We start from the raw sequence: 129,018 nt of genomic DNA on the forward strand, positions 1-129,018 counted from the left end.
CTCTCTCTTGTCTTACTTCTGTTATTTTATCATAAAACTCCAGAAGGTTTGTGACACAGGATTTGCCTTCCGTGAATCCGTGCTGGTTGGCATTTATACTCCTGTTTCGTTCCAGGTGCTCCACCACTCTCCTTCTGATAATCTTCTCCATAATTTTGCATACTATACACGTCAATGACACAGGTCTATAGTTTAGTGCCTCTTTTCTGTCTCCTTTTTTAAAAATGGGAACTACATTTGCCGTCTTCCATACCTCAGGTAGTTGCCCAGTTTCCAGGGATGTGTTGAAGATTGTGTGTGTGTATGTGTGTGTGTATGTGTGTGTGTGTGTGTGTGTGTGTGTGTGTGTGTGTGTGTGGGTGGGTGTGTGTGAGGGTGTGTGTGTGTGGGTGTGTGTGTGGGTGTGTGTGTGTGTGTGTGTGTGTGTGTGTGTGTGTGTGTGTGTGTGTGTGTGTGTGTGTGTGTGCGCGTGTGTGTGTGTGCGTGTGTGTGTGTGGGTGTGTGTGTGCGTGTGTGGGTGTGTGTGTGTGGGTGTGTGTGTGGGTGTGTGTGGGTGTGTGTGAGGGTGTGTGTGAGGGTGTGTGTGAGGGTGTGTGTGTGGGTGTGTGTGAGGGTGTGTGTGTACTCACCTAATTGTGGTTGCAGGGGTCGAGACTCAGCTCCTGGCCCCGCCTCTTCACTGATCGCTACTGGATCCTCTCTCTCTCTGCTTCCTGAGCTTTGTCATACCTCTTCTTAAAACTATGTATGGTTCCTGCCTCCACTACTTCACTTGCTAGGCTATTCCACTTGCTGACAACTCGATGACTGAAGAAATACTTCCTAACGTCCCTGTGATTCGTCTGAGTCTTCAGCTTCCAGTTGTGACCCCTTGTCCCTGTGTCCCCTCTCTGGAACATCCTATCTCTGTCCACCTTGTCTATTCCCCACAGTATCTTGTATGTCGTTATCATGTCTCCCCTGACCCTTCTGTCCTCCAGTGTCGTCAGTCCGATTTCCCTTAACCTTTCCTCGTACGACATTCCCTTGAGCTCTGGGACTAGCCTTGTTGCAAACCTTTGTACTTTCTCTAACTTCTTGACGTGCTTGACCAGGTGTGGGTTCCAGACTGGTGCTGCATACTCCAGTATGGGCCTAACATACACAGTGTACAGTGTGTTGAACGATTCCTTATTAAGGTATCGGAACGCTATTCTCAGGTTTGCCAGGTGCCCGTATGCTGCAGCGGTGTGTGGGGTGTGTGTGTGTGTGTGGGTGTGCATCCTTGTGTGTATGCATATATTTGTACGCTCGTGTGCACATGTCCGTGCGTGCGCCCTCATGTGTGTATGTGTGTGCGCGCGCTCTAGTGTGGGTGTATGATCCACTTAATATTTGTATTTATAACTCATTACAATTGTGACCAGGTGTGGACGTATCAGTGGTTCATTACTTTGTAATTTGCTCATGACTGTAACCATGTATAGGAGTGAAGCTGATTCATTACCTCTGTAACTTGCCATGATTGTGACCAGATCTACCTGGAGTTCATTACCTTTGTAACTAGTTCAGCTATCATAACTTTGGGGTCCAGTCACTGGACCCATTATGTACCTTTGTAATCTTTTGACTACCGCCCACAGGATGGGTATGGGGTGCATAATAAAGATATTAAACTAAAGTGTGTGTGTGTGTGTGTGTGTGTGTGTGTGTGTGCGTGCGTGCTCACCTATTTGTACTCACCTATTTGTGGTTGCAGGGGTCGAGTCTTAGCTCCTGGCCCCGCCTCTTCACCGGTTGCTACTGTGTGTGTGTGTGTGTCTCAACAATCAATATTTGCACCAATAACTCATTACAGTTGTGACTGGGTGTGGAAGTGTGAATTGCTCATTACTCTATAATTTGTTCATGATTGTAGCCATGTATAAACGTAAGTAACCATTCTACAGAATTCATTACCTTTGTAACTTGTGAGCTCATTACCTTTGTACCTAGTTCAGCTATCAAAACTTTGGGGGCCCAGTCCCTGGACCCATTACGTACCTCTGTAATCTGTAAATACCTTTGTAACTTGTCATGATTGTGACCAGACCTACCTGGAGTTCATTATCTTTGTAAATTGTGAGTTCATTACCTTTGTAAATTGTGAGTTCATTACCTTTGTAAATTGTGAGTTCATTACCTCTGCAACTTGCTCAGCTATCAAAACTTTGGAGTCCAGTCCCTGGACCAATTATGTACCTCTGTAATCTTTTGACTACCGCCCACAGGATGAGTATGGGGTGCATAATAAACATATTAAACTAACTTTTGGTACCTCTGGTTTCTTACTAGAGAAAACGATGTAATATACAGGGAAAATTATAAGAAATCACTTACATTTTATGGAAAAAAAAGCAAAAAATAACGCAATTTTCAAGATTTTTTATTTTTACGTAATCAGGTGTGCACACATCTATTGTGAAATCTCAGAAGTAAGATTTTGGCCTATTTCTTGTGATAGTGCCATTATTAATGATTATATTGAAATGATTTTCACAGGAAACAGAACAAAGTGGGCTTGAATTTCTGGCGAATTTACTTTTGGAAAATCTCAAATATTTCATTTTGTGTGGAGGTAAAAGGCGGATATTTTAATTATCAAAATCGTAGCAAGTGTATTTTTTTTCAGCATGAAGATAAGGTATATTACTTTATTCCCAACACCAGAAATTTGAATAAGGCTTGTTTTATCAGTGGGGAGTGTCCGGAGGCCACTCGCAGTGCCAGGAGGTGCCATCATGCTGTCAAGTACCAACAGAAAATATTTTTTTCTCATTTGTTTGTTGGTTTATCTTGAGAGACAACACAGTAAGTGTAAGGAGCGCAAGACTGTTCAACTATCTCCCACCATACATAAGGGAGATTACCAATGAACCCCTGTCTTCAAGAGGGCACTGGACAGGCACCTAAAGTCAGTACCTGACCAACCGGGCTGTGGTTTGTATGTCAGTTTGCGTGTGGTCAACAGTAACAGCCTGGTTGATCAGACCCTACTCCACCATGAGGCCTGGTCTCAGATCGGGCTGCAGGGGCGTTGACCCCCGAAACCCTCTCTATGTAAATATCTTTATTTTTTTTATTTTTCTTTACCTGACTTTGATTATATTCATATTTTTTATTTAACCATGATAATAATTTTCATAGAAGCATCAGGGAAGAGAGAGGTGAAGGTTTATAAACTAAAAGAGGAGGCAGTTAGGGTAAGATATAAACAGCTATTGGAGGATAGATGGGCTAATGAGAGCATAGACAATGGGGTTGAAGAGGTATGGGGTAGGTTTAAAAATGTAGTGTTAGAGTGTTCAGCAGAAGTTTGTGGTTACAGGAAAGTGGGTGCGGGAGGGAAGAGGAGCGATTGGTGGAATGATGATGTGAAGAGAGTAGTAAGGGAGAAAAAGTTAGCATATGAGAAGTTTTTACAAAGTAGAAGTGATGCAAGGAGGGAAGAGTATATGGAGAAAAAGAGAGAGGTTAAGAGAGTGGTGAAGCAATGTAAAAAGAGAGCAAATGAGAGAGTGGGTGAGATGTTATCAACAAATTTTGTTGAAAATAAGAAAAAAGTTTTGGAGTGAGATTAACAAGTTAAGAAAGCCTAGAGAACAAATGGATTTGTCAGTTAAAAATAGGGGAGGAGAGTTATTAAATGGAGAGTTAGAGGTATTGGGAAGATGGAGGGAATATTTTGAGGAATTGTTAAATGTTGATGAAGATAGGGAAGCTGTGATTTCATGTATAGGGCAAGGAGGAACAACATCTTGTAGGAGTGAGGAAGAGCCAGTTGTGAGTGTGGGGGAAGTTCGTGAGGCAGTAGGTAAAATGAAAGGGGGTAAGGCAGCCGGGATTGATGGGATAAAGATAGAAATGTTAAAAGCAGGTGGGGATATAGTTTTGGAGTGGTTGGTGCAATTATTTAATAAATGTATGGAAGAGGGTAAGGTACCTAGGGATTGGCAGAGAGCATGCATAGTTCCTTTGTATAAAGGCAAAGGGGATAAAAGAGAGTGCAAAAATTATAGGGGGATAAGTCTGTTGAGTATACCTGGCAAAGTGTATGGTAGAGTTATTATTGAAATAATTAAGAGTAAGACGGAGAATAGGATAGCAGATGAACAAGGAGGCTTTAGGAAAGGTAGGGGGTGTGTGGACCAGGTGTTTACAGTGAAACATATAAGTGAACAGTATTTAGATAAGGCTAAAGAGGTCTTTGTGGCATTTATGGATTTGGAAAAGGCGTATGACAGGGTGGATAGGGGGGCAATGTGGCAGATGTTGCAGGTGTATGGTGTAGGAGGTAGGTTACTGAAAGCAGTGAAGAGTTTTTATGAGGATAGTGAGGCTCAAGTTAGAGTATGTAGGAAAGATGGAAATTATTTCCCAGTAAAAGTAGGCCTTAGACAAGGATGTGTGATGTCACCGTGGTTAATATATTTATAGATGCGGTTGTAAGAGAAGTAAATGCGAGGGTCTTGGCAAGAGGCATGGAGTTAAAAGATAATCACACATAAAGTGGGAGTTGTCACAGTTGCTCTTTGCTGATGACACTGTGCTCTTGGGAGATTCTGAAGAGAAGTTGCAGAGATTGGTGGATGAATTTGGTAGGGTGTGCAAAAGAAGAAAATTGAAAGTGAATACAGGAAAGAGTAAGGTTATGAGGATAAAAAGATTAGGTGATGAAAGATTGGATATCAGATTGGAGGGAGAGAGTATGGAGGAGGTGAATGTATTCAGATATTTGGGAGTGGACGTGTCAGCGGATGGGTCTATGAAAGATGAGGTGAATCATAGAATTGATGAGGGGAAAAGGGTGAGTGGTGCACTTAGGAGTCTGTGGAGACAAAGGACTTTGTCCTTGGAGGCAAACAGGGGAATGTATGAGAGTATAGTTTTACCAACGCTCTTATATGGGTGTGAAGCATGGGTGATGAATGTTGCAGCGAGGAGAAGGCTGGAGGCAGTGGAGATGTCATGTCTGAGAGCAATGTGTGGTGTGAATATAATGCAGAGAATTCGTAGTTTGGAAGTTAGGAGGAGGTGCGGGATTACCAAAACTATTGTCCAGAGGGCTGAGGAAGGGTTGTTGAGGTGGTTCGGACACGTGGAGAGAATGGAGCGAAACAGAATAACTTCAAGAGTGTATCAGTCTGTAGTGGAAGGAAGGCGGGGTAGGGGTGGGCCTAGGAAAGGTTGGAGGGAGGGGGTAAAGGAGGTTTTGTGTGCGAGGGGCTTGGACTTCCAGCAGGCATGCGTGAGCGTGTTTGATAGGAGTGAATGGAGACAAATGGTTTTTAATACTTGACATGCTGTTGGAGTATGAGCAAAGTAACATTTATGAAGGGGTTCAGGGAAACCGGCAGGCTGGACTTGAGTCCTGGAGATGGGAAGTACAGTGCCTGCACTCTGAAGGAGGGGTGTTAATGTTGCAGTTTAAAAACTGTAGTGTAAAGCACCCTTCTGGCAAGACAGTGATGGAGTGAATGATGGTGAAAGTTTTTCTTTTTCGGGCCACCCTGCCTTGGTGGGAATTGGCCAGTGTGATAATAATAATAAAAAAATAATTTTCATAAAAGCAATTGTTTCCTTGACAAATCAGATTTCACATAACTGGATTTCTAAGATCTTTTGATATAATTCTCATATGATTAATTTGGAAACTACAAAAGTACAGGATAAATATAAGTCAAACATATTGATTGAAAATTTTGTTAAAACTAAAATAAAAGGATAAATATTCTCATCTGTAAATGCCATTAAGATTATACATAGATCACTAAATAATAAAAATTAAATTGATTAAAAAACACAAATAACTGATAAAGATGAATGTAAATGTCTACAAAAACACTAAATATTTATAATATTCTTAGTACAGTGGACCCTCGCATAATGCTATTAATCCGTTCCTGAGAGCTCAACGTTAGGCGAAATTATCGTTAGGTGAAATTATTGTTAGGCGAATGAATTTTCCCCATAAGAAATAATGGAAATCAAATTAATCCGTTCCTGACACCCCAAAGTATGAAAAAAAAATTTTTTTTACCACATGAAATATTAATTTTAATACACACAAACTGAAGAAGACATGCACAGTTACATGACACTTACCTTTATTGAAGATCTGGTGATGATTGATGGGATGGGAGGAGGGGAGAGTGTTGGTGTTAGTGTTTAGAAGGGGAATCCCCTTCCATTAGGACTTGAGGTGTCAAGTCCTTTTCCGGGGTTACTTCCCTTCTTCTTTTAATGCCACTAGGACCAGCTTCAGAGTCACTGGACTTCTGTCGCACAACATATCTGTCCATAGAGGTCTGTACCTTTCGTTCCTTTATGACTTTCCTAAAGTGGTTCACAACACTGTCAGTGTACAGGTTGCCAACACGGCTTGCAACAACTGTCTGAGGATGATTTTCATCCATAAAGGTTTGCACTTAAAGCCACTTTTCATAGATTTCCTTAAACTTTGAAGTAGTCAACTTCTTCAATTTCTCTCTCCCCTCCTCCAAAGCAGTTTCCTCAGGTGTGGCCTCTTGCTGTTGAAGTTGATCTAGCAGCTAATCAGTGGTTAGTTCTTCATTGTCCTCCTCCACTAACTCTTCCACATCCTCCCCACTGACCTCCAACCCCATGGACTTCCCTAATGCCACAATTGATTCCTAAACTGGCATACGCCTCTCAGGGTTAGCCTCAAATCCTTCAAAATCCCTTTTGTCTACACATTCTGGCCACAGTTTCTTCCAAGCAGAGTTCAAGGTCCTCTTAGTCACTCCCTCCCAAGCCTTACCAATAAGGTTTACACAATTGAGGATATCAAAGTGATCTCTCCAAAACACTCTTAGAGTCAATTGAGTTTCTGAGGTCACTACAAAGCACCTTTCAAACAGAGCTTTTGTGTACAGTTTTTTGAAGTTTGAAATGACCTGCTGGTCCATGGGCTGCAGGAGAGGAGTGGTATTACGAGGCAAAAACTTGACCTTAACCCTTTGACTGTCGCAACCCCCAATCCTGAGGTGTCTCCTGGTGTCGCAAAATTTAAAAAAAAAAAAAAATTATTTTTTCTTATGAAATGATAGAGAATCTTTTACCGATTGTAATGACACCAAAAAAACGAAATTTGATGGAAAACTGACGGAATTATGCTCTCACGAAGTTAGCGACCTCGGCACTGTTTAGAAATCGGCGATTTCGCCCACTTTGAGCCCTATTTTCGGCTAATTCCATTGTTCCAGTTGCCCAAACTCATAGCTATTTCTTTAGAACTCCATTTTTTCTATCGATTGAGTACAAGAAACTGCCCATTTACCGATTTCAACTACCTAATAATGTGGTCAGAAATTTGCAATTTGGCCAATTTCACGAAAACTAAAATATATGACAATTTCAAAATAAGGTCCAGAATGAACAATGCAGACATTCCTGGCTCTAAAATAACATTTTCTTTGATCATCAGTCATGTCTCCAGGCCCCTCTGATATTACTCTTGCTTTCTATTTTGAATTTTTATTCAAACAAAAAATAGAATGGCTAGTTGGACATTTATTGGACAATGGCATCATTTGGTTACTTTTGAACATTGGCAAAAATCAAACATTTCCCCTACTTTGAGCTCCATTTCTACTTTCTTTTTATAGTAAAATCAATCAAAATCACCTCTATTTCTATAATATGTTTTCCATTCTATGAAATGAGACCAAGAAAACGAGAATACAACCATAAATACTATACGAAAATAGACCACAAAGTCGGCATTTTAATTAAAAAGAAACGGTCGGAGTTTTCTCTCATTATGCACTGCATGCTCCAGGATTTTTTTATATGGTGCACACTGACCACACAGACCCATTCTCTCATATGTAGGCCTACCAGCTTTCTCCTGCTTGATTTGAAGCTGCTAGAATTTATGAGTATATATACGTCAAACAAGGTACCTCGTAAGACGTATATATACGGCCGCAACAGTCAAAGGGTTAATGAAGCTCATGTCCCCAGAAAGTCGCTCTGCCAAGTCTGTAGGATGACCAGGGGCATTTTCTAACAACAGGAGGCACTTAAGGTCTAATTTATTCTCAATTAGGTAATTTTTCAGTGGGGGCAAATGCTTGGTGTAACCAGTCATAGAAAAAGTCCCTAGTGATCCATGCCTTACTGTCTGCCCTCCACAGCACACACAAATTAGCCTTGAGGATATTCTTTTGCCTGAACACTCTGGGAGTTTCAGAGTGATACACTAATAAAGGCTTCACTTTGCAATCACCACTAGCATTGGCACACATTAACAGAGTAAGCCTGTTTTTCATAGGCTTATGTCCTGGGAGTGCCTTTTTCTCCTCAGTAATGTAGGTCCTGCTTGGCATTTTCTTCCAAAACAGGCCTGTTTCGTCACAAACACTTTTTCAGGTTTCAGTCCTTCACTGTCTATGTACTCCTTGAATTCCTGCACATATTTTTCAGCTGCTTTGTGGTCTGAACTGGCAGCCTCACCGTGCCTTATCACAATATGTATGCCACTACGCTTCTTAAATCTCTCAAACCAACCTTTGCTGGCCTTAAATTCACTCACATCATCACTAGTTGCAGGCATTTTTCTAATTAAATCCTGATGCAACTTCATAGCCTTTTTACTTATGATTGCTTGAGAGATGCTATCTCCTGCTATCTGTTTTTCGTTTATCCACACCAATAAGTCTCAACATCTATCACTTGCGATCTCTGTTTCGAAAACACAGTTGCAGCTTTGGCAAGAATAGCTTCCTTGATTGCCGTTTTCTAGGACACAATAGTAGCGATGGTTGATTGGGGTTTACTATACAGCCTGGCCAGCTCGGAGACACGTACTCCACTTTCATACTTAGCAATGATCTCTTTCTTCATCTCCATAGTAATTCTCACCCTTATGCCTGTAGGGTTGGCACTAGAAGCTTTCTTGGGGCCCATGGTCACTTATTTTGCAGATGAAATCACCAAAAACACTGTAATAATACGAGATGTTCCAATTGTATGCTTGGATGTTACCGCTGTTACTGCGGAAGCTGGCTTGTAAACAATGCCACCGGTGGAACATGTGAGGCTGGCTCAGGCCGCACATAGACGCGTCTCAGACGAATAGCGTTGAGCGAGCTTTTCAGCACTATGCGAGGCAAAATTTTAGCAATAAAATGTATCGCTATGCGGATTTAACGGTATGTGATACCAACGTTATGCGAGGGTCCACTGTACTATTATATTTACTGTTGTTGCTCTCAATTATTATATTTTATCTCATTACTAGAAGTAAAACATCTTATAATTGCAACTCATTCTTTTATTATATTATTAGTAGAAGTACAACATCTTAAAACTGTAACTCATTCTTCTTCTTTTATTCCATATTCTACAACACAGCTCATCAATGATAATACTGATCATAAACTCAACATACTCTGACCATTTTAATAACCAATTTGTTCAGATCAAAACCTGCCAATATAGGAGAGTCCTGCCTTACGGCAATTCAGTAATGTGGACATTTAAATTTTTGACCAAAAATTTGTTTACGTGATTCCATGATTTGCTATTTTTGGCATCAGCATGCCACTCTGTTTACATCCTCCATGAGCTCCTCATTTCGTTTATGTTCAGAAACTTTCCAAAATTTCAGGCATTTTACAGTTATTAAGTAGTTTATATATACTCTGATAATTGTACTTATGTGTAACTGTACCTAAAAAACTTACTGAGCTGGCATGCAGGTACACATTAAAATCGCTGAGTGTCTCACTAATCTTGAAGATGCAACTACCATAATATTCAAGGTGCTTGAAATGTCATATATTGAGGATATAGTTTTGGAGTGGTTGGTGCTTTCATTTAATAAATGTATGGAAGAGGGTAAGGTACCTAGGGATTGGCAGAGAGCATGCATAGTTTCCCTGTATAAGGGCAGAAGGGACAAAAGAGTGTAAAAATTATAGGGGAATAAGTCTGTTGAGTATACCTGCTAAAGTGTATGGTATGAAAGAGTTAAGATGGAGAGTAAGATAGCAGATGAACAAGGAGACTTTAGGAAAGGTAGGGGGGGGGTGTAAACCAAGTGTTTACAGTGAAACATATAAGTGAATAGCATTTAGATTAGGGTAAAGAGGATTTGATTTGGAAAAGGTGTATAACAGGATGGAAAGAATGGCAATGTGGCAGATGTTGCAAATGTATGGAATAGGAGGTAGGTTACTGAAATCAGTAAAGAGTGTTTATGAGGATAGTGAGGCTCAGGTTAGAGCATTTTAGGAGAGTGGGAGATTATTTCCCAGTAAAAGTAGGACTCAGACAATATGACTGGGCATTAAAAAACACAATAAAAAGTAAAAAACACCTCGTACACTTGTTACCTAAAAATATTAATGTGAGTGTGAGAGATGAGTGACAGTGTAAAAGTTTTACCATGTCAGTAAAAAGTTACTTTGACTTCATTTTTGGGTTATCCTAGGTTCTCTACACATATGCTGTTATATGTAACTGTATTTGTGTATACCTGAATAAACTTACTAGTGGTCGCTGGAATAGCACTATTAATATCCTGCAGCACTTTCTCCTTATTGTTCACATCCTATAGAGAGGGAGCATGGACACGTGGGTTGTCCCACAGTTACTAAAAACAACAGACATAGCCCCACTCCACAAAGGGGACAGCAAAGCAATAGTAAAGAACTACAGACCAATAGCACTAACATCCCATATCATAAAAATCTTTGAAAGAGTCCTAAGAAGCAAGATTGCCACCCATCTAGATACCCATCAGTTACACAACCCAGGGCAACATGGGTTTAGAGCAGGTCGCTCCTGTCTGTCTCAACTACTGGATCACTACAACAAGGTCCTAGATGCACTAGAAGACAAAAAGAATGCAGATGTAATATACAAGGACTTTGCAAAAGCCTTCGATAAGTGTGACCATGGCATAATAGCGCATAAAATGCGTGCTAAAGGAATAACAGGAAAAGTTGGTAGATGGATCTATAATTTCCTCACAAACAGAACACAAAGAGTAGTAGTCAACAGAGTAAAGTCTGAGGTGGCTACAGTGAAAAGCTCTGTTCCACAAGGCAAAGTACTCGCTCCCATCTTGTTTCTCATCCTCATATCTGATATAGACAAGGATGTCAGCCACAGCAGCATGTCTTCCTTTGCAGATGACAACCGAATCTGCAGGACAGTGTCTTCCATTGCAGACACTGCAAGGCTCCAGGCGGACATCAACCAAATCTTTCAATGGGCTGCAGAAAACAATATGAAGTTCAATGATGAGAAATTTCAATTACTCCAATATGGTAAACATGAGGAAATTAAAACTTCTTCAGAGTATAAAACAAATTCCGGCCACAAAATAGAGCGAAAAACTAACATCAAAGGCCTGGAAGTAATCATGTCGGAGGATCTCACCTTCAAGCACCATAACATTGCATCAATCACATCTGCTAGACAAATGACAGGATGGATAATGAGAACCTTCAAAATTAGGAATGCCAAGCCCATGATGACACTCTTCAGGTCGCTTGTTCTATCTAGGCTGGAATATTGCTGCACACTAACAGCACCTTTCAAGGCAGGTGAAACTGCTGACCTAGAAAATGTACACAGAACCTTCCCGGCATACATAACGGAGATAAAACACCTCAATTACTGGGAGCACTTGAAGTTCCTGAACCTGTACTCCCTGGAATGCAGGCGGGAGAGATACATGATTATATACACCTGGAAAATCCTAGAGGGACTAGTACCGAACTTGCACACGAAAATCACTCTATGAAAGCAAAAGACTTGGCAGACAATACAACATCCCCCCAATGAAAAGCAGGTATGTCACTAGCACATTAAGATTATTATTATTACAATCAAGGGGGAAGCGCTAAACCCGGAGGATTATACAGCGCCTGGGGGGGGATGTGGAAGGCATTCAGGCTTAATTTGGGGAACTGGAGCACAGATCCAATTCCCTAAATCAAGAGCCCCTCACCAATATCAAGGAACCTTCCTTGAGGGGTAGCACGTTAAGAGACAACATAAGTGTCGGGGGTCCAAGACTGTTCAACTGCCTCCCAGCATACATAAGGGGGATTACCAATAGACCCCTGGCTGTCTTCAAGCAGGCACTGTACAAGCACCTAGAGTCAGTGCCTGACCAGCCGGGCTGTGGCTCATACGTTGGATTGCGTGCAGTCAGTAGTAACAGCCTGGTTGATCAGGCCCTGATCCACCATGAAGCCTGGTCACAGACCGGGCTGTGGGGGCGTTGACCCCCAGAACTCTCTCCAGCTAAACTCCAGTTTAACTGTACTAACTGTTTGACGGACCAAACCAAGCTTATGTGCTATCTCAGCCATTGACATACTTTGTAAGTTTATTCAGGTATTCACAAATACAGTTACATAAATTATCATACATAGCAGCATACGTGTAGAGAACCCAGGATACCCCAAAAAAAGTCAGCTAATTAAGTTTAATCATTTCTAACTTGGTACTTAAAGTAAGAGGCTTATGACTAAGCTTAGATGCCATCGTCAACGAGAGCCAACTAGTCAACGAAATAGTAAATGAGAGAGAATGAGATACACGGAGTTCAATGTAAAAACACAAACTGAACGAGTGGTGGGTGATCACTCGGTCAGGCAAAATAAATGTGTATTAATACGTGTCCAATTTTAGTTCATTCATGTATGTTTGTAAGAGTTTGTGAAACTTTTACCTCACAATATTTTTATAATAATTATTTCACAATACAAATACTCATACATTGTGTACAAGTTATACAAGTTTTTATTTATTTATTTTTTATTTGGACATGATACATAGGTGTACAAAGAAATATAGTAATCGGGTGTACATGCCAAAAGCCCCTTGTATGCAGAACATTATGGGCAGGCTTAAAATTAACTTAAGATTAACTAATCAATGATATATTCATTGGTAAAAATTACAGTAAACAAATTACAACATGAAGTACAAATGAGTATTTCAAATAAAAAACATTAAAGTTGTACAAATTTGTAGCATAACAATGTTAGTACAGAAGAATAAATGAAGAGCAACACTCCCATTCTCGTGTAACGCCATTTTTAGAATGAATGATATTATTACTAGAATTATAATAAAAAGAACTAAACCCACAAGGGTCATGAATAGCTATAGAGTGAAGGCATAATAAAGGAATATTTTTCTACAGTTATTCCCAGGTAACTGGTGTTGGACTAGAGAAAACGTAATTGACTGGTTCAGAGAACTGACAAGTTCATAAATTAAACACAAGTGCATTATTATTATTATAATCAAAAAGAAGCGCTAAGCCACAAGGACTATACAGCGCTGCAGGGCAGGAAGGAAGCAAGGGAATCAGGTGGCAAAAGGGAGATGGATGAGTAATAGGTTACGGATAACAGCGGGGTAGTGGATGGTGAAAGGGTAAAGGGCAGCAAGAGACTGAACTAGAAAGGGCTGAGGGGAGTGCGAAAAGTATTATCAGAGTTTGTGGAGTAAATCAGTCGTTGTCAAGAAGTCAATGAGAGAGTCAGGATTAAAGGAGGGTCCATCAGCAAGAAGGGAAGGTAAAGAGACAGTAGTAGAACGAAGACGACGTTGGAGGTAAATTCTGCGTGCTCGTTGATAGAGAGGGCAGTCTAACAGAATGTGGCTAATCGATACTGGAACTTGACACTGCTCACAGAGAGGAACAGGGTGCCTCTCCATGAGATACCCATGAGTAAGACGAGTGTGGCCAATGCGAAGGCGGGAGAGAGTGGTCTCCCAACCTCGGCACTGATGACAAGAAGACAGCCAGTAACCTATGCTCTGTTTAATAGAATGAAGTTTGTTACCGAGCAGAGTTGACCAACATTGTTGCCAACGGGTGCGAAGGTGGGTAGTTATTGCAGCAAAATAGACAAGAAATGGAACACCTCGATAGGAAATTGGTAGGTCATGTACTGCTGACCGAGCAGCAGTGTCTGCCTGTTCATTGCCCTGTACGTCAACATGACCAGGGACCCAACAAAAAACAATATCTTTATGTTTGGTAGAGATACGGCATAGCCAAAGTTGGATACGGAGAACTAGGGGATGAGATGTATCAAATTTTCGTATAGCCTGTAGAGCACTAAGGGAGTCTGAGACTACTACAAATGATGACACAGGCATAGATGGGATACGAATAAGTGCTGCAAGAATGGCATACAGTTCAGCAGTAAAAATGCTAGCTGAAGATAGTAAATGCCCCTGCACGACGCTGTCCGGAAACACTGCTGAGAATCCGATGCCGTCTGAAGACTTAGAGCCATCTGTGTACACAGCGGTGGCATGAGAATGGGAGTGGAAGTGATCAAGAAAAAGAGAGCAGGAAGCCACCGTAGGCAGTTGAGCTTTCGAGCAAGGGAGTGAGAAAGAACAGACGCGAACAGCTGGAACTTCCCAGGGGGGTAGGGAAAAGTGAGATGCTACATGAACATATAAAGGTGGTAACTGAGGGGAAGACAAGAGTGAATGTAGGCGAAGAGAAAAGGGATGGAGCAAACAGGGGCGGCGAACTAATAAAGAATGTCTACTAATATCGGTGACCATTCTATAAATGGAAGGATTGTGTAGATCGTGAGAGCGTACATAGTAGCGAAGGCAATGGGCATCACGGCGATCAGACAAGGATGGAACATTCGCTTCTGTATAGAGGCTCTCAACAGGGGAAGAGCGAAAAGCACCAAGGCACAAACGTAATCCTTGGTGATGGATAGAGTTAAGGCTAGAGAGAGTAGCAGGAGAGGCCGCGGAATAAATCTGGTCACCATAATCGAGTTTCGATAAAACGAGGGCTGAATGTAGGCGAAGCAGAGTTCGACGATCAGCTCCCCAGGAAAGATGAGCAAGGGTTTTAAGAAGGTTTAGCCGGCTGTGAAGTTGCCTTCAGAGAGGTAATGTGAGGTTTCCAGGATAACCTACGGTCAAAGAGAAGGCATAGAAACCTGACTGTATCACGTTCGGGGATACGGGAGCCATAGAGATACAAAGGATGATCGGAGATAACAGAGCGTCTAGAGAAAGTAATTTGGTGAGTTTTGGTACTTGAAAATTTAAACCCATGCGTGGTGGCCCAAGTGGAAACACGGTCGACCGCATGCTGGAAAGAAACTGCAATAAGATGACAGTCAGCGCCTGCACAAGCAATAGCGAAGTCATCAACAGAGAGTGATGACCAAATATTGGGTGGAAGAACAGAGGCCAAATCATTTATAGCAAGGAGAAAAAGTGTTGTGCTTAGAACACATCCCTGAGGGACACCTTCAGCTTGGACGAAGTCCGGGGAAAGAACATTATTGACTCGAACACGGAAATGTCTGTCAGTTAAAAAGTTCTTAAGGAAGGATGGTAGATTGCCTCGGAGGCCTAAGGAATGGGCCTGGGCCAAAATATTATACCTCCAAGTTTTGTCATATGCCTTCTCAAGGTCAAAAAATATGACAATAACTGAGTGATTATTCGCAAAGGCATTACGAACATACGTATCCAAGCGTAGTAAGGGGTCTATGGTAGAACGACCCTTACGAAAGCCATATTGACTAGCGGAGAGACTGTTGTGTGTCTCTAAATACCACATTAAACGTCAATTTACGAGACTTCCATCACTTTGCAAATTGTACTAGTAAGAGCGATGGGACGATAGTGGGAGGCATCATGTCCTGTAGTACCCGGTTTGCGGAAAGACAAAACAATGGCAGATTTCCACAGCTGGGGAAGAACTCCTTGTGTCCAAATAAGATTGAAGAGGCATAAGAGGACTACAAGGGTTGACCGACGTAAATGTTGTAACATACGAATATGAATGTCGTCAGGCCCAGCTGCCGATGATCGGCAAGCTGAGAGCGTTGCCTCCAGTTCTTGAAGTGTAAAAGGCACATTATACTGTTCTTCTCTGAGAGAAGAAAAGTCCAAGGGTACTAACTCTCTGGCAGACTTTGAGGAAAGAAACGAGGGGCATAGATGGAGTCCTCGGGAAATACGGACCAGATGTGTGCCAAGTTCAATGGCAATGTCGAGAGAGTTTGCTACATCAACACCAGCGACCCGTAGAACAGAAGCCGGGTCAGGAGAGTATTTACCACTCAATTTCCTCACTTTTTTCCAGACTGCACTCATAGAAGAAGCAGAGGTGATGGTGGAAACATAGTCTCACCAACAAGTGCGTTTAGCTTCACGGATGACACGGCGAGCGATCACACACTTCTGCTTAAAATCAAGAAGTCTCTCAGCGGTTCTATTGTACCGGTACCTGCCCCATGCAGCACGTTTCAAACGTACTGCACGAACACAAGCAGGAGACCACCAAGGCACGCACTTCTGAGAATGCCTGCCTGAGGTTTGGGGTATAGAATGAGAAGCTGCGGTATAAACTGACGTCAAGAAGATGTGTAGGAGCTCATCAATGGAGGATGAGAAGGAACCTCACTAAAAGCAGTGAGGTGTGAGTGAAGATCCCAATTTGCCCGATCAAATTGCCAGCGAGGGCTACGGAAAGGTGGTGAATAGGAAGGAGAAGTAAGAATGATCGGAAAATGATCGCTGTCATGTAAGTCCGGTAGAACAGACCAGGTGAAGTCTAGTGCAGTGGAGGAAGAGCAGACTGATAGATCGATGCAAGAGAGAGTATGAGTATGAGGATCAAAATGGGTGGGAGTACCCGTATTTAAAACATGGAGGGGGTGAGAGGCGAGAAAAGCCTCCAACTGGATGCCACGTGAGTCACAATGAGACCCCCCCCCCCAGAGGAAATGGTGGGCATTAAAATCACCAAGTAACAGAAGTGGTGGTGGTAAGGATGAAACAAGAAAGGCAAAGTCTGGGATAGAAAATGCTCAAGAAGGAGAGAGATATAAAGAACATATTGTAAACCACTTATTCAAGTGGATACGGGCTGCAGTGTAATGCAGCGAGGTATGGACAAATAGTTGACAGTACGGAATATCATTGCGTAGAAGAAGGGCACTTTCATTAAAGGTCCCATCTGAGAAAGGATCCGAAGAATACAATAAATTATAGCCTGAGATAGGTTGGAAGACAGCCGAGTGTAATTTTGGTTCTTGTAAGCAAGCACCAACAGGGGAAAATCTGAAAAGCAACATCTGAAGCTCACCCCGATTACCCCTGAGGCCGCGGATATTCCACTGTAAATAGGCCATGATTGGCGATGAAGAAAATACCAGGAATCTGTAGGTAAAGGCACCTACAGACTAGAGGGGTTAGAAAAGTCAACGTGTGGTGGCATTGGAAGACGTTCAAGTAGCGAAGGAACGGAGCGTTGCGAAGAATGGGGTTGTGAAGATGGAGGAGAGGGAAGAGAAGGAACAGGAAGTGAATCAGTGTCCATTGAAGGTTTAGTCTCTGCAATATATTCTGAAATAGCTTCAAGTGTTTCTGAATTCAAAGATGTATGGGAGACCATATTGGAGATAGAAGGAGGAGGGTGAGTAAAGATTGGGACAGTAATGGACTGTACCAAAGTAGAGGGGGAGGGAAGAGTGTAAGGGACTGGAGATGAAGTGTGGGGGGGACAGAAGAGGCAGAAACCTGGGAGGGGATGGGGGTGGAAGGCATAGTACAAGGAGGAGGGTGGATCTCCACACTTGTAATAGAGCCAGAGAGAGGGGAAGAACTAGGTACAGAGACTGGAAAGGTAAAGTGTGGAGGTGGAAGAAGGGAAGGAAGGGGCAAAGAAGATTTGAGCAATGTGGATTTTTTGGACTTCTGAGAAGTAGAGGGGCGATTGGTATTAGGTGTCGTACGAGGTCTTGTCGATACTGGGGCTTGTGAGGAAGGACGCGAAGATGTGAGAACAGACTGAGTTGTAGTCGGGACGTCAGAGCCAAGGACAGCAAAAGGATTAGATGCCGGAGTGGCTATGGGAGGGGTAACAACAGAGGAGGCTGCAGAAGATGGGACCCCAGAAGTGGGGGGATGTTTGGAAATACGAGAATAAGAAACACTGGGTAGTCTCCCTTGGAGGCGGAGATGAGTAACTGCCATAGCACAAGGGGGACCTTCTGCCTCTTTGAGGCAACGGATTTCACGTTCATTTAATGACCTTCTGCCTCTTAGAGGCAACGGATTTCACGTTCATTTAAGTAGACCTGGCAACGGCGGGAGTATGAAGGGTGAGCTTCATTACAATTAAGGCAAGATGGAGGTTGACTGCAAGATGTATTAGAATGGTCGTCGGCACCACAGACTGGGCATTCGGCCATAGATCTGCAATATTTCGCTGGGTGACCAAAACGCCAGCAATTTCTACATTGTTGCGGTGTAGGTATCACCTTTCGAACTTGTAACCGATGTCCCGCGACATATACAGAGGACGGGAGTTCTCGGTTGTCAAAAGTTAAACGAGCCACATTGCAAGGGTAACGTCTCCGCCCCCGGGCAGGAAGGACATAAGTGTCTACTTTGAGGATTGGGAGATCCTGGAGTTCCAGCTGTTCAAAAATGTCATTGCCACATGACTGGAAATTCTGTTGGACTATGGTATGGGGCAGAATGACAGTACCACTACAAGAATTGAGAGAAAGATGTTTTTCAATAGTGATAGGAGTAGTATCGATATTCCAAAGGAGAGAAAGATCATGAGCTTGGGTGGCATTCTGGACAGTGACGATGCGCGTACCGCTCTTGAGAGCATGAAATGAAATATCTCTACCAACATGACACAAAAGCGCTTTGCCAATACTATGGTCAGAAAGGTAGGCAGAAGAAGAAGTCGGTCTTAAAGTAAAGAATTTAGTCCATTGTGTGGTCCGAAACTGAGCGTGGAGAGGGAGTGCTTGACGTGTCGGTCTTTTCCGAGTAGAATGGGAAGGTAACAAAGGAGCATCATCAGGAGATTGATGTTGGCATTTAGGAGTAGGACCGGAGTTGGTCCGGCATGAAATGGGCGGGCAATTCGAAAATTGCCGTACCGTAGAGGGAGAAGCCGGAAGCATAGTCAAAGGAGAGCGGAGGTCAGACAAATCGAAGGAGTCAGTCGAAGCCCCGGTACCTGAAGCGGGTGAGGAAACAGCACCAGCAAGAGGTACAGGGGCATCAGGAGTGTCCAAAGAGTGGTCTAAACACAAGGCAGGGTCAGAATGGGGTGCGGTATCAAGAAGGGGCCCGGGGGTAGTGGGTTCATGGATTGGGTTCTCCATGGTTAGGTTACTCCTTTGCTTTTTGTTTTTAAGAAAAAAAAGAAAAGAAAATAAAAACAAAAAAAAGAATAAAAAAAAGGGGGGAGTGGGGAGGAATAGTTCCCAGGAGGAATGAAAGGGCCGGAAATCTCCCTCTGCGCCCAAGAGGACCTCAGCACCGCTAGTAGCGCAGATGCAGCATGGAACCCGTGCCATACCCTACCCTTCATGCCAGTAAACCAGCAATCCGGGATAGCAACCTCACATCTGCCGAGCTACCTCGGTGGACAAAAGAGAGGGCGGCCGCATATCCGCCACAAAGCATACCTCCTTCGGCCACCACCCCCGGAATCCGAAAGGTGGTTTCCAGAGATACACCCGTCGCCTGAAAGACACCCAAAGCTACTCCGGGATACCGGAGAGGGATCGGGACATCCCCAGGCAATCCAGATTCCACGGCAAACTACGCCACCACCAAGAACCTCAATGGAATGGGATGGACCCCGGTGTCCTTTCCCCTACCTAGGAACTAGCTCGCCTGTGGGAGAAATCCCAAAGGCCAAAAAGAGGAAGGGCAAAAGGGAGGGGTGGGGAGGAGGAGGAGGAATGGAAAAAGGGGAGGATGGGATAGGGGAGGGAACACTTGGGTATCTGTTCTTCACCATTCTCCTTTGTATGGACTGATGAAGCCATACTGAGGCAAAGCATTTCCTCATTAATGATAACCAGGTGTTGCACACGTGTCTAATTTATCAAAACAAAATTCTTTCGACACTCCTAAAAGCCGCTTGGTAAACACATCTCATATTTATATCAGTTTTTATATTCTGGGTGTATGTATCATGTTTATGTGTTATGTAATTTTTTTTACATAATTTTGAAAAAAAATATCATAGATGGATTAAGCAAAATGTTTATATTAACATAATACAGTGGTCCCTCAATTATCGTCCTTAATCCGTTCATGGAAGTGGGACTATTATTGAAATAGACGATGTTCGAATCAATTATCCCCATAAGGAATAATGTAAATCCAATTACAGGTCCTCCATCACAAATCCGGCATCATTGGGACCTGTAGTGTGCCGGATTACTGAGTTTGCCGATTTACAGAGTGGTTAGGTTAGAATACACTTAATAAAATTAACCAACTTGACTTGCACAGTTCATTGAACACCAGCAAAAATCAAACATTTCCGCTACTTTGAGCTCAACTTCAAGGTACTTTTCTTCATGAAAGCAATCAGAATCATGTCTATTTCTGTAATATATCTTCCATTATATCAAATGAGTACAAAAACTGAGAATACAGTGGACCCTCAACCAGTGATGGCATCGATTAACGATAAATCTGACTAGCGATACATTTTAACGCAAAAATTTTGCCTTGACTAGCGCTTAAAAACCCGACCAGCGCTATTCGTTCCGTACGAGACGCATCCACTTTGGCTGGCCTGAGCGCGCCTCACTTGTCCCATGGGTGCCAGTGTTTACAAGCCAGCCAGCCACCGCAGTCGCTTCCAAACATACAACTGGAACATTTCATATTATCACAGCCTTTGTAGTGATTGCACCTACAAAATAAGTCACCATGGGCCCCAAGAAAGCTTCTAGTGCCAACCCTACAGCAAAAAGGGTGAGAATTACTATGGAGATGAAGAAAGAGATCATTGCTAAGTATGAAAGTGGAGTGCATGTCTCTGAGCTGGTCAGGTTGTATAATAAACCCCAATCAACCATCGCTACTATTGTGGGCAAGAGAACGGCAATCAAGAAAGCAGTTCTTGCCAAAGGTGCAACTATGTTTTCGAAACTGAGATCACAAGCAGTAGAAGATGTTGAGAGACTCTTATTGGTGTGGATAAACGAGAAACAGATAGCAGGAGATAGCATCTCACAAGCGATCATGTGTGAAAAGGCTAGGAAGTTTCATGACGATTTAATTAAAAAAATGCCAACAACTAGTGATGTGAGTGAATTTAAGGCCAGCAAAGGTTGGTTTGAGAGATTTAAGAGGCGTAGTGGCATACATAGTGTGATAAGGCATGGTGATGCTGCCAGTTCAGACGAAAAAGCGGCTGAAAAATATGTGCAGGAATTCAAGGAGTACATAGGGGGCTCTGGTGGCCTGGTGGTTAATCCTCTCGCTTCACACGGCGAGGGTCTGGGTTCGATTCCCAGCCAGAGAAGAAACATTGGACGTGTTTCTTTCCACCTGTTGTCTATGTTCCCCATCAGTAAAATGGGTACCTGGATGTTAGTCGACTGGTGTGGGTTGCATCTGGGACACTGACCTAACTTGCCCGAAATGCGGAGCATAACAAGGGACTTTCTATATAGCAGTATGTCATTGTTGTCAGCTAGGACTGTATACCTTGTACATGTACTTGTAGTAAATAAAGATATTATTATTATTATTATTATTAGACAGTGAAGGACTGAAACCTGAACAAGTGTTTAATTGTGAAACTCCCAGAGTGTTCAGGAAAAACAATGTCCTCAAGGCTAATTTGTGTGTGCTGTGGAGGACAAACAGCAAGGCATGGGTCACTAGGGACTTTTTCTATGACTGGTTGCACCATGCATTTGCCCCCAATGTGAAAAATTACCTAATTGAAAAGAAATTAGACCTTAAGTGCCTCCTGGTGTTAGACAATGCTCTTGGTCACCCTTCAGACTTGGCAGAGCGACTTTCTAGGGACATGAGCTTCATTAAGGTGAAGTTTTTGCCTCCTAATACCACTCCTCTCCTGCAGCCCATGGACCAGCAGGTCATTTCCAACTACAAGAAACTGTACACAAAAGCTATGTTTGAAAGGTGCTTTGTAGTGACCTCAGAAACTAAACTGACTCTAAGAGAGTTTTGGAAAGATCATTTTACCATCCTCAATTGTGTAAGCATTATAGGTAAGGCTTGGGAGGAAGTGACTAAGAGGACCTTGAACTCTGCTTGGAAAAAACTGTGGCCAGAATGTGTAGACAACAGGGATTTTGAAGGGTTTGAGGCTAACCCTGAGAATCCTATGCCAGTTGAGGAATCCATTGTGGCATTGGGGAAGTCCATGGGGTTGGAGGTTAGTGGAGAGGATGTGGAAGAGCTGGTGGAGGAGGACAATGAAGAATTAACCACTGATGAGCTGCTAGATCATCTTGAACAGCAAGAGGGCAGACCTGAGGAAACTGCTTTGGAGGAGGGGAGAGAAATTGAAGAAGTTGCCTACTTAAAAGATTAAGGAAATCTATGCAATGTGGCTTAAAGTGCAAACCTTTTTTGATGAAAATCACCCTGACACAGCTACTGCAAGCCATGTTGGCAACCTGTACACTGACAATGTTGTGAACCACTTTAGGAAAGTCATAAAGGAACGAGAGGTACAGGCATCTATGGACAGATATGTTGTGCGACAGAAGTCCAGTGACTCTGAAGCTGGCCCTAGTGGCATTAATAGAACAGGGGAAGTAACCCCAGAAAAAGACTTGCTACCTCAAGTGCTAATGGAAGGGGATTCCCCTTCTAAACACTAAGAAGATCAACGGTCTCCCCTCCTCCAATCCCATCAATCATCACCAGATCTTCAATAAAGGTAAGTGTCATGTAACTGTGCATGTCTTCTTCAGTTTGTGTGTATTAAAATTAATATTTCATGAGGTAAAATTTTTTTTTTAATACTTTGGGGTGTCTTGCATGGATTAATTTGATTTCCATTATTTCTTATGGGGAAAATTAACTTGACTAACGATTATTTCAATTAACGATGAGCTCTCAGGAACGGATTAATATCGCTGGTTGAGGGTCCACTGTAAAAACCATAAAAACCATATGAAAATATACTGCAAAGAGGCGGCTAATGGCTGAGAAATGAACTCCCTTATTTATCGTCCGTCATTTTTATTTTTGTTATACGTTAAGAAGCATCTTTCCATCATACATTGCCCAAGTTTCAATGGGATAACCCAACAAACAACCGAGAAAAAAAATACTTACCAAAAATCATATATGGCAAGCCCAAGCCAGGTACTGGAAATAAGTCACTTTGTCTGACTTTTCTGGGTTATCCCAGGTTCTCTATATATACACTGCTATATATGATAATCTATGTAACTGTATTTGTGTATACCTGAATAAACTTATTTACTTCTAGTCTGTCAACCGAGTACAAGAAACCACCCATTCACTTATTTCAACTACCCAATAAAGTGGTCAGAAATTGGCAATTTGGTTGATTTCACACAAATTTCAACAGATGCCAATTTCAAAATAGGGTCCAGAATAAATAATGCAGACATTCCTGGCACTAAAATAACATTTTCTCTGTTCATTAGTCACGGCTACAGGTCGCTCTTATATTACTCTTGCTTACCATTTGGAATTTTTATTCACAAAAAAATAAAAGATTTACTGTTATGCAGACTGCTGCATTATTGTAATAATTGTATAAATAATGTCAATCCATTCTTGACTCCGTACTGGAATTTGGACTGGCAGGTGGACAGGTATTGTTTACTCTTGAGATTCGCTAAAGAATAGAACATTTTCGCTACTGTGAGCGCAATTTCAAGGTATTTTTCGTCATGAAAGTAATCAAAATCATATCTATTTCTGTAATATATCTTTCATTCTATCAAATGAGACCGAAAAAATGAGAATATAACCATAACAACCATACAAAAATATACCGCTAAGCGGCCACTAATGGCTGAGAAGTGAACTCCGCTATTTATAGTCTGATTTCTTTCATTTTTGGTGTAAGTGAAGAAGTATCTTTCCATCATACATTACCCAAGTTTGAATAAGATAACCCAACAAACAACTGAGAAAATAATAATATATTAATAATAATAATAATATCTTTATTTACTACACATACATGTACAAGGTATACAGGCCTATTATTATTATTATCAAAAAGAAGCGCTAAGCCACAAGGGCTATATAGCACTGCTATACAGGCCTAGCTGACATCAGTAAGTTTATTCAGGTATACACAAATACAGTTACATAGAATTATCATACATAGCAGCATATGTGTAGAGAACCTGGGATAACCCAAAAAAGTCAGACAGAGTGACTTATTTCCATTGGGGTCCTTTTACCTTATTATTATAATATAAATGTTATAATATTTTCTTATTATTCCATAACGAAGATAACATCTTATTATCATACTAAAAACACTATCTACTACATGAGGATCACTACAATACGAGTGGCATACTACTGTATAGAAAGACACTTGTTATGCTGAGTATTTCAAGAAAATTTGGTCAGTGTCCCAGGATAACACCCACACTAGTCGACTAACACTCAGGTACCCATTTACTGATGGGTAAACATAGACAACAGGTGTAAAGAAACACGCCTAATGTTTCTACCCTGGCTGGGAATCGAATATTTACCAAAAATCACATATGGCTAACTCAAGCCAGGTGCTAAAAATAAGCCACGTTGACTTTTTTGGGGTTATCCTAGGTTCTCTACACATATGCTGCTATGTGTGATAATCTATAGAGAGAAAATAACTTTTTTGTTTCATGTTTATGGTGGAGTACGAGTGTATATCATAGTTAGCCCTGTGCTATACTCAGTTTCCTCTAATATAAGCCCCCAAGACAATGATAGGAGAATGGTATTTGTTTACCATATCCTCTTCGTAACTCTGTCTAACTGCTCTATGTTATGCCAAATTTTATTCATTCTGGAGTATTTAACATGTTTTATGTTATTTATATTGTTTCTTATGTCATATTAGATCAATTGTGACAGGCAAATAAGCTGTAGTGTTGATATTAGCATAATAATAAAGCATATTCTCCTGCATCATGTTACTGAGCTCATGGCAACCGACAGTAGCTTCAAAGCCACCTTATCTTTAACCCTTTGAGGGTCGACAGGCCCTCTCCGAAACTCGTTCTCAGGGTCGGCCAAATTTCAAAAAAAAAAAAAATTTTTTCTTATGAAAAAATAGTTTTTTTTCTAAACATTATAGGATAAACAAAAAAAATTTACCATCAATACTTACGGAGATATGGATGCATGAAGTTTGCAGAAAATGAGCTGCGTATGGCAACAGCGGCGACTGCCGCTCACCCGGTAAACTTTAGTTTACTTGTATTTGAAGGTTTGTTGTTTTTTTCACTATTTTATTTTTTCACATAACTTATGTGGCCTGTGAGACCAAAGTAAGGTGCAATGTACATATATACACTCGTTGTATACAACACAATAAGCACACAAACATAATTATCAATATATTGTTTACAAAACTTGTTTACAAAAACAAACAATACAAAACATTGTTTATTATTATTGTTCTATAATATATATACCAATATACAGTCACTGAACATATTCCTATTAGTTCTGCAGCTTGTGGAACTCTGAAACATGGTGTCATACACAATGGTGTTTTATCTTTCTCCCTCATTCTATCTCTTTCAATCTGTCTCTCTCTTTCTATCTGTCTGTCTATCTCTGTCTCACAGGTACACATAAATACAAGTATACATAGTATAAATTACCTAGGATAACCCAAGAAATCCAGACAAAGTGCTATACTCTGCTTGAAGATGTGAGTAAAAGTGATGACACAGTCTTGTGGCTCTCTGAGACAGAGAGCTAGACGGATAGACAGGGAGCTTGACAGACAGACAAATAGACAGACAGAAATGTTAGTGTACCAGTACCAGTGTACTAGTGTTCCACCCTCCTCCTCCTCTTCTTCCTCTTCCCCCTACTCTTCCTCCTCTTCCCCCTACTCTTCCTCATACTCTTCCTCTTCCTCCTCTTCCTCTTCCTCCTACTCTTCCTCTTCCTCCTCCTCCTCTTCCTCCTCCTCCTCCTCCTACTCTTCCTCCTCCTCTTCCCCCTAATCTTCCTCCTACCATTCCTCTTCCTCTTCCTCTTATTCCTCTTCCTCCTACTCTTCCTCTTCCTTCTCCTCCTCTTCCTCCTCCTCCTCTTCTTCCTCTTCCCCCTACTCCTTCTCCTCCTCGTCCATAGTGTAAATTACAAGGAGTCGGCAGCTGTCAAAGTGACATATTGGCTCATTACTCTTTCCCCCTCCGGCCTGTCAAAACAATGGGGTCGGATGCTGCTTCCCCTCCTCCATTCTATCTAATTATCTTTCTCCCTCATTCTATCTGTCTGTCTATCTCTGTCTCACAGGTACACATAAATACAAGTATACATAGTATAAATTACCTAGGATAACCCAAGAAACCCAGACAAAGTGCTATACTCTGCTTGAAGATGTGAGTAAAAGTGATGACGCAGTCTTGTGGCTCTCTGAGACAGAGAGCTAGACGGATAGACAGGGAGCTTGACAGACAGGCAAATAGACAGACAGAAATGTTAGTATACCAGCAAAAACAAAGGGAGGGCGATGTTCATCTCATCTTTTGGCATCAGCTCTACCCTCATTTACCCTCATCAAACGTCAGCACTTATCAGATGTTATCTCCCCTTATCTTGTTACTGTCATGGGTGAACATTTATTATTACATATTATTATTATTACCTATTATTATGTATTATTATTATTATGTATTATTATTATGTATTATTATTATGTATTATTGTTATCATTACGTATTCTTCTTCTTCCTCCTCCTCCTCCTCCTCCTCTTCTTCTTCTTCTTCCTCCTCCTCCTCCTGCCTCCTCCTCCTCTTGCCTCCTCCTCCTCTTGCCTCCTCCTCCTCTTGCCTCCTCCTCCTCTTGCCTCCTCCTCCTCTGCCTTCTCCTCCTCCTCCATTCTTGGAACAAGTTTGAAGAGCTTGTAGTTCATAATCACTATCATTATCATCACCAATGCTCACATCTGAGTCTGGGATTTTGGAAAATAGGAGTTTCCTCTTTGATTCTGGTACAACTGAACGACGGCCCAGCACCAGAGGTGGAAGGCTGTGGGTTGTCTGGGTTTTCCTCACTATTACCCATATTATGGTCATTAGTTTCGGTCAAAACCTCACCAGAACCTTGAAACTCATCTTCACTGTCACTTCCATCTGTATTAGAACTGTCACTGGGGAACAAAAGTGTCCCAATTCGTCGAGGAGTGAGGAACTTCTTACCACAGGGCACGGTGGAAATTGTGTACTATGATGGCATTCCCACAATGCACCACTGGGTCCCAGATTTTTTTCCTACTGCGCACACCCACCACACAGACCCATTCTCTCACATCTAGGCTTATCAGCCTTTTCCTGCGAGATTTGAGGCCGCTAGAATTTATGCGTACTAGTACGTCAAAAACCCCTACGCGTAAGACGTACTAGTACGACCAAAACCCTCAAAGGGTTAATGGATAATGTACTGTGTAGGTGCTTTACATAATGAGAAGCATTTCTTTTATTCATTGGAACCATGGCTAGGGCTAAAAATAAGCAGGTTATAACAAATGGAGAAAAAGAATGACTTATGTAGCAAGTAGCACCACCAAATAGTACCAGGAGGTTGGTGTGGCAACCCTGGAAATTTGAAATTATGCTAGCCAAAATTAGTGCCGAATAACTGGAGGAACCGAATAACTGATTGCCGGATTTGTGATGGCAGACCTGTACTGTATATCAACATCACTGTTATTGTAATGATTTTATTTTATTATTTTTGTATTTCACTTTTTACTCTACTTTTCATGCTGTTAGTACTGTATTTTATACTGTAAGTTTTAGGAGAAACACTGCATAGGTACCTAAGATTTCACTGCTTCTTTGATGTGCCATCCTCTTCTCCTCTCCTCTGTCCAGTTACTACAGTTAATACAGTATGATGCTGCTGATAGGGCAGGGTAACTCAAAGTGATGCTGCCTGCGTGGTGCATTGCAATGAATAGCGGTCAAATATCATAAGGCGGTATGTGTCTGGCAGCAGAGATGCCAAATGCATGGTTGTAAGTCGAGTGGTCATATGTCACGCAGGTCATAAGTAGAATGGAAAGTGTACACCTACCATCCAACTTACGACCTGCTTGACATACGACCACTCAACTTATGACCTTGTTTTCTATGCCAAATTTCTGGGAAATAAACAACTCTTTGTGTTGTACACAGTGTTTATCCTAAATCTTACAGTATAAAATACAGTACTAACAGCATAAAAAGTAAAGTAAAAATGGAATACCAAAATAAAACAATAAAATAAAGTCATTACAAAAATGTGAGGTTGATATTCAGTAGTAAGGTTCGACTTACGTCCATTTCGACTTACGACCGCTTGGTCGGAACCAAGCTCGGTCATAAGTCGGATGGTAGGTATACTTATAAATTTAGGACTTTGCTTAAAAATCATCTCATCTCTCAGTATCAACTAAACCAGCCAACACAACTTCTAATCAGTTATTATATTATATATAACCTCTAGCCTATTAAACATCTGCCAATCCATGAAATATTACTGCTTGTGACCATTAATTGTAATATTGTTTTTATTATGTTCAACTTCAAGATTATGATTCTTATAAACTTCCACCTTGATTACCTGGCATTAGTATTAAGATTAAATAAAGATTTTAGTAAAAGTTAACCACTCTTATCTTGTCTAGATTAAAGTAGTTATTATGTACTAGGATCAGTCTGCCCAAAATGCCCCAGCATGATAGTGACTGTCTTTGTACATGACAAACCAAAATTGTAATTATACACTAACCTTTACAAAGAAATAAAATCTTTATCCTTTAAGCAGATTACAGACTTGACCTCATTTGAACACAAAACTTCTCCTTATTTATAAAACATATTAGATATTCTGAACCTTAAAAGAACTTATATTCTCTACGAACTTCTTATACTATTTACATGACTGACATTTCATTACCATTTTTCATGCTGAGCATTGATATCCATGAATGTATTCTCATGTGTTTGTAACTAAAACATTCCTGATACACTAACCCTTTGACTGTTTCAGTCATATATATAAGTCTTACGAGCCAATGTGTTTGACGTATTAATACGCCAAAATTCTAGCGGCTTCAAATCAAGCAGGAGAAAGCTGGTAGGCCACATGTGAGAGAATGGGTCTCCATGGTCAGTGTGCGCACTATAAAAAAATCGGGGAGCCAGTGGTGCATTGTGGAAATGCCATTTCAGCAGTCCTCGTTCAGCATGCCTAGTGGTAAGAAATATCTGACTCCCTGGCGAATCTGGGACTCTCCTCTTCCCAAGTGATAGATCTAACACAGATGGAAGTGTCAATGAAGATGAATTTCATGTTTTTGAGGAGTTTGTGACCGAAAGCAATGCCCAGGATACCAGAGGAAAGAAAGAAAAAGAATGAAAGAGAAAGAAAAAGAAAGAAGGAAAGAGAAAGAAAGAATGGTAGGTAGTTATGAAAGAGGTGAACAGGAAGGCATGGGACCCCAAGGGTGTTGACAGGTAGTAATATGTCATTTTGACAGTTGCTGGACCCTGACTCAGCACATTTAGGAGTCCACACACACACACACACACACACAAAGGGATGTTAGGAAGTATTTCTTCATTCATAGAGTAGTTAGGAAGTGGAATAGTATGACAAGCGATGTAGTGGAGGCAGGAACTATACATAGTTTTAAGACGAGGTATGATAAAGCTCATGGAGCAGGGGGCAAGAGGACCTAGTAGTGGTCGGTGAAGAGGCGGGGCCAGGAGCTGAGTCTTGACCCCTGCAACCACAATTAGGTGAGTATTAGGTGAGTACACACACACAGGGCCAGGAGCTAGGACTAGACCCCTGCAACCTCAACTAGGTGAGTACACACACACACACACACACACACACACACACACACACACACACACACACACACACACACACACACACACACACACACACACACACACACACACACGTGAAGCAGTATCGCTGAATAGTGCTCCCAGGATTTAACGTTCTAGTGGCTGTCCGATGATATCATTTGCGGTCATCGTACATGAGTGAATCAGTGAACATACCTGCAAGAGTGTAACAACTTTCAAGAGTGCGAATAATGTGATAAGATCAAGAATTTTCCAATTTAAATTTGAATTAATGCTGAGTGAGGGAGGGTAGCAGTCAGCTGATGAGGCTGCTGGCTGCAGTGTTGACACAAAATATCCAAACATAGTTAATTGGGTTAACGGTGTGATCTGAAATATTAACAAATACAGATATTGGTTGGTTATGGCAACAGTGTAGTGATAAGGTCATAAATGAGTGATTAAGTAAATAATGAAAGTAAGAAAAAATTAGTCAATCCCCAGCTGTTGGTGTTGTGAATGTAGTTAATATCATCAGATTTGTTATGACCATAATACTGTACTAAAGAAAAAAGAGTGAATATCAAGTCTTAAAAGAAAAAGAAAAGAAAAACTTGAATGCATGACAAAGTTCCTGAAGGAGTTGCAAAGTGAAGGAGTTGATAGCCAACCAGCAGGAACCTCCATTGTTGTGCAGATGACATCACTTGCCTATGTGTGGTTAATTTTGGTTAGTGTCTAAAGTCTCAGTGTCTCATCCTGCTGGTTGTATGCTATACCATCACTCTCTCCCTAACTTTCAGTGCCAGGAGATAGATAGGGGTAACCCTGATAATGTTTAGTAAATTATCTAAATATCTTCAGAAGAGTTGTGAAGCCTAGTGACCCCCCCCCCGTCTTTCTGACAGTGACAAGCAGTAAACGAGTACGCACATACAAACACACGTGTTCACCAGTAATTATTATAATAAATATTAGTATATATTAATAAGGAATTGAGTGAGAAATAATCCAATAATCTTCAAAAAAGTAACATAGCCTAGTGTGCAAAGATCCGGGCCGGGAGAGTACCAGTGAACCAAGAACAACAACAATAGTGTGTTAACATGACCCACTCCCCCTCTTTTTCAAAGAATGACAAGCTAGTAAACACACACACACACACAAACACAAGTGTACACAGTAAATATTATATAGTATATATTAGTGTATATTAATAAGGAATTGATTGTGAAAAAATTTATAATCTTAGCATAGCCTAGTGTGATATATGAACTCTTCCTTTTTTTTTTTTGAGACTAAGACAAAAGCGTGAGCGCATGCACATGCGCACACACACATACACACCCATGCGCACACACACACACACACACCCTTACACACACATGCAGGGCCAGGAGCTTGGGCTCGACCCCTGCAACCTCAACTAGGTGAGTACTACCTGAACGGGGTTCAGTGGGACAGAGAACTGGCAGGGAAGCCAGTTAATGAGATGATGGAATATGTAGCAACAAAATGCAAGGAGGCTGAGGAGAGGTTTGTACCCAAGGGTAACAGGAATAATGAAAAAGCCAGGATGAGCCCATGGTTTACCCAAAGGTGCAGGGAGGCAAAAACCAAGTGTGCTAGGGAATGGAAGAAATATAGAAGGCAAAGGACCCAGGAGAATAAGGAGAACAGTTGTAGAGCCAGAAACGAATATGCACAGATAAGAAGGGAGGCCCAAAGACAATACGAAAATGACATAGCAGCGAAAGTCAAATCTGACCCGAAACTGTTGTACAGCCACATCAGGAGGAAAACAACAGTCAAGGACCAGGTAATCAGGCTAAGGAAGGAAGGAGGAGAGACAACAAGAAATGACCGTGAAGTATGTGAAGAACTCAACAAGAGATTCAAAGAAGTGTTCACAGAGGAGACAGAAGGGACTCCAGAAAGACGGAGAGGTGGGGCACACCACCAAGTGCTGGACACAGTGCACACAACCGAGGAAGAAGTGAAGAGGCTTCTGAGTGAGCTAGATACCTCAAAGGCAATGGGGCCAGATAACATCTCCCCATGGGTATTGAGAGAGGGAGCAGAGGCGCTATGTGTACCCCTAACAACAATATTCAATACATCTATCGAAACAGGGAGATTGCCTGAGGCATGGAAGACAGCAAATGTAGTCCCAATCTTTAAAAAAGGAGACAGACATGAAGCATTAAACTACAGACCAGTGTCACTGACATGTATAGTATGCAAAATCATGGAGAAGATTATCAGGAGAAGAGTGGTGGAACACCTAGAAAGGAACGATCTCATCAACAGCAGCCAACATGGTTTCAGGGACGGGAAATCCTGTGTCACAAACCTACTGGAGTTCTATGACATGGTGACAGCAGTAAGACAAGAGAGAGAGGGGTGGGTGGATTACATTTTCTTGGACTGCAAGAAGGCGTTTGACACAGTTCCACACAAGAGATTGGTGCAAAAACTGGAGGACCAAGCAGGGATAACAGGGAAGGCACTACAATGGATCAGGGAATACTTGTCAGGAAGACAGCAGCGAGTCATGGTACGTGGCGAGGTGTCAGAGTGGGCACCTGTGACCAGCGGGGTCCAGCAGGGGTCAGTCCTAGGACCAGTGCTGTTTCTGGTATTTGTGAACAACATGACGGAAGGAATAGACTCTGAGGTGTCCCTGTTTGCAGATGACGAAGTTGATGAGAAGAATTCACTCGATCGAAGACCAGGCAGAACTACAAAGGGATCTGGACAGGCTGCAGACCTGGTCCAGCAATTGGCTCCTGGAGTTCAATCCCACCAAGTGCAAAGTCATGAAGATTGGGGAAGGGCAAAGAAGGCCGCAGACGGAGTACAGTCTAGGGGGTCAGAGACTACAAACCTCACTCAAGGAAAAAGATCTTGGGGTGAGTATAACACCAGGCACATCTCCTGAAGCGCACATCAACCAAATAACTGCTGCAGCATATGGGCGCCTAGCAAACCTCAGAACAGCATTCCGACATCTTAATAAGGAATCATTCAGGACCCTGTACACCGTGTACGTTAGGCCCATATTGGAGTATGCGGCACCAGTTTGGAACCCACACCTAGCCAAGCACGTGAAGAAACTAGAGAAAGTGCAAAGGTTTACAACAAGACAAGTCCCAGAGCTAAGAGGTATGTCCTACGAGGAGAGGTTAAGGGAAATCAACCTGACGACACTGGAGGACAGGAGAGATAGGGGGGACATGATAACGACATACAAAATACTGAGAGGAATTGACAAGGTGGATAAAGACAGGATGTTCCAGAGACTGGACACAGTAACAAGGGGACACAGTTGGAAGCTGAAGACACAGATGAATCACAGGGATGTTAGGAAGTATTTCTTCAGCCACAGAGTAGTCAGTAAGTGGAATAGTTTGGGAAGCGATGTAGTGGAGGCAGGATCCATACATAGCTTTAAGCAGAGGTATGATAAAGCTCACGGCTCAGGGAGAGTGACCTAGTAGCGATCAGTGAAGACACGGGGCCAGGAGCTCGGACTCGACCCCCGCAACCTCAACTAGGTGAGTACAACTAGGGGAGTACACACACATACACACCCACACATGCACACATACACATACACACACACACATATATACACACACACATACACACACACACACACACACACACACACACACACACACACAAACCTAACCTAAAACATTAGCTCATAAATCCCCCACCACATACACACATTTTTACGATAAGCTGAAGTAGCTAGAACATCCCAACAGGATAAAAACAAAATGGGCTCTCAAAAGGGAGGACATAAAGGCAAGGGAACCAATGATGACTGGTCAGAAAAGGAAGAATGGGTAGAATGGCTCAAGAACAAAATGGAACAACAATGAAAGAAAAGGCTAAACGAGCTTTGCAATAACATGTTAGACAAATATCTGCAGAGAGCAAGAAGTAGGAATCACAAGCTGTAGTAGCTGAGGCAAAGATACAGAGATTGGAGGAAGAATTGGATGTGCTGAAGCAGGATCTAAAGATGAGGTCCGAAAGGAGCAAGATGACTGAAATGGGAACATCAGCAGGCAGCGAGGGAACTGAAGGAGGGGATGGATCTAAGCAGTCTTTTGCAGCAGTAATTTCAGGCCATCATGGTGTCTGGGAGATGATTAGGGAAACAGCAAAGATGCTTAAATCTGATCCAGAGATACAGAGGGAAAAGGAAACAGAAGAGGAGAGGGAGAGGTCAATAATTATTCATGGGCTTCAGGAGGCCGAAGGGCAGACCTATGATGAAAGAAAGCATTGGGAGAAAACAGAGATTAAGAACATCATTGCAATAACAATAGAGAGGGACATGTTTCAGGTAGAAAATTTTCACAGACTTGGGGGGTATTCGAGGGAAAAAAATCGACCAATCAGATTGACATTCAAGACAGATGTGGTACGGAGCAGGATACTACAACATAAACCACTGTTAAAGGACTCTCCAGATTATCAAAAAGTGTTCCTCAATCGAGAGAGAACACGAAAGGAAAGGGAACAACTGAAAGTGAGAGCAAGACAGAACCAGTGGAAGGAAAGAGAGATAGGACAGGCAACAACAGACAGGAAAATTTAGCCTTTGGGAGAACATCAAACACAAATGCTTACAGAAACCTCTCAACCCGTCACTACATATCAACCAAACACAGTAAACAGAAACGAACCTCACTCCATAGCCACCATACTCCTAAGCACTAAGGGATATCACATAAGGGATATCACCCATGAAAGACCCCTTGGCACTACAATCATAATGTCCTGAGTTTTGAATATCTTGTCGAGTTAACAGTAGAGAATGCAGCAGCACGAGAACAGAGAGAGAAACCAAACTTCAAAAAAGGGGACTACATAAGAATGAGAAGTTTCCTGCATGAAGTGCAGTGGGAAAGAGAACTAGATGGAAAGACAGTAAATGAAATGATGGAAACAGTAAGTAATAACACCAGGAGGCAGCTCTCATGAGAACTCACACACAGACACGAGCTTTTAAATATCTGCACAAAATTCAATTTAAACCAGCAAATAATAGAGCCTACTAGACTGGAGAATACACTAGACCTCATCTTCACTGTTTATAAAATTGCTCACGAACAGTGTCCAGAATATCTTGCTGTCAATTTTGTCAAGGTTGGGAACCAAAGCAATTATAGTACTAGGGGGAGAGAGCACAACTTTGTAGTACCCACAGTCAGTGGCCAGGCTTCAAACACCTTTTATTGTACAGCAATAAAGGAATGGAACAGACTACCCACAAATGTCAAGGCCAGTCATGGCTTGAACCAGTTCAAGAAGACTGCCAAAAAGTGTCTGATGAATGAAGCAACAGAAAGGGAGGGGAATGATTTTCTATTTTTTAGCTAAAATACGTGTAAATTTTACCTTATCCCTAGTAATGACCCTCGTATTGTAGATAGTCGTAATGACCCTCGGGTAGTAGATAGTCTTAATGACCCTCGTGTAGTAGATAGTCTTTTTAGTATGATAATAAGATGTTATCTTCATTATAGAATAATAAGAAAATATTATAACCTTTATATTATAATAATAAGGTAAAAGGACCCCAATGGAAATAAGTCACTCTGTCTGACTTTTTTGGGTTATCCTAGGTTCTCTACACATATGCTGCTATGTATGATAATTCTATGTAACTGTATTTGTGTATACCTGAATAAATTTACTTACTTACTTACTTACTTACTTACTTACTTACACTAACAATGATGATCTGATACGAAATGTCACCATACCAAAAACAATATACTCAGATCACAACACAATTGAGGTTCAGACATGTATGCGTAGAGCCCCAGACCGACATAATGAGATTAGTCACGAGGGAGCATTCACCAAATTCAACTTCAATAACAAAAACATAGTGGGACCAAGTAAACCAAGTCCTAACCGACATAAGCTGGGAAGACATACTAAGCAACACAGACCCCAACTTATGCCTAGAACAGATTAACTCGGTGGCACTCGATGTATGCACAAGGCTTATTCCTCTAAGAAAAAGGAGGAGTAGATGTAAAATAGAAAGAGACAGGCGCTCCCTTTACAGGCGACGGAAAAGAATAACAGAGCGGCTAAAAGTTGTCAATATATCTGAAATGCATAGGGAGTCACTGGTCAGAGAAATAGCAAGCATCGAAATTAAGCTCAAGGAATCTTATAGGAGTCAGGAATCGCAGGAAGAACTAAAAGCCATAAAAGAAATCGAAAGAAACCCAAAGTATTTCTTCTCCTATGCCAAATCAAAGTCGAGAACAACGTCCAGTATTGGGCAGCTACTTAAACAAGATGGGTCCTACAGAGATGGCAGTAAGGAAATGAGTGAGCTACTCAAGTCCCAATATGACTCAGTTTTTAGCAAGCCTCTAACCAGACTGAGAGTCGAAGACCAAAATTATTATTTTATGAGAGCCACAGAATTTGGTTAACACAAGCCTATCTGATGTTATCCTGATGCCAAATGACTTCGAACAGGCGATGAATGACATGCCTATGCACTCTGCCCCAGGGCCAGACTCATGGAACTCCGTGTTCATCAAGAACTGCAAGAAGCCCCTATCACGAGCTTTTACCATCCTATGGAGAGGGAGCATGGACACGGGGGCCGTCCCACAGTTACTAAAAACAACAGACATAGCCCCACTCCACAAAGGGGGGCAGTAAAGCGATAGGAAAGAACTACAGACCGATAGCACTAACATCCCATATCATAAAAATCTTTGAAAGGGTCCTAAGAAGCAAGATCACCACCCATCTAGAAACTCATCAGTTACACAACCCAGGGCAACATCGGTTTAGAACAGGTCGCTCCTGTCTGTCTCAACTATTGGATCACTAGAACAAGGTCCTAGATGCACTAGAAGACAAAAAGAATGTAGATGTAATATATACAGATTTTGCAAAAGCCTTCGACAAGTGTGACCATGGTGTAATAGCGCACAAAATGCGTGCTAAAGGAATAACAGGAAAAGTTGGTCGATGGATCTATAATTTCCTCACTAACAGAACACAGAGAGTAGTAGTCAACAGAGTAAAGTTCGAGGCAGCTACGGTGAAAAGCTCTGTTCCACATGGCACAGTACTCGCTCCCATCTTGTTCCTCATCCTCATATCTGACATAGACAAGGATGTCTGCCACAGCACCGTGTCTTCCTTTGCAGATGACACCCGAATCTGCATGACAGTGTCTTCCATTGCAGACACTGCAAGGCTCCAGGTGGTCATCAACCAAATCTTTCAGTGGGGTGCAGAAAACAATATGAAGTTCAATGATGAGAAATTTCAATTACTCAGATATGGTAAACAACAGGAAATTAAATCTTCATCAGAGTACAAAACAAATTGTGGTCACAAAATAGAGCGAAACACCAACGTCAAAGACCTGGGAGTGATCATGTCGGAGGATCTCACCTTCAAGGACCATAACATTGTATCAATTGCATCTGCTAGAAAAATGACAGGATGGATGAGAACCTTCAAGACTAGGGATGCCAAGCCCATGATGACACTCTTCAGGTCACTGGTTCTATCTAGGCTGGAATATTGCTGCACACTAACAGCACCTTTCAAGGCAGGTGAAATTGCTGACCTAGAAAATGTACAGAGAACCTTCACGGCACGTATAACAGAGATAAAACACTTCAATTACTGGGAGTGCTTGAGGTTCCTGAACCTGTATTCCCTGGAACGCAGGCGGGAGAGATACATGATTATATACACCTGGAAAATCCTAGAGGGACTAGTACCGAACTTGCACACGAAAATCACTTGCTACGAAAGCAAAAGACTTGGCAGATGATGCAACATTCCCCAATGAGAAGCAGGGGTGTCACTAGCACGTTAAGAGACCATACAATAAGTGTCAGGGGCCAGAGACTGTTCAACTGCCTCCCAGCATACATACCTGGAGTTTACCTGGAGAGAGTTTCGGGGGTCAACGCCCCCGCGGCCCGGTCTGTGACCAGGCCTCCTGGTGGATCAGCGCCTGATCAACCAGGCTGTTGCTGCTGGCTGCACGCAAACCAACGTACGAGCCACAGCCCGGCTGATCAGGAACTGACTTTAGGTGCTTGTCCAGTGCCAGCTTGAAGACTGCCAGGGGTCTGTTGGTAATCCCCCTTATGTGTGCTGGGAGGCAGTTGAACAGTCTCGGTCCCCTGACACTTATTGTATGGTCTCTTAACGTGCTAGTGACACCCCTGCTTTTCATTGGGGGGATGGTGCATCGTCTGCCAAGTCTTTTGCTTTCGTAGTGAGTGATTTTCGTGTGCAAGTTCGGTACTAGTCCCTCTAGGATTTTCCAGGTGTATATAATCATGTATCTCTCCCTCCTGCGTTCCAGGGAATACAGGTTTAGAAACCTCAAGCGCTCCCAGTAATTGAGGTGTTTTATCTCCGTTATGCGCGCCGTGAAAGTTCTCTGTACATTTTCTAGGTCGGCAATTTCACCTGCCTTGAAAGGTGCTGTTAGAGTGCAGCAATATTCCAGCCTAGATAGAACAAGTGACCTGAAGTGACCCCTGGCAGTCTTCAAGCTGGCACTGGACAAGCACCTAAAGTCGGTACCTGACCAGCCGGGCTGTGGCTCGTACATTGGTTTATGTGCAGCCAGCAGAAACAGCCTGGTTGATCAGGCTCCAATCCACCAGGAGGACTGGTCACAGACCGGGCCGTGTGGGCATTGACCCCCAGAACTCTTGCCAGGTAAACTCCAGGTAAGTGCAGGGAGGCAGAGGAAAAGTTCATACCAAAGGGCAACAGAAAAAATAGTAAGACCAGAGTGAGCCCATGGTTTAAGTGGAGGTGTAAAGAGGCCAAAGCCAAGTGTGCTAGAGCATGGAAAAGGCAGAAGAACCAGAAATGAATATGCAAGGATAAGGAAAGAGGCCCACAGGCAATACGAGAACGACATAGCATCAAAAGCCAAATCTGAACCAAAGTTGTTATACAGTCACATTAGGAGAAAAACAATAGTCAAGGACCAGGTAATCAGGCTGAGGAAAGAAGGAAGGGAGCTCATGAAGAGTGACCAAGAAGTATGTGATGAACTAAACAAAAGATTTAGAGAAGTATTCACAACAGAGTCAGGAATGCTTCCAGTAAACTGTGGAGGTAGGGTACATCAGCAGGCGCTGGACACAATACACATAACCAAGGTAGAAGTGAAGAAACTGCTAGACGAACTCGATACCTCAAAGGCAGTGGGCCCAGATAACATATCTCCATGGATACTGAGAGAGGGAGCCGAGGAACTGTGTGTGCCATTAGTAGCAATCTTCAGTAAATCTATTGAAACAGGGCAGTTTCCTGAGGTGTGGAAGACAGCACATGTAGTTCCAATTTTTAAGAAAGGGGACAGACAGGCAGCATTAAACTATAGACCAGTGACACTGACTTGTATAGTATGTAAAGTCATGGAAAAGATTATCAGGAGAAAAGTAGTGGAACACACTGAAAAGATTGGGCTCATACATGACAGTCAGCATGGCTTCAGAGATGGGAAATCCTGTGCCACAAATTTACTTGAGTTCTACGATAAGGTAATAGAAGTAAGACAGGAGAGAGAGGGATGGGTAGATTGCATCGTTTTAGATTGCAAGAAGGCTTTTGACACAGAACCACACAAGAGACCCCCGGTAAAGTCAACTAGGGCTTGCCTACCTAAGCATGGGAAGACTGGCTCTGGCAGACCGCGCGGATGAAACCACTAGATTGGTTCAACGGGCAGAAAGGCAGTTCCAGCAAGGCGTTGTGGAGCGCTAAGGGCACGATGAGGCACTAAGGACATCCTGGTCATCCACTGCATCCGATCCCATCTCCAGTTGTCTTGACTCTGTCTTGCCACTGGCCTCAGATGGCTCCGGACGAGAGAGTGAGGTCGACGCTGCGCAACTCTTCCTTACTTTAAACAAAGTCACAGCGCATGTCATCAGTCATCCTTTATTCCACCTCATCACCCAAGACCTGTGGCGACGGGCGAGCGACGAAGCGACAGGTGTGGGTACATTGGAAGTCGTAGCCGCAGACCTGCACACAGGCGGCTCAGGCCATAGGGTCGTTCTTCACCGACCGGAGCAGCGGTGGAGTCTAGCAGCTGTCTGAGTGACTGAGCAGCCCTCTTTAGGAATGCAATGCTCACCTCCATGGCATGAGGAACGGACTAGAAAAGGTGTCCCAAACATTGCCTGCTCCACAAACCCTAGCCAGCTTACAGCGGTTGGCGGGCACCCTTCTACATGCGGTCGAAACTACAAGACATCAAAGAAGAAAACCAAGATCACACCTCTCAACCTTGCTACTTGGAACGTCCGTACGCTTCTCGACAGGGACGACTCAGACAGACCTCAGAGACACACAGCACTCATCGCGAACGAACTCACCAGATACAGCATTGACATCGCTGCCATAAGCGAGACTAGACTTGCTGGCGAGGGCGAACTCTGCGAAAGAGGAGCAGGCTATACCTTCTTTTAGTCCGGATGAGGAGCCGAGGAGAGACGGGAGGCAGGAGTTGGCTTTGTAGTGAAGTCATCCCTTATTGGCAGGCTGGCTGGCCCACCAAACCTAACCTAACACATTAACTCATAAATCCCCCACCACACACACACACATTTTTATGATAAGCTGAAGCAGCCAGAACATCCAACAGGATAAAAACAAAGTGGGATCTCAAAAGGGAGGACGTAAAGGCAAGGGAACCGATGATGGCTGGTCAGAAAAGGGAGAATGGGTAGAACGGCTCAAGAACAAAATGGAACAACATTGGGAGAAAAGGTTAAACGAGCTTTGCAATAACATATTAGAGCAAATATCTGCAGAGAGCAAGAAGTGGGAATCACGAGGTATAGTAGCTGAGGCAAAGATACAGAGATTGGAGGAAGAAATGGATGTGCTGAAGCAGGATCTAACGATGAGATCCAAAAGGAGCAAGAAGACTAAAAAGGGAACATCAGTAGGCAGCGAGGGGATTGAAGGAGGGGATGGAGCTAAGCAGTCTTTTGCAGCAGTAATATCAGGCCATCATGGTGTCTGGGAGATTAGGGTAACAGCAAAGATGCTTAAATCAGATACAGAGGGAAAAGAAATGGGAAGAGGAGAGGGAGAGGTCAATAATTATTCATGGGCTCAGGAGGCTGAAGGGCAGACCTATGATGAAAGAAAGCATTGGGAGAAAACAGAGATTAAGAACATAATTGCAATAACAGGAGAGAGACATGTCTCAGGTAGAAAATTTTCAGACTTGGGGGTTTTCAAGGGAAAAAATTGACTAATCAGATTGACATTCAAGACGGATGTGGTACGGAACAGGATACTATAACAGAAACCACTATTAACTCTTTCAGGGTTTTCGACATGCTAGTACGGCTTACGCACCAGGGTTGACGTACTAGTATGCCTAAAACTAGCGCCTTCAAATCTAGGAAGAAAGCTGGTAGGCCTACATATGAAAGAATGAGTCTATGTGGTCAGTGTGTGCAATATAAAAAAAAATCTTGCAGCACAAAGTGCATAATGAGGAAAAAAAAACTCTGTGTTTATGGATTAAAACAGCGACTTTGCACTGTATTTTCGTATGGTATTTATGGGTGTATTCTAGTTTTCCTGGTCTCATTTTATAGAATGTAAAACATATTACATAAATTAAGATGATTTTGACTGGTTTCACAATGAAAAGTACCTTGAAATTGAACTCAAAGTAGCAGAAATGTTCAATTTTTGCAAATTATTTATAAAATTTCTACACTAATGCAGTAGACTGCATAACAGTAAATCTTCTATTTTTCGTAATTATAAAAATTTAAAGTGGAAAGCAAAAGAAATATAAGAGGGGCCTAGGGACATGACTAACAAACAGAGAACTTGTTATTTTAGTGCCAGGAATGTCTTTCTTGTTTATTCTGGACTCTATTTGGAAATTGGCATCTTCTGAAATTTGTGTGAAATTGGCAAAATTGCCAATTTCTAACCACTTTACTGGATAGTTGAAATTGGTAAATGGGTGTTTTTTTGTACTCATTCGATAGAAAAAATGGAGTTCTAGCAAAATAAATATGATTTCTGTTGACTAGTAGAGGAATTGGCCAAAAATAGGGCTCAAAGTGGGCGAAATCACCGATGCATAAACACTGGCGAGACCACTAACTTCGTGAGAGCATAATTCCATAAGTTTCATATTTTTGGTGTCATTATGATCAGAAAAGATTCTCTATCATTTCATAAGAAAAAATTTTTTTTTTTTTTCTGAAAAATTTTCAACCCTGAGAACAAGTTTGGGAGAGGGCCTCTCGACCCTGAAAGGGTTAAAGGACTCTCCAGATTATCAAAAAGTGTTCCTAAATCGAGACAGAACACGAAAGGAAAGGGAACTGAAAGTGAGAGCAAGACAAAACCAGTGGAAGGAAAGAGAGAGACAGGACAGGCAACGACAGACAGGAAAGCTCAGCCTTTGGGGGAACATCAAACACAAATGTTTACAGAAACCTCTCAGTCCCTGTCACCACATATCAGTGAAAAACAGTAAACAGAAATGAAACTCCATAGCCACCACTGCCCTAAGCACTAATTCCACAATCGCAGCAGCCTCCCATAATATTGTGCCCTGCCTCCCACCCTCCCAGCCTGCACCTTCCTCTCCATCTCCCAAAATACAGTAATGGAAAGGAAGCTAAAGGTATAGTACACCAATGCAGATGGAATAACAAATAAGAGTGAAGAGTGGAAAGAATGCATTATTGATGCATCACCTGACATCATAGCACTAACAGAGACAAAACTTACAGGGATGATAACAGATGCAATTTTTCCACCTGGATATCAGATTTCGAGGAAAGACAAGAGAGAACAGAGGAGGAGGAGGAGGAGTAGCATTGCTCATACAAAACCAGTTGAGTTTTGAGGAGATGGGAGGAATGGAAAGAAGGGAAACAGATGACTTCATTGTAGGAACACTTCAGACTGGGGGTCCAAAGGTGATCATAGCAGTGATGTATAACCCACCACTTAACAGCAGGAGAACAAGAGGAGAGTATGATGTGTGCAATAGCACAATGGTGGATACACTAGCTTAAGTGGCCAAGAGGGCTCATATGGGTAGGACAAAACTGCTTATAATGGCAGATTTCAATCATAAAAGAGATTGAATGGGAAAACCTACAGCCACATGGGTGACCAGAAACATGGAGGGCTAAGATGTTGAAGACTGTATTGGAGAACTTCATGCACCAACATTTTAGGGATACAACCAGAGAGAGAGGAGAGGATGTTGCAGCAAGGCTGGATCTCATATTCACCTTGAATAGTTTAGATATAGAGGATATCACCCACGAAAGACCCCTTGGTGCTAGTGATCACGATGTCCTGAGTTTTGAATAACTTGTAGAATTAACAGTGGAGAATGCAGCAGCACGAGAACAAAGAGAGAAACTGAACTTCAAAAAAGGGGACTACATAGGAATGAGAAGTTTCCTGCATGAAGTGCGGTGGGAAAGAGAACTAGATGGAAAGTAAATGAAATGATGGAAACAGTGACCACAAAGTGCAGGGAGGCAGAGGAAAGGTTCATACCAAAGGGCAACAGAAAAAATGGTAAGACCAGAGTGAACCCATGGTTTAATAGGAGGTGTAAAGAGGCCAAAGTCAAGTGTGCTAGAGCATGGAAAAGGTATAGAAAGCAAAGTACTCAAGAAAATAAGGAGTTGAGCAGAAGAACCAGAAATGAATATACAGGGATAATGAGAGAGGCCCAGAGGCAACATGAGAAAGACATAACATCAAAAGCCAAATCTGAACAAAAGTTGTTATACAGTCACATTAGGAGAAAAACTACGGTCAAGGACCAGGTAATCAGGCTGAGGAAAGAAGGAGGGGAGCTCACAAAGAGTGACCAAGAAGTATGTGATGAATTAAACAAAAGACATAGAGAAGTATTCACAATAGAGTCAGGAATGCTTCCAACAAACTGTGGAGGTAGGGTGCACCAGCAGGTGTTGGACACAACACACATAACCAAGGTAGAGGTGAAGAAACTGCTAGACGAACTCGATACCTCAAAGGGGGTAGGCCCTGATAACATATCTCCATGGATACTGAGAGAGAGAGAGAGAGAGAGAGCAGAGGAACTGTGTGTGCCATTAGCAGCAATCTTCAGTAAATCTATCAAAACAGAGCAGTTGCCTGAGGCGTGGAAGACAGCGCACGTAGTTCCAATTTTTAAGAAAGGGGACAGACAGGCAGCATTAAACTACAGACCAGTGTCACTGACTTGTATGTAATGCCATGGAAAAGATTATCAGGAGAAAAGTGGTGGAACACTGAAAACATTGGGCTCATACATGACAGTCAGCATGGCTTCACAAATGGGAAATCCTGTGTCACAAATCTACTTGAGTTCTATGATAAGGCAATGGAAGTAAGAGAGGAGAGAGAGAGATGGGTAGATTTTATCTTTCTAGACTGCAAGAAGGCTTTTGACACAGTACCACACAAGAGACTGGTGCAAAAATTAGAGGAGCAGGCATGAATAATGGGGAAAGTACTGCAATGGATCAGGGAATACCTGACAGGAAGGAAACAAGTGTTGGTACGTGCTGAAGTGTCGGAGTGGGCGAATGTGTCGAGTGAAGTTCCACAAGGTTCAGTCCTAGGCCTGGTGCTGTTTCTTGTATACGTGAATGACATGGTGGAAGGAATAGGTTCAGAAGTGTCACTGTTTGCTGATGATGTAAAACTGATGAGGAGAATACAAGTGGGCGAGGATCAGTTAAGATTACAAGGGAATCTGGACAAACTACAAGTATGGTTCGACAAATGGCTCCTGGAGTTTAACCCCAGCAAGTGTAAGGTCATGAAGATTGGGGAAGGACACAGAAGACCGCAGATGGAGTAGAAGTTAGGAAACCAACAGCTGCAAATGTCAATTAAAGAAAAGGATCTTGGGGTAAGCATTATAACGAACATGTCCCCTGAGGCACATATCAATTAAATAACTGCTGCAGCATATGGGAGATTGGCAAACCTGAGATTGGCGTTTAGACATACGAGTAAGGAGTCATTCACGACATTGTACACAGTGTACGTAAGGCCTATACTGGAATATGCAGTGCAAGTATGGAACCCCCACTTAGTCAAACATGTCACGAATTTGGAGAAAGTGCAAAAATTTGCAACACAATTAGTCCCGGAACTGAGGGGTATGTCTTATGAGGAGAGGTTAAGGGAACTCAGCCTGATGACACTAGAGGATAGGAGGGATAGAGGGGACATGATAAGAACATATAAAATACCAAGAAGCATTGACAAGGTGGACAAGGATCGAATGTTTCAGAGATGGGATACAGAAACATGGGGACACAATTGGAAGCTGAAAACCCAGATGAGTCATAGGGATGTTAGGAAGTCTTTCTTTAGTCTTAGAGTTATCAGGAACTGGAATAATCTGGAGAGTGAAGTAGTGGAAGCAAGTTCCATAAATAGCTTTAAGAAGAGGTATGACAAATATCATGGAGCAGGGAGAGAGTGAATTAGTATCGACCAGTGAAGAGGCGAGGCCAGGAGCTATGACTCGACCCCTGCAAGCACATATAGGTGAGTACATATACACACACAACACAAGCTTCCAGAAGATAATAATAGCAGTTCTATATAAGTGTCCAGTGATATATATACATAATATAGATAATATATATACATGCATATATATATTATAGAAACCAGAAGGAAGGGTGGAAAGAATAAAGAAATAAAAAGAATGAAAGAAAGAAAGAATGAAAGAAAGGTAGGTAGGAATGATGACACATGACCATTTACCTAGCATAACTGCCTAACACAACTGCCTGCTAATATTTTGAAGAAAACTGCTCAGACGAGGTGTTTATCTGTGCACATACAAAAAAAATGCCCACAAAAACGCAGACACTAGTTTTATGTGTGAGGAGTGTAAAACACCACTGTGCATACACCCATGTTTCAGAGAATTTCACAAGCTGTAGCAGTTCTAGGAATATGTCCAGTGATTGTACATTTGTATATATATTATAGAACAACAGTAATAAATAATTTTTTATATTTTTCGTTTGTGTAAACAAGTTTTGTAAACAATATAATGATACTAATACTTGTGCAATTGTGTTATATACAACGAGTGTATATATGTACACTGCACCTTACTTTGGTCTCACAGGCCACATAAGTTATGTGGAAAATAAAATAGTGAAAAAACAAGAAACCTTCGAATGGAAGTAAATCAAAGTTTGCCTGGTAAGCGGCATTTACCGCTGTTGCCATACATGGCTCATTTTCTGGCAACTTTACTTCTCTATATCTCAGTAAATACTGATCGCAAAAAAAAATTTTGGGCTTAAAACAATCAGAAAATTAATCTTAACCAAAAAAAAAAAAAATTTGTTTTTATCGACACCAAGAGAAACTTTAGGATTTGGTATTGCGACAGTCAAAGGGTTAAACACTTAACATGTTTTGTCTCCTGTATGTACTTGCATATGTTTTACAAGATGGGATTTTTGCCTAAAACATTTCAGACACTCAGGGCACTGATATGGTTTATCTCCTGTATGTACTAGCATGTGTCTCACAAGACTGCCTTTTACACTAAAACATTTCAGACACTCGGAGCACTGATGTGGTTTATCACCTGTATGTATTCGCATATGTGTTACAAGATGGCCTTTTATACTAAAACACTTCAGACACTCACAACACTGATAGGGCTTATCTCCTGTATGTACTAGCATGTGTCTCACAAGATGGCCTTTTTCATTAAAACATTTCAGACACTCGGAGCACTGATATGGTTTATCTCCTGTATGTATTTGCATATGTGTCACAAGACTGCTTTTTACACTAAAACATTTCAGACACTCAGAGCACTGATATTGTTTATCTCCTGTATGCATTCGCATATGTTTCACAAGACTGCTTTTTACAGTAAAACATTTCAGACACTCAGAGCACTGATATTGTTTATCTCCTGTATGTATTTGCATATGTGTCACAAGACGGCTTTTTACACTAAAACATTTTGAACATTCTGAGCACTGATATGGTTTATCTCCTGTATGTACTCGTATATGTTTCAAAAGACTGCCTCTTTCTCTAAAACATTTCAGACACTCAGAGCACTGATATGGTTTATCTCCTGTATGTATTCGCATGTGCCTCACAAGAGTGCATTTTTCACTAAAACATTTTGAACATTCTAAGCACTGATATGGTTTATCTCCTGTATGTACTCGCATATGTTTCAAAAGATAGTCTTTTACACTAAAACATCTCAGACACTCAGGGCACTGATATGGTTTATCTCCTGTATGTACTCGCATATGTCTCACAAGGTGTTCTTTCACACTAAAACTTTTTGGACATTCTGAGCACTGATATGGTTTGTCTCCTGTATGTACCAGCATGTGTGTCAAAAGATGGCCTTTCATACCAAAACATTTCAGACACTCGGAGCACTGATATGGTTTAGCTCCTGTATGTACTCGCATATGTGTCGTAAGACAGCCTTTTGCACTAAAAGACTTTGGACACTCTGAGCACTGATATGGTTTGTCTCCTGTATGTACCCGCATATGTCTCACAAGGTGTTCTTTTACACTAAAACGTTTTGGACATTCTGAGCACTGATATGGTTTGTCTCCTGTATGTACCCGCATATGTCTCACAAGGTGTTCTTTTACACTAAAACGTTTTGGACATTCTGAGCACTGATATGGTTTGTCTCCTGTATGTACCTGCATATGTCTCACAAGGTGTTCTTTTACACTAAAACGTTTTGGACACTCTGAGCACTGATATGGTTTGTCTCCTGTATGTACCTGCATATGTCTCACAAGGTGTTCTTTTACACTAAAACGTTTTGGACACTCTGAGCACTGATATGGTTTGTCTCCTGTATGTACCAGCATATGTCTCACAAGATTGGATTTTTTATTAAAACATTTCAGACACTCAGAACAGTGATATGGTTTATCTCCTGTATGTACTTGCATATGTCTCACAAGATAGGATTTTTTACTAAAACATTTCTTACACTCTGAACACTGATGCGGTTTATATGCTTTATGTTTCTCCATATTTTTCACAAGAAGGTATTTCATTTTTAAATATTTTAGACATTCAATAATGGTATAGTTAATCTTCTTTATATCCCCTCCGATATATTTCAATTCTTTTTTAACTATCTTGGACACAGATCACAGTTTTTCTTATGAGCATGTAAAGATATTTTTCCTCAAAACTTTTCCTACTTATGAGCAGTAATAAAGTTTATTTTGTGTGTGTTAAAGGATTATCATAATTTTTTGTTTTGTGTTGAAAGACTAATATATGTTCTAGAACACTGCAGATATTCTCAACAACATTTTTAGTATTATTTTCTCGTCTTTAAAAAGATATTTATGAAAAATTTTAATTACGGTATTGTATTTTTTTGACAGAATTTCCAATGTCTAAAGCAAAAATTCCCAAGAATATCAAGTGATGTCTTTCTTGACGTAATAAAGATATAATGTCTGGGATGATACAACCTGGTAGTCTTCCACACAATACTTGAGCAATATCAGTTGTTATTTAAGACACTTATTCTGGTGCTTCTTGAAGTACTCAAGATATAGTGTCTGGCAAGATACAACCTGGTAGTCTTCCACACAATACTTCTGCAATATCACTTGTTATTTAAGACACTTATTCTGGTGCTTCTTGAAGTACTCAAGATATAGTGTCTGGCAAGATACAACCTGGTAGTCTTCCACACAATACTTCTGCAATAGAAAGATGAGTCAGTATAGCACAATGTTCCACCATTACCAACACAATATACTGAGCCTGAAAATATATTTTTTTCTCTATTATCACATGTTTCACTAAATAAAATTGTCATTTTTAAATGTTTATCTGTAAAAAAATTACAGATAAATCACATGATGTGTGATTTATGTGTAAATTAGCAAGGATAGTTGGGTGTGGAAAATTTTGATAATTTTTCTGTAATTAATGTTAAAATTGAAGGATATAATTGTTTATATAATGTAGTGTAGGTGTGTAGTGTTGATGTGACTTTTAACCCCTTGACTGTCGCAACCCCCAATCCTGAGGTGTCTCCTGGTGTCGCAAAATTTAAAAAAAATTATTTTTTCTTATGAAATGATGGAGAATCTTTTCCCAATTGTAATGACACCAAAAAAATGAAATTTGATGGAAAACTGACGGAATTATGCTCTCGCGATGTTAGCAACCTTGGCGATATTTACAATTTGGCGATTTCGCCCACTTTGAGCCCTATTTTTGGCTAATTCCTTTGTTTCAGTTGACCAAACTCATAGCTATTTCTTTAGAACTCCATTTTTTCTATCGATTGAGTACAAGAAACTGCCCATTCACCAATTTCAACTACCCAATAATGTGGTCAGAAATTTGCAATTTGGCCAATTTCACAAAAATTAAAAAATATGACAATTTCAAAATAAGGTCCAGAATGAACAATGCAGACATTTCTGGCTCTAAAATAACATTTTCTTTGTTCATCAGTCATGTCTCCAGGCCCCTCTGATATTACTCTTGCTTTCTATTTTGAATTTTTATTCAAACAAAAAATAGAAAATTTACTATTATGGAGACTACTCCAATACTGTAATAATTGTATAAATGACATCGACCCATTCATGACTGCATATTAGAATGGCTAGCTGGACATTTATTGGACACTGATGTCATTAGTTTACTTTTGAACATCAGCAAAAATCAAACATTTCCCCTACTTTGAGATCCATTTCCAGGTTTTTTTTATAGTAAAATCAATCAAAATCATCTATTTTTTCTATAATACGTTTTCTATTCTATCAAATAAGACCAAGAAAACGAGAATACAACCATAAATACTATACGGAAATAGACCACAAAGTCGGCATTTTAATTAAAAAAAAACGGTCGGAGTTTTTTTCTCTCATTGTGCACTGCGTGCTCCAGGATTTTTTTTATGTGGTACACACTGACCACAGAGACCCATTCTCTCACATGTTGGCCTACCAGCTTTCTCCTTCTTGATTAGAAGCCGCTAGAATTTATGAGGTGAACAAGGAGGCTTTAGGAAAGGTAGGGGGTGTGTGGACCAGGTGTTTACAGTGAAACATATAAGTGAACAGTATTTAGATAAGGCTAAAGAGGTCTTTGTAGTATTTATGGATTTGGAAAAGGCGTATGACAGGGTGGATAGGGGGGCAATGTGGCAGATGTTGTAGGTGTATGGTATAGGCGGTAGGTTACTGAAAGCAGTGAAGAGTTTTTACGAGGATAGTGAGGCTCAAGTTAGAGTATGTAGGAAAGAGGGAAATTATTTCCCAGTAAAAGTAGGCCTTAGACAAGGATGTGTGATGTCACCGTGGTTGTTTAATATATTTATAGATGGGGTTGTAAGAGAAGTAAATGCGAGGGTCTTGGCAAGAGGCGTGGAGTTAAAAGATAAAGAATCACACATAAAGTGGGAGTTGTCACAGTTGCTCTTTGCTGATGACACTGTGCTCTTGGGAGATTCTGAAGAGAAGTTGCAAAGATTGGTGGATGAATTTGGTAGGGTATGCAAAAGAAGAAAATTAAAAGTGAATACAGGAAAGAGTAAGGTTATGAGGATAACAAAAAGATTAGGTGATGAAAGATTGGATATCAGATTGGAGGGAGAGAATATGGAGGAGGTGAATGTATTCAGATATTTGGGAGTGGACGTGTCAGCGGAAGGGTCTATGAAAGATTAGGTGAATCATAGAATTGATGAGGGGAAAAGGGTGAGTGGTGCACTTAGGAGTCTGTGGAGACAAAAAACTTTGTCCTTGGAGGCAAAGAGGGGAATGTATGAGAGTATAGTTTTACCAACGCTCTTATATGGGTGTGAAGCATGGGTGATGAATGTTGCAGCGAGGAGAAGGCTGGAGGCAGTGGAGATGTCATGTCTGAGGGCAATGTGTGGTGTGAATATAATGCAGAGAATTCGTAGTTTGGAAGTTAGGAGGAGGTGTGGGATTACCAAAACTGTTGTCCAGAGGGCTGAGGAAGGGTTGTTGAGGTGGTTCGGACATGTAGAGAGAATGGAGCGAAACAGAATGACTTCAAGAGTGTATCAGTCTGTAGTGGAATGAAGGCGGGGTAGGGGTCGGCCTAGGAAAGGTTGGAGGGAGGGGGTAAAGGACGTTTTGTGTGCGAGGGGCTTGGACTTCCAGCAGGCATGCATGAGCGTGTTTGATAGGAGTGAATGGAGACAAATGGTTTTTAATACTTGACGTGCTGTTGGAGTGTGAGCAAAGTAACATTTATGAAGGGGTTCAGGGGAACCGGCAGGCCGGGCTTGAGTCCTGGAGATGGGAAGTACAGTGCCTGCACTCTGAAGGAGGGGTGTTAATGTTGCAGTTTAAAAACTGTAGTGTAAAGCACCCTTCTGGCAAGACAGTGATGGAGTGAATGATGGTGAAAGTTTTTCTTTATCGGGCCACCCTGCCTTGGTGGGAATCGGCCAGTGTGATAATAACAAAAAATAATATATGTCAAACACGGTACCTCGTAAGACGCATATATACGGCCGCGACAGTCAAAGGGTTAAAAGATGATAACCAACAGGAGAACCAATATTCTCTATAAATTCCATATACTCAGTAAGGAGTCGATTAAGTGAAGTGAAAATTTTTATAATCTTGGAAGAAATTAATATTCATATAATGAAAATGTATTACACAACTGGAAATATTACTGAATTAATTGAGATGTTTTGGGACAAAAAAGTTTTCGAGAGGAAGCTGGAATATGGCATAAGGGAGGAATGGACCAAAATTTGTGGGCACTTAATTCAGTGTAATCAGAGCTGATAGAGAAGATATCAGCCGTGTGTTTTAAAAGTGGGATAAACGAAGAGAGTGTATCTGGAAAGGTCCAGATCTGTTAAACAACTGTCAGGTTAATGATGATAAAGATAATACTGGACAAAATGCTGAACACCTCGTGAATTGAAATAAGTTACACTCACCTCGTTATATGTGGTATAAATCCAGAGAACAGGTAAGGTATCTATTGGCCAATATTAGGTTACTGTCCTGTTAGGGACGTGTTAGGATATTGTTATGGGGCTATAGGACCCAATATGCATTTATGTAACAAGCAATTACTCACTTTGGAATACCTAATTATATTAAACTGCTTTAATTAATTCTGTCATAAGGGTAGATCACTCTTATGGAGAAAAAGGCAGTTGGATCAAGCCCTGCTTTCAAATATAAATAGGTTGTACTATACACACATTATAATAAGTAGATTTTAAAATTTGTATTTCTTTTTTTTTAAAGTAAAAAAGGGTGTAGTACTGGGAAAAATAAAATGATTGTAGTAGCTAAAGAATTGGGCATGTCAACATACTTTTGTTTGTTATTGTGTAGATGGGGAGAAGTTAGCTCTCTCTCTTACTCTTGTGGTGGTGGTGCCAACATGGCAAGACCTTCTCCTCAGCTCTTACTTCTGGGCAAGATCTGAGTGCCCCAGAGGTAAGATTTGTACTTGAATATGATGTAACCATTATATCCAGTGACTACAGTGTGTGAAAACACTGGGCTAAGGTCATCAGGAAGGAAGGAGTACTAATTTATTTATTTATTTATTTATTTAATGTCTTTGCAAACAATACACTGAGATTGTGTATATACAATAGTGGGTTGCAATGCAAAGAGAGCCTCTATTATGCCTTCGCATTATGGGCCAACTTATTATTGGCTTACATTCTACTTAATAGTAAGGAGTAGTATATCATAGTTGTACAGTAGGAAAGTAATTATTTCATAGTTGTACAGTAGAATATTAATTATAAATGAATCAAAATTTGTATAATACAAAGATATACATATTTATATTCTAAAATGCTTTTGTGAAAAACAACAATGGATAAAAGGTTCAATGTGATTGGTTCAGTTACGATGTGGGAGTAAATAGGTGAGTAAATGTATACTGAGTATTTAGCATTTAGTCTAGGGTGATTAAGTGGCTCTTGAGAAGAGTCTTAAATTGATTTTCAGACTGGGTTACTTTAATATCTTCTGGTAATGAATTCCATATTTTGGGGCCCTTTATGTGCATAGAGTTTTTACACAGTGTGGTCATGTGTCCTGTTTAGGTTGGTGAGGAAAAGTTTGAGTGGGGGGTTTATATTTGCGTGTATTGATCTGTGTATGTAGTAGGCACATGAATAAGTATGGATGTTCTTAATGGCAAGCAGATTTAGGCTTTTGAAAATTGGTGGAGTATGCTGGGAGGAGTGGGAATTTGTTATTCTTACTACTGCCTTTTGCTGGGTTATTAGGGGTTTTAGGTGACTGGATGTTGTTGATCCCCATGCACAAATTCCTTATGTAAGATAAGGGTATATGAGTGAATGGTACAGTGCCAGGACAGCCGATTGTGGAACGTAGTACCTTATCTTTGATAGTATGCCTACAGTCTTGGAGATTTTCTTGGTGATTTGTTGTATGTGTGTCTGGAACTTAAGGCTACTGTCAAGGTGGATACCTAGGAATTTTCCCTCTGCGAGTCTTGTCACTGATGATCCATTTAGCGTAATGTTAATTGGATCATTTGCAGCTTTGTTTCCAAACTGAATGAAATAGATTCTATCAGTGTTCAGGTTAAGTTTGTTAGTCATCATCCAGCCAGATATTTTCTGTAATTCAGCATTAACTGTGTTTGCTAGTATGACTGCATTTGGGTGGGAAAATAAATATGTAGTGTCATCTGCAAATAATATGGGTGTGAGTAGCTGTGATGCATTCGGTAGATCATTGATGTAGATCAGAAAGAGGAGTGGTCCAAGGGCACTTCCTTGTGGGACTCCTACTGTGATTGGTTGGGTGGAGGAGTTTGCATCATTTGCATACACATATTGAGTTCTGTTACTAAGGTATGAGTTTAGGTAGTTGAGGGAGTGGCCTCTGATACCATAGTGCATTAATTTGGAGTACAGTAGTTCATGGCCGACTGTATCGAAAGCTTTACGTAAATCAATGAAAATGCCCAGCGGGACTTCTTTCTTTTCAAGTGTGGTATATATTAGTTCTAGCATGTGTTTGATAGCATCATTTGTGCTTTTATTATTTCTGAATCTAAACTGACAAGGGTTTAATATGTTGTGTGAAACGAGGTAGGAATAGATCCGTCTATGAATTAATTTTTCAAAGATTTTAGAGAGCAGTGGTAAGTTAGATATTGGTCTATAGTTATTCAAGTCAGCTTGGTCACCTCCTTTATGGATGGACCATGTGGCTGTAATGGCTGGGCAGCTAAGGGTGTGCATCCTTTCGTCATGAATAGGAAAATGCTTAACTTGTATACTCTGTACATACCTCTCAAGAATATATTCCTATTTTTTGTAAAAGTGGCTGAAATAACCTGTTGAGAGGGTTGATAAAAACATTTCAGAGACTAAGGATGACTAATCCTGAATGTAAGTATTGCCCTAGCCTTTATAAGGCCTTATTTAAACTACATGTAGTGAGAACTGCACAATCGAAGTAAAAAGGGAAAACAACATAACATGAGTGGTGGTCCGGTGATCTGGTGGCTAAAGCTCTTGCTTCACACACAGAGGGCCTGGGTTCGATTCCCAGCTGGTGGAAACATTTTGACATTTCCTTACACCTGTTGTCCTGTTCACCTAGCAGCAAATAGGTACCTCGGTGTTAGTTGACTGGTGTGGGTCGCATCCTGGGGGACAAGACTGAGGACCCCAATGAAAATAAGTTACAGTCCTCCATGATGCACTGACTTTCTTGGGTTATCCTTGGTTGCTAACTCTCCGGGGTTAAAAATCTGAATGAAATCTTATCTCACGAGAGCTTGACCGGGAGAGTTATTCGACTGCCAAGATAACCCAAAACATTCTTTGAACTATATGTACTGGTATGGGGTAATAGTTATATTTTTCTGGTAGGAGAGGATTTACCAAGGCGGTCAGTGGAAGTGTTGTTTTCATATATTAATTTACGGGTTGTTTTCCTCTAAAAGGGAGGGGGGAAAGGTTAGGTAACACACTGAGTTTGTGGTTACGGTAAGTGCTGTGTGCATATTTTACATTCAACCTGTGTTATTATATTTGCCTGTGGGGAAAATCTTGTCCATTGAAATTGTAAGAAGGAAGCAAGTGTTTAAGGATATAAAAGCCATGTCAGAAGCTGAGTCTTTAAATTTTTCACACATCAGTGAGGAGGATAATAATTCATCAGTAAACATGTCTGTTAACCCTTTGAGGGTTGGTCACGTACTAGTACATCATTGCAGCCAGGGTTGGCCACGTATTTGTACGTGTAAATTCTAGCACCTTCAAACCGAGCGGGAGAAAGCTGGTAGGCCTACATGTGAGAGAATGGGTCTGCGTGGTCAGTGTGCACAGTAGGAAAAAAATTAGGGAGCCAGTGGTGCATTGTAGGAACACCTTTTTATTTCACCTTGTCTACCCTGCCTCGCAGTAAGAAACTCCTCACTCCTCGGTAAACTGGGACTCTTTTGTTCCCAAGTGACAGTTCAAATACAGATGGAAGTGTCAGTGAAGTTGAATTCCAGGGTTTTGAAAGGTTTGTGACCGAGAATAATGAACATAATATTTTCAGTAGTAGGTTGGTAGACAGCAGCCGCCCAGGGAGGTACTACCGTCCTGCCAAGTGAGTGTAAAACGAAAGCCTGTAATTGTTTTACATGATGGTAGGATTGCTGGTGTCTTTTGTCTGTCTCATAAATATGCAAGATTACAGGTATGTCTTGATACTCTACTTACACTTAGGTCACACTACACATACATGTACAAATTTATTTATACACACTCATCTGAGTTTTCTTTGATTTTATCTTAATAGTTCTTGGTCTTATTACTTTTCCTTTTATATCCATGGGGAAGTGGAATAAGAATCTTTCCTCTGTAAGCCATGCGTGTTGTAAAAGTCAACTAAAATGCCGGGAACAATGGGCTAGTAACCCCTTTTCCTGTAAAGATTACTAAAAAGAATAAGAAGAAAATTGTCAAAGTGAGAAGTCTAAATGTGCGTGGATGTTGTGCAAATGATAAGAAAGAGATGATTGTGGATGTTATGAATGAGAAGAAGCTGGATGTCCTGGCTTTAAGTGAAACAAAGCTGAAGGGGGTGGGAGAGTTTCAATGGAGAGGAATAAATGGGATTAGGTCAGGGGTTTCAAATAGAGTTAGAGCTAAAGAAGGAGTAGCAATAATGTTGAAGGATAAGCTATGGCAGGAAAAGAGGGACTATAAATGTATTAATTCAAGGATTATGTGGAGTAAAATAAAGATTGGATGCGAAAAGTGGGTTATAATAAGTGTGTATGCACCTGGAGAAGAGAGAAGTGTAGAGGAGAGAGAGAGATTTTGGGAAATGTTGAGTGAATGCGTGGGGAGTTTTGAATCAAGTGTGAGAGTAATGGTGGTTGGGGATTTCAATGCTAAAGTGGGTAAAAATGTTATGGGGGGAGTAGTAGGTAAATCTGGGGTGCCAGGGGTAAATGTGAATGGGGAGCCTTTAATTGAGCTATGTGTAGAAAGAGATTTGGTAATAAGTAATACATATTTTATGAAAAAGAGGATAAATAAATATACAAGGTATGATGCAGCACGTAATGAAAGTAGTTTATTAGATTATGTATTGGTGGATAAAAGGTTGATGGGTAGGCTCCAGGATGTACATGTTTATATAGGGGCAACTGATATATCGGATCATTATTTAGTTGCAGCTACAGTTAGAGTAAGAGGTAGATGGGAAAAGAGGAAGGTGGCAACAACAAGTAAGAGGGAGGTGAAAGTGTATAAACTAAGGGAGGAGGAAGTTCGGGTGAGATATAAGCGACTATTGGCAGAAAGGTGGGCTAGTGCAAAGATGAGTAGTGGGGGGGGTTGAAGAGGGTTGGAATAGTTTTAAAAATGCATTATTAGAATGTGGGGCAGAAGTTTGTGGTTATAGGAGGGTGGGGCAGGAGGAAAGAGGAGTGATTGGTGGAATGATGAAGTAAAGGGTGTGATAAAAGAGAAAAAGGTAGCTTATGAGAGGTTTTTACAAAGCAAAAGTGTTATAAGAAGAGCAGAATATATGGAGAGTAAAAGAAAGGTGAAGAGAGTGGTGAGAGAGTGCAAAAGGAGAGCAGATGATAGAGTGGGAGAAGCACTGTCAAGAAATTTTAATGAAAATAAGAAAAAATTTTGGAGTGAGTTAAACAAGTTAAGAAAGCCTAGGGAAAGTATGGATTTGTCAGTTAAAAACAGAGTAGGGGAGTTAGTAGATGGGGAGATGGAGGAATTAGGTAGATGGCGAGAATATTTTGAGGAACTTTTAAATGTTGAGGAAGAAAGAGAGGTGGTAATTTCATGCACTGGTCAGGGAGGTATACCATCTTTTAGGAGTGAAGAAGAGCAGAATGAAAGTGTGGGGGAGGTACGTGAGGCATTACGTAGAATGAAAGGGGGTAAAGCAGCTGGGACTGATGGGATCATGACAGAAATGTTAAAAGTAGGGGGGGGATATAGTGTTGGAGTGGTTGGTACTTTTGTTCAATAAATGTATGAAAGAGGGAAAGGTACCTAGGGATTGGCGGAGAGCATGTATAGTCCCTTTATATAAAGGGAAAGGGGACAAAAGAGATTGTAAAAATTATAGAGGAATAAGTTTACTGAGTATACCAGGAAAAGTTTACAGTAGGGTTATAAGTGAAAGAATTAGAGGTAAGACAGAATGTAGGATTGTGGATGAGCAAGGAGGTTTCAGAGTGGGTAGGGGATGTGTAGATCAAGTGTTTACATTGAAGCATATATGTGAACAGTATTTAGATAAAGGTAGGGAAGTTTTTATTGCATTTATGGATTTAGAAAAGGCATATGATAGAATGGATAGAGGAGCAATGTGGCAGATGTTACAAGTATATGGAATAGGTGGTAAGTTATTAAATGCTGTAAAGAGTTTTTATGAGGATAGTGAGGCTCAGGTTAGGGTGTGTAGAAGAGAGGGAGACTATTTTCCGGTAAAAGTAGGTCTTAGACAGGGATGTGTAATGTCACCATTGTTGTTTAATATATTTATAGATGGGGTTGTAAAGGAAGTAAATGCTAGGGTGTTCGGGAGAGGGGTGGGATTAAATTTTGGGGAATCAAATTCAAAATGGGAATTGACACAGTTACTTTTTGCTGATGATACTGTGCTTATGGGAGATTCTAAAGAAAAATTGCAAAGGTTAGTGGATGAGTTTGGGAATGTTGAAAGTGAACATAGAAAAGAGTAAGGTGATGAGGGTATCAAATGATTTAGATAAAGAAAAATTGGATATCAAATTGGGGAGGAGGAGTATGGAAGAAGTGAATGTTTTCAGATACTTGGGAGTTGACGTGTCGGTGGATGGATTTATGAAGGATGAGGTTAATCATAGAATTGATGAGGGAAAAAAGGTGAGTGGTGCGTTGAGGTATATGTGGAGTCAAAAAACGTTATCTATGGAGGCAAAGAAGGGAATGTATGAAAGTATAGTGGTACCAACACTCTTATATGGGTGTGAAGCTTGGGTGGTAAATGCAGCAGTGAGGAGACGGTTGGAGGCAGTGGAGATGTCCTGTTTAAGGGCAATGTGTGGTGTAAATATTATGCAGAAAATTTGGAGTGTGGAAATTAGGAGAAGGTGTGGAGTTAATAAAAGTATTAGTCAGAGGGCAGAAGAGGGGTTGTTGAGGTGGTTTGGTCATTTAGAGAGAATGGATCAAAGTAGAATGACATGGAAAGCATATAAATCTATAGGGGAAGGAAGGCGGGGTAGGGGTCGTCCTCGAAAGGGTTGGAGAGAGGGGGTAAAGGAGGTTTTGTGGGCGAAGGGCTTGGACTTCCAGTGAGCGTGTTAGATAGGAGTGAATGGAGACGAATGGCACTTGGGACCTGACGATCTGTTGGAGTGTGAACAGGGTAATATTTAGTGAAGGGATTCAGGGAAACCGGTTATTTTCACATAGTCGGACTTGAGTCCTGGAAATGGGAAGTACAATGCCTGCACTTTAAAGGAGGGGTTTGGGATATTGGCAGTTTGGAGAGATATGTTGTGTATCTTTATATGTACAGTGGACTCCCGCATAATTATATTAATCCGTTCCTGAGAGTTCATTGTTATGCGAAATTATCGTTATGCGAATGAATTTTCCCCATAAGAAATAATAGAAATCAAATTAATCCGTGCAAGACACCCAAAAGTATGAAAAAAAAAATTTTACCACATGAAATATACATTTTCCTACACACAAAGAGAAGGATACATGCACAATAGTAGAGTAGTACATGCATAATATATACTGTGCACGTACTACTCTACTAAATGAAGAATAAATGACACTTACCTTTATTGAAGATACAGCAATGATTGATGAGACACTGTGTCCTGGGAGTGCCTTTTCCTCCTGAGTACCGTAGGTCCTGTTTGGCATTTTCTTCCAGAACAGGCCTTATCACACCGTGTATGCCACTACGATTCTTAAATCTCTCAAACCAACCTTTGCTGGCTTTAAATTCACCAATATGAGCACTAGTTCCAGGCATTTTTCCCTGTTCACCTGGGTGTTAGTCGACTGGTGTGGGTTGCATCCTGGGAGACAAGATTAAGGACCCCAATGGAAATAAGTTAGACAGTGTTCGATGACACTGACTTTTTTGGGTTATCCTGGGTGGCTAACCCTCTGGGGTTAATTGTTTCTTGGTATTCTCAATAAGCCACACCAACAACGGTGCTACAGCAGCAGCAGCAGCAGCTGACAGTGCTACAGCAGCAGCAGATGGTACTACAGCAGCAGCAGCAGCTGACAGTGGTACAGCAGCAGCAGCAGCAGACAGTGCTAGAGCAGCAGCAGACGGTGCTAGAGCAGCAGCAGATGGTACTACAGCAACAGCAGCTGATGGTGCTACAGCAGCAGCAGCAGCAGCAGTTGACAGTGCTACAGCAGCAGCAGCAGCAGCAGTTGACAGTGCTACAGCAGCAGCAGCAGCAGCTGACAGTGCTACAGCAGCAGCAGCAGCAGCTGACAGTGCTACAGCAGCAGCAGACAGTGCTACAGCAGCAGCAGACAGTGCTACAGCAGCAGCAGACGGTACTACAGCAGCAGCAGCAGCTGACAGTGCTACAGCAGCAGCAGCTGACGGTGCTACAGCAGCACCAGCAGCTGACAGTCCTACAGCAGCAGCAGCATCAGCAGTTGACCATGGTACCACAGTATTTCGATAATATTTCTCACCCTTTTTACCACAGGGTTGGCACTAGAAGCTTTCTTGGGGCCCATGGTCACTTATTTTGCAGATAAAATCACCAAAAACACTGTAATAATACGAAATGTTCCGATTGTATGCTTGGATGTTACCGCGGAGGCTGGCTGGTAAACAATGCCACCGGAGGAACATGTGAGGCTGGCTCAGGCCGCACATTAGTGAGCGGGTTTTTTAGCGGTATGCGAGGCAAAATCTTAGTGATAAAATGTATTGGTATGCGGATTTAACGTTATGTGATGCCAACGGTATGTGGGGGTCCACTGTATATGCTTCTAAACTGTTGCATTCTGAGCACCTCTGCAAAAACAGTGATAATGTGTGAGTGTGGTGAAAGTGTTGAATGATGATGAAAGTATTTTCTTTTTGGGGATTTTCTTTCTTTTTTCTGTCACCCTGCCTCGGTGGGAGACGGCGGACTTGTTGAAAAAAAAAAAATAGTGATAATGGTGATGAAAACCCAGATGACCTTCAACCTTTCACATCTGGTGCTGGGCTCTTGTTCACATTCAGTTGTACCAGAACGAAGGAGGAAACTCATATTTTCCCATGTTAAGGACACAGATGTGAGCAGTGGTGATGATACTGATAGTGAATATGATCTCCAAGCTCTTGAAAACAGTTCCAGTAGTGAGAGTGAAGTGGAATATTCTCCAGTGAAGCGTCAGTATATACAACTCTACATGCACTCTGGTAGTGTGCCATATGCTGTTCCAAGGGTAAGGAGTACATCTCGGCTGTACAACAGGAACAAATAGTAAAAATGAAGATGATATTGTTACAATGGGGATCAAAAAAGTGCATGTGTCAGAAGATGGTGGTGGTGGTGGCAGCCATGAGGCACCAGCAGCAGCACATGCTGGTACCCATGCTGCTGAGTCAGCTCAGCTACAACAAAGACCACCCTCACCCACCCAACCACAACACCAACCTCAAAACCACAACCTCCACAACCACCTGTTGATATCCAGTATCCATCAGCAGACCACACCTGGGATTAGCAGGAAGCTGCCAATTTTGTTCCCAATCCCCATCACTTTAATGAAAGTCAAAGTGGACTATGGCCATCTTGTACACTAGGAAACGATGCTGGCAAACTGGAATGTTTCGAGTTATTCTTTGATGAACCCCATGGCAAACAATTCTTTCACCAAGACCACACCTACACCAGTGGAAGGAGACAACTGTGGCTTAGATGTATCTTTTGTCTGCCACAGTAATGCTTATGCCACATACTGGTTGACAGACCACCTCATTGCAACCCCAGCTTTCAGTGATATAATACAGGTCTGTCATCACAAATCCGGCAATCAGTTATTCGGTTCCTCCAGTTATTCGGCACTAATTTTGGCTAGCATAATTTCAAATTTCCAGGGTTGCCACACCAACCTCCTGGTACTATTTGGTGGCGCTACTTGATGCATAAGTCATTCTTTTTCTCCATTTGTTATAACCTGCTTACTTTTAGCCCTAGCCATGGTTCCAATGAATAAAAGAAATGCTTCTCATTATGTAAAGCACCTACACAGGTGGCTCTGAAACCACTGTCGGTTGCCATGAGCTCAGTCTCATGATGCAGGAGAATATGCTTTATTATTATGCTAATATCAACACTACAGCTTATTTGCTTATCACAATTGATCTAATATGACATAAGAAACAATATAAATAACATAAAACATGTTAAATACTCCAGAATAAATAATATTTGGCATAATACCGAGCAGTTCGACGGAGGTATGAAGAGGATATGGTATACAAATACCATTCTTCTATCCCTGTCTTGGGGCTTATACAGTGGACCCTCAACCAGCAATATTAATCCATTCCTGAGAGCTAATCGTTAATCAAAATTATTGTTAGTCGAGTTAATTTTCCCCATAAGAAATAATAGAAATCAAATTAATCCATGCAAGACACCCAAAAGTATTGAAAAAAAAAAATTTTTACCACATGAAATATTAATTTTAATACACACAAACTGAAGAAGACATGCACAGTTACATGACACTTACCTTTATTGAAGATCTGGTGAAGATTGATGGGATGGGAGGAGGGGAGTGTGTTGATGGTGTTAGTGTTTAGAAGGGGAATCCCCTTCCATTAGGACTTGAGATGGCAAGTCCTTTTTCGGGGTTACTTCTCTTCTTCTTTTAATGCCACTAGGACCAGCTTGAGAGTCACTGGACCTCTGTCGCACAACATATCTATCCATAGAGGCCTGTACTTTCCGTTCCCTTATGACATTCCTAAAGTGTTTCACAACATTGTCAGCGTCACAATTAAACACTGGTTCAGGTTTCAATTCTTCACTGTCTATGTACTCCTTGAATTCCTGCACATATTTTTCAGCTGCTTTTTGGTTCAAACTGGCAGCCTCACCATGCCTTATCACACTATGTATGCCACTACGATTCTTAAATCTCTCAAACCAACCTTCGCTGGCCTTAAATTTACTCACATCACCACTAGTTGCTGGTATTTTTCTAATTAAATCCTCATGCAACTTCCTAGCCTTTTCACATATGATCGCTTGAGAGATGCTATCTCCTGCTATCTGTTTTTCGTTTATCCATACCAATAACAGTCTCTCAACATCTTCTATCACTTGCAATCTCAGTTTCGAAAACATAGTTGCACCTTTGGCAAGAACAGCTTCCTTGATTGCCGTTTTCTTGGCCACAATAGTAGCAATGGTTGATTGGGGTTTTGTGTACAACCTGGCCAGCTCGGAGACACGCACTCCACTTTCATACTTAGCAATGATCTCTTTCTTCATATCCAAAGTAATTCTCACCCTTTTTGCTGTAGGGTTGGCAATAGAAGCTTTCTTGGGGCCCATGGTGACTTATCTTGCAGGTGCAATCACTAAAAAGGCTGTGATAATATGAAATGTTCCGATTGTATGCTTGTAAGCGACCGCGGTGGCTGGCTGGCTTGTAAACACTGGCCAAAAGTGGACGCGTCTCAGACGGAATGAATAGTGTTGGTCAAGTTTTTTAGCGCTAGTCGAGGCAAAATTTTTGCGTTAAAATGTATCGCTGATCGAATTTATCGTTAATCGATGCCATCGTTGGTCGAGGGTCCACTGTATTAGAGAAAACGGAGTGTAGCACATGGCTAACTGTGATATACACTCATACTGCACCATAAACCTGAAACAAAGAAGTTATTTTCTCTATATAGATTATCACACATAGCTGCATATGTGTAGAGAACCTAGGATAATCCAAAAAAGTCAACGTGGCTTATTTTTAGTACCTGGCTTGGGTTAGCCATATATGATTTTTGGTAAATATTCGATTCCCAGCCAGGGTAGACACATTAGGTGTGTTTATTTACGCCTGTTGTCTATGTTTACTCATCAGTAAATAGGTACCTGGGTATTAGCCGACTAGTGTGGGTGTTATCCTGGGACACTGACCTAATTTTCTTGAAATACTCTGCATAACAACCAGCTTTCTATATAGTAGTATGTCACTGATGTCAGCTATGCCTGTATAACTTGTACATGTACGTATGGTAAATAAAGATATTATTATTATTATTATTATTATTGTTATTTTCTCAGTTGTTTGTTGGGTTATCTTATTGAAACTTGGGCAATGTATGATGGAAAGATACTTATTAATGTACACCAAAAATGAAAGAAATCAGACCATAAATAGCGGAGTTCACCTCTCAGCCATTAGCGGCCGCTTAGCGGTATATTTTTGTATGGTTTTTATGGTTATATTCTTATTTTTTCGGTCTCATTTGATAGAATGAAAGATATATTTCAGAAACAGATATGATTTTGATTACTTTCATGATGAAAAATCGTAGTGACATACACAGTGTGATAAGGCCTGTTCTGGAAGAAAATACCAAACAGGACCTACAGTACTCAGGAGGAAAAGGCACTCCCAGGACACAGTGTCTCATCAGTCATTGCTGCATCTTCAATAAAGGTAAGTGTCATTTATTCTTCATTTAGTAGAGTAGTACATGCACAATATATATTGTGCATGTACTACTCTACTATTGTGCATGTATCCTTCTCTTTGTGTGTAGGAAAAATGTATATTTCATGTGGTAAAAATTTTTTTTTCATACTTTTGTGTGTCTAGCATGGATTAATTTGATTTCCATTATTTCTTATTTACCTGGAGTTACCTGGAGAGAGTTCCGGGGGTCAACGCCCCCGCGGCCCGGTCTGTGACCAGGCCTCCTTAGGTCAGTGTCCCAGGATGCGATCCACACCAGTCGACTAACACCCAGGTACCCATTTTACTGATGGGGAACATAGACAACAGGTGGAAAGAAACACGTCCAATGTGTACCTTGAAATTGCGCTAACAGTAGTGAAAATGTTCTATTCTTTAGCGGAGCTCAAGAGTAAACAAATGTACAGTGGACCCCCACATAACGATCACCTCCGAATGCGACCAATTATGTAAGTGTATTTATGTAAGTGCGTTTGTACATGTATGTTTGGGGGTCTGAAATGGACTAATCTACTTCACAATATTCCTTATGGGAACAAATTCGGTCAGTACTGGTACCTGAACATACTTCTGGAGTGAAAAAATATCGTTAACCGGGGGTCCACTGTATATACCTGTCCGCCTGCAAGTCCAAATTCCAATATGGAGTCAAGAATGAGTTGACATTATTTATACAATTATTACAATAATGCAGCAGTCTGCATAACAGTAAATGTCCTATTTTTTTGTGAATAAAAATTCCAAATGATAAGCAAGAGTAATGTAAGAGTGGCCTGGAACAGAGAAAATGTTATTTAGTGCCAGGAATGTCTGCATTGTTTATTCTGGAGCTTATTTTGAAACTGGCATCTGTTGAAATTTGTGTGAAATTGGCCAAATTGCCAATTTCTGACAACTTTATTGGGTGCTTCTGGATCTGCAGTGGTGACCTGTACTTAACTCTGTGAAGAAGTGTCTTGTGTGCTCTCCGTGGACTGAACCATGATGCCCTCCATCGAGCAACTTTATCAGCAGCTTAACTCTTTGACTGTTTACACCGTATAAATACGTCTTACGTGCCACTGTTTCTGACGTATTTATACGCATAAATTCTAGCGGCTTCAAATCAAGCGGGAAAGGCCTGGTAGGCCTACATGAGAGAGAATGGGTCTCAGAGGTGGGTGTGCACCCTGTGAAAAAAATCTGGGACTCAGCGGTGCATTGTGGGAATGCCGTTTTAGTAGTCCATTTTCACCATGCCTCGCGGTAAGAAGTACTTCACTCCTCGGCGGATTGGAGGTCTTTTGTTCCCAAGTGATAGCTCTAACAGCGATGAAAATGTCAGTGATAGTGAATTCCAAGCTTTTCAAGTGGGTGTGACCGAAAAAAGTGCCCAGGATGACGTAATTAGTGATGAAAACCCAGATGACCCACAACCTTCCACCTCTGGTGCTGGGCCGGCTTGTTCACATTCACGTTCACCTGTACCAGGACGAAAGAGGAAACTATTTGGTCATGTGCATGACCCAGATGTTACCAGTGAATGTGATAGTGATAGTAATTTCAAGGTTATTGAAAGCAGTTCTAGTTGTGACAGTGAGGGTGAATATTCCCCAGTGAAGCAGCAGTATGTACGACGTAGCATGCGGTCTGGTAGTGTTTCATATGCTGTTCCAAGGGGAAGGAGAAACTCTGGAAGCACATCCCGTGGCCCTACACCATGACCTGATAGTGAAGATGACGATATTGTTACGATGGGTATGAATGATGTGAGTGAGGCAGCAGGCAGTGGTGGTGATAGTGATGGTGGCACGACCCATGTGGCACCAGCAGCGGACCACGTTACTACCCACGCTGCTGACTCTGCACAACAACAACCAGCCTCACCCAACCCCACACTCCCACAACCTACACAACCACAACCTGCACAACCACAACCACGTTACAATATCCAGAACCCACCAGCAGACCGCATCTGGGATTGGCAGGAAGGTGAGTCCGGCCTGCCGGTTTCCCTGAGTTTGTTCCCAGTCCCCATGACTTTGATGAAACACAAAGTGGAATAAAGCCATCATGTCCACTTGGGAACAATGCTAGTGAACTGGAATGCTTTGAGTTATTCTTCGATGAACCCCTGATGGATATCATTGTCAGGGAAACCAACCACATCTACTACGCCTCTTGCCAAGACCCTGAATGCCCCCCTATCCACCCTGTCATACGCCTTTTCCAAATCCATAAACACCACTTATATGGCATTCTCCGTCTTACTCTTAATTCTTTCAATTATAACTCTACCATATCCCCTTTGCCTTTATACAAAGGAACTATGCAATCCCGGCTGCCTTACCCCCTTTCATTTTACCTACTGCCTCACGAACTTTCAAGATCTTGCCCTATACACGAAATCACAGCTTCCCTATCTTCATCAACATTTAACAATTCCTCAAAATATTCCCTCCATCTTCCCAATACCTCTAACTCTCCATTTAATAACTCTCCTCTCCTATTTTTAACTGACAAATCCATTTGTTCTCTAGGCTTTCTTAACTTGTTAATCTCACTCCAAAACTTTTTCTTATTTTCAACAAAACCATTTGCTCTCTTTTTACATTGACTCTTCCCTCCTTCAACGGATACACCAGCTACAACTAGAAAGTGATCTGTGGATCCTGAAGTCTACTCAACAGCCCTACATCATATCGTGTATACTTATTTATCCTCTTTTTCTTAAAATATGTATTACCTATAACTAAACCCCTTTCTATACAAAGTTCAATCAAAGGGCTCCCATTATCATTTACACCTGGCACCCCAAACTTACCTACCACACCCTCTCTAAAAGTTTCTCCTACTTTAGCATTCAAGTCCCCTACCACAATTACTCTCTCACATCTCTCTCTCTCCTCTGCACCAGGTGCATACACGCTTATTATGACCCACTTCTCGCATCCAACCTTTACTTTAATCCACATAATTCTTGAATTTACACATTCATATTCTCTTTTCTCCTTCCATAACTGATCATTTAACATTACTGTGGCAGAGATGTACCTGTTTTTTGCCACAATAATGCTTATGCCACATATGTATAAGCACACTGTCACCACATACTGGGCAACAGAACGCATGATTTCAACTCCAGGTTTTAGTGACATTATAGGTGTCAATCATTTCTTGATACTGTTACGTATGTTACACTTTTCAGACAAAACCAGGCCTGACAGAACCGACAGGTTATATAAGATCAGAAATGTGTTTATGTACATGAAACAAAAGTGCTGCATGTATTTTTATCCCTTCAGGAAGCTTGTTATTGATGAGTCCTTGATTTTATTCAAAGGAAGACTCTCATTCAAGCAATATATACCAAGCAAGAGGAAACGTTTTGGTATAAAGTTATTTGTACTGTGTGATTGCAGAAGTGGTCTAGTTTTGGATATCATTGTGTACACTGGCAGTATTACTTTGAGAGATACCATGAAGTTATTGGGTATCTCTGGTGATGTGTTAGAACAATGATGGAACCATATCTTGGTAAGGGGCATGTGTTATTTACTGATAACTGGTACACAAGCCCCTTACTCAGTGATTTCTTGCGAGTGAACTTGACAGATGTGTGTGGCACAGTGTGTGGTAATCGTAAACATATGCCAAGGTTTAATGCTGGCACTCGCAGAGGTGAGGTGCAAGCCTTTGCTGCCAATGACATCATGGCATTTCGGTGGCATGACAAACATGATGTCACATTGTTGACATCAGTTCACCGAAACGAAATGGCACACAGTGGCAGGAACAACAGAGAGACCAATGAACCCATTCTAAAGCCTGCAGCTGTCATGGACTACAACCTCAATATGCGCTTAGTGGACAAATATGACATGCAGATTGGGTTTGCTGATTGTGTACGCAAGAGTTATAAGTGGTATATAAAACTTTTTTTCCATCTTGTTGACATCTCCATGCTTAATGCTTATAACATATACAAGTTGAGGACCAACAAAACACCAAAATATGGTGATTTTTGTTTGTCAGTAATCAGACAAATAATTGCAAAGTACCAAGGAGCAACACCTGCAATAGACCAGCGCCCACGAAATTACCAACACACGCCATCTCGTTTCAGGCCTGGTGATCACTACCCCATACAACTGCCTCCTACTACTGCCAAGAAAAATGCTCAGAAGAGGTGTTATGTATGTACACATACCACAAAACGCCCACAAACACGCTGAGACACTCGTTTTATGTGTGAGGAGTGTCAAGTGCCACTCTGCATATACCCATGTTTCAAAGAGATCCACAAGCTGCAGCAGTTCTAGGAACGTGTTCAGTGACTGTACATATGTATATATATTATGGAACAATAGTAATAAACATTGTTTTGTACTGTTTGTTTGTGTAAACAAATTTTATACACAAACTAATAGTGATAAAGTTTGTTCAGTTATTGTGTTGTAAACAATGAGTGTATATTTGAACAATGCACCTTACATTGGTCTCACAGGCCACATAAGTTACTTGGAAAAGAAAAATATTGGAAAATACAAGAAACTTTTGAATTAGAGTAAATAAAAGAATACAGGGTGGGCGGCAGTTGCCACTGTTGCCGTACACACCTCGCTTTCTGCCAACTTTGTGGCTCTATATCTCAGTAAGTACTGATGGCAAAAAAATATTTTTAGGCTTAAAACACTCAGTAAAATAATCCTAACATTTTCATAAGGAATTTTTTTTTTTTTTCAAATATTTTGCGACATAGAATGACAGTTTCAGAAAGGGGCCTGCAACAGTCAAAGGGTTAAGGAAGAATTGAGAGTAGCGAAGATGGAGATATGGCAATTGACCGAGGAAAACAAGAGGATTCGTAGTAGTCCTCCTGTTTTGAGTCCTCAGGTCAAGAAGGGAACGTGGTCAGTGGCTGGACAGCATGAGACGAAGTTGACGATCAAGAAGAATGGAAAGACAGAAACGATGAAGAAGAAAGAGACTGCTGTGGAAACATCTAATGCATTCTCCGTGCTACCCGACAAATGTGAGTCGACTACTGGGAAAGTCACAACGAACGACAACGAGGAAGGTAAGAATATTGTTGCTGGGGATAGCCAGGTTAGATACGTGGATAGGGCATTCTGCTTGAAGGACAGGAGTAGGAGACAGAGAGTTTGCTTTCCTGGGGCTGGGATGGAGGACATTGTTAGCTGGCTTGACAACATCATGAACGGTAATGGGATCAATCCTATTATTTGCCTCAGTGCTGGAGGCAATGACGTAGGCAAGCGTAGAAGTGAGGATTTAGTTAGAAAGTTCAGGACAGCTATAGACATAATTAGGAAGAAGGGGTGGCACCCTGTTATATGTGGCATTTTGCCAAGAAGAGGTGTTGGTAATGAATGGTTGTCCAGAGCAAATGGTATTAATTGTTGGCTAGATAAACACTGTAAGGATAATGCAGTACCATTCATTGACAACTGGGACAACTTCTATGGCCGAAATGACATGTATGCCAAGGATGGGGTTCACTTATCCAGGGCAGGTGTGGGTTTTCTTGCAAGCTCAGTTGAGGGGGTTGTTAGGACTTTAAACTAGGATTAGTTAGAGGTATGGGTTTAGAAATGATAAATAATGAGTATGGATATATTTACTTATGCTCTGAAATTAAGAATCTTATTAGAGTGGACCCCCGGTTCACGTTATTAATCCGTTCCTGAGAGTTCATCGTAAAGCAAAATTATTGGAAAGCGAATCAATTTTCTCCATAAGAAATAATGGAAATCAAATTAATCCGTGCAAGACACCCAAAAGTATGAAAAAAAAAACTTTTACCACATGAAATATTAAGTTTAATGCAATAGAATAATTACAATAACAATAATACCAATAGAATAATCACAATAGAATAATTGACACTTACCTTTAATGAAGATCTGGTGATTATTGACGGGATGGGAGGAGGGGAGAGTGCCTAGCCTTTTCACAAATGATCGCTTGAGAGATGCTATCTCCTGCTATCTGTTTTTCATTTATCCACACCAATAACAGTCTCTCAATATTTTCTAACACTTGCAATCGCTGTTTTGTAATCACAGTTGCACCTTTTGCAAGAACAGCTTCCTTGATTGCTGTTTTCCTGCTCACTATAGTAGAGATGGTTGATTGGGATTTACTATACAACTTGGCCAGGTCCAACACACACACTCCACTTTCATACTTTGCAATTATCTCTTTCTTCATTTCAATAGTCATCAGCACCCTTGATCTCGATGGGTTGGCACTAGAAGCTTTCTTGGATCCCATGGTGACTTATTTTGCAGAAACAAGCACCAAAAACAGTAATAATATGGATAATATGGAATGTACCGAATGTATCCTTAGATGCACGCACACTGGCTGGCTTGTAAACACTGGTACACAAGGGGCAGTTCAGGCCACACATGGACACATCTCGTACGAATCGTATCGCATACCGGGTTTTGTAACGGGAACCGAGGCAAATTTTTGGCGATATAATGCTTCGGATACCGGATTTATCGGATACAGATGACTTCACGAACCAGGGGTCCACTGTAGTAACTGTCATGGAGTAACTCTGGGTAATGATAATTTCAAAAATTGTGTAAAAACAAAGATGAATAGGAAAAATGTGAAGAAGAAAAAACATATGATGGTATTTTATGCTAACAGTCGAAGTGCAAGAAATAAAATTAATGAACTACGTTTGGTAGCATGTGCTGGGAACTTTGATATCATTGCATTAACTGAAACGTGGTATGATTTAAAGAGTTGGAATATGATTGCTGAGTGTAATATTCAGGGATTTAAGTTGTTCCATGTGGATAGATGTAATGGGAAGGGGGGAGGAGTTGCATTATATGTTCGAGAAAATATTAATTGTTGCATAAAAACAGATATAAAAATAGATGGAACAGTAACAGAATCTGTTTGGGTAGAGTTTGTAGAGGGTCAAGAAAAACTAATTCTAGGTGTAATATACCGACCTCCAGGCTTGGATCACGATAGAGGGAGACTTCTTTGGGACAAAATTGTTAGGGCTTCTAGACACACTAACAGTCATAGTAGGGGACTTTAACTTTAGTCAAATTGACTGGAATTCTTTGACAGGTAATCTAGAGTCCAGTGACTTTATGGAAACAGTTCAGGACTGTTTTCTGAAGCAGTGCATAACAGAGCCTACCAGGGTAATAATTTGCTAGACCTAGTCTTGTCAAATAAGGAAACACTCGTGAATAATCTGGAGATCACTGAAGAACTTGGCGCAAGTGATCACAAATCCATCACTTTTAGCATTAACTGGGAATGCAAGAATAATGATAATACAGTAAAAATCCCTGATTTCCGTTCTGCTGACTATAAAGGACTTAGGGAACATCTGTCTAATTTTGATTGGGGTTATCTAGCTAATGATTTCATTGGCGATGATCATACTTAAGATTAAGAAAGGATCTGCTTTTATGGTTTTTTTCTTAATAATGTACACCGTTCCCAGAGTATATACATTCCCCAGAGAGATATTAGGTCTAATAATAATGATCCCAAATGGGTTAACAGTAGGTTAACCCGTAAATGGTCCACACGTATATACAGTCCTCCCTCACAAATCCGGCATCATTGGGACCTGTAGTGTACCGGATTACTGAGTTTGCTGAATTACAGAGTGGTTAGGTTGGAATACACTTAATAAAATTAACCAACTTGACTTACACAAAGTTCATTGAACATCGGCAAAAATCGAACATTTCTGCTACTTTGAGCTCAATTTCAAGGTACTTTTCATCATGAAAACAATCAAAATCATGTCTATTTCTGTAATATATCTTCCATTCTATCAAATAAGTCCAAAAAATGAGAATACAGTGGACCCCCGCATAACGCTATTAATCCGTTCCTGAGAGCTCAATGTTATGTGAAATTATCGTTATGCGAATTAATTTTCCCCATAAGAAATAATGGAAATCAAATTAATCCGTGCAAGACACCCAAAAGTAAGAAAAAAAAATTTTTACCACATGAAATATTAATTGTAATACACACAAACTTAAGAAAACATGCACAGTTACATGACACTTACCTTTATTGAAGATGTGGTGATGATTGATAGGATGGGAGGAGGGGAGACTGGATGGTTTTAGTGTTTAGAAGGGGAATCCCCTTCCATTAGGACTTGAGGTGTCAAGTCCTTTTCCGGGGTTGCTTCCCTTCTTCTTTTAATGCCACTAGGACCAGCTTCAGAGTCACTGAACTTCTGTCGCACAACATATCTGTCCATAGTGGCCTGTACCTCTCGTTCCTTTATGACTTTCCTAAAGTGTTTCACAACAGTGTCAGTGTAATAGTCACCAGCACGGCTTGCAATAGCTGTCTGAGGGTGATTTTCATCCATGAAGGTTTGCACTTCAAGCCACTTTGCACAGATTTCCTTAATCTTTGAAGTAGGCAACTTCTTCAATTTCTCTCTCCGAACTGGTAGCCTCACCATGCCTTATCACACTATGTATGCCACTACGCCTCTTAAATCTCTCAAACCAACCTTTGCTGGCCTTAAATTCACTCATATCACCACTAGTTGCAGGTATTTTTCTAATTAAATCCTCGTGCAACTTCCTAGCCTTTTCACTTATGATCGCTTGAGAGATGCTATCGCCTGCTATCTGTTTTTCGTTTATCCACACCAATAACAGTCTCTCAACATCTTCTATCACTTGCGATCTCTGTTTCGAAAGCACAGTTAAACCTTTGGCAAGAACAGCTTCCTTGATTGCCGTTCTCTTGGACACAATAGAAGCGATGGTTGATTGGGGTTTACTATACAACCTGGCCAGCTCGGAGACACGCACTCCACTTTCATACTTAGCAATGATCTCTTTCTTCATCTCCATAGTAATTCTCACCCTTATTCCTGTAGGGTTGGCACTAGAAGCTTTCTTGGGGCCCATGGTCACTTATTTTTCAGGTGAAATCACTATAAAAAGGCTGTAATAATACGAAATGTTCCGATTGTATGCTTGAATGTTACAGCGGAGGCTGGCTTGTAAACAATGCCACTGGCAGAACAAGTGAGGCTGGCTCAGGCCACATGGACGTGTCTCGAACGAATCGCGTCGAGCGAATTTTTTAACACTATGCGAGGCAAAATTTTAGCGATAAAATGTATCGCTATGCGGATTTAACACTATGCGATGCCAACGTTATGCGGGGTTCCACTGTACAACCATAAAAACCATACGAAAATATACTGCAAAGAGGCGGCTAATGGCTGAGAAGTGAACTCCCTTATTTATCGTCCGTCTTTTTTATTTTTGTTGTACGGTAAGAAGCATCTTTCCGTCATACATTGCCCAAGTTTCAATGAGATAGCCCAACAAACAACTGAGAAAAAAAATATTTACCAAAAATCATATATGGCAAGCCCAAGCCAAGTACTGGAAATAAGTCACTTTGTCTGACTTTTCTGGGTTATCCTAGGTTCTCTATACATACACTGCTATGTATGATAATCTATGTAACTGTACAGTGGAACCTTGAAAATCGAACGTACCAAATATCGAACGTTTCGAAAATAAGGCCATTTTTTCGGACAAACTGTGTACCAAAAATCGAACGTGTTTCAAATTTCGGACCGCTGGGTACGGGACCTGTCCGCTGGCCCACTCTGTCCACATCCCCGCGCAGGCGCCATGAGCAGTCTAGCTTTGTTTATGCTTGAGTGAACACTAACCTGCGCTCTCATTCAAACATTTTACGATTATTTCGTTGTGTTTAGTACTTGTGGGACTGTGAAATAAGCTGCCATGGGCCCAAAGAAACTTGCTAGCAGTACCCCTGTGGTAAAGTAAGTGAGAAACACCATAGATATGAAGAAGGAAATAATACAGAAGTATGAGAGTGGTGCGAGACTTGTTGAGCTTGCCAGGATGTACAGAGGACTGTGGACAGTTATTTTGTGAGACAGAAACAGACGACTATAACAGTTATTTTGTGAGACAGAAACAGATGACTGTGGACAATTATTTTGTGAGACAGAAACAGACTACTGTGGAGATATTTTGTGAGACAGAAACAGACGACTGTGAAGTTATTTTGTGAGTCAGAATCAGATGACTGTGGATAGTTATTTTGTGAGACAGAAACAGAGGACTGTAGACAGTTATTTTGTGAGACTGGGGTCCAATGACTCCAGATGCCATCACCAATCTTCAATAAAGATAAGTAAAAATGTTATTTTATATTACTATACATAATTAAAGACCATAGCATTTGTTGTGTGTATGTAAAACTATAATTAATCTCTATAAAATATATTATTTTTGCAAATATTTTTGGGTTTCTGGAACGGATTAATTGTATTTCCATTATTTCTTATGGGAAATATTGCTTCGAATTTCAGACTTTTCAAATTTAGAACTAGCTCCTGGAATGGATTAAGTTTGATTTTTGAGGTTCCACTGTATTTGTGTATACCTGAATAAACTTATTTACTTCTAGTCTGTCAACTGAGTACAAGAAACTGCCCATTCACTTATTTCAACTACCCAATAAAGTGGTTAGAAATTGGCAATTTGGCCGATTTCACACAAATTTCAACAGATGCCAATTTCAAAATAGGATCCAGAATAAACAATGCAGACATTCCTGGCACTAAAATAACATTTTCTCTGTCACGGCTACAGGCCCCTCTTATACAGTGGACCCCCGCATACCGTTGGCATCACATAACGTTAAATCAGCATAGCGATACATTTTATCACTAAAATTTTGCCTCGCATAGTGCTAAGAAACTCACTAGTAAGTAATTAAGTTTATTCAGGTATACACAAATACAGTTACATAGAATTATCATACATAGCAGCTTATGTGTAGAGAACCTAGGATAACCCAAAAAAGTCAGACAGAGTGACGCTATTCGTCTGAGACGCGTCTATGTGAGGCCTGAGCCAGCCTCACATGTTCCGCCGGTGGCATTGTTTACAAGCCAGCCTCCGCGGTAACATCCAAGCATACAATCGGAACATTTCGTATTATTACAGCGTTTTTGGTGATTTTATCTGTAAAATAAGTGACCATGGGCCCCAAGAAAGCTTCTAGTGCCAACCCTGTGGTAAAAAGGGTGAGAAATATTATCAAAATACTGTGGTACCATGGTCAACTGCTGATGCTGCTGCTGCTGTAGGAATGTCAGCTACTGCTGCTGCTGTAGCACCATCAGCTGCTGCTGCTGCTGCTGCTGTAGTACCATCTGCTGCTGCTGTAGCACTGTCAGCTGCTGCTGTAGCACTGTCAGCTGCTGCTGCTGCTGCAGTCAGCTGCTGCTGTAGCACTGTCAGCTGCTGCTGCTGCTGCAGTCAGCTGCTGCTGCTGCTGTAGCACTGTCAGCTGCTACTGCTGCTGTAGCACCGTCAGCTGCTGCTGCTGCTGCTGCTGTACCACCGTCAGCTGCTGCTGCTGCTGCTGTACCACCGTCAGTTGCTGCTGCTGCTGCTGTACCACTGTCAGTTGCTGCTGCTGCTGTAGTATCGTCTGCTGCTGCTGTAGCACCGTCTGCTGCTGCTGTAGCACTGTCAGCTGCTGCTGTAGCACTGTCAGCTGCTGCTGCTGCTGTAGCACCATCAGCTGCTGCTGCTGCTGTACCACTGTCAGCTGCTGCTGCTGCTGTAGTACCATCTGCTGCTGCTGTAGCACCATCTGCTGCTGCTGTAGCACTGTCAGCTGCTGCTGTAGCACTGTCAGCTGCTGCTGTAGCACTGTCAGCTGCTGCTGCACTGTCAGCTGCTGCTGCTGTAGCACTGTCAGCTGCTGCTGCTGCTGTAGCACCATCAGCTGCTGCTGCTGCTGTACCACTGTCAGCTGCTGCTGCTGCTGTACCACTGTCAGCTGCTGCTGCTGCTGTAGTACCATCTGCTGCTGCTGTAGCACTGTCAGCTGCTGCTGTAGCACAGTCAGCTGCTGCTGCTGCTGCTGTAGCACTGTCAGCTGCTACTGCTGCTGCTGTAGCACCGTTGTTGGCGTGGCTTATTGAGAATACCAAGAAACAATTAACCCCAGAGGGTTAGCCACCCAGGATAACCCAAAAAAGTCAGTGTCATCGAACACTGTCTAACTTATTTCCATTGGGGTCCTTAATCTTGTCTCCCAGGATGCAACCCACACCAGTCGACTAACACCCAGGTGAACAGGAAAAAATGCCTGGAACTAGTGCTCATATTGGTAAATTTAAAGCCAGCAAAGGTTGGTTTGAGAGATTTAAGAATCGTAGTGGCATACACAGTGTGATAAGGCCTGTTCTGGAAGAAAATGCCAAACAGGACCTACAGTACTCAGGAGGAAAAGGCACTCCCAGGACACAGTGTCTCATCAGTCATTGCTGCATCTTCAATAAAGGTAAGTGTCATTTATTCTTCATTTAGTAGAGTAGTACATGCACAATATATATTGTGCATGTACTACTCTACTATTATGCATGTATCCTTCTCTTTGTGTGTAGGAAAATGTATATTTCATGTAGTACATTTTGTTTTTCATACTTTTGGGTGTCTTGAAAGGATTAATTTGATTTCCATTATTTCTTATGGGGAAAATTCATTCGCATAACGATAATTTCGCATAACAATGAGCTCTCATGAACGGATTAATATCGTTATGCAGGGGTCCACTGTATTACTCTTGCTTACCATTCGGAATTTTTATTCACCAAAAAAATAGAAGATTTACTGTTATGCAGACTACTGCATTATTGTAATAATTTTTTAAATAATGTCAATCCATTCTTGACTCCGTACTGGAATTTAGACTGGCAGGCGGACAGGTATTGGACGGTGATGTCATTTGTTTACTCTTGAGCTTCGCTAAAGAATAGAACATTTTCGCTACTGTGAGCGCAATTTCAAGGTACTTTTCGTCATGAAAGCAATCACAATCATATCTATTTCTGTAATATATCTTTCATTCTATCAAATGAGACTGAAAAAAATGAGAATATAACCATAACAACCATACAAAAATATACCACTAAGCAGCTGCTAATGGCTGAGAAGTGAACTCCGCTATTTATGGTCTGATTTCTTTCATTTTTGGTGTACGCAAAGAAGTGTCTTTCCATCATACATTGTCCAAGTTTGAATAAGATAACCCAACAAACAACTGAGAAAATAATAATAATAAAAATATATTTACAGCAGGGCCCCGCTTTACGGCGTTTCGCTTTATGGCGTTCCGCTAATACGGACATTTCAAATTATGACCAAAACTCGCTATACGGCTCCCCCCACCTGTCTTTCTAATACGGTCACAGCGGCCCACCGAGTTTGTTTACATTCTCCCTGAGCACATCTCCTTATTATGTCTGGAAACTTTCCAAAATTTCAAGTGTTTTAAAGTTATTGTATATTTTATATGTATTGTACTTGATAATTAAACTTGTGTACACCTGTACCTAAATAAACTTACACACTGTGCTGGCATGTAGGTACACATTAAAATCACTAAGAGTCTCTCTACTCTTGATGCAATAATAATAATAATAATAATAATAATAATAATAATAATAATAATAATCTCTTGGGCGCATTAATGTCGCATATTACGTTAATATAGACATTTCCCTTAATCTATCTATGATATTTTTTTCAAAATTATATAAGAAACACATTATGTAACACACAAACATGATACATGCACCCACAGTATAAAAATTTATACAAATATATATGAGATGTTTACCAAACGGTTTGTAGAAGTGTCGGAAGAATTACGTTTTCTCTAGCCCGTCACCTGTTACTAGGGATAACTGTAGAAAAATATTCCTTTCGTATGCCTTCACTTTATAGCTATAATTCTGTACTAACTTGTACACAGTGTAAGAGTATTTGTTTCGTGATTTAATTATTATAATAATAATAAAAATATTATAAGGTAAAAGTTTCACAAACTCTTACAAATGTACATGAATGAACTAAAACTGGACACGTATTAATACCGTCTATTTCGCCTGACCGAGTGATCGTCCACAACCTGTTCAGTTTGTTTGTTTACGCTGTCTGAGCTCGGTGTATCATTAAATGTTGTATATTACGTTAATATACACATTTTCATTAACCCTTTCAGGGTCCAAGGCCAAAATCTGAAGTCACGCACCAGTGTCCAAGAAATTTTGAAAAAAAAAAAAATTATTTTTTCTTACAGAATTAAAGAGCATATTTTTGTGAAGGTAATAAAACAAAAAAAATTAGAATCTGATCAGTACTTACCGAGATACAGTGCCAAGAAGTTTGTAGAAAATGATGTGGTGGCGGCAACATCGACGAATTCCACATACGCGTATTATATTATTTTGTTGTTTTAGTTGTTTTTTCTTTTCTTTTCCAATTTTTTTCTATTCCTACTAACATTTGGGGCCTGAGAGACCAATACTGTATATAATTTATATATATAAACTCACTGTATTGAACACAATAACCGCACTAAAGTTATTATCATATTATTGTTTACCACTGTTGTTTATTACAATAAACATGCACAAATATTGTATAATACTAATGTTCTATCATATATTTACATATTTACAATCACTGGACATGGTTTTAGAACTGCTGGAGCTTGTGGAACTCCTTGAAACAAGGCACCATGCACAGAGGCACCTTACATTCCTCACACATAAACCGAGTGTCTTTGCGTCTTTGTTGCCGTCGTTTTGTTTGTGCACAGACAATGCATCTCTTCTGAGCAAATTTCTTTTGAGTTGAAGGAAGCTGTATTATGAAATGATCACCTTCTCTTCTCAAACGCTTGGGTATATTGTGATGAATTCGAGGACCATGTTGTATTGCAGGTGTTGTTACCTGGTACTTCATTATGAGTTGTCTGACAACAGACAAACAAAATTCACCATACGGTGGTCTGTTACCAGTCTTTATTTGGTACATATTATATGCATTCAGCATTGAAATGTCCATGAGATGGAAGAAAAGTTTCATGTACCACTTGTAACTCTTACGAACACAGTCAACAAAACCAATCTGCATGTCACACTTGTCAACCAAGCGCATGTTTTGTGTATAATCAATCACTGTCACTGGTTTTCGAATACGTTCATTAGTCACTCGATCAACTTTGCCACTGTCTTGCATTTCATTACGGTGAATGGTTGTCAACAATGTGACATCTCGTTTGTCATGCCACCGTAATGCCATGATGTCATTGGCAGTAAACACCTGCACGTCATCACCACGAACACCTGCGTTGAGCCTGGGCATATGTTTACGATTAGAACGCACTGTGCCACACACATCTGTCTTGTTCACTCGCATGAAATCACTGAGTAATGGGCTTGTGTACCAGTTATCGGTATATAATGTATGGCCCTTACCAAGATAAGGTGCCATCATGTTTCTCACTACGTCACCTGATATACCCAATAACATCTTGGTATCTTTCAATGTTTTACTACCCGTGTATACAACAATATCCAACACCAGGCCACTGTCACAATCACAGAGTACAAACAATTTTATACCAAAGCGGTTCCTCTTGCTCGGTATATACTGCTTGAATGACAGTCTACCTTTGAACAAAATCAAAGACTCGTCAATTACAAGATTCTTGAATGGATAAAAGTACATCCTGAACTTTTGTTTGAGATACATGAAAACATTTCTAATCTTGTATAACCTGTCACTTCTGTCAGGCCTGGTTTTGTCAGAGAAGTGCAACATACGTAAGAGTAAGATAAACCTGTTCACTGGTATTATTTCACTGAAGGATGGGGTACAAATTAGCCGATCTGTGGACCAGTATGCTTTTATATTATGCTTATAGACGTGAGGCATAAGCATTATTGTTGCAAAAAGCAAATACATTTCTGCAACAGTCGTCTCTTTCCACCTGTGTAGTCTTGACTGTGGTGATAAGATCGTATTTGCCATGGTGTACTGAAAATACTTATTACTTTCCCTGACAATAGTTTCCATCAATGGCTGGTCAAAGAATAATTCAAAGAATTCCAGTTCATTGGCCGTGGTTCCAAGGGGACAGGTAGGTAGAATTCCACTTTGCGAGTCATCAAAGTGGTGAGGGCTGGGAACAAAATTGGGATTTTGCTGCCAATCCCAGATACGGTTTGCTGGTGGATACTGGACATCATAGGCTGGTTGTACGGGTGGTTGTGGCGGGCTGGTGGGTGACGCTCCGCTTTGTCCTTGAACTGACGAGTCAGCAGCGTGGGTTCCCGCGTGGCACAGCGAGTCACGCATGGCGGTGCCACTACCACCACCAGCCCCACTAACACCATCCACTGATGTCTGTGGCCCATCCATGCCAAGTGTAGCCACATCATCCTCACTATCACTACCTAAAACGGGTGTAGGGCCACGGGATGTACTCCGGGATGTACTACGGGATGTACTCCGTCCCCTGGGCATAGCATAGGGTACACTACCCGAGCGCATGCGGCGGCGCACATACCGACGCTTCACTGGTGAATATGTTTCCTCACTATCACTACTCGAATGATCGTCGAGCGCAATAAAATCACAATCCACGTCAGAATCATCGTCATTACTGAAGTCAGAGGCCAGGCCACGGGAAAATATTAGTTTTCTCTTACGTTTAGGAACAACCGACCGTGAGTCACGAGTGCCCACACCAGAGGTAGAAGGTCGAGGATCGTCGGGGTTTTCTGCACTATTATCGATATCCTGGTCATTATTTTCGGTCACTAACTCATCAAAGCCGTAGAATTCGTCTTCATTTCCACTTCCATCAGTGTCAGAACTATCAGACAGGAAGAGGAGAGTCCCAATTTTCCGGGGAGTGAGAGCTGACTTGCGACGAGACATGGTGAACAAGGGTAACTGAGCCGGCGTTCCCACAATGCTATGCAGGCGCCTAGATTTTTTGTTTATGGCGCACACCCACCGCGCAGACCCATTCTCTCATATGTAGGCCTATGAGCGCTTTCGCGCTAAATTTGACGGCGCTAGAATTTTGGCGTAGATCTACGGTTTGGACACTCACCGACCAGCCGTAGATCTACGGGACGGACCCTGAAAGGGTTAAGCAAACCAACCTTTGCTGGCTTTAAATTCACCAATATGAGCACTAGTTCCAGGCATTTTTCCCTGTTCACCTGGGTGTTAGTCGACTGGTGTGGGTTGCATCCTGGGAGACAAGATTAAGGACCCCAATGGAAATAAGTTAGACAGTCTTCGATGACACTGACTTTTTTGGGTTATCCTGGGTGGCAAATCCTCAGGGGTTAATTGTTTCTTGGTATTCTCAATAAGCCACACCAACAATGGTGCTACAGCAGCAGCAGACGATGCTACAGCAGCAACAGACGATGCTACAGCAGCAGCAGACGATGCTACAGCAGCAACAGACGATGCTACAGCAGCAGCAGATGATGCTACAGCAGCAGCAGATGATGCTACAGCAGCAACAGACGATGCTACAGCAGCAGCAGGCGATGCTACAGCAGCAACAGACGATGCTACAGCAGCAGCAGACGATGCTACAGCAGCAGCAGACGATGCTACAGCAGCAGCAGACGATGCTACAGCAGCAACAGACGATGCTACAGCAGCAACAGACGATGCTACAGCAGCAGCGGACGATGCTACAGCAGCAGCAGACGATGCTACAGCAGCAGCAGATGATGCTACAGCAGCAGCAGACGATGCTACAGCAGCAACAGACGATGCTACAGCAGCAGCAGACGATGCTACAACAGCAACAGACGATGCTACAGCAGCAGCAGACGATGCTACAGCAGCAGCAGATGATGCTACAGCAGCAGCAGATGATGCTACAGCAGCAACAGACGATGCTACAGCAGCAGCTGACGGTGGTACAGCAGCAACAGACGATGCTACAGCAGCAACAGTCAATGCTACAGCAGCAGCAGACGATGCTACAGCAGCAACAGACGATGCTACAGCAGCAACAGACAATGCTACAGCAGCAGCAGACGATGCTACAGCAGCAGCAGATGATGCTACAGCAGCAGCAGACGATGCTAAAGCAGCAACAGACGATGCTACAGCAGCAGCAGACGATGCTACAGCAGCAGCAGACGATGCTACAGCAGCAGCAGACGATGCTACAGCAGCAGCAGACGATGCTACAGCAGCAACAGACGATGCTACAGCAGCAACAGACGATGCTACAGCAGCAGCAGACGATGCTACAGCAGCAGCAGATGGTACTACAGCAGCAGCAGCAGCAGCAGCAGCTGACGGTGGTACAGCAGCAGCAGCTGACAGTGCAGCAGCAGCTGACAGTGCAGCAGCAGCTGACAGTGGTACAGCAGCAGCTGTACCACCAATAGTAGCGATGGTTGATTGGGGTTTATTATACAAGCTGGCCAGCTCGGAGACACGCACTCCACTTTCATACTTATCAATGATCTTTTTCTTCATCTCCATAGTAATTCTCACCTTTATTGCTGTAGGGTTGGCACTAGAAGCTTTCTTGGGGCCCATGGTCACTTATTTTCCAGAAAAAATCACCAAAAACACTGTAATAATACGAAATGTTACGATTGTATGCTTGGATGCTACCGCGGAGGCTGGCTGGTAAACAATGCCACCGGCGGCACATGTGAGCGTGGCTCAGGCCGCACATTGGACGCGTCTCGGACGAAGGGCGGTGAGAGGGTTTTTGGGCGGTATGCGAGGCAAAATTTTTGCGATCAAAGCGTCTGGTATGCAGATTGTATGGTATGCGATGCGTACGGTATGCGGGGGTCCACTGTATACATTTTATCGCTCTGGGATGCTTAAATATCATAGAATAGTATGTGTGGGTGGGTTGGCCTGGTATGGTAGCCTGGCTGACTACCATACATACCACACTTGATTTTTTACAATAAATACTACTCATCTCACCCTATATTTTAAGGTAAGTAATGAGTGAACTGTATATACATTTTATCGCTCTGGGATGCTTAAATATCATAGAATAGTATGTGTGGGTGGGTTGGCCTGGTATGGTAGCCCGGCTGACTACCATACATACCACACTTGATTTCTTACAATAAACACTACTTGTCTCACCCTAGATTAAGACTATAAATATTTTAAGGTAAGTAATGAATGCACTATGTGTGTATTGTTTTTTTTATTGTTTTTTGATGCCTGGTTCTATTGCTAACATAATATATGTTAGTGTAAACTTGTTATCTAGTGTTTGTATGCATTTGAAAGTGGAAAAAAAGGGTGTTCCACTTTACGGCGGTTTCCGCTTTACGGCGGTAGCCTGGAACCTAACCCGCCGTATAAGTGGGGCCCTCCTGTATTTACTACATAGAGTATTTCAAGAAAATTAGGTCAGTATCCCAGGATAACACCCACACTAGTCGGTTAACACCCAGGTACCCATTTACTGACGGGTAAACATAGACAACAGGTGTAAAGAAACACGCCTAATGTTTCTACCCTGGCTGGGAATCGAATATTTACCAAAAATAATATATGGCTAACCCAAGCCAGGTACTAGAAATAAGCCACATTGACTGTTTTTTGGGGTTATCCTAGGTTCTCTACACATATGCTGCTATGTGTGATAATCTGTAGAGAGAATATAACTTTTTTGTTTAATGTTTATGGTGGAGTACGAGTGTATATCATAGTTAGCCCTGTGCTATACTCCGTTTTCTCTAATATAAGCCACCAAGACAAGGATAGGAGAATGGTATTTGTTTACCATATCCTCTTCATAACTCTGTCATACTGCTCGGTGTTATGCCAAATATTAGTCATTCTGGAGTATTTAACATGTTTTATGTTATTTATATTGTTTATTATGTCATATTAGATCAATTGTGATAGGCAAATAAGCTGTAGTGTTGATATTAGCATAATAATAAAGCATATTCTCCTGCATCATGTTACTGAGCTCATGGCAACCGACAGTGGCTTCAAAGCCACCTTATCTTTAATGGATAATGTACTGTGTAGGTGCTTTACATAATGAGAAGCATTTCTTTTATTCATTGGAACCATGGCTAGGGCTAAAAATAAGCAGGTTATAACAAATGGAGAAAAAGAATGACTTATGCAGCAAGTAGCACCACCATACAGTAGCAGCAGGTTGGTGTGGCGACCCTGGAAATTTGAAATTATGCTAGCCAAAATTAGTGCCAAATAACTGAAGGAACTGAATAACTGATTGCCGGATTTGTGAGGGAGGACTATATACGTTTTTTCAACATTTGAAAGTATGTAAAAAAAGTAGACCTTCTTTTTGTTTTTTTACATTTGAAAATGTGTAAAAAACTTTGATCATTGTTTACAAGCCAGGGTGGCCGGTTGCATGCATACATTCGATACATTTTGTATTATTCCATTGTTTATAGCGCGTCTCCCCCGCCTCACCCACCCAACTCCCAGCGCCACCCCATCAGTAGAGGGTACTTCTCCCCTAACCCACGATGTCAGCGATGGCACTGCAGGGAGTGCCGGGCTCACAGGAACTTCCACTACAGGGACAGCATCGTGGAGTTCGACCGCGAGGCAGCTGTCAGGTGTGCCACAGGCAGTGTGTACTCAGTTCCTCAAGCTTCAACATCCGTGCACACGAGGGCCTGGGATCTTCAATCAACTTGGCGTCCACCAGGACGCTGACATGTCCCTAGGGGAGCTCTTCATCGGGCTGCTAACGGAGTCACTGGCTTCTTGGACCTCTTGGGGAGGGTCGATGGTGCTCGTGCAAGCAGCAGATCCCAGGGCAACTTGCTGCTGTTTGCAATGGCTGTCTACCGAGGAGAGACAGGCACCTAGCAACATCTGTTGTTGGGGCAATGGATGAATTCCCTGCTATGTTTGTTAACTGCTCATTACTCTGTAATTTGTCTATGATTGTAATCATGTGATAACGTGTTTATCATTCATTACCTTTGAAACTTGTCATGATTGTGACCAGCTCTACCTGGAGCTCATTACCTTTGTAAATTCTCATGATTAATGTGTTTATGATTCATTACCTTTGCAATTATTCATGAGTGTGACCAGCTCTACCTGGAGCTCATTACCTTTGTAACTTGGTCATGATTATGACCAGATCTAGTTCATTACCTTTGTAACTTGCTCAGCTATCAAAACTTTGGAGTCCAGTCCCTGGACCAATTATGTACCTCTGTAATCTTTTGACTACCGCCCACAGGATGGGTATGGGGTGCATAATAAACATATTAAACTAACTAACTTATAGTGCTTGTAACTGCTAAATAAGCCACCCTGGGCCCAAAGAAAGCTATCTAGTGCCAACCCTGTGCTAAAAAGGGTGAGAAATATGTACTATCATAACACGGTCAGCTGCTGCTGCACCACCATCAGCTGTTGCTGCACCACTGTTGGCTGTTGCTGCACCATGATCAGCTGTTGCTGCACCACGGTCAGCTGTTGTTACACCACGGCCAGCTGTTGCTGCACCAGTCAGCTGTTGCCAAACCACAGTGAGCTGCTGCTGCACCACGGTCAGCTGCTGCTGCACCACAGTCAGCTGCTGCTGCACTATGGTCAGCTGCTGCTGCACCACGGTCAGCTGCTGCTGCACCACGGTCAGCTGCTGCTGCACCACAGTCAGCTGCTGCTGCACCACGGTCAGCTGCTGCTGCACCATGGTCAGCTGCTGCTGCACCACGGTCAGCTGCTGCTGCACCACAGTCAGCTGCTGCTGCACCACGGTCAGCTGCTGCTGCACCACGGTCAGCTGCTGATGCACCACGGTCAGCTGCTGCTGCACCACAGTCAGCTGCTGCTGCACCACAGTCAGCTGCTGCTGCACCACAGTCAGGTGCTGCTGCACCACAGTCAGGTGCTGCTGCACCACAGTCAGCTGCTGCTGCACCACCATCAGCTGTTTCTGACCATCATGACTCGTCCCGAACCTGTCCATCCAGCCCCGCCGTCATTGTTTACTTTGTTTCATATACATATACAACAAATTTCTAAGAAAATTTCCAAGACTGTAGGCATACTATCGAAGATACGGTACTATGTTCCACAGTCAGCCCTCCTGGCCCTCTATCACTCTCTTATTTACCCCTATCTTACCTATGGAATTTGTGCATGGGGCTCAACAACAACTAACCATCTCAGACCACTAATTACCCAACAAAAGGCTGCAGTTAGAATAACAAATTCTCAATACAGGCAGCACACTCCACCAATATTCAAAACACTCAACCTACTCACCATACAAAACATCCATACTTATTATTGCACTTATTACATACATAGAACACTTAACTCTGATATTAACCCTCCCCTCAAACATCTCCTTTCCAACCTCAACAGAACACATGACCATAATACAAGGCACAGATCACTCTTTGATGTTCCTCGTGTCCAACTCACGCTATGCAAAAACTCAATGCACATAAAAGGCCCTAAAATCTGGAATTCATTACCTGTAAATATAAAAGAAACACTACCTGTCTATAAATTCAAGTCTCTCCTCAAAGTTCACTTACTCAAAACCAAATAAATACTGAATAACTGAACCATATAAATTGTATATCCTAAATGTTACTCACAATTATATCACACAAATGTTAAACCTAACTTTGTTATTTTTTTTAAATACACTAACAGAATACTCCATTCTACTGAATGAACAGCAATGCATGCAACCATATGACCTGTCTTTATAATACTCATTTGTATTTTATAGTTATCTGTTTACAATAATGTCTTATCACTGATTTCATCATTGCTTAGTTAATCTTAAGTTAATTGTAAGCCAGCCCGTAATGCTATGCATATAAGTGGCTTTGGCATGCTGCTCTTACCTGTATTTTTTTGTACCTCTGTATGTATGCTAAATTTCTAAATAAATAAATAAATAAATAAAAAGGGTGGCTGGTTGCATGCATACATTCGATACATTTTGTATTATTCCCTTGTTTATAGTGCTTGTAACTGCTAAATATGCCACCATGGACCCAAAAAAAGCTTCTAGTGCCAACCCTGTGGTAAAAAGGGTGAGAAATATGTATTATCGTACCACGGTCAGCTGTTGCTGCACCACCGTCGGCTGTTGCTGCACCACAGTCAGCTGTTGCTGCACCACGGTCAGCTGTTGCTGCACCACGGTCAGCTGTTGCTGCACCACGGTCAGCTGTTGCTGCACCAGTCAGCTGTTGCTGAACCACGGTGAGCTGCTGCTGCACCACGGTCAGTTGCTGATGCACCACAGTCAGCTGCTGCTGCACCACAGTCAGCTGTTGCTGCAGCACCATCAGCTGTTTCTGACCAACATGACTCGTCCCGAACCTGTCCATCCAGCCCTGTCCTCATTGTTTACAAGCCAGGGTGGCCGGTTGCATGCATACATTCGATACATTTTGTATTGTTCATTGTTTATCGTGCTTGTAACTGCTAAATAAGCCACCATGGGCCCAAAGAAAGCTTCTAGTGCCAACTCTGTGGTAAAAAGGGTGAGAAATATGTACTATTGTACCACGGTCAGCTGCTGCTGCTCCACTGTCAGCAGTTGCTGCACCACAGTCGGCTGTTGCTGCACCACGGTCATCTGTTGCTGCACCATGGTCAGCTGTTGCTGCACCACGGTTAGCTGTTGCTGCACCACGGTCAGCTGCTGTTACACCATGGTCAGCTGCTGCTGCACCACAGTCAGCTGCTGCTGCACCACAGTCAGCTGCTGCTGCACCACAGTCAGCTGCTGCTGCACCACAGTCAGCTGCTGCTACACCACCGTCATCTGTTGCTGCACCACGGTCAGATGGTCCTAGTGGCATTAAAAGAAGAAGGGAAGTAACCCCGGAAAAGGACGTGCTACCTAAAGTCCTAATGGAAGGGGATTCCCCTTCTAAACATTAACAACTTCCATACTCTCCTCTCCTCCCATCCCATCAATCATCACCAGATCTTCAATAAAGGTAAGTGTCAGTTTGTGTGTATTAAAATTAGTATTTCATGTGGTAAGAAAATTTTTTTTTTCATACTTTGCACGGAATAATTTGATTTCCATTATTTCTTATGGGGAAAATTAATTCAGCTAACGATAATTTCAGCTAATGATGAGCTTTCAGGAACGGATTAATATCATTAGCTGAGGGTCCACTGTATTATTATTATTATTATTATTACTAAAATAATAACGAACACCGCCAACTCAGTGCAGTTTACCTTGCTGTGGGAGCAGTTCTCTCATGCTTTGCTTACATTTTTGACAGTCATTTCGCTAAATTTCGTTTTTCTAAGCATGGGTCCTAAAAAAGTAAGTGTAAAGGACAGTGCTACAAAGAAAAAGAGGATGTTTTCCATGGAATTAAAGCATGAAATCATAGACAAACAAGCGAGGTGTCTAGGTTTTGGGTTGAGGGGGAAGCAGGGGGAGCTGACTCATAACTCAAATGTTGGCACGTAACTCAGAGCAAAAAATCGACCCAAGGACAGCTTGTATCTCAAATAACTCATATGTTGGGACACTCATAAGTCAAGGATCCACTGTATTTTCATCATTATTTTCTTTACAACAAAAAAATATGCAAAAATGCTGTATATTAGTAATGTTCTATTATACATTAGGGCCCCGCTTTCGGCATTTTGCCTTATGGCGTTCTGCTAATACGGTGATCTCAAGTTATGACCAAAACTTTCTAAACAGCAAGCGGTCTTTCAAATATGGCGTGCGCCACCCGGTTTGTTTACATTCTCCATGAGCACATATCTCTATTATGTAATAATAATCACTCTTGGACACATTAAATGTCTAATTTTAGGTCAACATAGACATTTACATTAATCCATCTATGATATTTTCTTCAAAATTATATAAGAAACATGTTACATAGCATATAAACATGCTGTTAATATGCTATGGAGGGGTGGTTGCTGGGTGGAGGGAAAACATTACATAATACTAATAATAATCACTCTTGGGCACATTAAATGTCTTATTTTAGGTTAATCTAGACATTTTCATTAATCCATCTATGGTATTTTCTTCAAAATTGTATAAGAAACATGTTACATAGCATATAAACATTTTATGTTTATATACAGTAGGGCTCCACTTTACGCCATTTTGCTTTACAGTGTTCTGCTAATACGGACATTTCAAATTATGATCAAAACTCGCTATATGGCTCCCCCCACCTGACTTGCTAATACGGTCACTGCACCCCACCCAGTTTGTTTACATTCTCTGTGAGCTCTGCAAGCACCACATCTCTCCATTATATCTGGAAACTCCAAAATATCAAGTGTTTTTAAAAGTTATTTCATATTTTATATGTACTCTGATAAATTATTTTTATTTTTTTATTATCACACTGGCCGATTCCCACCAAGGCAGGGTGGCCCGAAAAAGAAAAACTTTCACCATCATTCACTCCATCACTGTCTTGCCAGAAGGGTGCTTTACACTACAGTTTTTAAACTGCAACATTAACACCTCTCCTTCAGAGTGCAGGCACTGTACTTCCCATCTCCAGGACTCAAGTCCGGCCTGCCGGTTTCCCTGAACCCCTTCATAAATGTTACTTTGCTCACACTCCAACAGCACGTCAAGTATTAAAAACCATTCGTCTCCATTCACTCCTATCAAACACGCTCACGCACGCCTGCTGGAAGTCCAAGCCCCTCGCACACAAAACCTCCTTTACCCCCTCCCTCCAACCTTTCCTAGGCCGACCCCTACCCCGCCTTCCTTCCACTACAGACTGATACACTCTTGAAGTCATTCTGTCTCGCTCCATTCTCTCTACATGTCCGAACCACCTCAACAACCCTTCTCAGCCCTCTGGACAACAGTTTTGGTAATCCTGCACCTCCTCCTAACTTCCAAACTACGAATTCTCTGCATTATATTCACACCACACATTGCCCTCAGACATGACATCTCCACTGCCTCCAGCCTTCTCCTCGCTGCAACATTCATCACCCATGCTTCACACCCATATAAGAGCGTTGGTAAAACTATACTCTCATACATTCCCCTCTTTGCCTCCAAGGAAAAAGTTCTTTGTCTCCACAGACTCCTAAGTGCACCACTCACCCTTTTCCCCTCATCAATTGTATGATTTACCTCATCCTTCATAGACCCATCCGCTGACACGTCCACTCCCAAATATCTGAATACATTCACTTCCTCCATACTCTCTCCCTCCAATCTGATATCCAGTCTTTCATCACCTAATCCTTTTGTTATCCTCATAACCTTACTCTTTCCTATATTCACTTTTAATTTTCTTCTTTTGCACACCCTACCAAATTCATCCACCAATCTCTGCAACTTCTCTTCAGAATCTCCCAAGAGCACAGTGTCATCAGCAAAGAGCAACTGTGACAACTCCCACTTTATGTGTGATTCTTTATCTTTTAACTCCACTCTGATAAATATACTTATGTATACCTGTAACTAAACAAACTTACACACTGTACTAGCATGCAGGTACACATTAAAATCAGTAAGAGTGTCATATGTCTTGAGATGCCATATTAGTAATAATAATAATAATAATACTCAATAATCACTGAGTCTCATTAAATGTCGTATATTACGTTAATATACACATTTTCATTAACCCTTTATCGTGCTTGGCCGGGAAAATTCGGTATTAATTACGTGTTTTGGGGGCGTGTCATACTCCGTGCCCCGCGCGGCCAGCTTCCCGTTCTTTAGTTCCAACCAATCACAAGCCTTCCCCGAGTCTCTTCAGCTAAGTACAGTTCGCTTCTGCCGCCTTCCCATTGGTTGAGAGATCAAAATATAAACACTGGTGGCTTGGCTCCGCCCACACACGCATTTTTCCCTCCACCCTTACTAATCTACTCTTGGATTATACATTCTACAATGTCGGTAAGTACTGATTGTTGTGTTTAGTGCTTACATGAATAGTTTAGGCATATTTTGATATATACCTAAAGTCCGTGTGAAGCATAATATGAGTTTACCTGGAGTTTACCTGGAGAGAGTTCCGGGGGTCAACGCCCCCGCGGCCCGGTCTGAGACCAGGCCTCCTGGTGGATCAGAGCCTGATCAACCAGGCTGTTGCTGCTGGCTGCACGCAAACCAACATACGAGCCACAGCCCGGCTGATCAGGAACTGACTTTAGGTGCTTGTCCAGTGCCAGCTTGAAGACTGCCAGGGGTCTGTTGGTAATCCCCCTTATGTGTGCTGGGAGGCAGTTGAACAGTCTCGGGCCCCTGACACTTATTGTATGGTCTCTTAACGTGCTAGTGACACCCCTGCTTTTCATTGGGGGGATGGTGCATCGTCTGTCAAGTCTTTTGCTTTCGTAGTGGGTGATTTTCGTGTGCAAGTTCGGTACTAGTCCCTCTAGGATTTTCCAGGTGTATATAATCATGTATCTCTCCCTCCTGCGTTCCAGGGAATACAGGTTTAGGAACCTCAAGCGCTCCCAATAACTGAGGTGTTTTATCTCCGTTATGCGCGCCGTGAAAGTTCTCTGTACATTTTCTAGGTCGGCAATTTCACCTGCCTTGAAAGGTGCTGTTAGTGTGCAGCAATATTCCAGCCTAGATAGAACAAGTGACCTGAAGAGTGTCATCATGGGCTTGGCCTCCCTAGTTTTGAAGGTTCTCATTATCCATCCTGTCATTTTTCTAGCAGATGCGATTGATACAATGTTATGGTCCTTGAAGGTGAGATCCTCCGACATGATCACTCCCAGGTCTTTGACGTTGGTGTTTCGCTCTATTTTGTGGCCAGAATTTGTTTTGTACTCTGATGAAGATTTAATTTCCTCATGTTTACCATATCTGAGTAATTGAAATTTCTCATCGTTGAACTTCATATTGTTTTCTGCAGCCCACTGAAAGATTTGGTTGATGTCTGCCTGGAGCTTTGCAGTGTCTGCAATGTAAGACACTGTCATGCAGATTCGGGTGTCATCTGCAAAGGAAGACACGGTGCTGTGGCTGACATCCTTGTCTATGTCGGATATAAGGATGAGGAACAAGATGGGAGCGAGTACTGTGCCTTGTGGAACAGAGCTTTTCACCGTAGCTGCCTCGGACTTTACTCTGTTGACGACTACTCTCTGTGTTCTGTTAGTGAGGAAATTATAGATCCATCGACCGACTTTTCCTGTTATTCCTTTAGCACGCATTTTGTGCGCTATTACGCCATGGTCACACTTGTCGAAGGCTTTTGCAAAGTCTGTATATATTACATCTGCATTCTTTTTGTCTTCTAGTGCATTTAGGACCTTGTCGTAGTGGTCCAATAGTTGAGACAGACAGGAGCGACCTGTTCTAAACCCATGTTGCCCTGGGTTGCTATATTCCTCCATTTTAGGTGCCTTAAGTTGAAATCCCCCAGGAGCAAGATGTTGGGTGCAGGAGCTGGAAGGTTTTCCAGACAGTGGTCAATTTTTAACAGCTGTTCCTGGAATTGCTGGGATGTTGCATCCGGAGGCTTGTAGACTATCACAATGACTAGGTTTTGGTTCTCGACCTTTACTGCTAAAACTTCCACTACATCATTTGAGGCATTTAGCAGTTCTGTGCAAACAAGTGACTCTGCAATGTACAGGCCAACCCCCCCCTTTTGCCTGTTCACTCTGTCACATCTGTATAGGTTGTAACCTGGGATCCATATTTCATTGTCCAAGTGATCCTTTATGTGGGTCTCAGTGAAAGCCGCGAACATTGCCTTTGCCTCTGCAAGCAGTCCACGGATGAAAGGTATTTTGTTGTTTGTTGCTGGCTTTAGACCCTGTATATTTGCAAAGAAGAATGTTATCGGACTGGTGGTATTGTTGGTACTGGGGGGGGATTTTTTTTCCGGCATTAGTATCTGTATCTGTTGGTTTGGAGTGGAGGCCATCGACTGTGGTTCCACTCCAGGAATGACTGGATTTGGTGTACGATTTCTGCCATTTCCTGCCAGTTTTTTTTCCTTCCTGGCACTAAAAAACCTCTCCCTCTTGAGTGGCTGTGGCTACCCAGGTTTTCCCATGAAGTGCAAGCATTTTATACCGAATTATTTCGGTCTTGCCCGAGTTTCCGGGAATGTCCAATTTTAGTCAAATAAATATTTATAAACAAATTTCAATTGCATATATGAACTCTGTAGTGGTCTGGATCTATACAGGAGGTTTCTATTGTCCTTCCAGATCAATGAGAAGTTGTTTTATGGGGAGCAGTCCACCAGCAGGTCGAGGTATGTCTGCGTTTCTGAAGAGAGTGACTCAGAAGCAGAGGTAGATGAACCAGAATTGCTGGATAGTGGTGATGAATACTTGCCACCGGATGCACAGGTGTCAAGTGATGATGAGGAGGAAGAAAGGCCAGCCAAAAAACAGAAATTAGTGAAGAAAAAGTAAGGTATTACGATTGCAACTATTGCAGCCACTCGAAGAAATTGGTCACATCCTCATTCCAGTGTTCTGTATGCAAAGTAAATCTGGATAAAGAGTGATAGAAATTGCTTCAGCGACTACCATACCATCAATTAGCAATATAGAATAATTGGTCATCCAAATGAATCTCAGGAATATAGGGATTGAAAGTTGCATCCCTTTGCAATTTGTCATTGTTGAGATTTGCTTCCTTTTTATATTTTTGTAACAATTAAAAAATGTTTTGATTCAAGTTCCATTTATGTTTTTTATATTGTCTGTTTGTATATTAAATTTAAAAAATTGTTTTGGTGTGTTTTATTAACAATTGCAAGTTTGCAACATAAAATTTTTTAATCCCTTTGTCGGGCCCAGCCGAATATTTTCGGTCTTCGGAGATTAGCAATTGCTCGAAAACTAACCATCAGAAATCAATTTATATGGGATCAGTGACCTTGTATTGAGTTACTCTATCCACCATAGGGAGTTCAGTTCGAATTTCAAATTTTCGGACCCCTTGCACGATAAAGGGTTAATCCATTTATGATATTTTTTCAAAATTATATAATAAACACAATACATAACATATAAAGATGATTAATACACCCCACAGTAGAATAAATAAACATAAATATGAGATGTGGTAGCCAGACGACTTGCACAAGTGATGGCAAGAATAACTCTTTCTCTAGTCCAACATAAGAGAAAGTGTGTTACTGGGGGTAACTGTAGAAAATTATTCCTATCGTATGCCTTCACTCAGAGCATCATTTCTTCAAAAACTGGTGTTACATGAGAATGGGAATGTTCCTCTTTATTTATTCTACCATATCAACGTAGAGACAACATGTACACAGTGTAACTTGTACACTTACATAGTTTTTAAGATGAGGTATGATAAAGCTTATGGAGCAGGGAGAGGGAGGACCCAGTAGCAGTCAGAGAAGAGGCAGAGCCAGGAGTTGCAACCACAATTAGGCAAGTACCAACCAGACGTGTTCGCCTGGTTTGTTTACAAAACTCATGTATGCCTGGCTTGCTTACCTAACTCCACAAGTGTCCTCATGCACTCATTCTCTCTGTCTCTCATTTATTCATTTTACCTCGTTTACTCACCTCTGACCCTACATTAAGACTACGAATATTTTAACATAAGTATTGAGTTAACTGTACATCATGTTATCGCTCTGGGACGCTTAAATGTCACAGAATATTATGTGTGGGTGGGTTGGCCTGGTATGGTAGCCCGGCTGACTACCATACATACCACACTTGATTTCTTACAATAAATACTACTCATCTCACCCTAGATTAAGACTACAAATATTTTAAGGTAGGTAATGAGTGTACTATATGTGTACTTTACTTTTTATTGTTTTTTAATGCCAAGTTATATTGGTAACTTAATATATGTTAGTGTAAACTTGTTATTTAGTATTTCTATGCATTTATAAATGGGAAAAATTGTGTTTCACTTTATGGCGATTTCCGCTTTACGGCGGTAGCCTGGAACCTAACCTGCCGTATAAGTGGAGTCCTACTGTACTATGGAGGTGTGGTAGCCGGGTGGAGGGAAAACATTACGTCACTCCCCTTAATACATATCGCTTTTGTTTACAATTCTCGGCATGAATTATTCATTACTTCTCCCTTTGTTAATGACAGCATCTAAAGGTAGTTGTTAGAAACGATTAAACTCAGTGAATATGGTATGCCGATGGTAATAATATGGCTCTGGGCCACATTAAATATCGTGTGGCTATGTAGGTAGGTGTAGATATGTAGCCCAGGTGGACTACATACCTACATTATTATTATAATTGATACTTATACTTATGTGTACCTGTACCTAAGTAAACTTACACACTGTGCTGGCATGCAGTGTGTCTTATTAATCTTGAAGATGCCATATTAATAATGATAATAATAATAACACACAATAATAATCACTCTGAGGAGCATTAAATATCGTATAAAACATTAATATAGACATTTTGCTTAATCCATCTAAATACACCCCACAGTAAAATAAATTAATATACATATGAGATGTGGTAGCCAGGTGACTTGTAGGACTTGTGGTAGCCAGGCAACTTATAGGACTTGTGGTAGCCAGGTGACTTGTAGTCCAACGTCAGAGAAAATGTGTACATTAAAGAGGTTTTTGTGGCATTTATGGATTTGGAAAAGGCATATGGCAGGGTGGATAGGGGGGCAGTGTGGCAGATGGTGTAGGTGTATGGTATAGCAGATAGGTTACTGAAAGCAGTGAAGAGTTTTTATGAGGATAGTGAGGCTCAGGTTAGAGTATGTAGGAGAGAGGGAGATTATTTCCCAGTAAAAGTAGGCCTTAGACAAGGATGTGTGATGTCACCGTGGTTGTTCAATATATTTATAAATGGGGTTGTGAGAGAAGTGAATGCTAGGGTCTTGGCAAGAGGTGTGGAGTTAAAAGATAAAAAATCAAACACAAAGTGGGAGTTGTCACAGTTGCTCTTTGCTGAATATCTTGCTGTCAGTTTTGTCAAGGTTGGGAACCAAAGCAATCATAGTACTAGGGGGAGAGAACACAACAATCATAGTAATAGGGGGAGAGAGCACAACTTTGTAGTAGCCACAGCCAGTGGCCAGGCTTCAAACACCTTTTATTGTACAACAATAAAGGAATGGAACAGACTACCCGCACATGTCAAAGCCAGTCATAGCATGAACCAGTTCAAGAAGAGTGCCAAAAGGTGTCTGATGAATGTAGCTACAGAAAGGGAGGGGAATGATTTTTTTTATTTTTTAGTGAACACACGAGTAATTTTACCTTATTCCTAGTAATGATCCTCGTATTGTAGATAGTCATAATGACCTTCGTGTAGTAGATAGTCTCTTAGTATATTAATAAGATGTTATCTTCATTATAGAATAATAAGAAAATATTATAACCTTTATATTATAATAATAAGGTAAAAGGACCCCAATGGAAATAAGTCACTCTGTCTGACTTTTTTGGGTTATCCCAGGTTCTCTACACATATGCTATGTATGATAACCTATGTAACTGTATTTGTGTATACCTGAATAAACTTACTTACTTACTTACTTATTACCATACATAGCAGCATATTGACAAATTAGACATATGCAACACTTGGGTATTCTTTTCAAGATTGATGGACTGACCACATCGACTCAAGGCTGAGGGAATGATTCCCTCAAACTCCTCCTGTTCTTCACCATTCTCCTTTGTATGGACTGATGAAGCCACTGTGTGGCAAAACGTTTCCTCATTAAGATACCCAAGTGTTGCACGTGTCTAATTTATCAACTTCTCTGAACCATTCATCTACATAGCAGCATATGTTTGGTGAACCTAGGTCAGACAGACTTATTTCCATTAGGGTCCTTGTACCCTGTACCATATGGTATGATGTACCATATTATACCATTGTACCATATGATACCATTGAATGATATGGCACCATTGTACCATATGCTAGCACTGTACCATATGGTTCAAAACCATAGAATTCCTCTTCAGATCCACTTCCATCAGTCTTAGAACTATAAGTTGGGAAGAGGAGAGTCAGAATTCGCCCGGGGAGTGAGAGCTTCCTTACCACCAGGCATGGTGAACAAAGCTACTTTGGCAGCATTCCCACAATGCCATGCGAGCGTCCAGATTTTTTCTATAGTGCACACACTGATCACCCAGACCCATTCTCTTAGATGTAGGCCTACCAGCCTTATTGAGCTAAATTTGAGGCCGCTAGAATTTTGGTGTAGCTCTACAGTTTGGACCCACAACTCAAAGCCATAGAACTACGGCACAGACCCTGAAAGGGTTAAGTTAGTCTTAAATTTGCCCAAAATAATCTGCACATTAAGGAGTTTTCTGCATAAACATCTAAAAGTTATTCACATTTGTACATTGTATCATGCTGAAATAAATTATTATTATTATTATTATTAATCCTGAAGAAAACCATCAAAATTCTAATTTCTGGCAATCTGAGGTGGTCTGAAACTGACCAAAAACATCTACATTCCAACCAATAACCTCCACCCATACAATCCACTCATACAACCCACCCACACAAATTATCCCCATGGCACACATCATTTCCCTACTACCTGAAGCCCACACCTTGCCCAGCCCTACTACCTGAAGCCCACACCTTGCCCAGTCTTTCACCTTAACACGCCACTCACATACCTAATCACTTAAGTCATCCATGACTCTCATCACTGCCTACACCAACCACACTTTCACCCACAAAGCTGCCCATCATCCAATCACCACCCACCCAGACATTCATCATGCAATTAACACCAAACCCAATCACCTATCATCCAATCACCATCCACCCATCCAATCACCACCCACCAATCACCCACTCTGGGCCACTGGCAACCACACCTTTCACCTGCTCCAGTCCCCTACATCTTCAAGCATACACAGCCCCACTCTCACACCTTACTCATGCTTTTACAGCTCACTTGTAGCCACCCACAACACTCATCACTGCCCACACCAACTTCCCCCCCCCTGCCCCCACACACACACACACACACCCATCCAGTCACCCACCACCCACAGTGGGCAATTTACACTGCCACCCACAGTCACATCACACTATCTCGTTGCTTCCAGCCTCCACATCCCACCACTACCCAGCATCCTCCATCTCTCAACACCAGCCTCCAACTCCTGCCCCCACACATCCATCATTTGATCTTCACCTCCCACAACAGCACTGCCTTAATCCCCACCCCTTGGTCCTCCACCCCCACATGGAACCCCAACCATTCTAACACCTCCCGTGTACAACCCAACCACCCTAACCTTTCCTTTATAACTCCCATACACATACCAGTGAGACAAGTATCTGTGTCTGTGAGCAGAGTTGTGGTTGTAGGATCTTTGACACACATCACATCAGCTTTCAATTACATTATTATTATTATTGTTGTTTATAATTTTGAGATTTTTTATTACACACTGTTTTCAGGAACATAACTACTGTGTTATCCATTACCTGGAGTATACCTGGAGAGGGTTTCGGGGGTCAACGCCCCATGGCCCGGTCTGTGACCAGACCTCATAGTGGATCAGGGCCTGATCAACCAGGCTGTTACTGTTGGCCACAGGCATCCTAACATAAGAACCACAGCCCAGCTGGTCACGTACTGACTTTAGGTGCCTGTCCAGTGCCTTCGTGAAGATTACCAATAGACCCCTGGCTATCCCCCTTATGTATGCTGGGAAGCAGTTGAACAGTCTTGGACCCCAGACACTTACTGTGTTGTTTCTTATCATGCTAGTGGAACCCGTACTTTTTATTGGGGGGATGTTGCATCATCTGCCGAGTCAACTGAACTACCAAGATCAATGTTAAACTAAGTAAATTGTGACAAAAGTGCAGAAAAATTAAAAAGAATATGTATATACATAATAAATGTAAATTCAAAAAGCTTTTGCTGAATAAACATTCTTAATACCTGTTGGCCTCTGGGAGGCTGAGTCTTATGTCTTGCATTTGTGTAGCTTAACTATCTTAGCTGATGGCTGAAGTGCCCCTTGGGCCATCAGCTCTTCTTGTTGACATAGAAGATCATTGTCCGTTTCACTCACACGAGGTCGTCTCAACATTGTGCGTCCGAAACATACACAACAGTTGGTTGGTGAAGCTAAAAAAAAAAGTTATACAAATTACTTGTGGAAGTTAATTAAGAAGGCAAAAATAGGAGTAAAGTGAGCATCTGAACCATTGCATAAACACTGGAAGAATTACCAACAATATGTTAAGCACAATGACACACAAGTAACTAAGGAGACATTTTGTGCAGCATATTTTGTTCTGCATGACCATTATCAAGTCATAAATAATACAGGGACACAGAACATACATAAACCTAACATAAAGGTAATGTAAGGAGCAATAAGTTGAACCAGTCAATACAGGTTTATGTAATTCCTTTCAGAGAAATGGAATGGATGGGGCTTAAACCCAGGCAAGTGAGTGCTAAAACTCAAGAGGCTTAAACCCAGGCAAGTGAGTGCTAAAACTCAAGAGGCTTAAACCCAGGCAAGTGAGTGCTAAAACTCAAGAGGCTTAAACCCAGGCAAGTGAGTGCTAAAACTCAAGAGGCTTAAACCCAGGCAAGTGAGTGCTAAAACTCAAGAGGCTTAAACCCAGGCAAGTGAGTGCTAAAACTCAAGAGGCTTAAACCCAGGCAAGTGAGTGCTAAAACTCAAGAGGCTTAAACCCAGGCAAGTGAGTGCTAAAACTCAACAGGCTTAAACCCAGGCAAGTGAGTGCTAAAACTCAACAGGCTTAAACCCAGGCAAGTGAGTGCTAGAACTCAAGAGGTCATGGGTTCAAGCCTCCACTCTGATTTGTATGCTATCATGTTATGACTTCATGAGCCCTTTCAGAGGCTCTTACCACATTCAGGGCAACAGCACAAAATTTAGGAACATCTGAACAAACATAAGAACATAAGAAATAAGGAACACTACAATGGGCCTACTGGCCTATGCAAGGCAGGTCCAATTCTCCCACCAGCTTAAGCCAATGCCTTGACGTAGTCAGGTAAGTCATGTCATGGCATCCAACCCAGTAGCACAAGCTAGTCAGGTCCAACTCACACCCACTCATATATTTATCCAAATTATTTTTAAAACTCCACAATGTCTTAGCTTCTATGACGATACTCGGGAGTTTGTTCCACTCAACCACAACTCTATTACCAAACTAGTGCTTTCCTATATCCTTCCTGAATCTGAATTTTTCCAGTTTAAAACCATTGCTGTGAGTCCTGTCTATGTCAGATATTTTTAGCATGCTATTTACATCCCCTTTATTAATTCCTGTTTTCCATTTACACACCTCAATCATATCCCCCCTAATTCTATGCCTTTCTAGAGAGTGCAGATTCAAGGCCCTCAGTCTATCCTCATAGGGAAGATTTCTGAAACATGGAATCAACTTTGTCATCCTCCTTTCTACATTTTCCAGTGCATTTATATCCATTTTATAATATGGTGACTAATCTAAATGAGGCCTAACCAAAGACATATAGAGTTGAAGAACAACCTGAGGACTTCTATTATTTAACCCTTTCAGGGTCCAAGGCCAAAATCTGAAGTGGTGCCCCAGTGTCCAAGAATTTTCAAAAAAAAAAAAATTTTATTTTTTCTTATGAAATGGTAGAGAATCTTTTTGTGAATGTAATAAAACAAAAAGTACGAAATTTGATGGAAAATTGACGAAATTATGCTCTCGTGAATTTTGATGTGTCAGCGATATTTACGAATCGGCTATTTTGCCGACTTTGACTCCCATTTTAGGCCAATTACATTATTCCAGTCGACCAAATTCTCAGCTATTTCACTAGTATTACTTCTATTCTATCGATTGAGCACAAGAAATCACCAAGTCAACTGTTTCAACTACAAAATAGTGACCAGAAATTGGTAATTTGGCCAATTTAACACAAAGTTCAAAATATTCCAATTTCAAAATAGGGTCCAGAATAAACAATGTAGGTATTCCTGGCACTAAACTAACATTTCCTCTGTTCATTAGTTATGTTTTGAGGCTTTACAAATAAATTCCATTTTGATTTTTTATTCACATAATGAATTTTTATTCACACCAAAAAATAGAAGATTTACTGTTATGCAATATTGTAATAATTGTATAAATATCATCACCACATTTGTGAATGTATATTAGACCCATCAGCTGGCGTGTATTAGACGTGTGAGGTCGTTTGTTTACTCTTGAACATCGACAAAAATTTAACATTTCCGCCACTTTGAGCTCAATTTCAAGCCATTTCCAGTGCTAACACCAATCAAAATTATCTCTATTTCTGTAATATGTCTTCCATTCTATCAAATGAGACCAAGAAATCACAAATACAACTATAAAAAACATATGAAAAAACACTGCAAAGTCGCTGTTTTAATCGAAAATCATGGTCTCAGTTTTTTTTCTCTCATTATACACAGTGTGCTGCAGGATTTGTTTTATGTGGTGCACACATACCACATAGATGTATTCTCTCATATCTAGGCCCAAATTTACCACTCACAGTTTATCAGAGTGAGCTGAGCTCATGACGTAGATCTACGGTTTGGACCCTGAACGTAAAGCCGTAGATCTACGGGACGGACCCTGAAAGGGTTAAACTTTTTGCTATAAAGAAAAGGATTCTGTTAGCTTTATTGCGAACACTAATGCACTGTTGTCTTGGTTTCAGATTACTGCTAACCAAAACTCCTAAATCCTTTTTGCGATATGTAATATTAAGATCTACATTATTTAACCCTTTGAGGGTTTCGGCCGTACTAGTACGGCTTACGACCCAGGGTTTTTGACGTACTAGTACGCCTAAATTCTAGCGCCCTCTAATCTAGTGGGAGAAATCTGGTAGGCCTACATATGAAAGAATGGGTCTATGTGGTCAGTGTGCACAGTATAAAAAAAATCCTGCAGCACACAGTGCATAATGAGAAAAAAAAAAACTTTGACCGTTTTTTGGGAACAAAACAGCGACTTTGCACTGTATTTTCGTATGGTATTTATTGTTGTATTCTAGTTTTCTTGGTCTCATTTTATAGAATGGAAGACATGTTACAGAAATTGAGATGATTTTGACTGGTTTTACAATGAAAAGTACCTTGAAATTGAGCTCAAAGTAGCAGAAATGTTCGATTTTTACCAAAGTTCAAAAGTAAACAAATCATGCCAAGCATCCAATACATGTCAACTGGTGAGTCTAATATTCTTTTGCAAGTGTGCCAATATTATTTATACCATTTTTTACACTAATGCAGTAGTCTGCATAACAGTAAATCTTCTATTTTTTGTGAGAATAAAAATTCAAAGTGGAAAGCAAAAGAATGTAAGAGGGGCCTTGAGATGTGACTAATGAACAAAGGAAATGTTATTTTAGTGCCAGGAATATCTTTCTTGTTTATTCTGGACCCTATTCAGAAATTGGCATCTTTTGAAATTTGTGTGAAATTGGCAAAATTGCTAAATTCTGACCACTGTACTGGATAGTTGAAATTGGTAAATGGATGGCTTCTTGCACTCATTTGATAGAAAAAAATGGAGTTCTAGCAAAATATTCATATTTTTTGTTGACTAGTGCAGTGGAATTGGCCGAAAATGGGGCTCAAAGTGGGCAAAATCGCCGATGCGTAAACATCGCTGAGACCGCTAACTTCGCAAGAGCATAAATCCGTAAGTTTTCCATCAAATTTCATAATTTTGGTGTCATTATGATCGGGAAAAGATTCTCTATCTTTTCATAAGACAAAATTATTTTTTTTGTTTTTTTAAATTTGGCCGACCCTAAGAACGAGTCTCGGAGAGGGCCTGTCGACCCTCAAAGGGTTAATTTATATGTGGCATGGTTATTTTCCTGTCCAACATTTAGAACTTTGCATTTGTCTATATAACTGCATCTGCCACTTCACCGACCACTGCATCAGTCTATTCAAATCGTCCTGGAGTGCTCTAATGTCCTCAATAGAATGGACAGCCTATTTTGGTGCCATCAGCAAATTTACTTGTGTCACTAATTATTCCCTCATCTATGTCGTTTATGTAAATTGTGAACAGCAAGGGGCCCAACAATGACCCCTGTTGAATACCACTTTTGACGTGCCCCCAACTGATTTCACCCCATTAATGCAAACTCTGCTGCCTATTTGACAACCATGCCTCTACCCAGGAAAAAATTTCTCCTCCTCTTCCGTGTGCCTTAAATTTTCTCAACAGCCTCTGATGTGGAACTCTATCAAAAGCCTTACTGAAATCCATATACACAATATCCTATTCATTACCATGATCTACCTCCTCAAATACCTTAGCAAAGAAAGTTAGTAAATTCGTAAGACAGGAATGCCCCTTTGTAAAACCATGCTGAGAGTCATTAATCAATTTACACCTTTCAAGGTGGGTACGAATTGCCTCAGCAATTATTGATTCCATAAATTTACCAACTATGGTAAAGGACCTGTCACCTGCCTTGTAAATAGGTATTATATCTATGCATGCAGACATGACAACCTAAACAATGTGTTCCAGTCAACCAAACTTATAGCTATTACACTGTACTCTTTCTATTCTATTTCACTTACCCAATAAAGTGATCAAGAATCATTAATTTGGCAAAGTTCACAAAAAATTTAAAAATTACCAATTTATAAACAGAGTCCAGAATAAATAATGTAGATATTCCTTGCATTAAAAAAAACATTACCTCTGCTCATTGGTTTATGTCCCCAGTCCTCCTCCATATTATACAGCACAACGCCCGTGTCCACTGATTCGGTATCTGCAGTTTCAGATATCCACGGTTTACTGTGGCTCAAAAATATGCCTTAATTTTGCACAATAATGGACCCAAAGCACAAAAGTAGAGAAGTTAGCAGTTCTTCTGCACCTATGAGAAGCCATGAAAAAGTGATAATTCTCCAATTATTGAGCATAATTTATCAATTAAACTATAACAGGTATGTATAGGACTTACATATAGGGTTTGCTACTATCTGCGATTTCAGTATCCATGGCAGGTCCTTGGAACGTATCCCCTGCAGATACAGGGGTCGTATTGTACTTGTTTTCCATTTTTAATTTTTATTCACACAAAAAATAGAAGATTTATTGCTATGCAGACTGCTGCATTATTGTAATAATTGTATAAATAATGTCAGCACATTCCTGTATGTGTATTAGACTGACCAGCTGAACACACATTGAACAAGTGACGTAATTTGTGAACAGCCTCTCATCACTTACCAATGTACTCATTTACCGACAACTCGAAGTTACAACGGGCTCTCTGACAAGTCTGTATTGTATGCCATACAAGAACTTGGGTCATGGAAATGGGCAGCACGGCATCTCAGCATCAAGCATTTCAATCTCATTCCTACAGCCACTCAGTCCACTAGCTTTCACAGTCTACAAAGCTACATATTTGTACTTTATTGTGCACCCCATAGTACAAGACTTTATTGTGCACCCCATAGTACAAGATAGAGTTAAAAGTGCAGCAGCACATGGAAGGGGAAAAACAAGAGGAAAATGGAAGAAGTACAAAAGAAATTCATTATAACAGTGTTAGCTGGTGTGTTCATCTGTGTGTTTACATTGTTTGCACCTCTTGCTGCAGCTTAAGAAATCATTAAACTCAGTGAACAAGGTATGTCGATGGTAATAATAATCATAATTAATGGTGTGCCCATGTTTCCAGTGTTTATACAGCAATATCTGTAATTCCCCCCAAATTTACACTTACACCCAACCAAATGACTGTAAAAATAAAATTCCTAATATAGCTATTGCCTATTAAATCTTAAGTTAGTCCTGAGTTTGCCTAAGATACTCTTCTGGTACATGAGCTTTAATAGAAAAAATGTATCATGCCAAGACAAATCCAGTCCCATTACTAAATCTACCATTTGTAATATTATTATATGATCTGTACTACCTAACTATTTTAATCCTTAAACTGTCCAAACGTAGATCTACGTCCACGTGCGGGGGGGCTCCGAACTCAAATCTACATTTTTTTACATGCTTTCAAATGGGAAAAATCAAGGTCGGAGCACCACGCACAAGAATGTAGATCTACGTTTGGACAGTCTAAGGGTTAAATCTAACTATGTACGTACCTCATCAGATATGTATCTAATTATGTATGTATCTCATAGTATGTCCAAATGTACCGCTCCAAAATTTATATCAATATAGAGTAAGAATTTAGTATTAGTTTGCCCAAAATGCCTAGGGATGCTAGTGGCCTTCTTCATAATTAATATTTTATAACATGTAAACAGCACATTGTAAGCTTTACAAGGAAATAAATATTTGAACTGAATTTGAAGTAGCATCACTAAACTGTAGCAACAGGTTGGTGCGGCAACCCGGGAAATCTGAAATTATGCTAGCCAAAATTAGTGCCAGATTAAGCCCTTCAGGATTTCCGAAACACTAGTACGGCTTACGCACCAGGGTTATTGACGTACTAGTACACCTAAATTCTAGCGCCTTCAAATCTAGTGAAAGCTGGTAGGCCTACATATGAAAGAATGGGTTTATCAATCAATCAAGTTTATTCTCTATAAGGATTACAATGCGGGGTTTACAGATTTTGGTTATTATGTGGTTTACATGTAATAAAATACTAATTACAGAGGGGGCCACTAGAATACCTAGCATAGCTAGGCATTTTGGGCAAACTTAGATTAATTCTTAACCCTAAGTTATTACAAATTATGGAGTAAGTTGACTAAATACTAAGTGACTAAATACATACTAGTTTGTGAGTTTAGCAATGTGAATGCTTTTGTTTCGGCACAATACATAGTTTATATATTAGAGTATCACAGGCACAGTATAAAAAAATCCTGCAGCACACAGTGCATAATGAGAAAAAAAAAAAACTCCAACCGTGTTAATGGTTTAAAACAGCTACTTTGCAGTTTATTTTCATATGCTATTTATGGTTGTAATCTAGTTTTCCTGGTCTCATTTTATAGAATGGAAGACATATTACAGAAATTGAGATGATTTTGATTGGTTTCATAACGAAAAATTCAAAATGGAAAGCAAAAGAGATGTAAGAGGGGCCTTGGGACGTGACTAATGAACAGAGAAAATGTTATTGTAGTGCCAGCAATGTCTGTCTTGTTTATTCTGGACCCTATTTGGAAATTGGCATCTTCTGAAATTTGTGGGAAATTGGCAAAATTGCCAATTTCTGACCACTTTATTGGATAACTGAAATCAGTAAATGGGTGGGTTCTTGTACTCATTCGATAGAAAAAATGGAGTTCCAGGAATTGGCTGAAAATAGGGCTCAAAGTGGGCGAAATCGATGATGCGTAAACATCGTCGACACCGCTAACTTTGCGAAAGCATAATTCCGTAAGTTTTCCATCAAATTTCATACTTTTGGTGCCATTATGATCGGGAAAAGATTCTCTATCATTTCATATGAATTTTTTTTTTCCGAAAAATTTTCGACCCTGAGAAAGAATTTAGGAGAGGGCCTCTTGACCCTGAAAGGGTTAATGATGGCCAATCTGTATAAATACTTTGACTACTACTACCACTACTGTAAGTACAGTAGGGGCCCCACTTATACGGCAGGTTAGGTTCCAGGCTACCGCCGTAAAGCGGAAATTGCCGTAAAGTGGAACACCCTTTTATTCACTTATAAATGCATACAAATACTAGATAAGTTTAAACTAACATATATTAAGTTAGCAATATAACTAGGCATCAAAAACAATAAAAAAGAACAATACACACATAGTGCACTCATTACTTACCTTAAAATATTTATAGTCTTAATCTAGGGTGAGAAAAGTAGTATTTATTGTAAGAAATCAAGTGTGTTATGTATGGTAGTCAGCCAGGCTACCATACCAGGCCACCCCACCCACACATAATATTCTATTACATTTAAGCATCCCAGAGCGATAAAATGCATATAGTTTACTCATTACTTACCTTAAAATATTTGAAGTCTTAATCAAGGGTGAGATGAGTAGTATTTATTGTAAAAAATCAAGTGTGGTATGTATGGTAGTCAACCGGGCTACCATACCAGAACAACCCACCCACACATATATTCTATGATATTTAAGCATCCCAGAGCAATAAAATGTATATACAGTTCACTCAATACTTACCTTAAAATATTTGTAGTCTTAATGTAGGGTCAGGAGTAAGTAAATGAGATAAAATGAATAAATGAGAGAGAAAGAATGAGTGCATGAGAGAGGACAGGCGCCGAGTTATGTAAATAAACCAGGCGAAGGTAAGTTTTGTAAACAGTGTACACGTCTGGTTTGTGTACAAGTTACATTGTGTACAGGTTGTCTCTACATTGATACGGTAGAATAAATAAAGAAGAACATTCCCATTCTCGTGTAACATCATTTTGAGAAGAAATGACGCTCTGAGTGAAGGCAATGGAAATAAGTCACTCTGTCTGACTTTTTTGGGTTATCCTGGGTTCTCTACACATATACTGTTATGTATGATAATCTATGTAATTGTATTTGTGTATACCTGAATAAACTTACTTACATACATACGAAAGGAATAATTTTCAACAGTTACCCCCAGTAACACATTTTCTCTTATGTTAGATTAGAGAAAATGTTATTCTTGACGTCACTTGTACAAGTTATCTGGCTACCACATCTCATATTTATGTCTATTTATTCTATTGTGGGGTGTATTTATCATCTTTATATGTTATGTATCATGTTTATTATATAATTTTGAAAAAATATCATGGATGGATTAATGAAAATGTGTATATTAACGTAATATATGACATTTAATGAGACTCGATGATGATGATTATTATTATTTCTAATATGGCGTCACTTGTGCAAGTCGTCTGCTACCACATCTCACATTTATGTTTATTTATTCTACTGTGGGGTGTATTTATCATATTTATATGTTATGCATCGTGTTTATTATATAATTTTGAAAAAATATCATAGATGGATTAATGAAAATGTGTATATTAACGTAATATACGACATTTAAATGAGACTCGGTGATTATTATTATCATTACTAATATGACGTCTGGAGACATAAAACACTCTTACTGATTTTAATGTGTACCTGCATGCCAGCACAGTGTGTAAGTTTATTTAAGTACAGGTATACATAAGTATAATTATCAGAGAATATATAAAATATGAAATAACTTTTAAAAACACTTAAAATTTTGGAGTTTCCAGACATAATGGAGAGACTTAGTGCTTACGGATCTCACAGAGAATGTAAACAAACCGGGTGGGGCGCGGTGACCGTATTAGAAAGTCAGGTGGGGGAGCCGTATAGCGAGTTTTGGTCATAATTTGAAATGACCGTATTAGCGGAACGCCATAAAGCGAAACGCAGTAAAGCGGGGCCCTACTGTACTATTAACAATAATAATATTAAAATTATTAACTATAATATGTAATAATAAAATAAAAATAAGGATAAGCTTTTTGTTCAGATTTTTAACCCAGGGGTAGGCTTAGTATCCCAGGATAACCCAAGAGTCAGTGTGTCACTGATGACTGTGGCTTACTTCCCCAGGATGTCACCCACACCAGTCTAACACGCAGCTACCTACTTACTCTTAGGTGAACACTAAGACAGGAGGTGTAAGGTAACTAACACCCAGTTACCTACTTACTGCTAGGTGAACAGTGAGACAGCAGGTGTAAGGTAACACAAGCCTATCTGACGCTATCCTGATGCCAAATGACTTCGAACAGGCGATAAATGACATGCCCATGACAGGGCCAGACTCATGGAACTCCGTGTTCATCAAGAACTGCAAGAAGCCCCTATCACGTGCTTTTAACATCCTATGGAAAGGGAACATGGACATGGGGGTCGTCTCACAGTTACTAAAAACAACAGACATAGCCCCATTCCACAAAGTGGGCAGTAAAGCAACAGCAAAGAACTACAGACTGATACTGCTAACATCTCGTATCATAAAAATCTTTGAAAGGGTCCTAAGAAGCAAAATCACCACCCATCTAGATACCCATCAGTTACACAACCCAGTACAGCATGAGTTTAGAGCAGGTCGCTCCTGTCTGTCCCAACTACTGGAACATTACGACAAGTTCCTAGATGCACTAGAAGACAAAAAGAATGCAGATGTAATATACAAAAACTTTGCAAAAGCCTTCGACAAGTGTGACCATGGCGTAATAGCACACAAAATGCATGCTAAAGGAATAACAGGAAAAGTTGGTAGATGGATCTATAATTTCCTCACAAACAGAACACAAAGAGTAGTCAACAGAGTAAAGTCTGAGGTGGCTACGGTGAAAAGCTCTGTTCCGCAAGGCACAGTACTCACTCCCATTGTGTTCCTCACCCTCATATCTGACACAGACGGGGATGTAAGCCACAGCACCGTGTCTTCCTTTGCAGATGACACCCGAATCTGCATGACAGTGTCTTCCATTGCAGACGCTGCAAGGCTCCAGGTGGACATCAAACAAATCTTTCAATGGGCTGCAGAAAACAATATGAAGTTCAACGATGAGAAATTTCAATTACTCCAATATGGTAAATGTGAGGAAATTAAAACTTCATCAGAATATAAAACAAATTCCAACCACACAATAGAGCGAAAAATTAACATCAAAGACCTAGGAGTGATCATGCCGGAGGATCTCACCTTCAAGGACCATAACATTGTATCAATCGCATCTGCTAGAAAAATGATAGGGCGAGAACCTTCAAAACTAGGGATGCCAAGCCCATGATGACACTCTTCAGGTCACTTGTTCTATCTAGGTTGGAATATTGCTGCACACTAACAGCACCTTTCAAGACAGGTGAAATTGCTGACCTAGAAAATGTACAGAGAACCTTCACGGCACGCATAACGGAGATAAAACACCTCAATTACTGGGAGCGCTTGAAGTTCCTGAACCTGTACTCCCTGGAACGCAGGCGGGAGAGATGTGAATCTATTCCTACCTCATCTCCCACAACATACTCAACCCCTGCCAATTTGGGTTCAGGCCTAATAAAAATACTAATGATGCTATTATACACATGCTAGAACATATATAAACTGCAATAGAGAAAAAAGAAGTCCCACTGGGGATCTTCATTGACTTTCGTAAAGCTTTTGATACAGTTGACCATGACTTCCTCCACATAAAATTGTCGCACTATGGTATAAGAGGGCACTCCCTCAACTACCTAAAGTCATACCTCAGCAACAGAAGCCAATATGTGTACACAAATGGGGCAAACTCTTCCACACAGCCAATTACAGTTGGTGTCCCACAGAGAAGTGTCCTAGGCCCCCTTCTCTTTCTCATGTACATAAATGACCTACCAAATGCATCGCAACTACTCAAACCCACACTATTTGCAGATGACACTACATACATCTTCTCTCACCCGAGCCCAGTCACGCTAGCCAATACTGTAAATACCGAATTACGGAAAATATCTACCTGGATGAGGACTAACAAACTCACTCTAAACATTGACAAAACCTACTTCATTCAGTTTGGTAACAGAGCTACAGATGTCCCTCTTAACATAATGATAAATGGATCACCTATCACAAAACTCACAGAGGGAAAATTCTTAGGAATCCACCTTGATAATAGACTCAAATTTCAAACACATATACAACAAATTTCCAAGAAAATTTCCAAGACCGTAGGCGTACTATCGAAGATACGGAACTATGTTCCACAGTCAGCCCTCCTAGCCCTATATCACTCACTTATTTACCCCTATCTCACCTATGGAATTTGTGCATGGGGCTCAACAATAAACCATCTCAGACCACTAATTACCCAACAAAAGGCTGCAGTCAGAATAACAAATTCCCACTACAGGCAGCACACTCCACCAATATTCAAAACTCTAAACCTACTCACCATACAAAACATCCATACTTATTACTGCACCTACTACATACATAGAACACTTAACTCAGATATAAACCCTCCCCTCAAACGTCTCCTTACCAACCTCAACAGAACACTTGACCATAACACAAGGCACAGATCACTCTTTGATGTTCCTCGTGTCCATCGCACGCTATGCAAAAACTCGATGCACATAAAAGGCCCTAAAATCTGGAATTCATTACCTGTGAATATAAAAGAAACACTGTCTGTATATAAATTCAAGTCTCTTCTCAAAAATCACTTACACACCCACAACTAAATAAATACTGAATAATTGTATCTCATAAATTGTATCTCATATATGTATCTGATTACTGTATCTCATAAATGTCAACCTGCGACCCAATCAAACTTTGTTACTATTTAACTTCATTACCTAACAGAATACTCCATTCTACTGATTACACAGCAACACAGTAAATGACCATATGACCTGTCTTTGTAATACTCATTTGTACTAAATTGTTATCTGTTTACAATAATGTTTTTACCACTGAATACGTATATCATTGCTTAGTTAATCTTAAGCTAATTTTAAGTCTGCCCATAATGCTCTGCATACAATGGGCTTTGGCATGTTGCACTGTAATAACTGTATTCCTTTGTACTTTTCTGTATCATGTTCAAATTAATAAATAAATAAATAAATAAAATAAATAAATATACACTTGGAAAATCCTAGAGGGACTAGTATCGAACTTGCACATGAAAATCACTCCCAACGAAAGCAAAAGACTCGGCAGACGATGCAACATCCCCCCAATGAAAAGCAGGGGTGTCACTAGCATGTTAAGAGACAATACAATAAGTGTCAGGGGCCCAAGACTGTTCAACTGCCTCCCAGCATACATAAGGGGGATTACCAATAGACCCCTGGCTGTCTTCAAGCAGGCACCGGACAAGCACCTGAAGTCGGTACCTGACCAGCCAGGCTGTGGCTCGTACGTTGGATTGCGTGCAGCCAGCAGTAACAGCCTGGTTGATCAGGCTCTGATCCACCAGGAGGCCTAGTCACAGACCGAGCCGCGGGGGCATTGAGCCCCGGAACTCTCTCCAGGTAAACTCCAGGTAAACACCCAGGTACCTACTTACTGCTAGGTAAACAGCAAGACAGCAGGTATAAGGTAACTAACACCCAGGTACCTATTTACTGCTAGGTGAACAGCAAGACAACAGGTGTAAGGTAACTAACACCTAGGTACCTACTTACTGCTAGGTAAACAGCGAGACAACAGGTGAAGGTAACTAACACCTAGGTACCTACTTACTGCTAGGTGAACGACGAAACAACACACGTAAGGTAACTAACACCTAGGTAAAATGTGTAAATATGCAAAATGTGTAAGGGGTGGGTGCATGATGGATGTATGTACAATTATAGTAACGGTGCCAGAATTCACTTTGTGTGTAACAAATGCACTTTGGCACAGTTACCCTTTAGCAGTGATGACATTGATTTACCTAATTTTAATACATATGACCCATTGCCATATACTGATGATTATAATTGTTTTATGAAAACAAGCCTTCACTTTATTCATGTCAACGCAAGATCATTTCTTCCTAAATTGGCAGAGATTAGGATTCTAGCTAACAAAATTAGGGCGGCAGTTATAACCATCTCTGAATCCTGGTTGGATGATACGGTGACTGATGACGAGGTCAAAATAGAAGGTTACAATATAAAACGCTTAGATAGGAACAGAAAGGGTGGTGGAGTATGTGCCTACATTAGAAATGACTTAGCTTACAACCTAAGACCTGATTTAAATAACAATAAACTGGAGATTCTATGGTTTGAAGTGCTGCTTCCCAAAACCAAACCAATCTTAGTAGGAACTAGTTACCGCCCTCCTACCCAGGACCAGTTCTTAGAAGACTTTTCCAGAGTATTGTCCGGACTTGAAAACAATTGCGAGACAATAATACTGGGCGACTTCAATATCTGTTTTCAGCAGCAAAGTAACGGGCTATACAAAAGGTATAAGCAAATTCTAGGTTTAAATAGTTACACTCAACTAATTAATACACCAACCCGGCTCACACAGTTCTCAGCCACCCTAATTGACCACATACTTTGTAACTGCTCTGAGAACATTAGTCAGTCAGGCATCATTACCACAGGCCTTAGTGATCATTTCATCATTTACTGCACTAGGAAAATCACTAGGGATAGGATAGGCCTATACAGGACAATAAAAATGAAGTCAACTAGAAACTACAGTAAAGAAAAACTGGTAAATAGGCTACACAATTGTGAATGGACAGAGATAAGTTGCACGGACGTAAACAATGCCTGGGAAAAATTCAAAACAATGTTCACTACCATCCTTGATAATATTGCGCCAGTTAAAGAGGTTAGGATTAAACGAAGAACTGAACCTTGGATGACTACTGAGATATTAGATAATATGAAATTCAGAGACCAGCTGCTAAAAAGATTTAAAGCAAACAGGATATTGCAGCACTAAATGAATTCCAAAGGGTGAGGAACAGAGTGGAGAGACTTATAAAAGGAGCAAAGGCAAAGCACTATTGCTCAAAAATTGAAGAGTATAAGCATAACCCCAGAAAGCTCTGGCAACAACTAAAACAGTTGGGGTATAGCCATAAACCAGTACATAGGTCTAACATAGGACTCACTATTGATAATGAGGTATGCCACGAAACATCTAAGGTGGCAAATTGCTTTAATTCCTACTAAACATCTGTTGCATCAACACTAGTAAGTAAACTACCAGCTGCATCAAATACCTTTAACACAGACTCAGATAAGTTTCAAACATACTATACCAATAAAGGGGTAACCCCAAACAGTTGTCAACTAGTAAGTGTATCTCATGACTTTATTCAAAAAGAACTAAGCAGGTTAAACCCAACTAAGAGCACAGGCCCTGATAACATCCCATCTAAGTTCCTAAAAGATGGTGCTTCTGAACTGTCAATCCCTATTGCTCACATAATAAATCTATCAATCACCACTAATACCGTACCGGAGGGGTTCAAGGAGGGCAGAGTTACTCCTATCTTCAAGAAAAATAGTAGGTCTGATGTAAGCAACTATAGGCCTGTTAGTATACTCAGTATAATATCCAAAATTCTAAAGAGGGCGGTGTACTCTGAAGTAGTTAAGTACCTTAATGACAACAACATTCTCCATAGCTATCAATCGGGCTTTAGAAGATCTTACTCAACCGACACCTCCCTAATTAATCTGATGGATTACCTGAGAACTGAAATGTCAAAGGGGAACCTCATAGGTATGATAACCTTAGACCTACAAAAGGCCTTCGATACTGTCAACCACAATATATTATGTAAGAAACTTCAAGCTATCGGTATAGGCCGAATTTTTTCGGCCTCGCTCGACAAAGGGTTAAGTCCTACCTTAGCAACAGGAGACAAATTGTCAAAATCAACAAATCGGAATCAGAACCCCTGCTGATAACATGTGGAGTTCCCCTAGGTAGTATTCTGGGTCCCTTATTATTCTTATGTTATGTCAATGACATGTCTATCAGTGTCAAGTGCAAACTCCTACTGTATGCAGATGACAGTGCCCTGTTAGTGTCAGGTAAAGACCCACAAGATATAGCTAATGTTTTAACACTGGAACTGGAGTCCTGCAGCAAATGGTTAGTAGACAACAAACTATCATTACACCTAGGGAAAACTGAAGCCATTCTCTTTGGAACGAAACATAAACTGAGAAGGGTAAATAATTTTAATGTCCAGTGTAATGGAGAGCCCATCACTTTGGTTTCAACAGTAAAATATCTGGGAATCCCCTTTGACCCATGCATGTTAGGAGAATTGATAGGGAACAGTGTAGTAAAGAAAGCGAAGGCCAGACTGAAGTTCCTGTATAGACAAGCACAGTGTCTACCTACTGAGGCACATTGTCTACCTACTGAGGCACAGTGTCTACCTACTGAGGCTCGCAGGACCCTATGTCTAGCCCTTATACAATGCCATATGGATTACAACAGTTGGATATGCTGAATGTTGAAGACAGAGTAACACAACTGAAGCTAAATCATGTTTATAAAATTGCTCACAAACAGCGTCCAGAATATCTTGCTGTCAATTTTGTCAAGGTTGGGAACCAAAGCAATCATAGTACTAGGGGGAGAGAGCACAACAATCATAGTACTAGGGGGAGAGAGCACAACAATCATAGTACTAGGGGGAGAGAGCACAACATAGTACTAGGGGGAGAGAGCACAACAATCATAGTACTAGGGGGAGAGAGCACAACATAGTACTAGGGGGAGAGAGCACAACAATCATAGTACTAGGGGGAGAGAGCACAACAATCATAGTACTAGGGGGAGAGAGCACAACAATCATAGTACTAGGGGGAGAGAGCACAACATAGTACTAGGGGGAGAGAGCACAATAATCATAGTACTAGGGGGAGAGAGCACAACAATCATAGTACTAGGGGGAGAGAACACAACTTTGTAGTAGCCACAGTCAGTGGCCAGGCTTCAAACACCTTTTATTGTACAGCAATAAAGGAATGGAACAGACTGCCCGCACATGTCAAAGGCAGTCATAGCATGAACCAGTTCAAGAAGAGTGCCAAAAGGTGTCTGATGAATGTAGCTACAGAAAGGGAGGGGAATGATTTTTTTATTTTTTAGTGAACACACGAGTAATTTTACCTTATTCCTAGTAATGATCCTCGTATTGTAATAGTCATAATGACCTTCGTGTAGTAGATAGTCTCTTAGTATATTAATAAGATGTTATCTTCATTACAGAATAATAAGAAAATATTATAACCTTTATATAATAATAATAAGGTAAAAGGACCCCAATGGAAATAAGTCACTCTGTCTGACTTTTTTGGGTTATCCTAGGTTCTCTACACAGGAGTCTTCTGGCAGGGCTGCATCTGCTCTTGTTGCCACCTCCCTAGTTAAGAACGATAATAAATTTGTTGAGTTAGGCATAAGAATTAACAACTGGGCGTCTACACTGCAAACTGAATTGTTTGCAATCCTAATGGCGCTAAAGCTAACCTATGACACTGAGCTTGACTCTATCATCATTACTGATTCTATGTCATCATTGAAGGCTCTTGGCTCATATAATGACTCCAACAACATGCTCATTGGGGAAGCCAGGTATAGATACTCAAAAATTAGGGACAAAGGAATTAATGTACAATTGCTATGGATCCCATCACACATTGGATTACTCCTTCATGATAAAGTTGATATGTTAGCCAAGAAGAGTATCCAGAAGGAGAATGTAGAATATAACTTTGGTATAACTGTGTCTAGCATTAGGAATAATATTAGGAGAGAAGTAAATAATGAAAATGATTGTTATAGGAATGCAGTTAGAAGCCTGAGTAGATCTATAACCCACTATGATAACATGAACGTAGATAAGTATGTTTATGGAGCAACTTGCAATGTGAACAGACTGACTGATGTTGTAGTGGCCAGGCTTAGGCTTGGTTACAAGTACTTCTGGCAGTTTGGGAGACACACAGATGATCAAACTAAATGTAAATTATGTGATCAGGCATATGGTCACTCTCTTGAACACTATGTGCTTAATTGTCCACTTATTGAGGAATACAGAGACAGACAGTATAATAACCTATGTGACATGTCAAGATATCTTATTAATGAAAATAAGATACCAGATATACTAAGCAAATTTCCTAAATTTGCTTGTAACAGATAAGTGAACTATAGATATGTAGATATAAATCCATATGTATTCCTGTTAACCCTTTGGGGCCTAGTTCCTAGGCCTTTTGTGTATCCATATGCTCTCGCGCTACCGTCCACAGGATGGATATGGGGTGCACAATAAACTAGCCACTTCGGTGGCAAAATCTAAAAATCTATCTCTACACATATGCTGCTATGTATGATAATTCTATGTAACTGTATTTGTGTATACCTGAATAAACTTAGTTACTTACTGTACCTACTTACTGCTAGGTGAGCTTCTTCTTCTTTGTTTCTTCTTCGTTGGGGTTATCAGGGCCACTGGCAGCACAAGCTGTACCGAGTCCGGTTATCAGGGCCACTGGCAGCACAAGCTGTACCGAGTCCGGTTATCAGGGCCACTGACAGCACAAGCTGTACCGAGTCCGGTTTCTCGATGGAACGAGAAAAAATTGTTGTCCAAGGCTGGACGATGAGAGAGGAGGAACAAAAGTTCCTTTGTAAATAGAGATAGAAACTTGAAGTTTCCAATTAGATCCGGTGGACACCCTTGCCAAGCCCCAGCAGAGAGGGACGCCCTTACCAAGCCTCAGCAGAGAGGGAAGCCCACACTCCCACCTGAGTTCAGTAACCGGCTTCCCATTTTAATGTTCAAACCGGCTTCCCACCAAAGACCGTTAAAGTATTATCCGCAGAGCGGAAAAAAAATGAAGCTGGCTAAAGTAAGCCGATGTACAGGTACCCCTCCTGTAGAGTGCCAGGTGCCCCTCCTGTAGAGTGCCAGGTGCCCCTTCTGTAGAGTGCCCGGCGGGCAAAATAGATGAGGACAAGTGTCCCAGAGAGAACGGTGGAAATTTGTCAGTGATACTCAGGCGAGAGAGAGATGTCCACACCCGACGAAGGCTGACGCAGAAATCCTGCTAGGTGAACAGCGAGACAACATAAGTAAGGAAACTAGCACCCAGGTACCTACTTACTGCTAGGTGAACAGCGAGACAACATAAGTAAGGAAACTAGCACCCAGATACCTACTTACTGCTAGGTGAACAGCGAGACAACATAAGTAAGGAAACTAGCACCCAGGTACCTACCTACTGCTAGGTGAACAGCGAGACAACATAAGTAAGGAAACTAGCACCCAGATACCTACTTACTGCTAGGTGAACAGCGAGACAACATAAGGAAACTAGCACCCAGGTACCTACTTACTGCTAGGTGAACAGCGAGACAACATAAGTAAGGAAACTAGCACCCAGGTACCTACTTACTGCTAGGTGAACAGCGAGACAACATAAGTAAGGAAACTAGCACCCAGGTACCTACTTACTGCTAGGTGAACAGCGAGACAACATAAGTAAGGAAACTAGCACCCAGATACCTACTTACTGCTAGGTGAACAGCGAGACAACATAAGTAAGGAAACTAGCACCCAGGTACCTACCTACTGCTAGGTGACAGCAGCGAGACAACATAAGTAAGGAAACTAGCACCCAGGTACCTACCTACTGCTAGGTGAACAGCGAGACAACATAAGTAAGGAAACTAACACCCAGGTACCTACTTACTGCTAGGTGAACAGCGAGACAACATAAGTAAGGAAACTAGCACCCAGGTACCTACCTACTGCTAGGTGAACAGCGAGACAACATAAGTAAGGAAACTAGCACCCAGGTACCTACTTACTGCTAGGTGAACTGCGAGACAACATAAGTAAGGAAACTAGCACCCAGGTACCTACTTACTGCTAGGTGAACAGCGAGACAACATGAGTAAGGAAACTAGCACCCAGGTACCTAGTTGTTGTGGTTTATGGGCAACTTTAAGTGACCGCCGTAACGAACCCGGCCTTCAGGTGTCTGAGAAAGATATAGTGGTACGCATTATAAGTCCACAATTTTCCATGACTGCAACAAGAAGATAAGATAAGATAAGATTTCGTTCGGATTTTTAACCCCGGAGGGTTAGCCACCCAGGATAACCCAAGAAAGTCAGTGCGTCATCGAGGACTGTCTAACTTATTTCCATTGGGGTCCTTAATCTTGTCCCCCAGGATGCGACTCACACAAGTCGACTAACACCCAGGTACCTATTTGCTGCTAGGTGAACAGGACAACAGGTGTAAGGAAACGTGTCGAAATGTTTCCACCCGCCGGGAATCGAACCCGGGCCCTCCGTGTGTGAAGCGGGAGCTTTAGCCACCAGGAGGCCTGGTCACAGACCATGCCGCGGGGGCGTTGACCCCCGGAACTCTCTCCAGGTAAACTCCAGGTAAACCAGGCCACCGGGCCTGAAGGTTCAGGTACAGGCCAGAAGCTACTGACTGTCTGGAGGATCAAACTCCTTACAGTTGAATAGGAGAGGTTAGGATTAAACAGAGAAAAGAACCCTGGATGCCTACTGAGATATTAGATAAAACGAAATTCAGAGACTAGTTGTTGAAAATATTTAAGGCAAACAGACAGGATATTGCAGCGCTAAATGAATTCCAAAGGTGAGGGAAAGAGTGTAGAGGCTTATAAAAGGAGTAAATGCAAGGCATTATTACTCAAAAATCGAAGAGTACAAGAATAACCCCAGAAAGCTCTGGCAACAGCTAAAACAGTTGGGGTATAGCCATAAACACTAGTAAGTAAACTACCACCTGCATCAAATACCTTTAGCACAGACTCTGACAAGTTTACAACATACTATACCAATAAAGGGATAACCCCAAACAACTGTCAACTAGTAAGTGCATCTCATGACTTCGTTCAAAAAGAACTTGTGGAAAATACCGTATATATTTTCCGGAAATACGGTAATTTATAGGTAAATAGATGCCCTATATTGCATTTTTAAAAGAAGTATGTTATCGAATATAAGAAGAGACACTCGCCATCTTGGTTTTGAATTTGAATTAGAACGTTGGTGTAATGGGTAGAAATTTTCGTGCTCTAGAGGTTAAAATTGTGTTGACACCTCTCAAATAGGAGGCGAAATTGGTGGACGTGCATTCCTGCATAACTTGAGATATCAGACGACTGGACAAGACAGCTCCAGGAACATCAGATAAGCTCTCTAGATTTGTGTGTAATTCTGGGCAGCATTATTTTCATAAATTTAGTTAGAGTGAGGTTTTCTGAGTATGATGCACATTAATCTCCAGTCAAATTGGTGAGTGATATTAAGATATATTTTCCTTCTGTTATGTAATTATGTATATATATAACCATTTATTATTTTTAATATATAGTCCACAAATTTATATATATACCAGTATTCCAGGTGTTCACCTGGAGAGAGTTTACCTGGAGAGAGTTCTGGGTATCAACGCCCCTGCGGCCCGGTCTGTGACCAGGCCTCCTGGTGGAACAGAGCCTGATCAACCAGGCTGTTGCTGCTGGCTGCACGCAAACCAACGTACGAGCCACAGCCCGGCTGGTCAGGAACCGACTTTAGGTGCTTGTCCAGTGCCAGCTTGAAGACTGCCAGGGGTCTGTTGGTAATCCCCCTTATGTATGCTGGGAGGCAGTTGAACAGTCTCGGGCCCCTGACACTTATTGTATGGTCTCTTAACGTGGCTGACATCCTTGTCTATCCGACATAGACAAGGATGTCAGCCACAGCACCGTGTCTTCCTTTGCAGATGACACCCGAATCTGCATGACAGTGTCTTCCATTGCAGACACTGCAAAGCTCCAGGTGGACATCAACCAAATCTTTCAGTGGGCTGCAGAAAACAATATGAAGTTCAACGATGAGAAATTTCAATTACTCAGATATGGTAAACATGAGGAAATTAAATCTTCATCAGAGTACAAAACAAATTCTGGCCACAAAATAAGAGCGAAACACCAACGTCAAAGACCTGGGAGTGATTATGTCGGAGGATCTCACCTTCAAGGACCATAACATTGTATCAATCGCATCTGCTAGAAAAATGACAGGATGGATAATGAGAACCTTCAAAACTAGGGAGGCCAAGCCCATGATGACACTCTTCAGGTCACTTGTTCTATCTAGGCTGGAATATTGCTGCACTCTAACAGCACCTTTCAAGGCAGGTGAAATTGCCGACCTAGAAAATGTACAGAGAACTTTCACGGCGCGCATAACGGAGATAAAACACCTCAATTACTGGGAGCGCTTGAGGTTTCTAAACCTGTATTCCCTGGAACGCAGGAGGGAGAGATACATGATTATATACACCTGGAAAATCCTAGAGGGACTAGTACCGAACTTGCACACGAAAATCACTCACTACGAAAGCAAAAGACTTGGCAGACGATGCACCATCCCCCCAATGAAAAGCAGGGGTGTCACTAGCACGTTAAGAGACCATACAATAAGTGTCAGGGGCCCGAGACTGTTCAACTGCCTCCCAGCACACATAAGGGGGATTACCAACAGTCCCCTGGCAGTCTTCAAAGCTGGCACTGGACAAGCACCTAAAGTCAGTTCCTGATCAGCCGGGCTGTGGCTCGTACGTTGGTTTGCGTGCAGCCAGCAGCAACAGCCTGGTTGATCAGGCGCTGATCCACCAGGAGGCCTGGTCACAGACCGGGCCGCGGGGGCGTTGACCCCCGAAACTCTCTCCAGGTAAACTCCAGGTAATAGTGGTAATTAAATCATCATTAAATTTTTGTGTGCCAATGGGCTCGTAATTCTTATAACATTGATCCAAGTGGTTAATAAAGTTGTCTCTGTGTTCTGGTTTGAGAATAAGTTTCCTCCTTCTGTATTTAGCTACTTGATTGCTGGAGATGTGATCAAGATTGACAGTTGTTAGTCTTGGGAAGTGATCAGATAGAAGATCATCAACTATGACAGAGTCATGCATCGTATATGATGTATTAAATCCAAGACACAGATCTAGTATGCCACCATATATGTGAGTAGGCTCAGTAGTGCCCACAATTCGAACATTATCATGCTCATTCAGCAATCTCACTAGTTTAGTTCCATTGGTGTTTGTTATAGACCCACCAATATTCTTATGTCTGGCATTAAAATCTCCAAGAATGATGGTAGGTTCACTATTGATGCGATCTGGTAAAGCATCAGGTCGAAGTTGGTTCGCTGGGGCATAGAGATTAAAAATGTTTATGGAAAAATCGCCTGCATATACTTTGACACCATGATACTGCATGTTAGCTCGACTCTGTCGCAGGAAAATGACAGGGAAACCTGTCCAAGGCGACTGAATGTGACAAGTAAATCCGTACAGTGTGACTGAAAATGAAATAGAAACCCATCCAAGACTAATAAATATGACAGGGAAATCAGTCTAGTGCGATGGAATATGATAGGGAAACCCAACCAGGGCAAAGGGAAAATGACAGGTAGACTAATCCACACGGAAAGCTGTCCAGGGCGTAAGAATATGACAGGTGAATCAGAGTAGACCGACTGAAAATGAAATGGAACGCATCCAGGGCGATGGAATATTACAAGGAAACCCTATACAGGGGGAAGGAAAATGACGGTAAACCTGCGCAGAGTGACAATAACAAGGAATCAAGTTCAAATTGATTGAAATTCATCCATAACAAAATGAATATGAGAGGAAAACTTGTACAGAGCGACAGAAAATGACATGGAAACAAAACGAAATCGATGGAAAATGACAGCGAAACCCGACTTCAACAGGGAAACCCGTCCAAGACGATAGAATATGACAGTAAAACACGCCAGGTGACTGAGAATGACAGGGAAACCAGTCTAGAGAGACCGATTGCGAGAGAAAACCCTTCTAGAGGGAGGCAATGTGACGGGAAAACCGGTCAAGGGCAAAGGAAAATGACAGGAAAACCCGTTCAGGACGAGGAAAAAAGACAGAAACTCCCGTTCAGGGTGACGGAAAATAAAAGGTAAGCCCGTCCAAAGCGACAGAATATAACAGGGAACCTGTGCAGGGCGACAGAACGACAGGGAAACCCGTCCAATGTGATGTAAAATGTCAAAAATATTTCCAAGGTGATGGAATATGAAAAGTAAACCTGTCCAGAGTGTAGGAAAATGACAGGTAAACCCATCCTAGGTGATGAAAAATGACAAGGATACCCATCCTGGGTGATGAAAAATGACAAGGACACCCATCCTGGGTGATGAAAAATGACAAGGATACCCATCCTGGGTGATGAAAAATGACAAGGACACATATCCTGGGTGATAAAAAATGACAAGGATACCCATCCTGGGTGATGAAAAATGACAAGGACACCCGTCCTGGGTGATGAAAAATGACAAGGACACCCATCCTGGGTGATGAAAAATGACAAGGACACCCATCCTGGGTGATGAAAAATGACAAGGACACCCGTCCTGGGTGATGAAAAATGACAAGGACACCAATCCTGGGTGATGAAAAATGACAAGGACACCCGTCCTGGGTGATGAAAAATGACAAGGACACCCATCCTGGGTGATGAAAAATGACAAGGACACCCACCCTGGGTGATGAAAAATGACAAGGACACCCACCCTGGGTGATGAAAAATGACAAGGACACCACCCTGGGTGATGAAAAATGACAAGGACACCCACCCTGGGTGATGAAAAATGACAAGGACACCCACCCTGGGTGATGAAAAATGACAAGGACACCCACCCTGGGTGATGAAAAATGACAAGGACACCCACCCTGGGTGATGAAAAATGACAAGGACACCCACCCTGGGTGATGAAAAATGACAAGGACACCCACCCTGGGTGATGAAAAATGACAAGGACACCCATTCTGGGCGATAAAACATGACAGGGAAACCCGTTCAGGGCGATGATAAATGACAGGGAAACCCGTTCAGGGCGATAAAACATGACAGGGAAACCCGTTCAGGGCGATAAAACATGACAGGTAAACCCGTTCAGGGCGATAAAACATGACAGGTAAACCCGTTCAGGGCGATAAAACATGACAGGGAAACCCGTTCAGGGCGATAAAACATGACAGGTAAACCCGTCCAGGGCGATGAAATATGACAGGGAAACCCGTTCAGGGCGATGAAATATGACAGGGAAACCCGTCCAGGGCGATGAAATATAACAGGGAAACCCGTCCAGGGCGATGTAATATGACAGATAAACCCGTCCAGGGCGATGAAATATAACAGGGAAACCCGTCCAGGGCGATGAAATAAGACAGATAAACCCGTCCAGGGCGATGAAATATGACAGGAAAACCCGTCCAGGGCAGTGAAATATGACAGGGAAACCCGTCCAGGGCGATGAAATATAACAGGGAATCCCGTCCAGGGCTATGAAATATGACAGGAAAAACCGTCCAGGACGATGAAATATGACAGGGAAACCCGTCCTGGGCGATGAAATATAACAGGGAAACCCGTCCAGGGCGATGAAATATAACAGGGAAACCCGTCCAGGGCGATGAAATATGACAGGGAAACCCGTCCAGAGCGATGAAATATGACAGGGAAACCCGTCCAGGGCGATGAAATATGGCAGTGAAACCCGTCCAGGAAGATGAAATATGACAGGGAAACCCGACCAGGAAGATGAAATGTGACAGGGAAACCCGTCCAGGAAGATGAAATATGACAGGGAGACCCGTCCAGGGCGATGAAATAAGACAGATAAAACTGTCCAGGAAGATGAAATATGACAGGGAAAACTGTCCAGGAAAATGAAATATGACAGGGAAACACGTCCAGGGCGATGAAATATGACAGGGAAAACTGTCCAGGAAGATGAAATATGACAGGGAAACCCGTCCTGGGCGATGAAATATGACAGGGAAACCCGTCCATAGCGATGAAATATGACAGGGAAACCCGTCGTGGGCGATGAAATATGAGAGGGAAACCCGTTCAGGGCGATGAAATATGACAGGGAGACCCGTTCAGGGCGATGAAATATGACAGGGAGGCCCGTCCTGGGCGATGAAATATGACAGGGAGACCCGTCCAGGGCGATGAAATATGACATTAAAACCCGTCTAGGGCGATGAAATATGACAGGGTTACCCGTCAAGAGCGATGAAATATGACAGGGAAACCCGTCCAGGGCGATGAAATATGACAGGGAGACACGTCCTGGGCGATGAAATATGACAGGGAGACACGTCCAGGGCGATGAAATATGACAGGGAGACCCGTCCAGGGCGATGAAATATGACAGGGAGACACGTCAAGGGCGATGAAATGTGACAGGGAGACCCGATCAGTGCGATGAAATATGAGAGGGAGACCCGTCAGGGCGATGAAATATGACAGGGAGACTCGTCCACGGCAATGAAATATGACAGGGAAACCCGTCCAGGGCGATAAAATATGACAGTGAAACCCGTCTAGGGTGCGGGAATGTGACAGTGAAACCCGTCCTGGGCGATGAAATATGACAGGGAAACCCGTCCAGGGCGATGAAATATGACAGGGAACCCGTCCAGGAAGATGAAATGTGACAGGGAAACCCGTCCTGGGCGACGAAATATGACAGGGAAAACCGTCCAAAGCGATGAAATATGACGAAGAAACCCGTCCAAGAAGATGAAATATGACAGGGAAAACCGTCCAGGGCGATGATATATTACAGGAAAAACCGTCCAGGGCGAAGAACTTTGACAGCGAAACCCGTCCAGGAAGATGAAATATGACAGGGAAACCCGTCCAGGGCGATGAAATATGACAGGGAAACCCGTCCAGGGCGATGAAATATGACAGGGAAACCCGTCCAGAAGATGAAATATGACAGGGATACCCGTCCAGGGCGACGAAATATGAAAAGGAAACCCCTCCAGGTCGATGAAATATGACGGGGAAACCCGTCCAGGGCAATGAAATATGACAGGGGAAACCCGTCCAGGGCAATGAAATATGACAGGGAAACCCCTCCAGGGCAATGAAATATGACAGGGAAACCCGTCCAGGGCGATGAAATATGACAGGGAAACCCGTCCATAACGAAAAAATATGACAGGGAACCCAGTCAAGGGCGATGAAATATGGCAGGGAAAGCCGTCCATGGCAATGAAATATGACAGGGAAACCCGTCTAGAACGAAGAAATATGACAGTGAAACACGTCCAGGGCGATGAAATATGACAGGGAAACCCGTCCATGGCAATGAAATATGACAGGGAAACCCGTCCAGTGCGATGAAATATGACAGGGAAACCCGTCCAGGGCGATGAAATGTGACAGTGAAACCCGTCCAGGGCGATGAAATATGACAGAGAAACCCGTCCAGGGCGATGAAATAAGACAGGGAAACCCGTCCAGGGCGATGAAATATGACAGAGAAACCCGTCCAGTGCGATGAAATATGACAGTGAAACCCGTCCAGGGCGATGAAATATGACAGGGAAACCCGTCCAGGGCGATGAAATATGACAGGGAAACCCGTCCAGGAAGATGAAATATGACAGAGAAACCCGTCCAGTGCGATGAAATATGACAGTGAAACCCGTCCAGGGCGATGAAATATGACAGAGAAACCCGTCCAGGGCGATGAAATAAGACAGGGAAACCCCTCCAGGAAGATGAAATATGACAGGAAAACCCGTCCAGGGCGACGAAACATGACAGTGAAACCCGTCCAGGGCGATGAAATATGACAGAGAAACCCGTCCAGGGCGATGAAATAAGACAGGGAAACCCCTCCAGGAAAATGAAATATGACAGTGAAACCCGTCCAGGGCGATGGAATATGACAGGGAACCCGTCCAGGAAGATGAAATATGACAGGGAACCCGTCCAGGAAGATGAAATATGACAGTGAAACCCGTCCAGGGCGATGAAATATGACAGGGAGACCCGTCCAGGGCGATGAAATATGACAGGGAGACCAGTCCCGCACGATGAAATATGACAGAAAAACCGTCCAGGAAGATGAAATATGACAGGGAATCCCGTCCAGGAAGATGAAATATGACAGGGAAACCCGTCCAGGAAGATGAAATATGACAGGGAAACCCGTCCAGGGCGATGAAATATGACACTGAAACCCGTCCAGGGCGATGGAATATGGCAGGGAAACCCGTCCAGGGCGATGAAACATGACAGTGAAACCCGCACAGGGCGATGAAATAGGGCAGTGAAACCCGTCCAGGGCGATGAAATATGGCAAGGAAACCCGTACAGGGCGATGGAATATGACAGTGAAACCCGTCCAGGGCGCTGGAATATGACAGGGAAACCCGTCCAGGAAGATGAAATATGACAGGGAACCCGTCCAGGGCGATGAAATATGACACTGAAACCCGTCCAGGGCGATTAAATATGAGAGGTAGTCCCGTCCAGGGCGATGAAATATGACAGGGAAACCCGTCCAGGGCGATGAAATATGACAAGGAATTCCGTTCAGGGCGATGAAATATGACAGGAAAACCCGTCCAGGGCGATGAAATATGACAGGGAATCCCGTCCAGGGCGATGAAATATGACAGGAAAACCCGTCGCTTCTAATGACCAGAGCTTTGGTAAGATGGGGAAGGAAGAAGGATGGGTAAGGATGGAAATATTGGAAGAGGGTTGGAGGGGGGGGAGAGGTAGGATATAAAAGGTAAGTGGCCCAACCACTTTGGTGTAATTTAAAAAGTGTATTTGAATTGATAAGATTATTTTTTAAGAGGTATAATACTAACCCATCAGAGTCACATAAATATAATAGGTATATAAGTACATGACTCTGAATTGGTTGTAATTATACAAGTTGCAATTGCTTTTTTTTTTTTGTTTTTTTTTTTTTTTTTTTTTTTTTCGCGATTGCACAACGGATATTCATACGACAGGAAAGGCAATATTTTCTGGCCAGTTTATGAGCTCGTGACAATAGCTTCTTAATGGTGGTGTCCAACAATAGTCAATAGCATAATTTTACATTAGAAAGTTATTTAAGATGTCTCCCTAATTGGGGGCGATGGTTTTTTCAGTATACATAGAAGGGTTCTGGTGGTATCCAATCTTCTTCGTCAGGTAAGTTGCTCAAAATCATGGGTCGAGGGTAATCATCTTTATGAATAAAACGACGGACCCTCTGTGGGAGAGTCATTCTTTGAGTCCTGTGAGGTGGAGTATTGATGGTGTAATCGGTGGTATTTATCACTTGTATAGGATGTTCTCTATCTGGCATGTATAGTTCTTGCATTGTATAAAGTTGTTCCTTTTTTAGGGTGTCAAGGCGTACATTTATGGCAGTGATATCTTGTTGTGTGTGTAAATCTGCCATTTTAACTCTGTCTCTCCTCCTGGTATTGGTAATAAATCGAAGAGCTCTATTCTGGACCCTTTGTAACCGTAGCATGTTGGTCTTTGTTGTTAATGATATTGGGACACAAGGGTATTCAAGTATAGGTCTTATTATCATTTTATACAGATGTTTTTTGACATGTTGAGGGGCTTGATTGAACTCGAAAGAGTCTGCTAAGACCGGCTTTGGGCTGTGTTGATCTTTTTAGTTACATGAGATGTTGAGTGGAGCAGCCTGTCTATTTCATATCCCAAGATCTTGTTAGGGTTTTCTAATGGTTACAGGTGTACCTCTGATGGAGATACCCCCTTTATCTTCAATGGTTGATGCAAAACATCCTATCGTGCTAACAAGGACCTTGTCAGGATTAGTCGTAATTCTCCATTTCTTCTCCCAATTAGATGTTCGACGAAGTTCAATATTCATTTTTTCTATGACTCTCTCATACTTGTATTTTCCTGTTACTGGAGTTGATGAGACGACATGAATAACATCATCTGCAAACTGTGTCACAATTGTGTCATTAAACTCTGGTTGAGGAAGGTCATTCACATAAATGTTAAACAGAAGTGGACTGAGACAAGAACCTTGTGGGACACCAGCCGTAGGTATAAAAGGTTCTGTCGACTTGCCATGAAAGGTGGGAATGATTTTTCTTTGAGTTAAGAAATTATAAATTACTCTGAGAAAAGTCCAGTTATGGTCTGGTAGGTCAATGAGTTTATATATAAGGCCATCATGCCATAAGCTATCAAAAGCTTTATGAACATCTCTGGTGGCAATTAAGGCAAGATTGCCCTGCTGTTTTAGACTTGCTACAGTGTCAAAAATAACATTTATTGCATGATTGGTACCTCTATGTGTTCTAAAGCCAAATTGTTTTTCAGTAAACAAGTGATTAAACTCCATATAGTAATTCAATCTGTTGGAAATGACTTTCTCAAGAACTTTTCCAGTGACTTCAAGTAAAGATATAGGTCTATAGTTCCCAGGTTGGTGGATGTCTTTATTGGGCTTAGCAAGAAAGATCATTCTAGCAGTCTTAAAAACAACTGGAAAATGTCCTGAGGCC

At 41.5% G+C, this 129,018-nt stretch overlaps 2 protein-coding genes across 5 annotated transcripts; both read right to left on the minus strand.

The window, feature by feature from the left end:
* Positions 1–12,435: 12,435 nt before the first annotated feature.
* Positions 12,436–19,452, minus strand: LOC138852896 (uncharacterized). 2 transcript variants are annotated; one of them, XM_070086480.1, is made up of 2 exons: positions 18,107–19,452; positions 12,436–18,062 (listed from the first exon to the last, which is right to left on the minus strand). In XM_070086480.1, exon 2 carries the CDS (start codon positions 14,596–14,598, stop codon positions 13,504–13,506), a length of 1,095 nt encoding a protein of 364 aa, XP_069942581.1. In that variant the 5' UTR covers positions 14,599–18,062; positions 18,107–19,452; the 3' UTR covers positions 12,436–13,503. The 2 variants fall into 2 exon arrangements, with proteins under 2 accessions (XP_069942581.1, XP_069942580.1); XM_070086479.1 differs by having other exon boundaries at positions 15,100–18,062.
* Positions 19,453–43,788: 24,336 nt separating this feature from the next.
* On the minus strand, positions 43,789–117,187 carry LOC128689513 (zinc finger protein 84-like). 3 transcript variants are annotated; one of them, XM_070086481.1, is made up of 3 exons: positions 117,030–117,187; positions 99,061–99,249; positions 43,789–48,722 (listed from the first exon to the last, which is right to left on the minus strand). In XM_070086481.1, exon 3 carries the CDS (start codon positions 48,057–48,059, stop codon positions 46,407–46,409), a length of 1,653 nt encoding a protein of 550 aa, XP_069942582.1. In that variant the 5' UTR covers positions 48,060–48,722; positions 99,061–99,249; positions 117,030–117,187; the 3' UTR covers positions 43,789–46,406. The 3 variants fall into 3 exon arrangements, with proteins under 3 accessions (XP_069942582.1, XP_069942583.1, XP_069942584.1); XM_070086482.1 differs by having other exon boundaries at positions 117,026–117,187; XM_070086483.1 differs by having other exon boundaries at positions 117,022–117,187.
* Positions 117,188–129,018: the final 11,831 nt, after the last annotated feature.

The sequence above is a fragment of the Cherax quadricarinatus genome, chromosome 18 (genome assembly GCF_038502225.1).
Source record: "Cherax quadricarinatus isolate ZL_2023a chromosome 18, ASM3850222v1, whole genome shotgun sequence".
Lineage (NCBI taxonomy): Eukaryota > Metazoa > Arthropoda > Malacostraca > Decapoda > Parastacidae > Cherax > Cherax quadricarinatus.

Excerpts from the sequence above, each read along its gene's own strand:
- LOC128689513 (XM_070086481.1), bottom strand. The coding sequence starts at position 48,059 with ATGAAATACCTTCTTGTGAAAAATATGGAGAAACATAAAGCATATAAA.
- LOC138852896 (XM_070086479.1), bottom strand. The coding sequence starts at position 19,397 with ATGGCACGGGTTCCATGCTGCATCTGCGCTACTAGCGGTGCTGAGGTC.